The following is a 135720-nucleotide window of genomic DNA, read 5'->3' as shown; positions in this document are numbered from 1 at the left end:
CAGAGAGAAGCAAATCGTATTGCAAGATTGGAGAAAAAAGAGAAGGAAGAACTAGCTGCTAGAGAGGCTTTCTCCGCCCCGGTAAGAGGTTTGGATACGAGGGCGAGGTTCGATGCACAGATGAGGAAATCGCAGAGTCCAGAATGGGTTAGGAAAATAGCGGAACCTCCCTTACGAAGGAACGATAGAAGAAGAACAGAGCAGGGTAGAGTAACAGAACATGGTGACCTCCGTGCTAGAATCTCGAGTAGAAGGGACAATATTGAAAATAATGTCTGGAATAGACTTGACCATAACTCTTCTGGAAAAATTCCCCGAGATCGGGAGAGGTATCATCCGTACAACAGAGATATACGAGAAGATGCGAGATCGTCCAAAAGAAGCTCGGAGAATAACGTCCACAGAAGCCGATATGGAGACTCTGCATCATCCTCCAGCTGGAGAGTAAAAGGCTCTAGTCCTAAAAACCAGAACCGCCATCAGTCGCAGTCTAATGTGGGGAGGAGATTTGAACTGTCATCGAGATCAAACCGAAATTCTCCAGACTCTCAACGTACGGTCTCTGAGTATCATCGCTACAATATGAGTGATCACGTTGAGAGAAGATACGAACACCAACCAAGGAATGCGCCTAGGTTGGAATGGCAACCAGTCCGTGCAGCAGAAAGAAGGACAGATATACAGGCCAGGCCAGTGGTTGGACAGGAAAATGAGCGTGATGCAGTGCCGGAAACAGAGGAGGAACGAAGGCGAAGAATCAAAGGAAAATCCATTGTAGGGACAACTTGTGAGAAAGAAGACAACCAGGGTCCCATGCGTGTAGCTAGTGGAGTTCTTAAAATTTCTGAACCAATTCCCATGCAGATCCCTGAGAATCAGGTGTACGTGGAAAAGGGTGGGGCAAAATCTAACATAGAGAAAGCCAATGAAGTGCTACAGAAGTCATCTATAAATGTGGATCTTTCCTCACCTGGAATAAGAGACAAGCGGGAACAAGAAATAGCGAAAGGAAAAACAGGACATGGAGATAAAGAAACAACTGAGGATGATCAACAGCTAATGAGTGAGGAGGAGATAAATCAAATGATGGACCAATATGCAAGTGTTAATTTGTATATGGACGAAGAAATGCTAGAAGATGATGATCTCCTTGATGAAAGCATGGAGGAGGATGTAGTGATACCAGAAACTCAGGAGGTTGCAAAACAAACTCAGCAGGAGAAAAGGGGAGAGGATCAAGCTCTGGGAGGGGTAGGAAAAGAGAAAGAAAAGATAGAAAGAGCAGGAACAAAAGCAAGCGAGGAGCTGGATAGATCCAAAAGAGGCCCGCCAGAGAAACAACAACACACTATCACTAATAAGCGTCGGGGAATGAGAAGCCCAGATCCAAAAGGAATAGCAGCGTCAAGGAAGCTCGCAAGCAGAGGGCGTGTTTCTCCTAAAGGCAAACAGGCTAAACAAGGGCGTCTACATCCCGGGAGAGTTTCAGGCGCAACAGTGGTCCCTCGTATTGAGGTGTATCCTTCGGCTGTTAAAGGCCGAAAATCTTCTACTGTATCAGGTTCGGTGGGGTCCCAGAAACCACCCAGTACGCATATATGAGTGCCATCGCCTGGAACTGTCAGGGGGCAGGAGCCTACCTGACTAAGCAACACCTAAGGGAGTTGCACCGCTGTTTTCACCCTAGTTTTCTTTTTCTTTCAGAAACAAAAAATAATTTTTCTTTTATGCAAGACTTTCAAATTGAGTTTGGTTATGACAATTTATGCACCGTGGATCCTGTTGGTAGGAGCGGTGGTTTGGCTTTGTTCTACATGAATGATTCTGCGGTTGATATTATTTTTTCAAATAATCGTATGATTGATGTAGAAGCGCAGATTGAAGGACATAAAGTGTATATCACTTTCATGTATGGAGATCCGGTGGTGGAATGCCGTGAAAATGTATGGGAACGCCTATCGAGAATGGGCTTAAGAAGGACCGGCGCCTGGTTACTGATAGGCGATTTCAATGAGATTACAAGCAATGCGGAGAAGAAAGGAGGGAGAAAAAGATCTGAAGCATCATTTCTTCCATTTAAGAATATGCTTGCTTGCTGTGGTATGATTGAGTTTCCATTTGCAGGAGACCCCTTATCTTGGGCAGGTCGGACAAGAGCAGGGAGAGTACGATGTCGTCTAGATCGTGCAGTCGGCAATGAAGATTGGCATCAACTGTTTTCCCACACGTATGTGGAGTATTTATTGAGATGGGGCTCGGACCATAGACCTATACTAGCAAGGTTCCAATCCAGGAAAAAAGAAAACAAGCGAAATTTCAAATTCGATAGGCGGTGGATTGGAAAAGAAGGATTCCAAGATACAATTAAGGAAGCATGGGCATCGTCTTCTCTAGACCGCGATGCCAGTCTTTTTGAGAAGATCCGGGAGAGTCGGAGAGCTATCTCACGATGGAAGAAGAGGCACCCTTCCAATAATTTACAACTGATCGAGAAGCTTAAAAAAGAACTAGAGCGAGCGCAAGAAGATGACAGGATATCAAGTGAAGAAGAGCTGGATATAAAATGGAAGCTATGTGCGGCCTACAGAGATGAGGAGCTGTACTGGAAACAGAAAAGTAGGAACCTCTGGCTACGAGCAGGAGATAGAAATACTAAGTATTTCCATGCGAAGACGAAGCAGCGGAGAGCCAGAAACCGTATCACGCGACTGAAAGACTCGATGGGGCAGTGGGTCGAGACGGAGGAAGGAATAGAAGCGGTAGCAACTGAATATTTTCACCACCTGTTCTCTTCTTCGAACCCGGAGAACATTGATGATACACTCCGGTTTATTACCGCGGCAGTCAACTCTGATATGAACCAACAGCTTCTGAAAATTCCTAACGATGAAGAAATCCGGCAAGCAACTTTTGCGATAAACCCAGAAAAGGCTCCAGGGCCAGATGGAATGACGAGCTTGTTCTATCAAAGGTTTTGGAGTACGATAGGGCCTGATATCTGTACTATGGTACGCAACTTTTATGAGACGGGAGAGCTCGACGAAAGGCTAAATCAGACTAACATATGCTTGATCCCGAAGACAGATAGACCAGCTACCATGACAGAGTTCCGACCGATCAGCTTGTGTAATGTTGGATACAAGATTATCTCTAAAATTCTCTCGTCCAGATTAAAGAGAATTCTTCCGGAATTGATTTCCGAGACTCAATCAGCCTTTGTGGCTAAGAGACTGATAACCGATAACATACTGGTGGCGCAAGAAATGTTTCATGCTCTTCGAACCAATCCGAGCTGTAAAGAAAAATTCATAGCAGTCAAGACAGATATGAGTAAAGCTTATGATCGAGTGGAATGGAGATTCATGGAGGCCCTGCTGCTGAAGTTTGGATTCGACCATCACTGGGTAGGACTGATAATGAAGTGTATATCCTCAGTCTCCTATCAGGTTCTTATCAACGGGGAGGCAAAAGGTCATATCATGCCATCGCGGGGTTTGCGCCAAGGCGACCCGCTATCCCCTTTCCTTTTTATTCTCTGCACGGAAGTTCTTATATCACATATAAAACATGCAGAATCCTCTAAGGCGATTACGGGTATTAAAATCGCAAGAGAGAGTCCCCCAATCTCCCATCTCTTATTCGCGGATGATAGTCTGTTCTTCTGTCGAGCAGATCAACCTCAATGTGAGGAACTGATGCGAATCATTGACGTCTACGGTAAAGCCTCAGGACAACAACTGAACAAATCAAAATCTTCAGTTCTGTTCGGTTCTAAGGTCGTAGCGTCCTCTAAACAAGGTCTGAAAAGATCACTTGGAATAACAAGAGAAGGAGGAATGGGGATGTATCTTGGGATGCCCGAAAAGATATGTGGCTCAAAGAATCAAGTCTTTTCATTTGTTCAAGAGAGGATGAATGGAAACATCAACAACTGGTCGGGTAAACTACTTTCACGAGGAGGGAAAGAGGTGCAAATAAAGTCCGTAGCACAAGCTACACCGACCTACGTGATGTCATGCTACCTTGTACCTCAAGGGATTTGTAAAAAACTATCCGCTGCTGTGGCGAGATTCTGGTGGAGCACAAAAGAAAATAATAGAGGCCTCCATTGGGTGGCTTGGGATAAAATATGTGTTCCAATAGATGAAGGGGGTCTTGGCTTCAGAGATTTTCGAGATTTCAACCTTGCACTGTTAGCAAAGCAGGTATGGCGACTCCTTGTGTATCCTAACTCTCTCCTAGCGCGCGTCCTCAAAGGACGGTATTACCGGCACTCGAACCCTTTGAGAACAGGGAAAGCTCATAACCCATCCTACGGCTGGCGCAGTTTGATGGCGGCTAAGCATGTGCTTGAAGGAAACCTATGCAGAACAATTGGAACGGGAGCGAGGACAAAGGTATGGGAGGACGTCTGGATCCCAGGATCTCCGGCTAGACCGGCACGCCCAGCTCAGCTGGACTATGATCCGGACCTAAGAGTGCATCACCTTATAGATTTTGAAACGAAGCAGTGGGATGAGGCCTTCATCTCTGAGGTGATAGATGCAGTAGATATTCCATTGATCCTTGACTTAAAAATAAGCAAGACAGGACGTCATGACGGCTATGTCTGGAAGCATACGTTATCGGGGAACTATACTGTGAAAACTGGATACGAAGTTGCAGTGGCACAGAGGAGAAACCAGAGTGATATCCAGGTTTCCGAACCAAGTATACGGGCTCTAAAGACGAAGGTATGGAAACTGAAGACTGCGAGGAAGATAAAGCACTTTCTCTGGCTAGCTTTATCGGGCTTTGTAGCTTCTGCAAGTAAGCTCGTAGAAAGACACTGCGGTACAGACACAACATGTCAGCGATGCGGATCAGCAGTGGAAAACATCAACCACATTCTCTTTGAATGTCCACCAGCTCTACAATGCTGGGCACTGTCTGATATCCCTTCACCTCCGGGGCTTTTCCCGTGCTCATCTTTGTTTGTGAATTTCGACTATCTTCTTCAACAAGCGTCCATAAACTCTAGCCTGTCCGAGTCCTTCTCGATGTTCCCTTGGCTAGTATGGTATATATGGAAGGCGAGAAATGATAAGTGTTTTAACGGCAAAGACATATCACCGGTCGATACACTCCAGCTAGCTACTCAGGAAGCCATAGCATGGAAAATAGCTCAGCTGGGAGAACCTCTGGAGGACTCAGATGTGACAACGATGACGCAAACAAACCAACCTACGGGAACGTCTTCGGCAGACATCTGGACCTGTCAAGTGGATGGATCCTGGTCGGCTAAAGAAGAATGGATGGGGCTAGGCTTTGTGTTATTTGCAAATGAGGAGATTATCTTAGAAGGACAGAGGTGCTGCACTCGCGCACAAGCACCACTTCACGCCGAAGCGGAGAGCCTAAGCTGGGCTATGAAAGAGGTCACGAACCGCGGATTCCATCGAGTAAGATTTGAATCTGACTGTCAGCAGCTGGTCAACATCATCCTAAAAGAGGAGGAATGGCCTTCAATGGCGAATGAAATAGAAGACATAAAAGCTACTGCTACATGCCTTCAAAAATTTGAGTTATCTTATATATCTCGTTCTTTAAACTTCCGTGCGGACTCCTTAGCTAAGGGAGGACGATCACGTGCTTTGAGATTTGAGAATGTAAACACTTTGGTTCATCAAGGGCTCGCTCATGCAGCAGGCCTAAACGAACCAGTTTGAGTTTTTAATAATATTTACTTTGATGTCAAAAAAAAAAAATTGACTACGGATTGATATAAAGCATATTTTAATAAGGAGAAACTAGATTTTGACCTACACAACCATGCGAATAATTACTTTGTTTTGTTACACATAATTATTTATTTTACATAATTAATTGTAACATTTACCATATTAATAATTGTTTAATATAACATTTTAAACACACAATAATTTTATAGTTCATATGAAATAATTTAATTTATTTGTTTTAAATTTTGAGTGATAGCATAATTTAAATCATGTGATACAAAAATGTAAATTGAAAAATCTTATTGGTAAAGGATCAAAAATTTATTAAAAAGTAATTTATTAAATTAATATCACAGATTTATACAAAATTTTACATGATTTTAGTTATAATTACAAACTAATTTAGATATTTTAAAATTTTATTTTAGTTAAAATCAAATATAAATTTAATTTTAAAATAAACATGACATTAACTATATATTTAAAAGTTTTTTTAAGTGAAAAAAAAAATATACATTTATTTTAAATAAACACGAAATTACTTAACTATTTTACAGGTTTATTTTAATGAAAAAATGAAATATATATTTATATTATAAATAAAAGATATGAAAAGATTTATTCAGATATAATTTCAGAATAAATATAGAAATATCTATTTGATTTTTTTGTTTTGGAATAATTCAAATAATTTAAACATTTATACAAAAATTAATGAAACAACTTTCTAAATGGTGGTCCAAATTAAAAAAAAAAATCACATATAAATTATGTCATGATTTCTGTTTTAATAGAATAGATACATCCGAAAATCTAATATGAAATTGGTTAGGATCTCATGAAACTCTAATATTTATATATTTATATATATATATCACAAAAAAAATTAAAAACAAATATCATGAAAACACGGCTATCATTCAACATTAGATATCAAATATTAAAATAATTTTATTTAATTAAAAATATTGAAATAATTAAACGAGTTTTTATTTTCAAAACAATTGATTTTAACTGAAGTTATATGTGCATACTAAAAGGAAAAAGCTTACATGTTACACACATATAATTTTCAAACCTAAGATGTGACATCAAACCAATGTATTAAGTAAATCAAGTGATGTCAAACTAATAAAAATTTCAACCCCGGTCGCGTAAAATACAATCATTAGATCAAATAACTATGTATATGTCATGTCACTTTTCTAGAGAGCATATGTTTCTTTATTATATGTCTTTTATTGCGCACACAAAAATTAAATGACACTAATATAAATCTATATTATAATTGTTTCAAATACACAATCAACGTTTATGATTTTTTTTCTAACCGTTTAAGTTAAAAAAAATACTGTCTAATAATAAATTAAAATTTTCTTTAAAATAACACAATTTATATTTAAACTATTATGTCCGTGCATAGCGCATGAATAGCTAGTTGATTATATACATGCCCAATTCTGTTATGCACTTACATTACATGAGTCATAAACAAATAATAAAATAAAACTCAATACAAAAATAGTCAAAGCGATGGGTATGGCATCAGCAAATTTTTTAGTTGGTTATAACTATATCCACATATTAATATGCCATAAAACCATGTGATGAAAGTAGATATTAGAAGAAATAAGACAGATAAAGAATCCCATAAATAAATATGGATCATACTCATTCAATTATTTAAACTATATGTACAAATATTCATGAAAAATCAATACTATTATTAGTCAAAAAAATCAATACTATTAAAATGAACCACAATTTTGGACCCAATTATTTTTAAGTGGAATATTTTTTAAAACTATATATTATAATATATTTTATAACAAATTAATATTACTAACTACATATGGTGAAATTTAGTCTAACTATGGCAAAACTTAAATTAACAAATAACCGATAAGATTTAGGAAAAATTACCAAAACAGAACAAAATTCAACATAGTTGTCTCTATGGTATAAAACTATTTTTGATCATTTTGTCTCCCTTTTAACCTTTCTATTTATGAAACTTAATGAAATAAATAGTTTTATGAATCAAAAAATTATTAAAAATATAAACAATTAATAAAACATTCATATACACAAACACATATTCTTTTTTTGGTTGAAAAACTTATAAATAAGATTTTTAAATTACGTTCTAATAAAGTATAATTCGTAGAAGTCTTCTACGGAAAATGGGTTAGTAGAAAACGAATTCTAGAATAAACAAGTCCATCTAACTTTTTTAGATAGTACAATCTACTTTTAATTAAATTTCTAAATATAGAGAATGCGAATTCTACTAATTGTAAAGATCGTTACTTTTCTCTCGGAAGCAGTTTCTACTTTTATGAAGTATTCTAAAATTTCAAGAATGTGAAATTAAAATTTAACACGAACGTCTACACGAGGTTGAAATTACATTCTGAAGTTTTGTTATGGTTCTACATAGTGTAGAATTTGCCTTTTACGGATAAAAAACTTTTTTTCAAAAATTAAGGAAGTTTCAGTTAAGAAAATTTTATAATTTCCTAAAATGTGTTTTGATTGATTTGCTTTGCCAAAATATTTTTTAAAAAAACACAGAGTTTGTTGTTTCTTCTTCATTAGTCTATGATTTCTCCATAGTTTGTCTTGTGATTTTCACAAACTCTTGTTCTATGACTCATATCTATATAACGTGTGGGTGTTTGTGAATTTGATGCAACCACGAGATGGGTTTTTTGACTGATGACAAAGGGGGTAGGCTGATGACGAAGGGGGTAGACTATATTATTTTTCGCCGTTGATTTCACTGGAAAAGATACTATGGAGAAGAGACAATCACCTTCTTGTTTCCCGTGAAAGAGAGAGCGAGAGGCGGAGAAACTGATGGTTTTAGGGTTACGGAAAGTCAGGGGAAGTTAAATGTTTTTGCCTTTTTTCTTTTAATTCATTTCCCGTTTTAATATGTTTTTTTCATAAAAAATTTTAAATACAATAAGAGATATTAATTATATTTAATTTGATTAATCAAAAATTACTTTTGGTATTATAAAAAATATTATAAGAACAATTTAATGTTGGTTTTATACTATAGGAACAATTATGTTGAATTTTTGTTTCGTTTTGACAATTTTTTCTAAGATTTACTTAGATAATTTTTTGGTCATCAACTTAAACAAATTCAATTAAAACTGTTCTAATTAAAAAAGGCTGTGTCCATATGGAAAAATAAAACAATTGACTCAGCACCGCATGCAACATTTATTTAATCTCTAATGTATTATATTCTCTAAATCTCTTACAAAACAATTCCAAAACACGGTCAATATATTCACAATAAACATGTACATGTTGTGTTTGCAATTATTCAGTTAAGATAGATTATAGAATGTGTAAACAAATTTCGAAAAAATGGTTGGACAAATATATTAAAATCAAAAGAGTTATATATGTGAATGTCTAAATCTAAGAGAGTTTTACTATTTTAATTTATTTTAATTAAATTACTTTTTTGGAAAATTAATTAGAATGGGCTAAAACATGGGATCATAACGAAAGAAACCATTTGGCAAAGAAAAAACAACGAAATAACACATTTGCAAACGATTGTTTTCGTGATTAACGTTATTCATTTGGTTAAAATCAGTTAGAGGTACTTATAATGCACAAGTGATTGTTAATTTTCCTGGGATCGATTTAATAAAAATCTTTATAATAGTTGATATTTAATGACTCATCATGGTTAAACCAAAATATATATTACTTATTTTATAAAAAAAATTGATTATAACTGAAAAATAAAATATGACACTTAAACAAAAAAATTATGTCAAAAATAAAAGTCCATTTTACTAGAATAAATGGTTTGATGCATGGCGGGAGAAAAGTATGTCCAAAATAAAAATCCATTTTAATAAAAAAATTGCCTCCCACGCATCGATGATCTTTTGATAGTCTGGTGTAGCTGATTGATGCATGGCGGGAGTTTTGGTTGACGTCTCCTCGGGTCTTTCTTTAGTTCTAGTTCGTTTGTTGTTCGTTTGTGCTCAGAAGGTTTTTGGTTTGGTTGTATCATCGTTGCATTTATCGTCATTTTGGGCTCCTATTATAACCTCTTTTCCGAGTTCGATGGTCTTGTGCTTCGTTATGGGATATTCTGAAGTGTTTTAGAGGTTGTTTGGGAATTGTGGTTTTAATCATCCTTCTCGGCAACGATGAATCGTTTAGTGGATCTCGAGCAGGGATCGGTCTCGAGCATAAGCGAAGGGACCGACCGTTTAGGGCATCATATTTTAAGCGAAAAATTTAATTGTATATAGAGCATAAATTTTGTTTTATATGAATAACAAAAGCATAAAATTTTAAATGAATTTAGGATATCAAGAAAAAATTAAGAATGTTGGACCGGCACTATGTTTATGACTTCTCTTCGGCGAAAAGGTGGCCGTCAGTTAAATTTTCGAGTGTTGTATTTCGTTTCTTGCTGGTAGCATGTTTTCTTTTCGGTTAGCTATATTGTTTTAGCATCTAGCTGATTTTGATTTTTCTAAAATTTTGATTTTTCTAAACTCCATCTCATCCATTTGACCTCTAGATTTTACAGTTATTCTCGATTTCATTTTCAAGTTTTATTATGTTTGTCTATGATAGTCTTATGGATTTTAGCTTCATTCTTTTGGGATTGCGTTTCTTACCAGCTTTTATATTCCAAAAATATATTTCAAATATGAATGAATAGTAACATGAGGAAAAAATGTTGAAAAAATAATATAGAAGTAGGACCATCGAAATACACTTTGTTACATAAACGTAGATAAAATGGCAACAATAAAACGAAAGAATCAAATTTATATGATGCTTTCTTTGGGGAGAAGTTGATGGCCAATAGTAGATTATGTAATCCATTATGCTTGACAAACCAATCTCTTCGGTCGATCTCCCTACGTCCCAAACAGACAACTCTAGTAAACTTTCACCATGCACGTTTGATTGTTATCTTCATATTATATTTATCTTGATAAAATGAAAAAAAGTTACAATTATTATATTTCATCAGCATTTATTCAAACTTGAACATACACACCAAGTAGCACATATAATTATACAGATGATTATTGTAATTATTATCACACATATATTGAATTGAAACATATAGTCTCTCACGAGTTATATGACACTTCACTCAGTGGCCCTTACGCTTCACATAGATATGATGGTATCACGGTCAATAGCCACCGTGTCCAGGTCCAGGTGCAGCATAACCTCCCCCACCTTGTCCAGGTCCAGCTGCAGCATAACCCCCTCCACCGTGTTCACGTCCAGCATCAGCATAACCTCCTCCACCTCCTCCACCACCATTTCCCCCAGCTCCATCTCCACCTCCGGCACCGTAACTATCACCGTATCCGACTCCACCTCCGGCACCGTAACCACCACCGTATCCGACTCCACCTCCGGCACCGTAACCAGATCCTCCTCCAGTACCATCAATGCCACTATAGGCAGCGACTTCAGCCTCGGATTCAGAGTGGGTGAGAAGTGATCTTCTTGCGGAGCATAACCCTAAACCGATTAAGAAACATAGAAACAAAATATTGTTGCTATTAGCCATATTTCACTCTTTCTTTTTGATATTTAGTCGGAGATAAGTTTGCTTAAGAATGTGTCCGTATTTATAGGGATGTCATGTAGTCAATTGGTTTCTCTGCCCATGGGCAACCCCAATCCAATTCATTTGAACAGGTTAAAGATGCGCCCACTTAAAAATCGGTCCAACTAGGCCGAAGACTAAGAGGTTGATTGTTTGTGGTTTTTGCTTTAGTTTTTGGTTTTTGTTTTTGCAAAAACCATTTTTCATCCAATCAAGTTTTAGTTTTTAGTTTTTGTTTTTGTAGAAACCATTTGATTTGCCAATCAAGATTTCTAATAAATAGATTCCCTAAAATTTAGGGAAACTAGTTTTTGAAAAGTTTAACCAATTTGTGAAGAAAAACCAAAAACCAACTTTTGTGAGCTTTTAAAAGGAAAAACGAATTTTGATTTTTTTGGATAGAAACTACAACATTTAATTAATTAATAATTAATAAATAACATTTTCATAAAGATAAATAATCATACAATTTTTGGTACATTAGCTATAATTTAAACAATAATGTGATATAACTTATTTGTGTTTAATATCTGTAAAATAAATTTATATAGTTTATAAATAATATTAATTAATTTTAAAACTTAGTTATTAATTTCTCTATATAAAATAATAGAATAATTTTAATAATTACTAGTCACATTAAAAATAACTAAAATTATAAAAACATAATATGTTTTAGTAATACAATATATTGTATTAGCCATGAAAAATAAAAATAGCCATTCAATTTTAAGAAAATATAAATAATTTATATGAGAAATTTTATAATTAGTTTCAAAATTTTAAGTATTTTTATTTTTATATAATTTATAATATTTAAAAAAATATTGCTATATAAGTTTATAAAATTAAAAATAATTTATATAAGAAAAATTTCTAACTAGTTTCAAACTTTTAAATATTTTTATTTTTTTGAAATTTATATAAATTTTATGATAAATATTTTATTATAATATAATTTTTAATAAAACTATAATAATTAAAATATGTTATTATATTTTAATTTAAAATAATTATCATAATATTTTGATAATTTTATTGTAAATATAAATATTTATTTCTATTTTGTTGTATTATTTCAAAGTAACTCATTAATTAATTTTTACAAAAATAAAAAAATACTGCAAAACCAAAAACCAAAATCTAAATCTAAAAACCAAAAACCAAAAACCAAAAGCTGAAAACCAAAAACCAAAATCTAAAAACCAAAAACTAAAATCTAAAAACCAAAAACTAAAACTAAAAACTACTGAAACAATCATCACCTAATTGGTTCATAATCTAAATGGGTACCTAATGGATAATAGACATGCCCAAACTCTTTAAAATCTTGGGTCATTAATTAAGGATTATTTTTTCTGATTTTGAGCGAAAATATAATTTTACGGTGTTGGCGTAATTTCACGGTTGCTTTGGGAAAACATAGTTTCAAGGGTTTAACATGAACACATAGCGGAAAAACATAATTTTAAGTACATGAAAGAAAAACATAATTTTACAGTTTTGGCAGGAAATAGACTTTGACGATTTTGGTTGGAAAACATAATTTATTTATTTTGCAGAAAAATAATTTTATGATTTTGGTAGAAAACAAATTTTTATAGTTTTGACGGAGAAACATACCTTCTTATTTTAACGAAAAAACATAATTTTACAGTTTTAAGACTAATGTACTTTCACGGTTTTGACGAAAATATACTTCTATAGTTTTGAGGAGAAAACATAAATTCATATTATTGACGGGAAAATATACTCACGGTTTCAACGAAAATATAATTTTGTGGTTTTGATGAAAAACTTAATTTTAAGGTTTTGACTGAAAAATGTACTTTCACGAGTATTTATCTTCAAAATATATTATTTAAATTAGAAAAGATATTGAATGATTAAATCTATTGGTTAAATTAGAAAAAAAAAACCAAATATAATAGGTTTAAATATTTCAGTGGTATCCTAGTATAAATAGATGGTAACATTAAGGGTTACTTTAATTTGTACTTCTTTTTTAATAATACAGATGGATTCAATACAGAAAGTTAGTGAAAGAGATGCGTATGGCATCAGCAAAATTTAGTTGATTATAACTATATCCACATATTAATATGCCATGAGAACAATGTGATGAAATAAAATATTACAAGATGCATATAAAACAGGTAAGGGATCCCATAAACAAACATGGAACGATATTCATTCAATTATAAAACTAGATTATAAGATGCATATAAGACAGGTAAAGGATCCCATAAATAAAAATGGAACGATACTCATTCAATTATAAAACTAGATGCACTGACATCCATGAACAAATATTTATTAAAACAAAATCTAGTGGAATTAGTCTTTAGACCTATAAAGCTTTTGAGATTTCCATGGTTATAAAAAAAATATTTACTAAACATAAGCGAAAAAATCTTTTTATGACAAGGGTAGATGAGAATATAAACTAAGATTGTAATTTAAGTGTTTGCTTTAATAATATAATTTATGTTCAATTTAAGTTATGATTTGGCACAAATGTAAGATTTAAAGTAGAACTTATCTGGATAGATGACATGGCGATAGGAAGGACAATCAGCAGAAACTAAATTATCGGTTCTTTTTATTTAATATTCCATGTTGGTAACATGTTGTAAACAAAGAAAAAGATAAATTTATATTGCACGATTTCATATATAATCACATATATGCGATAAAATACCTTAAAATAAATAAATATATAGATACCAATATATGTAGAATTCTATTAAATTAAAACCTTATGACTATTATATGTGAAATTTATAATAGATTAATCGGGACTGCTAAAAATGATATGCATTTAGCCGAAAGAGAGATTCAAGGAACTGGAGACAAAAGAAGACCAACTATAAAAAGAAAAAGAGAAAGAGGAAAATGGACATTCCAAACCTAGCAACTTTCACCTCCAACTTCGACTTCGACTTCACTTCTTGTTCATCAACTTTAGTTAGTCCTTTTTTTTTACTTAACTTCTTGTTCTTGTTCATCGACTTTAGTTAATCCTTTTTTTGTATTCATTCAATCTTTGTAATGATTTAGTGTTTCAAGTTTGATATATATAAAAGTTTATTTTATCGATCAACTTTAATTTGATTAATTATATCGTTGTGTTATGAAACGAAAGATAATTAACTTCCCGTTTATAAACAAATATTATACTATAATAATCTGACCTAATTTCAACATACCTCACTGTCATTGTAAGTCTTGTTTACCTTTTTTGGGGGGCTTGCCTTGACCCGTTCACTCAAATTCTAGTGCATCTCTTGCATCATTATCTTTAATGAAATTCACATACTTATAAAAAAAAAACGAAAGAATTAAATTTACATGATGCTTTGTTACTCGCTAATTGATTATCTAATCCATTGTTTTCTTTTTGTTTACGATCTTGACTCTATGATTGACAAACAGTTTCTTCCGTCGATCGCCTTATTTACCTTCCTCACATGATAACACTTAACTCATAGGAAAATATCGCCATGCGCGTCTATGTGACATCTTCAAATATGTATTGATAAAATGAAAATAGGAACAAATATGATATCTTGAAGATATTATCTTCATCTCCATATATAAAAATTTGATACACACGAAGTCGTAATGTAGTATACAACATTGGTACAATTAGAAACATCAACAATAACCCTTTTCCGGCTTATTTTACATATGATTAGTGTATTTGTTACCATATATATATATAATCTCTTTTACGAGTATTATATGACACTTCACTCAGTGGCCCTTACGCTCCACATAGATATGATATCATGCACGGTCAATATCCACCACCGCCTTCTCCGCTACCAGCACCGCCACCATGTCCAGATCCAGCTGCAGCATAACCTCCCCCACCTCCTGAACCACCACCTCCTCCTCCTCCACCACCATGTCCCCCAGCTCCACTGCCACCACCGTATCCCTCTCCAGCTCCACCTCCGGCACCGTAACCACCACCGTGAGCTCCACCGGCGCCAGAACCTCCTCCTCCACCGCCTCCTTTTCCACCACCTCCACCACCTCCTTGTCCACCTGCCCCTCCACCTCCATATCCTCCTCCAGCACCACCGCCTTCTCCACCACCGTATCCACCTCCATGTGCACCGCCAGCTCCTCCACCACCGCCTCCTCCGCTTCCTCCACCTCCACCGTGCCCACCAGCTTCTCCACCTCCGTATCCAGCTCCACCACCTTCACCGCTTCCACCTCCATAACCAGATCCTCCTCCAGGACCGCCACCGCCACCTCCTCCAGCACCACCACCATGTCCACCACCAGATCCTCCTCCGCCTCCACTACCACCAAGACCAATACCAACATCAACATCAGCACCAACGCCAACACCAACACTCAAACTACTTTTCTCGCCATAGGAAGCGACTTCAGCCTCGGATTCAGAGTAGGTGAGAAGTGATTTTCTTGCAGAGCATAACCCTAAACCTATTAAGAAACATAAAACTAAAATATTGTTGCGATTAGCCATATTTCACTCTTGCTTCTTAATATTTTGTTGTGAGATGAGTTTGCTTAAGAATGTGTCCGTATTTATAGGCATGTCACAAGACTCAAGCGCGTTTGTTGCACATAGGAAGAATGTTTTAAAGTTCACTTATTGGGCCTCAAACCTAACCTATCAATTCCATCATATGTAGATACTGTATATTTATTCTATGTTATATGATTATTCTATGTTGCTTTGTGTTACAACTATTTCTTTTTAATCTTTGGTGGATAATTCACAATACGGCGGAACCACAATAAAGGTATAAAATGACCCAACAAAATTTACTATACAAGTTATATCCATATCTCATTAATTATGGTAGTTGAAATAATTTCCCATAAAATGGTATTTTATTTGTTACAGTTTCATAATTTCTTTAAATGATAGCTACTTAGCTAGTTCATTAAAAAATCAAGTCTTACAGTTTCATAATTTCTTTAATTTCCCATAAAATGGTATTTTATTTGTTACAGTTTTATAAAATACTCTCCATCTAGAATTTTGAGGGCATGGTGCTGGAGATGCTAACTGTTAAGCTACACCAACATATTCTGTGGATTATCTGTGAGTTAAAGTCTTAAGAAGTTTGTAAAGCTATATCGACCACCAAATAATAACACTTTCCGATTATAAATGGCAGACTGATATGACCGATATACTTTATCAACGTTTTTTACATTAATTGTGAGTTTTATCAAAGTATCACACTAACACGTACCAATATATATGCGTGAATATCGAGCATACGAATTGCAGATTCACTTATCACTAAGTAGTGGTTTTTGGGTGTGTATGTTTGGTTGTCTCCCGTATTGCAAATATTAATTTCATTAAATATTTAATGAATGAGACCTAATATCTACATATTATCATATTGTTCTCTGTGGATATCTGACTCGCTCGTATGTCTACACTAACTTTAACATTTTAAAATCAATTCCTGACAACTTGTGTTTATTAGTGGCTCCTCTACTGTTTTACAGTGCGATTTATATGAGTGTTGCATAATCATAATTACACATTGATATGCTTTGAATATGACCAACTTGTTTGCAATAGCACGATACCTCCTTTTATATAATTGGGCATAGGTTTGGAGTTAAGTAGTTTATGGATGAATTGCGGTTATGCTTCTTTAACATAAACATTGGACAAACCTAATTAGATTTACTGATATGCCGAGTGTTTATATTAGCTTCCGGATTTCTTCTATTTATGTTTTAAGTTGTTGATTTAATTTGAACTGCGCTTATTCGATCATGGAGTCAACATTTTAACGTGACTTTGTGTTGCTATTCTAATTTCTCTGTCTTTTTAAACAATTTTAATTTCTCTGTTGATCTTTTGTAAAGGCCATGTCTTGATTTTTTTTTTTAACATCAAAGATCATGTCTTGATATACCAACAAAAGGCAGATAAATTATTCTCTACACCCTTGTCCTCGACAGGCTAATCAGCTCTTCATAGTTAAATGGAATAAATAACCGTGTAATACTGCGCTCGTCAACATCATAAAAAAATCATATTTATTCGAATATTTACCCACTAATAACAGTTTAGTAAACTTTTTTGACAATAAACTAAAGAGGAGTAAAATAAATTGTCATGTAATTAAGTAATAGTTGTTTTGATGAGAATATTTTTAGTAATTATAACATCAATAAAATTTGAATTGTCATTTGTAGAATATCAACACATTTCCATGTAATGCTCGCTATTAGAGCTCTGGCAATGCCAATGAAATGTGACATCAAGCAAATTAGCAACACTAGGGAAAATACTTTCCAGTCACGTACGTGTTATTCCTATCGTCTTCTTTTTTTGTGTTATTCCTGTCTGTTAAGACAGTGTATAAATAAATATATATATAAAGGTCAAATATACAGGTTTCATCACAATAATCATATTCACATCTTATAACCTCATAATCTTTTTTTTATATCAAAAACCTCATAATCTATATTTACTAATTACTAGACATGCAATCAACAGAAATAACATCACCGAACTACTGAATAACTGAATCAAATTGACTTAATCAAAATTATGACTAGAGTTAAATACTTAAATTAACAGTTTTACTAAAATCAACGAACCGAATTGAACCAAAAAACCGAAAAAAAACTGAAATACCCATTCGAATGTGAAAGCGGTGGCCGCAATGAAAAAAGTGCTTAGTGTTATACTTATAAAAGTGGACCCAACCATTTCACTTTGTTTCGCGAGTGCATGTCTTATTATCTTATACTTTTGACAAATAGGCTTAGGCTTATGATTGTCATAAAAGATATATAAATACACACATATCATTTTAAACTTATAGTCCACCAAAAAACTTATGAGAAAGTTGGAGGTGGGTTACTGATGATTATAAAATGAATGTTTTGTTTTTATAATATTAAAATTACATAATAAATTGAAATATTAAAATATCTAAGTGGTATTTATAAATTTTGAGTATTACCAAATAGTAATTTTAAATTATTTAATAACAAAAACGAATTTCTACTATTCTTTCCAATTTGATGAAGAAAAAATTGTTTCACATTTTCTTTAAATGAATGAAATAGGAGAAAAGATAAAGAACAAACATATATGAAAAGATATTTTTTGGAGAAACTTAACATTTTTTATGTTTCACTTTTTTTCTCTAAAATAAATCACCAGTTGAAATTTTTGTAGGTCTGAAATTCTTTTTGGTACTGAGCTGGATTGGTTTTGGGCTTTAACCCTAACTGACATGCCATATCTCCTAGTGTTGGTAATGCTGATTCCAAGTATGGTCCACATACAGAGCCAGAATAATCGATCTTCAAGAAATTGACAATATTGATCTTCAACGAAATTCAGGAATGATCAAGATCATGCACGAATAATCACATGAGAGATCAGTGCTTTGCTTGAAACCAACCAACTAATTTGAAAGTAGATAGTCATTCAATCAACAAAATTCGGTCGTATAATTTGCAAATAAACATAAATCACAGGTTATTAAGTTCATTTTGCGTACCTACCAATGATTTTTTTTTTTTTTTGAACACCACCAATGATTCATTAGTATATGATATTTTCAGCTTTCTTTTGTGTTGAATTATCAGCCGAGACTCAGTTAAGTGGGGAAAGTAAGAAGCAACAACTCCTCTTCCCAGACCTTAACAAATCAACTAAACTTAGATGTTAAACAATTAAAAAGGCTCATCACGAGTTAGCTGATTATTCCTAAGTCGTAACCAACCACTACTCCGAATAAGGACTATATAAATACTCGTCCAGCTTTCATTAGTTTCCCACCACAAGTAGAAAACATTTCAATACACAATCAACACACTTCTTCTTTCTCTAAATCCCAGCTGCAAGAGATAATGGCGAAAGAGTCCACCACCATTGACATCGGCGAACCGAGCACCGTTACCAAAAGTACAAGCCATGCCGTGGTGGACGAGAAGAAGAAGAGTTTTGTGACAGCCGCCGCAGGAGGCGGCTACAAGAGAGGTTTGACCATATTTGATTTTCTCCTCCGTTTGGCGGCCATAGGAATCACCATCGGGGCTTCTTCTGTCATGTTCACCGCCGAGGAGACACTTCCCTTCTTTACTCAGTTCTTACAGTTCCAAGCCGGTTACGATGACTTTCCCACGTTTCAGTAAGTCCATTTTCATTTTCTTAACATATTATTATTAATTACACAACAAATGCCTATACAGTACATCTCTACGGTTATAGTTTTTAAACTAAGTTACTGTTATATTTTTCTTAGACCATCGTGTTATATGTAAGTCAAGTCATATTTCCTCTTTTAACTTATAAAGTTAAGTCAAGTCATGCTAGGGTTATATATTTCCTATTTATGCTATTCCAAAATAGCATCTATTAAAAAATTTAAAAGGCAATTTAAATATATGTTTGGATTTAAAGTTTAAGGTTTAGTAATACAGTTTTGAGCTTAATATTTAGGGCTAGAGACGATATTTGGACTTAAGAGTTAAAATAATTTATTTATTTTTCTTATCAAATGAATGTTACATTAAACATTATTTTGGGATAATCCTTTTAAAATCAATATATTGGATATTTGTTCCCTGTTATAAATGTGTGGTTATCTATTTTAAACTTGTATTAGTGACTTAATGAAATATTTAACTATGAATATTTTTGAAGGTTCTTTGTGATAGCCATAGCCATAGTGGCCAGCTATCTCGTCCTTTCACTTCCCTTTTCCATCGTCACTATTGTCCGACCACTGGCAGTTGCGCCCCGGCTCATCCTCCTCATCTCCGACACCGTAATTTCCCCTTTTGTATATATATACAGTTATATTCTCCGAGTTTACTTAATTATTTCATTTGATTCATTCGGTTAATGTATACTTCAAGGTGGTCTTGACGCTTACCACAGCAGCAGCAGCAGCGGCAGCATCAATTGTCTACCTTGCACATAACGGCAACGCAAACACCAATTGGCTCCCCATATGTCAGCAGTTTGGAGACTTCTGCCAAACCGCAAGTACTGCAGTTGTAGCTGCATCTATCTCGGTTGTCTTCTTTATCCTTCTCATTGTCATCTCAGCCATTTCCCTAAAAAGGCATTGATCTGAAAGTTTCTGCATGTATATGTTTGTGTTGTGTCGTGTGCTTTGTGTAAGATGAGATGATAGATATATGGTATCATTAAGGTGTGGTCCGTGTGGAAAATTAAACCGGAATTCATGTATTTTGTAAAGAAATTTGTCTTGGTTCATCTTGAACTCTTATCTTAAAGTTAAAGGCCGTAAATCATCTTTCCATCGTTTCTCTTTTGGTTTGCATCATTTTGACTAGATTATAAATCAAAATCCTTTTTCAGTGTCATTTCTGAAAATTTTGAAGTCAGTCTTCTGTTATAAAATTGGTGGATTCGATGAATAAAACCAAACAAAGAAGTGATGAACATTTTAGTCATTTACAAAAAGGTCAGATAACACAAATAAACCTAAACACAAAGTATGATTGCAATTTCAAAGTATACTACGTGTTTCGTTTATCAAAAAAGGTAAAGTGTAATGTTGTGTTGGCAACCATTTCTACGATCAATATACATTATTTTTAGTGATGAACGTGGATAAAATAATTTAGATGAAGATTTCAGAAAATTACAGTATATTTTAATATTTAATTTACAGTATGTTATAAAATTTGAACTCCTTTTTCTGAGGGCAGGAAGAAAGTATTATTTGTAAAATTTATATGGAAGTGTCGGTAAACATAAATTAAGGGAATAACCTTAAAATGAATATCGTAGATAACGGTCAAACGGTAAACCCGGTCCTCGTACGAGTCGTACCCCATGATTGAAGTACCGTATGTGCCAAGAAATTTAAAACCGTTTACTTTTTTTCATTGAATTTTTTATCTAAACGAGTTTAGAACAAATCAAACCCCAAGTTACTCCAATTATAGAACTCACGCGTCTTCATAAACATTGTCCTCTTCCATCTTGTTTTTGTTTTTTTTGTTTCACAATTTTTGTTTTCTTTGCTACCCTCTCCGTTTATTTAGGTTTGTTATTAACTTATAAATACATTTTCTTCAATTTTCTGAAGTAAATCCAGAACCAATAAGCATACTTTGATCGCAATTGCAGTTTTGATCCTTCTGGGTTCCTAGGAGAAAGAAAAGCAATTCCATTCTTCTTCATACGTTCAAAATCCATTCGAGGACGACATCTTTCTAACATCTTTGATCTCTTCAATAGGTTTGTTGACATTTTTTTCTGCTAAAATAACTTATTGGTTCGGGTGATATAAGAGTGTTGAATCGGTTCTGTTATGTTTGTGATGAATAGAAACAGGAAATAATTCTTGAATAGGTCAAAGATGTTGGGAGATTTCATCATCAGACTCCTTGTGTATGTCCTGCCCTACAATATATTGTTCTCTGTTATCCATTTGTTCATTATATTTTGTTGTTTTAGATTAATTAATGTATGAAAAATATATAATCAAATGGTGATAATGGCAGATTAATATTAGGGTACACATACCCAGCTTTTGAATGCTTTAAAACGGTGGAGAAGAACAAAGTTGATATCGAGGAACTCAGATTTTGGTGCCAATACTGGTATTTATAAAACTCATCCTTTTAATTTATTTATCCTTATAATCCTTTGTAGTTTGTACATGTGTGTAGATTTGTTGAAATGGGCAAATTGAATTTACTTTGGTGAAAGTTAATTATATTTGTTTTAACTTTTGGATTGTTTGATTTTAAAGAGTTAGAAGACAACAAGATTCACTTAATGTTGGTGTTGTATGTTAGAAAATGTCTTTAATTAAATAGAAATAATCTTCCATTCAAGTCTTTGGTCTCCTAAAGAACTTAATAAAATAAATGTCTTTGGGTCCGAATTATTTGATGCATGTTTCATGCCTGATGTAATATCATTATCAAGTGGAAAGTGTTATTTTATCACGCATTTGTATTTGAATAATTAGGATATTGTTGGCGCTAATTTCATCGTTCGAGAGGGTTGGCGATATATTTATCTCATGGTAAGGAACATCTTATTCATGACCTAATTCATCTGTTTCTTTTTTTTTCTTCTTTAAAAAAAAATACTTTATTCATCTATTTCTTTAATATCTAAAATTCATTAAATAAATGACACATTAAATTATTATTTACAGGTTACCATTGTACGGAGAAATGAAAGTGGTATTTTTCGTATATCTCTGGTACCCTAAAACGAAGGTAATAGATAATTAAAAAAGTCATTAGTTTGAATGATACTTAACAATAGTATTGGTTACTAAAAATAACTGGATGAAGGGAACGAGACATGTGTATGAGACGTTGTTGAAGCCATACATAGCTCAACACGAGACAGAGATTGACAGAAAGATTATGGAGTTGCGAGCTAGAGCTTGGGACTTTTTCATCTTCTACTTCCACAACTTTGCCCAGGTCCTTCTTCTTCATATTGAATTTGTATTATTTTAAAATGAGACATTGTTATAACATTAGTTTACTATTCATGCACAGGCTGGTCAGTCCACATTGATCCAGGCTTTTCAGTACGTACTCGCCCAATCGGTCCTGTTCTCGACCGCAGCCGCAGCTAAACAGCCGGTACTAAACCCATCACTTTTATGTCAGCCTATAGTATAACACATGTCTACCAACAAGACATGTGTCTCTCAGTGACAGTTCACATATGTTTGTACTATTTAATAATCTTTGACCCTTTTGTGTGAAGCCGATGGAGCCGAACGTAAACGTGAAAACACGATCACCAGTTGAGACGGAGAGTGATCCGCACTCACCTCCCGCTCCAAGAGCGTTGAACAAAACGCTATCTGCGTTGCGATCGCTAGAGAAGCAAACGAGCAGGGGGCAGAAGTGGCCACCACCAACACCAGGCAGAGACTCAGCCGGGACATACAATGGAGATGAAGGAGTCAATATTCCGGATACACTTCCGGGATCACCTATCACCGATGCTCGTGCTAAGCTTCGCCGTTCTAACTCCAGGTCTCAGGCCGCATCATAGATTCATAGTAACGTACATAAACGTGACTCGTGACAACCTTTCTACTTTGTTATAAAGATAATATATAGGGGGGGAAAAGTAATTGTTTGAAAAATACAAAACAGATTGGTTTTGTTTTTTCTTCTTGTATATTTTTTTGTAAATTGAAGCAGAAGTATTAAGCCAGAGAGATGTGTTCAATCTTATGCACCCGATGAAGTATATCTCTCTTAAACTTACATTAGTTCATCTACATTGTCACTCGTTACACCATCACTCTCTAGCGATAAATGAAGCATATTTTAATCGTACACTGTATGGAACGCACCTGCCACTGGTTCATACACGTTCTGTATCTGCTCCCTCCTTGGATTTGAATTGAGGAGCCAAGAGTATTGTGAAGGAACACATCTGGAATCAGAAGCTGGGATAGGTGTTTGGTCTTCTTGCAATCATCTTGGTTCGGAGTCAATAGCAGCTGGGGCTATTTCTTCACACATTACTGGTGGTGGAGTACTCACGTCAGCTATTCCATAGTCCCAATCAATACCAGCTTTTGCATTAGTTAAGGATTGCATATTAGTATGCAGATATATTGAACAGTTTTTTAAGATATCAAAGGATACAGTCAGTGTTCCAAATATCCGTCATGCTAATCTCAGCATTGGAGAGAAGCCAGTAGTCCGTATCATCATTCTGCCAAAGACAAGACCAATACTACCTGTTAAGTTCATGTGTGCCTAACAAAAGTATCTTCAAGATATCTATTTGAGATTTGTTTTTAGCATCTTCATAGTCCTTTTGTAGTTTTTGCGTGTATCTTAAATAAGTAGGAAGATGGCTTACTTCGATGTCAGAGGGAGTAATCTTAAGCATTCCTCCAACTTGCTCCTGCAAATAATTAAGATCAGAGGTATCGCCCGGTTGAGCATGTGCATGATCTTGAGACATCTGATGCTCAATGGAAGTTTCTGTGTTATCAAGAGTTAAGGCTTCGATGTCATGGTTTTCTGTAGATCCCGAGCAAGAAGCAATGGGCGGCAAGCATGCTGGTGGTGCAACACTCCCATTCGTGTCCTCAAATTCGCTGACATCAAGTCAAATTAAAAGACATGTAAGTACATCCATGAGTAGAGTACATTGTATGAAAAGATATGTCTAACAAAGTTTCTATTAGTCATACTATGCTATGACATATTGTCTTCATTCAACTTAACTTTGAGACAAATCATATTTATATAAGAAAAAGATTGAAGGAATAGATACCTGACAAGGTATACGTCAATAGGTCCCATTGTACTTCTTAGGATGATCCTGTATCTCCTCTGAGGGACATCACCCGCCTATCATGTACATCAGTAACATATTATCATAAATATTTTGCATCTAATGATGAATAGCGGATGGCTTGCAAAGTTGCTGAAAGAGACTAACTTCATCTGGATCAGGGACTTCCAAAGTTGTGCCATGAGGAGCTTTTACAGCTATCAGAGTTTGGTTCTGCGAGTGCAGAGCTAAGGTGTAAGTTAACAAGATAGTCTTGGGATTGACATATGACACACGTTCAATCAATGAATAAATCTCCTAAGGACTAAATGAAAAAGGAAAGACAGACCTGGAAACCCGGTAAACTCTTGATGTCCTCTTCAGTTACAAAAAGCCACCTGCACATTGAGATTAGATTGGTTAATAGTACGTACATCCATCATAAGAATAGCCTACAAACCATAGATAGAGGGAGAGTTTTTACTTCTGATTCTTTTCATTTTCGCTAAGATCTCTTAGTCTTTCCTCCGTTTCTCTGAAAAGAACTTATTAAACGTCAGCATTGGTGAAGTAGATGAATCACAATAACGCAAAACTCTCTAAATGAATTCAATGAAACCTAATTTGGTTATCTAGCGCTTGCTCCTCGAGGTTAAGGTTTTCAATCTCTGCCTGCAAGGAGAAAACAAGATGAACAATCAAATGTGAAGCCAGAATCTAAGTTTACTAAGTGCATGCCGCTTCACCGCACCTGTAAGACAGATACGTCAGCATCCACATCGCCAGGCCTCGAAGCATCAACTCCCCTGGTCACATGTGATTAAATGATTCAAGGAGTATCCCAGCAAAGCAGATATAAAGAAAGATATGGTTCAAACTGCAAAATCATATATTACTTCCAAAGTATACGGTTCTTGAAAGGCTTTTCAATGAGATCAATCCCCTCCAAAACGTTTGTAATATCATATATACGTCGTTTCTGCACCTCCAATACTTCTGCAGCTTTGTTTAGGTCCAGCATCCCATCTTCGGCTTGCTTGATTAGATTGACAAACTTTTTGGTAAGGAGACCTGAACAGGGTTTATGTCAGCATCTTCAAATCCACCACAACAGGTATTAAATGTTAAAGATATACATAATATAAAACAGTGGTTACTAACCTAAAGAACTGTCATAACGGCAACTTCCAGAAGGAGTTAGTGTGGCAGGAGAACCTACAACTTTATCAGGAAAAAAATAATCAGCTCTTTGAACTGAATGTAGCAAGACAAAAGAGGCAGCCAAAGAAAATATCTTCTTACTAGCATTTGAGATGGGGGTTTGAGGAAGTGACTGAGTCCCTTTGGCCCTTGACTTGGTGTTGACTCTGCCTCCTTTAGCTGAAACAGGAGTGTGACAGGGACTGTTGTGTATGCTAGTGGAACCAAAGCTCGTGAATCCATTACTATTTGAAGTAGTAGTGGTAGTAGTAACCACATCCATCATCGACTTTCTCTTCCGTGACTGCAGATATTCTACTTGTTATTCACTTGAAAGAAGTTGTTTTGAAGCAAATCTACACACATTTCTCCAACATGATTCATCAGAAAGTTTCACAACAATGGGATCTACTTGAACAATGTCAAGCTTCATAAACCATTTGCATAAGTGAATAAACAATCAGGGCCGGTCATGGATATATAGGCAAATTAAACATTCGCCTAACTCCTCTTAGTATACATAGACCGGTCATTTAAATTGTATATCGCCTCCAAAATCTCACGACCGGCCCTGTAACAAATGAGACATGTAAATTGTATATAGCTTCCAAAATCTCAGGACCGGCCTTATTTAGGATAATATAATACATAGATGAAGGGAACATATAAACCAAGACCAATTGCTAAACCGGTTTACGAAACGGAAACCAGTCTAAACCGAGGCGAACTCACAGGAGATCTTAAAACGACGGCGTCCTCCTCCCGATCTACGATTGCACAGAGGCTGCTACTATCGTAGGAAGGGGTGAATCGACGGTAATCCGAGGGATGGAAGGGAGGTTTCGTTGAGGCGAACGCCAAGTGTCGACGTATGGGTGGGACCACAGGGTTAGTTGACGATGGTGGCGGCTGAGAATGTCCCGGGGAAGAACGTACGCCGCCGGACATTGGAGGGAAACGGAGCTGGATGGGAAGATCCCGGCGGCGAGATTATGGACGGAGATTGGAGGGAAACGAGGGTTTTAGTGAGAGAGAAGAGAGAGAGAGAGAGCAGAAAACGAGGGAAGGAGGGACTTTTTATGTTGGGCATAGATGTGGAGGGAAGGCTACAGTTAGCGACAATAATAATTAAAAAAAATTATTTTTTGTATTGTTTCTATTTGTTGCCCCCATATTTTTTAATTGTTCAGATTCACCCCTACTTACTTCACATAAATGAATTCATTTCAAGAAACATGCCCCCTCCCCCCAGAAATATCGTGTCAGTGTATTAAAAGATTTTGATTTTAAATATTTGGAGATTTGTTGTGAACATACATACACAAGAAGTAACTTTTTTTTTGTGAGATTTTTTTTTTCTTTATTCTAGAGATTCGTTAGGCTAGGACTTTCTCAAAAGACGAATATGGCGCATGTTATGCCAAAGTTTTATCTCTCGTTTTATTCGTGACCTCTCTTTTTTAGGGATCTAATGTTTCATTTTTATAACTACTAGGGATTGGTCCGCCCTACGGGCGGAATAGTTTACACAAAATTATTCTATATTAAAGTATATTTTAATTTTACAAAACATTTGTAAAATTATTTTAAATTGAAGAAAATAAAATAACTTGATCTCTAATTAGATCAAAATCAACGTTTCTTATAATCAAATATTTAAAGAAACCAATTTTTAACTTCTTTATTTTATAATTTTAATTATTATTTTTTACTTTTTAGTTAATTACACACAAACACGAATAATTACGTTTATATATATATATATATATTGTAATTGATTATAAAAATAAGTTAGTATACAAATTTAAAACTATTTTGTTAATTGTTTTCTGCCTAATAAATTTAAAATGTTAGAATTCATAGTTTGATGTGTATTTTATTAAATAATTTCGAGTTGATAGTATGAGTCTGAAGTACTCAATATTTTGATCTATATATATTTTTATTCTTGATTATGTAGGTTATGTAACTAATTTTTTTTCATAATCAAATTTACCAGTCTAACTTAATTTATATAGTATGCAATCTTGGTTTGATACAAATATATTTTTCATTAGTTTGACCAAAAAAAAATCTCTTGCTAGACTATTACGTAGAAAAATGGTTAAGCTGATTTAGATAAGCAGATAACTAAAAGGTTTTCATTCCAAACTGAATGATTTTATTATAGAGAAAAAGTTTAGATGAAATTGGCCAAACCAACGGAATGTTATTGTCCTCCAAACAAATTTATGAGAACCTGTTACAAATGAAAAATTAGATGAAAACCAAACTACCACACCAAAAGGCCAAAACTTTATATTTATATCACGAGTGAAAATAAAAAAAAACACGACCTGTTGTTGGAGAGGTCATTATTTTCTTTTATCTGTTGGTCATTATCACGAATGACAATAAATTCAGTCACTATTGGTCTGGCGAAAAAACTGAGGCACATAGGGTATATATACAACACACTCGTGATGAATCTCTCCTCTCCTTTTGGCTTCCTTTCATCATACTCCAGCTTCTCTTGTTACTCCTGGACCTGTTTTATAAGTAGACAATCGATTTTTTACATATATCATATAAGATACAAAAGGTATGGATCAATAACACTTGGCCTCAAGAAATAAAAACAATAAATACATCGTAAGAGGAAAAGATCATACCCAATGGCCATCTCGAGGATAAGATTCTCTTTATCAATCATGTGAGATGTCTTGGTGAAGACAGTGTTATGGTAGTAAGGGTTCTAATCAAAGAAAAGATCAAGCGTGAATCTTTTTGGTTCTTAAACCTATTCAATTTGATATCTTTGAGATACTTGCGAGTTCATTCATCTTGCTTATATTTAGTATAATCATTGGAAATCCATCTAGAAAGAGAGTAACATTTTCTTTAAGAACATATCCTAATAACGAACCTCCAGACCGGCAATCTCATTGTTCTTCAGTGCAATAAGCCTCAAAGAACAGCTCAAGTGTGAACTCTTTTGGTTCTTCAACCTTTTTCCACTGGAAATCTATAAGATACTTGAGAGCTCATTAATGTCGCTTATTTATCTATAATCATGGGGAACATACATTAAGTGAGAATCAAATTTTCATAAACGAATCTCCTCACCGGCTATTTCATTGTTCCTAAGATGTTGCAAACTTAGTCACCAACATGTGTGTACATTATATAGATGATCCTAACAAAAAATCTCGTTATCACAAAATAAACTAACACTAAATGCCTAGATGACAAAGCCAAGACATACCTTTTACAGTCTTTCATTTGGCGTTTCTCAAAGAGGATGCTCGAGTAAAAGACGAATGTGGATCCCATAACTTCATTATCATCACTGTTGTCATAACGAATGTGTTTTTATATCAGCTATAGTTCTGTTTCTGATTTCTCTTTTTACCCTGCCATTTGAAATATCCTTATGTATTTGGTATAACAAAGTTCACATCCATGTGCACTGAATCAAGCTAAAGATTCCCCACTGTTCAAAAATAATTTGGCTCTCTTTTATCTTTTTGATCAGATCAACAATCATTTACCTGATTCATCTTGTTGATGTAAACATGACTATTTTCCAGTGGAGATTACCTGCTAAGTAACAAAGAATTAGGCAAAATATCCAAGAGCTAAACGTAAACTAAACAAAAAAGAAATGATAATCTCCTCTAGTATAAGTTTGCCATTGTGAAAACTATTCAAGCTTCCACTGTAACCACATTAACGTTGCAACATCCTTTAGAAGTAGTGACTCATTTATCCAGGTGGAATCAATTCAAAACTCCCTATGTTAGCCCTCACTTTCACTGTTGTCACTTCTAAAATACCCAAATACAGATTTTTAAAGTTACTAAACCTGTGGCTACACTGGCATTTAGTATCCGCATTCTTCTACTCCAGTGAGCTGTTTTTTGTTCGAGAAATTGTTGTATAGTAACTCCAACCTCTGGAAACCATTCCTGCAACCAAACAATGGTGTGAATATTTTGTTTCACTGAGTAAAATATTTTTCCGGATGATATCGTTATCTGTCTCTCTTTTCAAAGAGCACTAAAATTTGAACAACCAAACACATGAGAATCATTGATACACAAAAGACTCGTGATACTGAAAAGCATAACACAAAGAGAATGAAAAATTTTAACACATTAAAAAAATGGAGAAAGCATACGTGAGGGCTTGCAAATGGTCATGTACATCGCCATGAACATGTTCCAATCGAGGGCCGGGAGATTGGAGGCCATAATTCTTTAAGTGACAAAATATAAATTGGAAAACAGTGCAAACTTTTCACTAAAAAGGCTTCACCACAACCAAAAATTGAGGAAGGCTTTCCCAATGATTTTTTTTTTCAAACAACGATTACAATTCGTTCTTGAAAATAGATCGGTATATAAAGAAGGAGGAACAAAGGGAGCTGGAACGAAATCATCAAGACGAAATTAATTGCTCGAACTAAAGGATGGGATTGATTGTGTAGAGGGGGATCAGTTTCTATGGAATCTAATCGGAGAAGACGAAGCGGTACGGAGATGACGATGTTTCTTTTGTCGTCGTTTACTTGTGTGATAATGAGAAAAGAGCTTACATCAAACAGATCCCAACTTTTAAGCCCACTCGCTGCCTGTTTGTTTAATATGGGCAATAATCAAATGAAGCCCAACCAAAAGCAAACCTGTACAAATGAAATGTTCTAATTGGCTAATTTTTTTAGTCGACGTGGACAATCTAGAATTTCACCATATCTAACTTTTAGTATAGTATTTTTTTAGTCGACGTGGACAATCTAGAATTTCACCATATCTAACTTTTAGTATAGTATATAGATATCTATAGAATATATATTAAAGTTTCTTAAATACTAAATAGCATTGTAGCTCATATTTGTTTGACAGTCCGACAGAGGCGCAAATGTTTGTCTTTTATGTTACCAGGAGGTGTCTGTCTGGATTGAAGGCCCAAATAATCCCCCAAACTTGAAAAATGAATAATTTCTTATACCAAGACGTAGTATAAGTCTTTTTTACTGGGTTTCAGACCATGAGCGCAACAACACTAATGCATGGGCTTAAACCAACTGGCCTACCGCGTATAGTGGTACCAGATGTTTTTTGGTAAAAATGTTAAGTTTATTACCATTTTCATTTTAGACAGATTTTACAAAGATCACAAGAAGCAGATTTGCAGAAAAATTAAATCTAAACACGACAACAAAGAACAGAGATTGAAAAAACGAAGGAGACCCCAACCACGCACAACATAGAATACATAGCATTGCCTTGACTGAAGGGAGAGGAAGCAAAGTTGCCTAATGCAGCCGTTGAATAAAGCAGGCCGCTTTAAGCCCAGGAGCACGAACCCGGTAGATTGGCCCCATACCCGGTGTCCGCCTCAGAAGATGAGCGGCCAAGTCACCCAAACCTCCAAACCGGGAAGGCCACCACGCACAGACACCGCCGCCGAGTCGAGAGAGAACCTACGCATTTATTGGGGGAGAAAGAGACAACACGATGCCACCGCTCTACACCAAACCGCCGGGAAACGGAAACCACAAAGAAACGCGGATGCAGTCTCGTGGTTCGCCACGCGCCGCCACAGAAACCCATCCCGCTCAGACGACAACTCCGAGGGATGAGAGCTCCTCACACGCACCCACCGGTGAGAACCAACAGCGGGATCCCCTAGCCGAGGAAGACAGAGCGCCACGTGCTGCCATGTTCAGGCCGGAACCCTAGATCTGCGAAAAACTGAGGGAGGCTGACGGGAGCTGAGCAAGCGAGAAAGAAGGAGCGACACCGATCCCAAGCACACACCTCTCCACCGCCTTGGTACCGCCAGCTCCACAGAAGCTACCACAGCAACAGATCTGAAAGCACCGACCTCCCACGAAGCCGACTCTACCGGCAAACCCTTGTCTAAATCGTCGCCACCACACCAAAGCCCATAGCACCAAAGCTTCTTCTCACAGATCTATCGCGAGTAGAAGAGTAGAAAGAAGCGGCGAGATGAGATCCAGAGTAGAGAGCAAAGACCGATTAGAAAGGAGAGAACGGCAGAGCAAACAGGAAAGAGAACACCGTAGGTTCCCCGACACCAGCCAAAGGGACCGCCGGCGTCGGAGAAGAGAAGCGAAATCTAGATCTGAGTTTTGAACTTAGAGAGAAGGTGGAGAGAAAGTTTAAGAGAGAGAAGTCGCTCTCTAGAGAGAGAAGAGAAGCGAAAGTTTCTGGATAGTCCTGGTACCAGATGTTTATCCTCGGTTTTAGCTTTTTTTTTATTCTTATAATTTTTAAGTTTGTGTGAATTATTTTACGTCTAAGTTAAGAGCACAAGTTTTATGTTTCTCCTTTTTGAGTTTTGCGGTTTATGTTGGATCTTCTCTGAAAGGGCGTCTTTTCTCATTTTCTTAAAGAAAAGGGCTTGTGTTTATCAAAAAAATGAAAGTGTTTGATACCTTTTTGGCTTTGTGTTTCTTGTCACGAACCATATTCATCCTCCTGCCTCCAAATGTAGAACCACATTCTCTGCAAATTACATCACGAAACTTGGAATCACAATAAGTAGACCAAAAACATGGAATCCATCCTCACTGTAAATCAACATTCTTTCTCATATCTCTATTTCTCTATCTTTCACAAATTATGCAGAGACGACCGTTTCTTCACTACTTGAGTTATTATTACCAAACAAGTACAAGAGACTCTCACCACTTTGCTTTCCATGTTCACTGTCCTAACCAAAACTCTAAAAATAAAGAATCTTTCTGTACACAAATAAGCCCAGAGGTCTTCAAAGGCGGAGAAGAGTCACTACATACCTCCAACGCATCCCTAAACCCATCTTTTTGTCTTCATCATCACTGCCAAGGGAAACCTCACCTCTTTCGCCACACAAGCCTCATGTCTCGGTTTAATCCAGTTCTCTAAACTAAATGAGAAATACTGAGTAGACTCAAGAATCTCCCTCATGTCTCTCCCGATCTCCCCCACCAAGTAACTCACTTTCAGCTCATAATTCTCAGCAACGCTGTAGTTAAACAGCTCTTGTAAACATCGGGGTGGCCCTTTGGCAAGAAAGCCCAAGTTTCTGAAAGTACTCGATATGATAGACTTAAGGCAAAGCAAAGCAAGCATCCGCTTGCGGCCACCAATTTCACTGGAAAATATAGCCTTTAAAAATAGCCAATATTTTTTGAAATATACAAAACCAGACACTTTTTCTCTTTTCGATTGCGGCCTTAAGTGAATACGTGAATCTCAGGACCGGCTCTGTGTGGGAGGAGCTTGTCTTTGATGCTGCAAGAGAGGAGGCAAATGTGTTTCTACATATCGAGGATACCAATTCCCAGGAGGAACTAGAGCACAGGTCTTAGCTGTGTATTGGCGCTGCACGCGAGGAGACGAGGACGAAGGCGTGACTGAGGTGGAAGATGGAGTTGAAGCCGACTTCACGGAGGAGTAAAGTGATGACCGGGATGGTGTGGGAGGTTAGATAGGAAGTGAGGAGGTTGGGACACATGGAGACGAGGTGGCATATGTCTTGTAAGGAGAAGTTGATAGGTGGAGTGGTCATGTAGTCGACGACGGGTTTGATGGAGGAAAGAGTGGATGAGTGGAGGGGAGGGTGGCAGTTGAAGAGAGTGAGGAAGCTGATGCCGAGGGAATTGAGGTAAAGGAGCTTCTCATGGATGTGGGTTTCAGGAGAGAAGAAGATTGATGAAGATGATGGGCAGGTGTTTGGTGCGAAGGAAAGTGTGGGGAAGTTGTGGATAGGGAGACAAGTATTAGAGACAATGTTTCTCACATCGAAAATTGGAATGTATATTAACTAGTATATAAGATAAATAGGTCAATTTTTTTATCATCACTTTTTTATAGGTTGGAAGTTCATCTAACTTAACATGAATTTAACTTAACATGAGAAGGCGGAGAAAAGTGGTGGTGGTGTGTAGGAGAAGAAAGAGAGATATTGTGGTTGCATTGTTTAAGAGACATCACTTTTTACATGGGTTGGAGATTTTGGAGAAGACAAAGGGATGTTATCGTATTTGAATTGATCCGGTTCAGTTTAGAAATTGACTAATCCTAATGTCACAACCAAAATAGTTACTTCAAATTCGGTTTTTCGACATCAACACTGGCTAATTTGGTTTGATAATTGTATTGAGCTATAAAAAAAAATTTGTTTTGGTAAACTGATTAGTTTCTGGTTAACGATGGTTTTCAGTTAAAAAGCATGTAACGACCAATAATGGAGGAACTGAACCAGGGTCGGGCTTGGATACAAGTCCATTAAGCATTTGTTCGAGGGCCGATCAGTATAAAAAGATTTTTGGAGCCAATTATCTTAAAGATTAGATAGTAGAAATGGTGTAAGTAGCTCTGATTTGAGTTGTCTGCTCTAAGTCAAATGTTGACTAATGATGATAATATAATTAACCAGTGTTAAAAAAAAATATTGCAACATGACAATAATATAAATACATTAATACACGATTCTATCTTCTTCTTTTTTACGAATCAATATTTTAAATAGCGGCCAGTAAAAAAACGAGATTCAAGAAACGATAATAAACTAAAATACGTAAGCACAAATATAACACGAGTCGCCTTCAGATGTGGCAGCGTCCGAAATATCGTCCCACACCATTTTGGAAACAAAGTCGTCGTGTTTGGGAACATACTCCTACAATCACAAACTTAAATTCAACTAATTTAATAATCCTCTTTTTGGATATTTTGATAATTTTTATTATATTTTCTGAGTTTTTACATTTTTAATTTATACATATATAATCTTGATGTTAAAAACACATCAAACTCATATATTTACAAAAAAAAAATTAAAAATGCTAATTTTGAAAATTTAAGTTACTAATTTTTAGATAATATTATAAAATATTGATTTTTTTTTGAATTTTTTATTTTTAATGGTAAAACCCCTCATCTATGTTTACTTAATATAGAAACCCAAAAACTAAATATTTACCAGTAGTAATGTTAATTATGACATGATAGAGTAATTCATTAAATAAAGTTATATTACAAGTTTTTTTTAAATACTTAGTTTTGGGTTTTTTACTCAAAACAAACTTATTTGAAGGATTTTAACGTTAAAATATTTTTAATAATATAGATTGCATAGAATAACTTTAGTAACAAAATTCAATTATTTTGTAAGAGTTTCATAAAATTGAGTAAAACTAAATAACTAATTTATGTTGAAGCCATATTAAATTTGGTGTTGTATGCACTGTGTCAAACTGTCAATCATCTTCTTAATTTATTGCTTGATTTATGTGCCACTTAATTATTCTTTATGGTTGTTCAAAAAATATTCTCTCCAGTTTTACAATGAGTGTCACTTCGACACTTTTTACATATATCAATTGAAATGAATTTATATTTTCATTAATTATTAATTTGACTAATAGTATTTGAGATAGAAATAAATTTATTTATTAAATTAATTCAGTTTAGAGTTAATATTTAGCAAAAAATAAGTATAAAATATATTTGATTTATAAAACAATACTTTTAATGTAACAAGAAAAAAATAGTAAGTAACACTTTTTAAAAAACAAACCCGATAGACGAGGAGCTGCAAACCGAAGAACAGCCTCAGCCACACATAAGTTTTCCTTCACTGTGGAGTTGTCAAACCGACACATCTTGGATAAACAAAGACGAGAGAGCAGGCCTGGGTTTTGTGTTTATGCATGCAGGTAAACCGATGCTGTATGGAGCAAGAGAACTACCCAGAGTAACATCCTCCCTTCATGCAGAAGCCGAAGGTCTTATATGGGCAATGCAGGAAGTTTTAAAAACAAGGAAGAGAAGCATTCAATTTGAAATGGATTGTGAGCAACTTGTCAAGCTGATACAAAGTGAAGAAGATTGGCCCTCCATGGCAGCTGAAATTGATGAGATCAAAACTCTATCACTGGCCTTCCTGGAAATTTCCATCATTCATATTCCAAGATCCTCGAACGTCCGTGGAAGATCACGAGGTATCAACCCACAGTAAGTCGACAGCTCTGCTCCCTACTGGCTTGCTTTCTACGCTGGCCAAAACAGAGCAACCTAGTTGTTAAGTTTTTCCTTTCTCGATGTAAAAACAAAAAAAAAAACAAACTGAGTACTAATTATGGTTATTCACTCAAAGATCTTCTTTGTTCAACTACTGTGGAAATAAGGCCCAATACATCTTTCTTGAAGTAACGTTTTAGACCAAATATAAAACCTCTGGCATTGTTTTGTCTTAAAAAATATGCCAAGCAAAAGGGGCGACGGATCAAAAGCACAATTCTAGAATAGCCCCATAAAGACCAATACATCAGCATAATCGATCTTTGAATCGTCCACCAAACCTTTAGGAGGATAGGGTAGGTCTTAAGTGTTTAATCCATATATCTATTATGATTTCTTTTTTCATCAACTGTGAGTTAGATCATATCCAAATCGTTTATATATATATCATGAGGTTGGACAATAAAACATGTGTACCCATTTGTAAAAGATTTTTTATATATACTGATTATTTTACCTAAAATATAAGACTAGAGATCTTAAGAAGTTTAAGGTAAAGACTAAAGAGCAATAATCTTTTCTGTCATAGTTAGAATTTGTGATTCGTACGACACTATAAACTTTTCTCTCAAGAGCTGACCCCAAGAAGTTTGCCCTTTACAGTGTATAAACATTGAAGCGCAAGTTACATCAATGGGGAATACAACTTTAGTTGTCATCATACATATATATTTCGGTTTTAGTTTACTTAGTACATGCTACTCACTTTCTTGACATGTGTTGTTTTATGTGAGCCTTAATCTCGATCAACTGAAAATATAGGGGAAAGAGGAGGGAGGATATGTTTATTGCAAACATTGCATTCGACGTTATTCAAATTTTTTTGTTAATCTCATACTACTGATAAAAAAAAAAGACATGTAGGATACCACACTGTGTTGTAGTAATGTGAAAGTTGGAATCTTATAATTGAACAAGAAAATAAATATAAAAAAAAACATTACAACTTGCTCTTCAAAAAAGTAATTGCAAACTTGCAAAGGCCCCATATCCCTACTATTCCCCATTCATGTTTTCATTTTCGAGTTTTCTTACTTTAAGTCTATTTTAATTATTCTCTTTACGAAAGAACATTTTTACCAATTTCTTTTCATACACAACTTTGGAACTACTCATATATTAGCATTTGTCGTCTTATGACATGATGGCAATATCACGCCTAGCAAGAGCACTTTACTCTTCGAAAATTCGGTAAAATCCCATATTCCTCCTCATGGGAGTGAACCCTTTTAACTTCCTAAATGGATTCTTCTTTATCGTAGTTATATTTATTTTATTTGAAAATGTAGTAGAGCCGATCCAAAGTCTAAGGAGAATAATAATCTTGCACCCACGATCACATATAGTAGGTTATTTTGAAAAGTTGATTTTTTTTTTTTTGTAACATTAGAAAAGTTGGTTTATGTTATATATTTTGTTAAAAGAAGATTTCTTTTATTTATTTTTTTAAAAATATTTTTTTTAGGAGATACAAGTTGTGAACCTTGGCATTTTCTATTTCTACATATATAGGATGGGCACCACATTAAGTAATATCACTGCTTTAATATATAGTCCCACTATAAAATGTCCAAAATATACATATATATAATCCACTATCAATGTATACACGTGAAATACAGCATGACTATACATTATCTATTTTACGAAATATGTTTTATGTATTTTGTATAGAAATATCAGATAAGTTTTCTTTTGCTCATTAGATACTCTTTATCGAGTTCTATATATCCTTCTAATGATATGAAAAAGTTCATTTTCATGTTTCATATCTTTATGAATTTAAGTATTATTTTAAGTGATGTGCTTGATAAAATGAAACACAACAAAAGATTGACATGAGAGGTATGTATAACAATGATTCTGATAGTGAAGTAATGAATATTTCTTATTTTATATATGCACGCACATGCAGTTATAATACATACACATACCCAGAAAAACAGAAGATAACATATATTTTGTTTGTATCATCTATCTTCAGAATCTTTTGATCATATCATCATAAACAAAAATAATATCAATATAGTTGAAAATTGCATCTTTTCTCTTCTAATATATATATCATACAATTTTTTTTATGCACCTCAAGTTCTCAACTAAAGACAAATGATTCCATCAATAATACATTTATTTGAAAAATCATTCCACAGTGCATAAGATTATTTAAAAGACATCTTAACAGTGCATATCATAAAAAAATCATAACAGCTGCATACATATCATTCTAGCAAACAACATTTATTTGAAAAATCACTCCACGTCAAAAAAATTATAGAATAAGTGGAATGCTAATTCCGTTAAATAAATTCTATAGATTATTATTTATATCATTTCATTTATTCATTTTATAAGTCACTAGTTACAGCCTATAAATGTTGTCTAATAATGCAGGCATATAGATAAAGACTAAGTTGTATAGTAATAAGGAAATATATAAGATTTTGTTGGCATGTGGAGAGAAAAATATTCAAATATTTTTCTTAATGTTTTGGTTGAAGTATATATGCTGCTTATGGTAGACCTCATTTTTCCTAAGAATTTTTTTGTGGCCATGACTCTGATGAGACCAGAAGCGTTCTTGCTAAAGACTTGAATCCATGATAAAGTGATACGCTATACAACCCTTTTCCGGTTTTCCCTAATTTCTCAAGAGTTAAACATGCCTTTCATTTAATGAGGACGGACAACTCAATTCGCATTATACATAAGTTTATAATCATTCAGATTTTACAACATGTATGCAAACTTTAAGAAAACAAAACCTTTTGTAACCGAAAAAAAAACCATTTAACTAATTGACTTTTGTATAGCATTGCTATTATTTTTTCCATAACGGATTTTCACAATATGGTTAGATACATATCCGAGCACCCAATTTCGTTTTGTTTCTCCTAACACTGTTACAAAGAATCATTATTCACAGTCACTTTCAAATAATGAGTAACCTAGTGCAAGTTCTTTTTCTTTAGGTATTTTACATTACCCCGATCGATGCGGGTAGGCCTCGTAAAAGGGATTGGATTGCGTTTGAATGGAAGCCAATAATCAAAAGTCAGGCTTTGCCTACCCTTTGACCGCTCAATTATACAAAATGTGATCATATCTATTTTTCTTTTAATCCAAAGTTTCATTGCCATATACAGCCGCCGAAACAATGACTGATTCTTCATTTCTTTTGGCACTTTGTGACAACATATATGTTATTTTTTTTTGCTAAAAAGAGTTCACAGATTGATATACAGGTGGTATTACTTTTTAATGTTATAATTATCACAGAGAATAACAATTATTTTGCGTTTTATAAGCATGCAAATTTAGAATCCAACCAGTCTTGTTGGGTTTTTGCAATTAATCGTAACAAGATTGATATATGTGGGTTTTTTTTGTTGCAGTTAATCGTTTACGATCAATTACTATCTTAAAGTTTAAACTCTAGCAATAACAAATGGGAAGATTTTACGAGCTAATTATCCAACCACTCTTGTTGGGTTTATACTTAATTAATAACAATATTAGATAATAATAATATTATATATTATAATCTATGGTTCGGGATAGACCTACGACCAATGTATTTAGTCTTCAATTCTAAATGTAATATATCTACAGAGGTTGCCACTTGCCCGTACATCCTCATGGCTCCACCATCTCTATGATTGGGGTTTTCACAACATTATCTCGTCATGGTTCTTGTGACCATTATGTGTCGTACTCTCATTGGGAGCTAGGCACCTACTTTGGATTGTTCCTGTAATGTTTTTAATAGTCCACCGGCTCTTTGGTCGGGTTATGGGCTGTTCTAGTTTTGCATGTTTATGGTATACACACGTATTATAGTGGTAGGCACACTTTCGTGTAAAACTTATCTTCACCATAATTAACGCAGGTAACTTATCGTCGTGATGTAGACGCGCGGGTGGAGAGAGCGTGCGAAATCCAACATATTGAGTTTTTAGTCCTGTGATGTCACAGTGATCACTCTTTATGTTTTCTGTCCTCTTTGAAACTGCGTAGGCCTTACGTCACGCGCCACTGCCCTCTCCTAACACGCAATGCATAAATAGTACCCCACGCGCGCTTGTCGGGACGAATCTCTGCCTTCCGATCTAAATCAATCAACGGCCTACGTAAGAGGGTAGATGCGTCATTTAATAGGATGGGTCCAGGTGAGATTGGACCATTGGTTTAGAAAATGCGGGACAACGTCGAGTGGTACTAAGATTGACACGTGTCCAATAAAAGCAAACCGACAAAGACAAAAGTCGGAGATACACGCAGGTCTCTGTCATCGTTCATTAAACGACCAAACCCGTTACTAAAATATAAAATGTTAGTTTTTATAATTATATTTTGATCAAAACTATGTATTTTATAAATTAATTTGTAACTGGTTGAGTAGTTTTTAATTTATAGATTTAATAAAATAAATAATGCAAAAAAATATTTTTAATATGTTTATTTTACCTAAAACTTATATTTAGGAATGAATGATGTGTAAATCATTGTGACTAATCAAATTGACTCTTTTATGAAATTTGAAATAAATATTGTACTATATTTTATCTGTTTCACCTATAAGTAGTATATTTTTATCTTTTACGTTAAAGAAACACTTTTAAAAATAAAATAACTAGTTAAGGACATTTAAACAAACCAGTACACCAATTTTTAAAAGTCAAATAAGACAAAATAAATCAACAGGAACTTATAAAGTAAAACTATGTGAAGTAATAATGTTTTTGAATAGATTTTATTAGAGAAAAAGGTTTATGAAATATAAAAAATATTTTATTAATCTCTGCATCGAATAATACAAATGTTAACTATATATGATTAAGCTAAAAAAACTTGACCATTCTACCAAATTGGATCCAATGATATGTACAAGTAAACTAGTATTAAACGATATATACATCTGATATTTTTTCTCAAGTAAGGAAGAACACAAATTGTGAATATCCTCTTGCATAGTGTATTCTGAAAATAGTTGGATGGAGTGTTTTCGATAATATATTCTCGATTTGATGATATGTCTGAACTTACATTTATAAGAAACCCTGATTCAACCATCTCTAATTTCGTGGTAGTCAAATTAATTCATCTAGCTAGTGAAATATATTACTCACAATATGGAGAGCATCCATATTATCACACTAGCATGAGCACTATATGATACACAAAGATCATGTAGAATATGAGAAAGCCACATCAACTCCTTTGTTGCCATTGCTAGTAGAAACTGTGTGCTATAACTTTAGTTTCTTTGGTGAACTCTTTTTGTAGAACAAAGTTAGAGCATGCGCATCAATGAACTTGGGAATTCACAACTATAATTGTTTATTAATTTTTTTTTGTTTGATTTTTAAAAAAAATATGCGGACCAATAATGGGCCACCACGTGGCGTGGAGCCCGTGAAACCGGAGGCACCCCTGCAAGACGAATTCATTAGACTCTATTATTATAATATTTTTTTTGTTGGGATGTGTGAGAGCTTCCCCCATAAACTTTTGATGCTCATGTTCTTATAGATCAAATCTTAATTAGTCTGGAAAAATTATATAAACAAATAGAAACTGGGAGATAGAGCAGCAGGTCTTGGAATATTGATGTGTTTTTCTTGTACTTATAAAAGACGAATCCAAAATCTACAATATTAATGTGGTTTTTTTACCTTTGTAAAATTATTCCATATACTCCAAAGATTAGTGCGGGTTTTATTCAAAATACATTCCGATCATATAGCTGTATAAAATTAAAATTCTGAAATATCATAAGAAAATGAACGGGAAAATATCATATTTTTCCTTTTTTCAAAAAAAAAAGATTATTAACATCAAAAACATTTATGTAGATGGAGAAAAACGATGATCACCGAAATTTATATAAATAAATGGAGTTGCTAGAGTAAATGGAGAAAAAGAAATGTATAAAGGACTAAAGGTGGGGAATGAGAGAGAGAGACGTGGAACATTGTAACAAGAGTATGATTGGCTGCTTTCTAGACTTAATGGACACGCGGGACCCTACTATTTGTGCAACCACACGGTCCAGTTTTATGATTGGACAGTGGGACGCACTATGGAGGATGAATCTTCTTCGCTTAAAATATTTTTAAATTGAAAACGTTAAGAAGTTAATTAGAAATATTAGGGAGGAAAAGAGCCAACACGTATGGGCTCCATACAATACTGCACAAGCGTCAACTCTACAGCTTCCATTTTTATTCTTGCATTGAGAACATGCTGGTTGAAACACATCAGTTGCGGATCTAGTTGCGGGAGTTTAAATATTTGAATGATTGTGGTTTCAAAAGTTATTAAACGGTTTGTATGATTGATATATCGATTAGAATTGTGCGAGATATTTATGAACAACTGATTATGAGATGGACAATGGTTTACTAATAAATTACCAAACATTAATATGATATAATATTATAAAAATATCAAAACATACTTTTATGATAAACTATAATAACTATTAATATAATATATTTAATAGAAATATTATGTATATTTATTTATTTATCTATTTTAGATGAAAGTTATAATTTTCATTAATTTTGTTTTGAATTTTTATATTTGAATTTTTTTTTTTAAATTATTTATATATTTATGTAACTGTATAATATAAGTTATAATATTGATAGTGAATTTAAATTGAAATATAAAATGTATATATATATATATATATGCGAATTACAAAATATTTTTATGTTTATGCACTTGTAATCGTTTGTAACTGTAAACGCTAGTGGAAAACAAAATTTGATTTTTTAGAAGCTTAGAGCGGTTTGAAATAGCTTATAGTGTTTTGTGATTGTTTTAAACATCAATAATCGCTATTACCCGTAAAACTACGTTTATGAGTAGTAGCGAAAAAACTAGCCAAATCCTGAAAGAGAAAGGTTTTCAAGTGTTTGGCACGTGGGAACAAACACGTATGAGTTCAGAGTAGTAAAGAAACATTCGTTTTAATCTCTTTTTAGTATGACAAAAAAAACTCTTTTTATTTGAAATCGTTTAGATATGAGAATGTGTGATCGAGATTTCAAGGTTGTAAACTTGCTTTTTTATAATAATGGAAATTTCAAATCTTAGACTTGAACCCGAAAATCAGGTTTTAAATATTGCTATTTAAGAATAATCTTCCGCACCAAAAGTGATTTAAATTCAGAATACGAAAAAACTATTTTTATACTATTAGTCACTAGACTACAACATTTTGGTAAGTTTGTAAACTTGTTACTTGTTAGGTTTGTATTAGATGCATCTGGTTGGCTGCATTGTGTAGTCAAAATTTGAATAATCGTCGAAGAAAATTTAGTGAACTGAGAGAGTCTTGTTTAATTATACTTCTTCGAAATAGCATTTCGCTCTAAACAAATATTATTAGGGGTGCCTCAATGGCTTTAACTGAATCAAGAATGTATATCCAAACCTATTTTAATAGGGATAACTAAATGCACTATTCAAAACGGGATGCCCAAATGAATATTTTAGTTTAGTGGTATGTTTTTCTTTATTTTAATAAAAGAATGTTTTTGAACCTTAAGTTATAAATCAAAAATTAAAGTTCAAACTCAATGTAACAATTTGATGAACCATTCTTGGCTACTACAATGGTCGTGTGACACCATCTTACATATTAAATTGCTCAGATGTATTATTAATTAAATGTATCAATACTATTAAATTAGAAACATGACCAATTGATATAGATTAAGTCTAATTATTTTTATAACTCCATCTAAATAATTATTTAAATATATTATGTAACCATTTTATACTAATATTAACATTTATTTTAGTTCCATAATTTCAGGGGTCCACTTCTCTCAATTGATTTTAGTCGATAGTTCCATTTCAATTCCATAATTTTAGGAAAACATTTTTCTCAGTTAATTATTAGTGGATGGTTATATGTAGGATTAATAACATAGGCAAATAAAATGATCTTATCATGATATTAGCACTTGATAATAATACAGGTAAATAGAATGCTTAAGTTACAAAAAAAAACAGAAGGTAAATAGAATACATACGTTAGTGGACGGTTTATGTCAAATTATTTTATTCTACTAAGGTTCTAATGTGTTTTACTAAAACCTATGATTTATTTTTTTCACCTGGTATTTTTCAGAAAAATGCCTAATAATATTTAACATAGCATTACAATCTACACTTTTTAAATAATACATAATTGACTTAATGCTTGAGGTTAATCGGTTTAATAATTAATTTATTGTATTATTTTGTAAGAATACAATATGTAAACAGTTATTTAGATAAAAATCACCAATATGTATTACTTATCAAAAATTCTTCAATATGTAAATAATAGAATATATATATATACTTTCAGGTATTTATTCAGTTTTTGGTTTAATTCTATTAAGGTTTCAAGTTTTTGGAGGTAGTAATTTAAATCTCATTTGGATATTAATAAATTTTGGTTCGGTTCATATTTTTATGGGTTTAATTTAGTTTTGAATACCCGTTTTAAATCATATAAAATTTTAAAAGTAAAATATATCTTTAATTTCTTCAAATTCAATAATAAAAATAACAAATAACATAATTTTGTAATACATGATCGAATACCTAAATTTAACATAAATTACGCCAGTTTAAATATTTGAGTGAAAAACCATTAAATATTTTGAATATCTCCAATATTTTAAGCATTTTAAATTATCATTGCAGCTTTTATGGGTTATTCTATAAAACCTACAAAGTATTTGTCGCTGCAAATATATTTTGAATTACAATTATATTTTTTTTACTGCTTATATCAAAAAATAATTTGAATAGATAATTTAAATAAATATAAACATAAACTATGTATAAATATAATGCATAAAATCTAATAATTATTAAGTACATACGTAAAATAAATATATATCCAGGGCGGGTTAGAACCTATTTTTTCTTAAAGTAACATCACTTTTACATTAAGAAATAAATAGAAAACCAAGGTTGCAGCTATTGTTTATTAAGTGGCCACTAAAAGTTTATTTACTTGATTTATACTACTACATATTATAACCAAGATTTAAAATGTCAATTAGGTTAAACTAACTTGTCTCATCAGGCTCGGGTCTATGTGCTTTGTTTGTTGTTACTTCACGTGATGAAGAAACTGTGTTTAAGAGGAGTGCTTTCTCTTGGTATTGGTGCAACGGTTCGGTCAACTTGGTCATAGTGCTGATCGTCGCTAATCTCCGGTTCTCGGATGAATTTTTCCGGCTCCATCAGACATTTGGAGTTCTCGTTCATATTTACGATGTTACAATTTATCTCTCACCTCAACGAAGACACCATGCAGGAAAGATTGAGATTTATTACTTTTTCCTATTTGAGTGGTACCTAATGGTATCTATTTAGATAATCTCCAGTAGTTTAATCTATTTTTTTTTTCAAAAATAGAGTAACTCTATAATAAGGTTGAATGTTTTTCCAATGGTACTCTATTTTAAAGTAAAAAATAGGGTGATGAACAAAAAAAATTAAAAATATATATAGAGTAAAAAATAGGTTTACACTATTATAGAGTAGAAAATAGAGTATCATTGGAGTATTTTTACTCTAAACTCTATTTAGAAGGGAAAGTAGAGTGAAGTTTGAGATGTCTTTAGTCTCTGGTAATCAATGTTTTTTATCTTTTGTACTATTTTTTTTTTTGTGCTAAAACTCTTTTGTACAATTGTTTCTGCAGTATTTGTTTATCAGTTTCTACGACTATGTTTAGTCATAAACTTATATAAAAATGAATGATTCAGTGTTTAAAAAATTAAAACTCAAAATCAAATCAACTTTATTGGTTATTTATTAAGAAAAATTGGAATTATCAAATTAAATCGGGGTTAGAGCATAAAGCGTTACACAATATAGTACGATCTTCTATTTATTTACTCCATGGATCTTCAAATGATTTAATTAGATATTTTGATCGTTTTTCATATTTTGAAAAAGTTTTTTTATTGAACATATATTTTTTAAAGTTACTTTTAATATTTTTAACATCGTATGTACACATCTGGATGTGACTACAGTTTTGCAGTCCTTTCAGAGACACGCAATAAAATATGGTAACAAGTACATTAACTGAGAATTTATTGGAGAAGATCAATGATTAAACCAATGACTATTTTCGATCTCAAATTAGATTAAAATAGTAAATCATCATCAAACACAGCAAAACAAGACTGACATGCAGCGTCATTGAAATCTCGAAGTCGATAATATATATTGGTGGTATGTTTTAGAAATATTTTTTTTTGTTAACTTGGGTATCTTCAGACTAGGCATGGACGTTCGGAACTAACCGGGTTCGGTTCAGTACACGTGAAGAAATCAAAATCTGCATAAACCCAAAGATAAAATGGATTCAATTCAGATCCGGGTTTTGTATCCAAAAAACTCGAATGTAACTAAACTAAACCGAAAGTAACTTAACAATCCTATCAAATCCGAACACAAACATTGATAAGAATTTTTTTGGTAAACATCTATTCATAACAAATCAATTTTTTCGTATTCCATCTGTAAACATATAACAATGTAAGTGAAGAATAGAACAATAATTTACAGAGAACAATAAAAAAACGAAACAGAGAAATACAAATATAATACGAATTAATGAAAAAAGGAATCTTAAGACATGCAAATATAAGAAGTTCAATGTTGATTTCAAATCTATAGTCAATTTTTTTAGAAAATCTGAAAAAGAAGAAGTGCAGAAGAAAAAAAACAAACATGTGACTGATTCTTCAAATTCTCAGATGGAGCAAGACGAAGAAACAAAGAGATTTATGGTTTTCAGTTGGTGATTAAAAGAGTGAATCAAAAACGCTTTTTTGGAATTAGGGTTTGGTCGCACAAGGAAATTATCAGAACAGGTGACGGAGGAAAGTATATGTACATTCATTATATAGAGCCAGTTTAATCGGGTGCTTGGTTCGGATCTCGGTTTACAACCGAACCGAACGGTATCCGAAAGCCATAATATAAGGATCCATTCGGTGTTTCTTCATGGTCCCGTTACCGATCCAAACCCGTTATTTCGGTTCGGGTTAAAGTCTCGATTTCAGTTACAGTTATTTACGCCCATCTCTATTTCAGACTATGAGTGAGCTCAGACTAATCCATAGATAAACTCTTTCTTTGGGTTTGTAAATAGGTCGGGACCCAAATCTGTTTATGTATCTAAAAACAATGTGACTTAGTTTTCAACAGCAGATAAATCGATCTGAAATGTGTTGGCGTCCTCCCCTAACCACTCGACTACATCCTATATGACTCAGGTGGATACTTTATGTTTGACATCTCTCGGAAAAAAATATTTGAAGAATGATATAATATATATTAAATAAAGATTGAATCCAAAAATAAACTTGTTATATATATATATACACATATCTATGATTTTATTGTTAACTTGCTAAGGTGTATAGGACTGAATATGATAGTGCGTTGGTAGAGTCAAGTGCATATACGAAGCGTGAGAGTTTAGTAATTATAATAAAACATCCTTTTCATTCTAAAGGTTGTACAGTTTTAGTTTGGGAAATAAGCATTTCCTTTCACAGATGATAAGCTTTCACTTGCAGTAAATTGTTGATATATCAAGAATGAAAGTTACGTGTGCACAACAATAATGTAGTGGGTTTTATTGTGAACGTGGACAATGGATTTGATTATCTTGTCTTGTAACCAATTAAACATCTTGCAGAAAAAGTTACATATATAATGAATAAACATCTGACATCTCTACGAATTAGTTAGTTCAAATTGTAATAAAATAATGTTAACAAATTGTAGTAAGATGATAGAACTTAGGCTCCGAATCCGGATGGTGATTGCGGATTGAGCGGTGTGGGACAAGCGGTTTAATTGCGGTGCGGTTCTAACAGTTATAAAAATATATAGATATAGAGTATATATAGAGATTTTTATTACTGTTAATTGCGGGGTGGGGTGGGAAACTAGTTACCATTCGAAGCCTTAATCAAAATAAAAAGATATTCAAATTTCTCATAAACTCAAAAAGTAATTAAATTTATCGGCTAAATCATCAAATTACACCTGTACATATAATGTGAGTATGGGACCCGTTCTTTCATTATCATTATCATTATCGTTATCATCTTCTTTCTTCCTTTCTTCCTCAATTATTTATATTTTGTGTAATTAAATATTGTAGGTTTTCTGCAGAAGGAGACGTTTCCTCGTTTTTGTGCTGTTTGGATCTTCTGACACACTGCACTTTTTCGTATAAGTTTTCCAATTTCTCTAATGTTTTAAAATATCAGTATACTACTGATTTATCTATATTATTATTAGCGTTTGGCGGAGACTCTCAATTTAGTTAAAATAGTTAGAAAATAAAGAGATGGAGCCGAATATAAGTAAAAGTTAAAGCAAGGTTAATTTTTACTTACCCAAAACAGTTAAGGACATAAAAATAAAACATTATCCTTGCAGTGTCTAAAGTAAGAAAATAAAATTTTGCTCGTTGATTTTTTCTCCCTATTAGGTCATACCTTTAAATCTTAATCTATTTATTTTTTCAAAACATATAAATTGGAATTTTTGGTGTTATATAGAATGCGCAGAAAAGTGTTCTTAGAAAAGTATCAAAGTGTTTACGCGTTTTTAAAAGTATGATCAATGACACACATAGTTTTTTTTTCCTTAAAGAAACACATTTTTTCTGTGCAGTTGATCATATGTTTTTTTTATAAGAACTTGGCAACATAACTTTTAAAAATTTTGGGTCTTATTCTTGGTAAAATCCCAATCGGTCAAATTTATTTGCCATCTAGAGTGAGTCTGAAGTTAATAGATGATAAAAGACTGAAGTATATTAATCTCAAGAATACTTTATGTTCATGATTGTAGTTAGTTATATCAATAAAGAAATATTTGGATTGAGATGCGTGTGGGATAGGCATAAATATAATGTTAAAATAAGAAAATTGTATGATTCTAAATTGGACACGACATATATATCACTATAAAATTGTATGGAGTATAAATAGCTAAATCAGAGTGTTTGGTTGTAAGGATATGTGGGGTTCATTACCTAGTCAATCCATAAAATGGCTAAAGTCATATCATACAAGTTCCTCTGTGTTTTATCCATTCGCAAGTGCACGAATTTCTTAAATCCTTATAAGATATATATGAAGCTGAAATATTTGAATTTAAAAATTATTATCCGTTGGTCTGGATGTCAATTTGAATATCAGCATTTAGAATATCTCCAAAAAAAAAACTCTATTTTGAAGTTTCTAAAACTCTATATTTGAAGTTTAAAGGTGTTTTTCTCCAAAAGCAAAACTTCAAACTCAACTTTAAAACTATTTGTATTTTATGATATGGACCTTATATTTGTCATAACTGATTTGAATTCATAAAACTTTTGTAAATAACTAGCACATATATTAACATATTACAATAATATTAATAAATAAAATATTCTATAAAAATTTAAATAAAAATAACTTAATTAATATTAAACTTCAAACAAAATACCATATTATTCCATAAAATGATTTTCGTAATGCATGTATAATCTATTAGTGCATTTTGAAGTAAAAATGATTCTCCTCATTTTTACTTTGTAGATTGCGAGCTAAAAGTTGTTAAAATCGGATGATATTGATACTTGTAAATACATAAGATTGGAACAAAAAAGTAAAAGAGAAACATAAAATATTGCTAAAAGACTAATTTTTTTTTATGATATTAATACCCGTGAATATATTCAAAGGACATCAAAAACAACAATAACCATCTTCAGTATAACAAAAAAATGTGGACAATATTTGAAAATTTTGAAGGTTCCAGATCAAACTTACATAACTATTAGTGTTGTTGTAATATTTAAATTTGTGTAAAAGTTATGTCTTCATGTAATTTTTTTTAAAAAAAAATTGTTAAGTTTCTTTTGTATATTATTGTTGTCTAAATCAAATTTAAAATCTTATTTTAAAGTTATATTTAATTTTATGTGTAAAATTTAAAATCTGTAAAGAAAAATTAAAATATATATCAGATATAAATTTTTTAAGGATTAAAACAATAAACAATAAAATCTTTATGAATCATAAAGATGATTTGTGATTGTAGGGACCAAAATGCAAATAAAAATATGAAACTTCAAATTTGAAATTTTGGGTAGTGAAACTTCAAATATAGAGTTTTACTTTTCAAAACTTTAAATTTAAAGTTTTGAAATTCCTTTTTAGAGAGCAAAAAACTTTGTATTTGAAGTTATAGAATATCTTTTGGAGATGCTCTAATAGAAGTATTTAAAAATAAATGTATTGATACAGTTTTATCACTTTTGTTTTAGTATGGTATATATGCATAGTAATTATAATGGATTTTTTTTATCAACGTGCTAGACAGTGTAATCATTCTGAATCACGTGACTGTTATTACAACATACTCTCTCCGTTTTTTAATATAAATCATTTTAAAGCTATGCACATAGATTTAGAAAATCATTAATTGTTTATATTTTCGAAACAAAAACATCATTAATTATTTACATAACCATAATTCAACCAATAGAAAAATAGAAGGTATATTATCATTGATCAGATAACATTAATTATTAATAAATGTTACATAGAAAACTGAAAACGACATATAATTTGGAGCAAAAAAGTTTTTCTAAAACGACTTATATTGAAAAACGGAGGGAGTATAGTATTGTAGAGTTTTTTTGGAAAACATTAAGTAAAGGCGTAAAAAATAGATACATGTAAGCAGGCAATTTATTAAATAAATTATTTTATATCCTGTTATATATTTTAACTTGTAAACTAGGAAAATTTTATACTCGCCGATCTATTCGTCAAGTGTGAGGAAACTTACATATTACTTATTAATTAAATTTTGATATCTAAAAATAAATTCCAATATGGTTGGAATGTCCATTTTTAATCTTTCAAATCATATAATATTAGCTGGTGGTGAACGTAAGAATCGTAAACACAGCAAAAGTTTAATTGTGGTTGCAAGTATCAGTATCAATATTGGTTTGCTTCAGATTTAATCTCGATTTCTTATGGGTTTTTTAATATTTTTGGAGCCCTTAAAAACAGACTGGCTTTCTTAAGCAGATCTTGGTTCAACCATGTAGTCACCAAACCTTCATTCAAGTAATAATATTTACAATTTAGCAAAAAGAAGTATCAGGTATCAATATGACTTGAAATTCAAGTTCCGACTATACTACAGTATAAATTACACAGTGGGTTCATGTATTAAATATAAAAATAATATCGTCATTAAATGAAAGAAACAAAATATGCTTTGGTAATAATGTTACAAAAAAATACGCTTTGGTAATAGGATATATTTATACCGACCATAAAACAAAAGAAGAAGAAAATAGAAAGTGAAAGGAAAATGGTGGCGTACTGTGGGAAGATTAATGAGTGAAGGAAAAGATGGGTATCTTTTATCCTCTCTCTCTAAATATAATAAATATTCATCTTTTTGTTATATACTACGTATAAGAGACTATATATATATAAATATATTTCTCAGCTTTTTAAATGTATTTTATATTTCCCCTTTGAGCTAGAAAAGAGTTGCAGAGATCTTTGAGTCTGACACAGAGACCAAACTCACATAGCAATCATACACACAACTCCACAAACATAGGTATGTAAATTCGTGTGTGTGAGTGAGTCTGTCTCTCTCCCTCTTTCTCTTTGATAGGAATTGTCTAATGTATCTTTCCTTTTGCAGCTTGAGATGATCATGAAACACGTGCATCATCAGATCTCTATCAATCCAGGTTCTTCATCTTTCTTTTCTCTTATAATAATAATTCATTTTCTATCAATTTTGCCTTTTACTCTATTATTTTATTATTTTATTTTCAATCATGATTATGTCTTCATTTACATATCCTTCGATCTTTCTCTCGTACTCCACAATTCGTTTTTTTTTCTTCTTGTTATTGATGTCATCAACAATTTTTTCTTTCTTTAACTTTATGATATAGGGATCTATATGAACTTATAGTGTTTTTTTGTTTTGTCTTTCTTTGTTTGTTTCTATGATCAATCAGCTTGGTGAACAAAAATCAAGAAAACTATACAGTTTCATTTGTGAATAACGTAAGAGTATATAATTCGATGGCTGCTTACTTCCACGGCAATCCACCGGAGATCTCAGCCGGAACTGACGGTGGTTTACAGACGTTGATCCTCATGAATCCAACGACTTACGTACCATACACTCAACAAGAAGACGACTCAAACAATAGCAACAACAACAACAACAACACAAACAACAACAATTTCGTCTTCCTAGACTCACGCGCGCCTCCGCAAAACGCGAACCAGCAGTTCGTCGGCATACCACTCTCTGGCCATGAAGCTGCTTCCATTACAGCCGCCGACAACATCTCTGTACTTCACGGATACCCTCCGCGCGTGCAGTACAGTTTATACGGCAGCCACCAAGTGGATCCCACTCATCATCAAGCCGCGTGTGAGACTCCACGCGCGCAACGAGGCCTTTCTTTGACTCTCTCGTCTCAACAGCAGCAGCAGCAACATCGCCAGACTCTCCATCATGTAGGGTTCGGGTCAGGACCCGGAGAAGATATCCGGGTCGGATCAGGCTCTACAGCATCGGGAGTAACAAACGGTGTAGCGAATCTTGTAAGCTCCAAGTACCTGAAGGCAGCGCAAGAGCTTCTAGACGAAGTAGTCAAGGCTGATTCTAATGACATCAACACTAAGTCCCAACTATTCTCATCGAAGAAAGGGACAAGTGTGACTGATACTAAAGCTGTCGGAGAATCCTCCACCGGCGCCAGAGAAGGTTCTGATGGCGGAGGAGAAGCTTCGGGTAAACGTACGGTGGAGCTAGGAACGGCGGAGAGGCAAGAAATACAAATGAAGAAAGCAAAGTTGAGTAGTATGCTTCACGAGGTAACAACAACAGCACCACTACATATACCGGTATACGTATTATATACCATCTAGTGCTCTCTTATCACACATGAAGTGGACTTCGAAAAAGTTATAGTTAAGATTTTCAGCCATTTTAGCTTCATATTATATTTATACTATATTTTTGAGTTTTCTCAAATAACCAATCATATAGAGCTCATCTCTCTCCTCATTAATTTGTCACATAGATTGATGAATACTCCATCTGCTTCAAATTACAAGATGTTTTAGCCAAAAACACATTAAAATTACTTTTATGTAAAAAACATCATTGAAAATATAAAGTTAAAACAAGTCAACCAATTACAAAACAATATGCAAATTGTAACTATATAGTTTTCAATAAAGCTAACACATTCACCTCAAAATGTGAAAACATGTTATATTTTGAAACATTTTTATTTCGTAGAGAGTATTAATTATAGTTCGCTTTCTCTCTTTGTTATTTTTGGAAAGATTATTGATGATATATATAGACACAGCTATCAATTATTGTAATTCATAAGCCTCATTTGACGTTATTGCTTGGGAAATGAAAAGGTGGAGCAGAGATACAGACAGTATCACCAACAGATGCAGATGGTAATCTCATCGTTCGAACAAGCGGCAGGGATAGGTTCTGCCAAGTCATACACCTCCCTCGCACTGAAGACAATATCAAGACAGTTCCGGTGCTTGAAAGAGGCGATCGCTGGTCAGATAAAAGCGGCCAACAAGAGTCTTGGGGAGGAAGATTCTGTGTCCGGTGTCGGGAGGTTTGAAGGGTCGAGGCTCAAGTTCGTAGACCATCACTTGAGACAGCAGAGAGCTCTTCAGCAACTTGGAATGATTCAGCATCCTTCTAATAATGCATGGAGACCTCAACGTGGTCTCCCCGAACGAGCCGTCTCAGTCCTCCGTGCATGGCTTTTCGAACACTTTCTTCACCCGTAAGTAACCTCCCATTACATCTATATACACATCCATTACTTTCACTTGAACACACATTAAGTCTTGCCTTTGTTTACATTAGATACCCTAAGGATTCGGACAAGCACATGCTAGCCAAGCAAACAGGACTCACTCGGAGCCAGGTACGTCCGCTTCAAATGATTCTTGTGTATTGTGTGAATTAAGGATACGTATTTCTAGCCGGTTCCAAAATTTTGGGAACTCAATACCAATAATTTACATGGTTTTTTTCAAAAAAAAAAGAAAAATATGTGCCCTTAACCGGCTTGATTTATTTTCTTTCTTATTAGGTGTCGAACTGGTTCATAAACGCGAGGGTTCGGCTATGGAAACCGATGGTGGAAGAGATGTACGCGGAGGAAATGAAGGAGCAAGGAAAGAACATGGGATCCATGGAGAAGACGCCAAATTTGGAAGAGAACATCGATGATTCTGCTTCTAAGTCAACTAGTAACCAAGAGAAGATCCCCATGGGAGGAGGAGGCCTCGACAATTACCATCTGAATCCCAGTCACAACGGTGACTTAGAAGGCGTCACTGGAATGCAAGAAAGTCCCAAGAGGCTAAGAACAAGCGACGGCACAATGATGCAGCCTATAAATGAGGGTTTCAGCTTGAACGAGAAGATGAAAATTCTAGAAGAACGGCAAGGGATTAGATCAGACGGTGGATACCCTTTCATGGGGAGCTTTGGACAATACCAAATGGATGAGATGTCAAGATTTAATGTGGCTGTCTCGGACCAGGAGCTTTTAACACAGAGGTTCTCAGGAAACAACAATGGCGTGTCTCTCACGTTAGGGTTACCTCATTGTGATAGCTTGTCATCCACGCACCATCAGGGTTTCATGCAGACCCATCATGGAATTCAGATAGGGAGAAGTGTGAAAATAGGAGAAACAGAGGAATATGGAAACTCAGCCATAAATGGTGGCAGCGGCTCAGCCGCAACCGCACATTCATCAGCCGCAGCAGCTGCGGCTTATAATGGGATGAACATACAGAACCAGAAGAGATATGTGGCTCAGTTATTGCCTGACTTCGTTGCTTAAAAGCCAAGAGCAACTAAACAAGGTTATTATACGTTTTTAGTAATTGAATTAGTATATAGTTTTCTTATACCATTGAACCATAACAAAGAACAAATTTTAATTTTAGTCTTTGATTACATATGGTCGACGGTTGTATATCGATTTCGAATTTTTGTTTTTGTTTTTGTTTTGGTTTCTATTGGGGGATGAATAGGATTGTATGTATATGGGATTAGTTACGTGTAATAGCTTGCTTTTGGGTGTATACCAAAGATACATTTTTATCCTTTTCTTTCACTGTAATAATAAGATAGTGATCTGAGTTATCCAATATGCATAACTATATAGTAATAGTATACAACACCTCTCTTTCTTCCATCTCCTCAATTTTGGAGAGAGAAAGGGTTTTCTTGCTTGTTTAGCCGGCATCTCTATGCCTGTGTTTTCTGTTTTGGCATCCGATGTTCGGATTTTGCCTCTAGCAACCGAGCCACCGAGGTATATCTTCTACTTTTTAAGTTCAGAAATGTCTTCCACTTTTTATTGTTTTTTTTCTGTCAGAGATCACGGAAAAAATCTAAGCTGTATGTTTGACAAGAAAAAAAATCTAAGATATATAAACTAAGAATATTGTATGCAGAAACAAAGCGGTTGGAAACTTGATCTTTTTAGAAGTGGATATGTGTTGGACTTCAAATGAAGTTATACACATTCACACATCAAATTAGGTATAGTTTTCTAAACAATCAGATTCAAAATTTCAACCTGTAAATTGAGGATGTGTAGATCATTCACATCAATCACCAATCACTCCCTAGAAAAATATAACCATCTCCAAAACCTCTGAAAATAAGTATCTGTGAACTTTTGTTAAAATCCAAAGAGTTCATAATTTATGTTTCTGTCTTGTTATAGATTTTGTTGTTTTATAAATTGTTATAATATTTTTTTTTATATTTTAACAATTTATAAAACAACAAAATCTAGACCAACAATATCCTAGAGTTTATAATTTTTAGAATTTTTTCGTAGGTGTTTAAATATAGTTAATGTTGAATTTAAAATCCCAATTTCATCTGAAAACGAAAATTTAGACCAACAATATCCTAGAGCGATGGTATAATATAGGGGACTTGTAGCAAGATGTTCTTTTAAAATGTCAAAGAATGAACTCTCTACTTATAGAGGACTTGTACCAAGATATCCTAAACAGATAGGATAATGGAGAATACTAAAGCCATACCAAAGTGTAATAGAAGGTGAGAGAAAGAACTTGCAATGAGAGATCGAAAGCCGAATTTTTTTATTTTTAATGGTAAAACCCCCCATCTATGTTTACTTAATATAGAAACCCAAAAACTAAATATTTACCAGTAGTAATGTTAATTATGACATGATGTAGTTTAATTCATTAAATAAAGTTATATTATGAGTTTTTAGCAAAAAAAAAAAAAAAAAAAAAAAAAGAGATCGAAAGCCTATAGGGGCGGTGAAAAATCTACAAAATAATTCCTGGTCAACCTTCCCACAGTTAAAATAATGAGACTGATTGGGCACACGAAATGGGTTTACAACTATTGAACATTTGAGCCCAATTCATCAGATATATACAAACTAAAAATAATAACACCCAATAAGAAAAAAAAGACAACATTGTTTAGCTGTTCAGTCAGCACAAGTCTAACCATTTACTCCTTTCGGTTTCCCTCCAATATCACCAGAATCACCAGTTCACCACTTTGTTTAGGCCTAGTTTTATAATTTCTACAAACATTATACATCGACTTTCCTTTTTAAGATCACTTTTAAAACGTTTAATAATCCCTTACCATCGGCTTACAAACCATCTGTTACCGGATTGTATTGATTTTTTGACACCTTAACCAGATTAGTCATGTACCTGATGGCTTACAAACTTGTAAGCCCACGATATTGCATTCTACAATCATTTTTATTTTTACCATATAATTTTAATATCAACATATAACGACTTATGCAGATTTTGAGAGATGTCAATCTTAATCCCAAATCGAAAGTTTAGACAAATAATAAAAAGTTCAACTATATATGATTAACTTTTGGGAATGAACTCAAGAAAAAAATCCATGCATGATTGTCTTTTATATCTAAAAGTAGACAATATTATAATAATCGGACAATAGAGAATTATATATAGACTCAACAAATTCAAACAATTAGTATCTGAACGAGATGACCAAAATCTACAAAAAGACCAAAATACTCTTCTAATAGGAATGAGAAATACATAGCAGAAACCAGTCAGAAGATCTTTGAAGTTCAAAAGATGGAAAGGACATCTTTATAGAACCTCGAAGTAACCTTGTGATCAGGGGCGAAGCCAGCATCATTTTCTAGTGGGTACACAAACTAGAAAATTATAGGAAGTTCAAATAGGGAATCGAACTTGAGATATAAAGGGGGTGCACTTATGCATTAAGCCATCACAACTAACATAATTATGTGACTATTTACATACTAAATAAGTCTTATTAAAAATATTATGGGTGCATGTGCCACCATAGTGGCTGTACTAGCTTCACCCTGCTTGTGATTAATGATACCGGATGTCGAAGATGCGATAAGATAGATGCCAAGAAAAACTTGTTGAAGGAAAGGAATGTGGTTCTTAGTTTGGAAAAGAGGATGAAAGAAGTTAATCTAAGTCTCATATAGAAAATTTTGACAAATAATATGAATATATAATAATGGACTCAATAAATTTCATATATATATATACAGCATGAAATCAAATACTTGGTGACGTTTCCTGGAAATCTCGAATAACTTTGTTAATGAAAACGAAATAAAAGAAGCACAAAAGGAATCTTAAAAATATATAAAATTGTTTTTTTTAAGAAACAAAAATTATATAAAATTGTTAGAAGATCTTCAGATGCATTGTACCTAGCAGTTGCAATTGTTAGCGTAAAGTAAGATTATATTACTGAAATTGCTAAAAGAGTGTGGTCAAATAAACTAGTAAACTAGTTTGCATGAAGATATAATATAATATTATATTGTGTTATAATTCTAAGAAAATTTCATACACGCATGCACATTCATGCATCTATTATGTATAGTGGTAATATCTTTTAAACCGTATTATTTTTTGCGTGGGTGTGGCATAAGTTGTTGATGGTCCACACTACTGATCTGAATCTGATCCAGCCGTAATATGATACGTTTGGGCCACGTACCTGTGATATTCTACTTAGCTGAATTTATGTCGGTGAGAGTCGATTAGTTGTTTATATGATTTTAGCGTTTAAAAATATACTTTTTTTACTAAATTAAGCATGTGTAAATTCCTATCAAAAACTCAATATACGACACGATTTAACATGATCGACTTGATGCTCATGTTATATTTCTAAGTCGTATCTAATATAGTGGTTTTATCTCATAAAAGTCAAATATTGTCCATTTTCTTGGACTTGGACATCTAAACAGAGCCATTTACAATTATATCATGATCCACGTCCATAATTGTCAAATTATGAAATATCACAAAAACGGTTAAATGAGATGTCAATATTCAATATTTTTTTTGTAGAAGAGCCTAGAAATTGTGTATACGGATTTGATATCTACCAAACTCAGATTTATCCGTTTGTTTTACCCGTTTGTATGGTTTGATGACACAACTATCTTATTCTCATTGCAAACAATCAGGTTTATTCGGTACAGATAGACAAGCTTCCAACAGATTAGTCGGTTGGGTTTCAGCCGGATAGTTAATCAAATATTACTTTGTATCGACAATATAAGTTATAATTTTGTATGGGGTCCAGCGGAATGCACTTAGGGTTTGTCGGTAACAAAAGAAGAAACAATCAATGGCATATCAATAAAACAAACTAGACACGAAGTAAACACTTTTTCTTTCACCACCGCCACAACCAAATGACTCTCGTTATCACCTATTTATCAGCATTAATTTTCTTATCTGTTTGGTTACAAATTTCACTTTGAAAAGTCAAACCTCTTAATACTTCTCACGTGTTTTAAAAACTTTTTTTTCGTACACCACCCAACTCAAAAGAAAAAACAAAGTCAATTCTTTGTTCCTCGTTCGTTCCATAAGATAACAATACTAATAAACTATCTTTTTATATATTTTTGGCATATATAGGGACAGCTTTACAAAAAATTTTGCAATATAGAATTTGTATTTTCCGTGTTTTGACTTTTTAATAATTGTGGATTTCAGCCATCTCCTTTATATTTAAACCACCCAAACTCCACTCTCTCTTCTTCATAACTTATTCAAACCAATACATCTTCCCAAAACCCAACTACTACATCTCGTGGCAAGAAAATTATATAATTCTTGTTTTGTTTCCTCAGCTTCTTTGATCATATATTCATCTGGGTTCTCATCAAACTTCACAACCTCTTCATTACTTTTTCCGGAGGATTAATGGATGAAGAGATCGAGATCCCACCGTTCTTTCTTTGCCCCATCTCTCTAGAGATCATGAAAGATCCAGTAATAGTCTCCACTGGAATAACCTACGACAGAGACAGCATCGAGAAATGGCTCTTTTCAGGAAAGAAGAACTCGTGTCCGGTCACAAAACAAGACATAACCGACGCAGATCTCACGCCGAACCACACTCTTCGCCGTCTCATCCAATCTTGGTGCACTTTAAACGCTTCCTACGGTGTAGAGAGAATCCCTACCCCGAGATCTCCTATATGTAAATCTGAGATCGAAAAACTCATAAGAGATTCAGCCTCTTCGCATAAAAACAAGGTCAAATGTCTCAAACGACTTCGTCAGATCGTGTCGGAGAACGCCACCAACAAACGGTGTTTGGAGGTGGCAGGAGTTCCGGAGTTCTTGGCCACCATAATAAGCAACAACGGGGTTGACTCTTCGATGGTGAGCTTGAGCGACGAAGCCCTCAGCTTATTCTACCATCTTGAATGTTCGGAGAGAGTCCTCAGGAATCTTTTGAACAACAAGAAAGGTGGCAATATCGTAAAGTCTCTGATCAAGATCATGCAGAGAGGGATCTACGAGTCAAGAGCCTATGCGACTTTGCTTCTAAAGAACATTCTTGAAGTAGCGGATCCAATGCAGATTATGACTTTGAAGCGATCGGTTTTCACCGAGGTTGTCCAGATCTTGGACGACAGAATCTCACACAAGGCGACAAAAGCCGCGATGCATGTGTTGGTGACCATATGTCCATGGGGAAGAAACAGACACAAGGCCGTGGAAGCTGGAGCGATCTCCGTGATAATCGAGCTTCTCATGGACGAGAGCTTCTCATCAGATAGGAGAGGGCCAGAGATGGCGATGGTTGTTCTTGATATGTTGTGTCAGTGTGCGGAGGGACGAGCCGAGTTCTTGAACCACAGAGCAGCCATAGCTGTGGTGTGCAAGAAGGTACTTAGGGTTTCGCAGACGGCTAGCGATAGAGCTGTTAGGGTTTTGTTATCGGTGGGAAGGTTCTGCGCCACACCGGCTTTGCTGCACGAGATGTTACAGTTGGGGGTTGTAGAAAAGCTGTTTCTTGTGCTTCAGGTTAGCTGTGGAAGCAAGACTAAAGAGAAGGCAAAGGAGTTGCTTAAGTTGCACGCTAGAGTTTGGAAGGACTCGCCTTGTCTCCCAAGAAATATGATTCTTGTATATCCCTCGTGATGAAAACCAAGAGAACAACATACAGTCATGCAAGCGAGTCTGATACTCAATGAGTGCAGACGCTTATATGAGAATTATTCTTTGTATTTTGTTGAAAAGACTAGTGGTTTATTCCTGTAACTAGGTGCATAGCCCCCGTGCAAGCGTGGGGCTGGATACGTTTGATGCATTGTGTTGTTTTGCCTATGGGATTTTGTCGTTTGTTTTATTTTTTTGTCTTTCTATGTTGTAATATGAAGCTAATATGAATCATCTAAATTGGCTTGTTGCGAATTTAATTAAAATGTGTTTTATTAAAAAAAAAAGAAAAAAGATGATTCGCATCCAAGTCCCTAGTGGATTCACTTTATATATATTTGTAAGCAAATTTATTTTCAAAATTTTTATATTTAGGTTAAAAAAAATATGTGATGAAATTGTACTATTCATATGTATTTACAAATTCAATGGAATATTACAGAGTTAATAATATAACCTTAATTTTGCATGAACTAATAAAAACATTTACACGGATTTTTTTCCTTCAAAATTTACCATTCTAGAAATGTTTATATGTGACTAATTTATATAAGTCAATATTATAACTTTAAATTAATATGCCAATCTTTCTTTATGGAGATTTAATTGCTAAAATATATGGCGGTATATATATATATATATATATTATTTTTTTCATCAAATAATCTTCCTGGAATATGTTTTCATTTTTTTTATATAAGAAAATAGGGTTGGGAAAAAAACCTGAATCCAAAGAGTCTAATCAAATTCGACCGAACATAAATAAATATTCAAATGGGTTAAAAAATTTGGTATCTAATGAATCAAAGACGAAACCCAATCTGATCCAAAATATTTCGGATATCTATGACTTATATTTTTGGAAAATTTGTCAAAAATGACTTAAACTTGATTTTAAACACAAAAGTATACACAAACTTCAGTCATATGCAAAAGTAATCCAACAACTTTGTAAAACTACAACCAGTCCTTTATGATCAAACAAAAAAAATCAAAATTCATTTTTAGTTTGGATTCGGTCTGGATTTCGATCAAGGATTTTATTCTAAGGCCTAACTGTGTGAGTGGGCTTGTGGCTTAGCTTCCTCAGAGCATCCACAACCGTGGACTTCCATGAAAATCCTTAAAAAAAATGTTTTTCTATTTTTTTTAACTATTTTCTTTTTTTTTCTAGATTTTTTTTAAAAAAATATATATAACCAATCGTGGGCCGCCACATGTCAGTGGGGCACACGAATAGTTAAGAGATTCCACAAAATTGATCCTTAGCTAAGGAATTTAGGAGCACTAACTTGCACAAAAACCTAAAAATCGTGGGCTCCATATAATTTTATAATAATTTGTTTTTTAAGGACTCCAACTAAGGATCATGGTTGTGGATGCTCTCAGGTACAAAGGTCTGACTATCCGTAAACCAGGTGTTGGAGTGGGATCATATAGATTCTGTAATTGAACCATTCTCTCTATTTAATATGTTTTGTAGTTTTAGAATTGTGGGGTTAGTTTGCTTCTTAGTTTAAATAAAAAACAATTAAATTTGTAAATTATCTAACCCAGTGTAAATAAAAACTCAAGTAAATTAGAACTTGTCGTATAGAATCCACATAGGAAAAGGAATTAGTAGCTTTTTAGCAGATGTGTTTACTTTTTTATATACATCATAATAACAAGATTGGCTCAAGGGCCATATATGCAGAGAAAATCAAAACCCTAGTTTCTTGTTTTGCTACTAGTTCTTTTCTTGCTTGGGAGAGAAATAATGATGATATCTGATCTTACACCGGATTTGTTAGAAGAAATACTCTGTAGGGTTCCGTCAACAACTCTATGTCGGTTGCGATCTACTTGCAGACGATGGAACTCTTTAGTTAAGGACCAAAGATTCACCGAGAAGCAGTTTCGTAAAGCTCCAAAGCAGTTTCAGGTTCTCATGTTGAAGGAAAATAAGTTTTGTCCAATGAGCGTCAATCTCAAAGTTGCTCCTCCATCTATAGAGGTTAAGGGTGCAGTTGGCCTCCATTATAATTTAGAACAAGTGGATATAACCCAAGTGTTACATTGCGGCGGTTTGTTGTTGTGCTTCACCAATAACAATAGACTCGTTGTGTGGAATCCATGTTTGGGAGAAACCAGGTGGATCCAACCCAAAACTACTGGTTATTCCTCTAACTTTGCTCTAGGATACCAGAAGAACAAATCTTACCATAGCTACAAAATCTTGAGGTGCCGGCACGATTTCCAACTAAACAATACGTCTGAAATCTATGAGTTTGGCTCTGATTCATGGAGGGTTCGTGATGACATTGCTCTCGACTGCAAGCTCACACTGCCAAATCAGGTGTCTTCACAGGGAAATACTTTCTGGCTTGCTGAGGATAGAATTTTCAAGAACAAAAGATTTGTACTCAGTTTTGATTTTACGACAGAGAGATTTAAACGTTTCTCCCTGCCAAAAAATCCTCCTTCTATCATGTCTCTATCAGTTGTTAGAGAAGAACAACTCTCAGTGTTAAGTATGCATTGCTTTGTTTCAAACAAGATGCAAGTATGGGTGAGCGATAAAATTGATAATGAAGCAGTAGCGTTATCATGGAGCAAATCCTTTAAAGTGGATTTCCAGGCAATTGACCGTCGTTTTCAAAGTTTTATGGTGGACGAAGAGAAGAAGGTGGTCTTGTGTTGTGATTCATGTCCTTGGATTAGTAGCATGGTGTACACTTTTGGAGAAGACTTTGACTCTTACACAGAAACGCCTTATGTTCAATCCATGCAGCTAGATTTCCCGCCATTCATCTTTAGTTATGTTCCAAGCTTGGTTCACATCCAGCAAGATTAGACAAAAGAAGAGAATCAATCATAACTCTTCTTTTCCTTCGTTTTTTCGGTTGTTGTCGAAAACAATTAATTTCATAATTTATGTTTTACATTACATGTTACTTTATGATTCATATTTTCTTAGCATTACATTCAAGATTTAGATAAAATAACAAGCAATGCAAAAGACTTGCACCAAACAAACAAACAAAACATAATTATTGTCCGGAGATATGATTGATAGAATAATTATCGTCCGCCTAACAAAGCATTCCTAAACCTGAGCTTAAAGTCCCACTTATGAAGCTAGTATTCGATTTAAATAACGCTGTCCCTAATATCTGATGCTACGGCTACGCAACAGCTCCACTACAGCCGAAACCACACCTTTCCCCTCCACCGTTATGTCCAAACTCGGATCCTCTATCTTCCTATTCAGCAGCTTATCCACCTCTCCCCTCAACCTCTGCACAATCACATTCCCCTCTTCATATCACAAAACACACACAAGAAAAATATCTGACAAAGACAATCCAATCTTTTTACCTGTATCAGTTCCAAGACGTTCTTCGAGGCAGAGAAATGGAGATACCCTCCCAACATCTCAATACCTTCCCCGGTCTGGCTTGGCATAAGACTCCCACCAAACATAAGCAGTGCGTAATCCGATATGTTCGTCGAGTCCCGGATATAAACACTTGTCGTCTTCACCTTCTCGCTGTAAACCAAGTATGGCAACGAGAAGAGATTCACCCTAGCATTGACTGATCCAGGGTGGATATCAACTTTACCCAACTCTTTAGTGTAGAAGGCAGTGCGCTTCCCTCTTCTTTTGCATTGCACAACGTTTGGGTACAGCCCCGCACACAGAACCGCGCTTACCATCTCCATGTCTTGGCTGTACTGATTGTATACCTGAGAAATAAAAAAGGTCAGCAGCTTTTAGATTATTAAGGAATGGTTTCTTGGGGCTTACGTTTGGTCCTCTTGATTTGTCAACAAACCCTATATCTGAAAGAAGATCAAGAAACTGGTTCCTCATATCCTCCATCATCTTTAGGGTTAGAGGGGAAAGAAAGTTCTCCCAGCAAAAATCTCTTTCGTGTCCACCACGCTTTGCGTCTCTATACCCTTCAAAGGCCTTAACTAAAGCAATGTGATCACTGCACAACACATAAACGCCAAAACCTGTTCTGTAAGAAACAGAAAAAAAAAACAAAGTAAGATTCGTTTCTAGGTCATATACCTGCAGGAGTCACCAGCAAAGTATCTTTTGGCTTCATCAGCTTCCTCTTTCCTATTTAGCGGTAAGACAAAGGGACTACGGTACGCCAGAGCAGAGGCTATTGTCAGCGCAGGGTTGACACACTGGAAGATAGCTCCAATGAGAAGCATCTTTCCTATGTTAGGGTCAACAGGTAGAGTGCAAAGATGACGACCAAGGGGTGTCAGCTCTTCTATATCATCTAAAGCCCCAATTGTTTTGAGAAGCTCAATAGCATTCTCAACAGCGAGAGCATCAGGCGGCTGAAGCGCCTTCGCCAAGAAAGATCCTATGGATCCAACCTGCAAGCTTTTGATGTGCAGGCACAGCTCTTGCAATGGAGTCCGTATGATCTCTGGTAACTGATACTGAGGGAAAGCATCGTAAATAACTTTTGGGTAAAGCCTATAACACACTCCAGCTTGGACACGTCCTGCACGTCCTCGTCTCTACATTTTTGTACCAGAGTTAATAAGATCTTACAACTTATAAATGTTGATTGAAACATGATATTACCTGATGAGCTGAAGCCTTTGAGATCCATGATGGTAAGAGACAAGCCACTTTGTTCAAAGCATCGTAGCTTGTTTCCTTTGCTTTACCGCAGTCCACAACGTATACAACATCATCGATTGTGATACTGCTCTCAGCAATGTTTGTAGCCAAAACTATCTTCCTACAAAGGAAAAAAAACAGATCATTGGCTTAGAAAAGAGTTGATGAGAGGAGAACAATAGGTTATAAAGGCTAACCGTTTGTTAAGAGGTGGACGGTCAAAGATTTCGCGTTGGTTAACAGTAGGCATTGAACCATGAAGAGGAAGAACTAAGAATTTGCTAGACTCTCCAAGTAACCTGTTCCCTTTGATATTTTCAAGCAGCTTCGAAATCTCATCCCAGCCAGTGAGGAAAACAAGAATGGCTCCATCACCTTCACGACGGCAAATATGTTCTATTGTTGCCTCCACCTACAACCAAGTTTCAAGATATATTCTTAATGAGATTCTCCTTTAGCAGTTATACGAACTAGTTATTAGCTGGAAGCTGCAAAGAGGATAGAACAAAACTCATACCAGCTCCAAATCAATCTGTGCACCAGACCATGCTTCGAGAGAAAGTCTTGTGGCTGAGCTATAACTTTTGTAGTGAACATTGATGTCAATATCCTAAACAATTGAAATAACAATTGGTAAAGCAAATCTCAAGCTTTTAAGGTAAAACATATGTTTGCATACCTCAAAGAGTGTAGACAGGTCATCTTTCTTGGATTCTGAGTCTCTTCTTCTACCTCTAGAGCCACCTTGATAATTCCCTGAGTCTGACGGCTTAATAGTATAGCGACTTTTCTCAAGCACATCTTCTAGGAATAACTCTGTCACAGGGAATGTGAACCCCTAGCAAACAAATTTAAAAGATGAGTCACAACACAAATATTCATATCATAAACAAGACCTTAGATAAAATGACCAAGGCATTACAGGGATATGCATAGTTGGAGCGTTCCCAAAATACGTTGAGAACATGTCAGCGTTAATAGTAGCACTCATCAGAACAAGACGCAAATCAGGACGTCGAGGAAGAAGATCCCTTAGTATGATTAGTAAGAAGTCCTCGTTCATGCCTCTCTCGTGAATTTCATCCACTAGCAAATGGCTTACGCCGCTTAGATTAGGATCCTCAATCTGCATTTCAAAAGTTACTTAAGTCTAAAACATCATAGTTCAAAGAGAGTGTTGATGAGTAGTTTATTAACAGTTAAAACTTACTAGCCGTCTTAGTAAAACACCAGTTGTGCAAAACAGCAACCGTGTTTGGTCAGAACGCTTTGATTCAAGACGGATCTGGTAACCCACAGATTCACCGATGGGTTCACCTCTTTCAGCAGATATACGAGATGCCACGGATATGGCAGATATACGTCTAGGTTGTGTGCATATTATGTTGCAGTCAGCACCTCTCAGGGATGATATCTCCTCCTCCAAAATAAACTGAGGAAGTTGTGTTGTTTTACCACATCCTGTCTCTCCTGAAACTACCAGTACCTGGAAAAAAAATAAACACATGACACAACTATTAGTCCAAGATCAAAACTACTTATATCTCGAGAGAAACATAATAAGATATTACCTGATTTTCCGAAACAGAGGTAAGGAAGTCTTGTTTCATTTTGAAAGCAGGTAGCTTTTCTCTGAAAGCATGAAGTGCTTTTACACTTTCAGTTGCCTGTGTTGAAAAAAAAATTAAAAAAAAATTGATGTTATCTACATTTACTTTTTGATGCATGAAGTTTTCTTTAGCCATATGTTACCTTTAGTTTATCCTGCCTGTCCTTGAGTGCAACACTGAATTTTTCTTTCTCATGAGAATCAGAAAATTTGGAAGCAGAATCAGATTTCTTCACGCCAATAGCTGATGTACGATCCTGTTGGTCGTTAGATCCTGAAGTAGAGCCTACTTGTTGTGTTGTTTTCAAAAGACTTCCAAGTTTTCTCTCTGTCTCTGAAGACATTTGAATCTACAAGTAAAGAGAATTTAAGCTATTCAGCAACCAACTCCGAATATAAATTTTGCTTACTAGTGTTACTTCTATTACCTCCTTCTGAGTGGAACCATGTCGGTCATCAAGATCTGCTCTATAATCTGGCAAAGGAACTTTGCTAAGTACAAGAGCCTTCCCCTTATTGTAAGCATGGCTTTCAACAACAAAAAAAAGAAAAGAAAAAAGTTTCATGACATACTCTCACACCACGAAAGCTAAAGAAGTCGTTGAGAAGATAAAAGACTTACAAGTAAAGACCCATCTGATAAGCCATATCACCGAGTGTTTGCTGATCACCACGGCTGAAATTACGCTTTATCACCATCTCTTGTTCGCCTCCAGTTTTCATCTGCTCAATCTTGTTCCACCATTCATTCTCATCAAAAACCTCCATCTGAAATTGAACTGATTCACATTAGCCTTCTTATGATTATCCACACACACAGACAATGCAGGGGATACCCTAAACCTAAGCTTATGTCGGGGGACAAAAAAATTTGACCAACACGACCAAAACCTATGTAGTAAATCTAAGTACCGTTCCGACAAGAAGCTCTCATTAACTGAACTCAGATTGTTCAGTTCCCAGATTCCTAAATTTGAAAGGACTTCATATTCATTACCTCAGCCTGTTGCTGGCGTAAACGCTCGGCTCTCCACACCGGATCCCACCATCTCTGTTCTCCACGGCCACCTCCTCCGCCGCGTCCACCACCGCCGCCGCCTCCGCGTCCACCACGGCGACCTCCACCGCGATTTGAGGAGAAACCTCCGCCTCGGCGACCACCCTGAGAGTTAGGACCCATGGCAGAGATTCGGAAGAGAGAAGGAAGAGGAAAGAGTTTGGGAGATAATGGAAGGAGGAAGCGAAGTGTGGAAAGAGGCGAGAGAGATGCCAGGTGCATTCGTGTAATGTTTTATTTTATAAAGTTTCTGGAAGTGGTTTTTTTTTTTAAGTTGCAATCGCACTGAACGTTTTTTTTTTGTAATGTGTGCGTCTGTCGGAGACTGAACAAAGATGCACCCAATGGTGCTAAACCTAATTGCTTTTTCAGTAACCATTTCTTATTTCTTTGTTACCTCTTCAAACTTTTTATGCTTAGTATTTGTTTTATACCCTCTAGCTGCTAATCCAAAGGAAATTAGTTTTCAAGATCAAGAATTCAATATCATTGACCGCAAAAAAAAAAAGGAAAAAAAAGTGAAATGTCATATGGTATAGTTTCGGGCCCGAATAAAAAAGTGTTTTAAAGCCCATGATTTTTTGGATAACCAAGACCAAAGAAATTAGTAAATGTGTTTTTGGAAACAGAAAAACATATGCCACTCTCATCTTTTTTTTTTTTGAAGAAAGGCCACTCTCATCTTGATGGTCTCATTCCATGTTAACTAAAGGTCGTTGGAATCAAATATTGTTATGATGTTTCAATCATTTTGCTGGCGTTATGCATACATGAATATATATATTCGTGATGGCCTCTCGCTTGTCAAGTGGCTTCCAAGCACCTTATAAAGTATAGTATCCTCGTTTATAATATATGTTAGGTCTTATTCTTGTTATGCGTTCGAGTTTATCTGTTTATATAAGTGTATATTGAAATAAACGTCATGCAGGCATGCAATGACGCATTAACTTTGTTTATTATTCAGTTCAAAAAAAAAACTTTGTTTATTATAACAATTGTTCAACGTATCGGCTTTTGGCCCTAAATTTTTAGAGTTTTCTTACATTAGTACAAGCCCCAAATTATGAAGATTTTTTTTATAAAAGCTCTTAAGAAATGTTTATAATTCCTAAATTCTCAAAGCCGACCCTGATGATTGGTGTAGTAACTAACTTGGCCGTGAAGTGCAAGAAAAAAAGAAGATGAAGTTATTTATGATTTCAGCTAGTTTTTGATTATATATCTAAGTAAAAAAAAAATTTGTCACCATATATATTATTCTACACTACGAAAATGTTTAATTTTTATCATAGAAATAATTATATATTGTTAAACCAACAAATGCAAAGTTATATTTGGATATTTAGAGAGGAAACAGATTTAGAGATGACAAATATTGTGTTCCAATCTAATATGTTGTTATATTGTCGTTTACTTAAACACTTTTAAATCATATCTATTTATGTTGTCAAAAAAAATCATCTATTTATAATACGAATGAAATCCCATTTGGAATATTTTCATGACATAAAATAACGAACAAATGAGAATATGCTTATACAATATACACTTAGAATATTAGCAATTTTATACATGCATGGATTACGAAAACCAAAGGTCACACCATGCTTGCTTTGACAAGCTTTCCATGCATCTCATCCCTTCTCTTAGCGTTGACTTTTGACAATCCCAACATGCTTCTCTATCCATACCTTATAATCAATCATATAGCTGACGAAACCTCTATTATTTATCATCTTCCTCTTCTAAACCTCATTAACCAAAAACCATTAAACCGCAGCCACCATGAATACCTTCCAACCGCCGCCGCAGATGCCGGTTTTCTCCGGAGGATTCAGTTACGGAGTTGGAGTTTCCATCGGAGTGCTTCTCCTCATCACAACCATCACACTCACCTCTTACTTCTGCACACGTAACCAGCACTCTTCATCACCTTCACAAACCAATCAAGATTTGACTCGTGTACATCACCACCACCATGTCATCATCGACGTTGTCCCAGGTCTGGACGAGGATACCATTCAGAGCTACCCAAAGATCCTGTACTCGGAAGTGAAGGGAAACTCCACGTCGTCGTGTTGTCACATATGCTTAGGAGACTTCAAAGGGAATCATATGCTGCGGCAACTACCAGATTGTAACCACCTCTTCCACCTCAAATGTGTCGACACGTGGCTTAGACAAAATCCTACGTGTCCTGTCTGCCGGACTTCGCCGCTTCCTACTCCCCTCGCCGAGGTTGTTTCCTTAGCCTCTTCTGTCGCCACCATCAGGATGTCCTGATTAATTGTTTGTATAACCTCAAGAATCCTGAACCAAAGTCAATAATAGTGTTCATGATATTTATCTTCTTCAGTTACTTCTTAATTTAGTTCCTTTTAAAGCTTTCAATTTCGGTCACTAACTGATGATTGTATATATAATTTGGAATCTGTAAAGGAAGAAAGTTAAGGGTAAATTTCACAATAAGTTCTATGACGTTTTCTTTTGTAAAAAGTTATACTCCAGGTATTATACTATTACGTACCTGCAGGTACCACGAAAAAGAATATTAAGTCGTTTTGAAATGTCGAGAGGGAATTGAAATATATTTTCTTGATTCTTGGCTTGTATTGAACTTTTGGGCTCTGACACATTATTTAAATAAAAAACTTGAGGCGTCAATCCAATAGAAAAAAACGAGAACAAGTTATAGAAACTTAATCTAGTGGGATCAAATCCGTTACACAGTTAGGCGTTTCAGACGGATTGGCGGATTGGCGGATTGCCTACATAAGATCAAACAAAAGTGGGTTTTTCTGCAGTGCCTTTGTTTTGTCTTATTTGGTGATTATCAACCAGTATAAATTATATGATACGAGAAAACTTTTAAGAGGGTGTAAGAATACAGATATAAACCATTGACCAAGAGAAATAAGCAAAACACTCGAAAACGACTTATGTATCAAATTCCAGCTGGCTCAGAATTAAGTAGGTTATAGATGATATAATGTATTAACTACCAAACCCTTTATTTTTGTTTTCAAATACTCAGAAAAACATAAATTATCACACCACATTCATTTTACACATATATCTTTCATTTATTAATCTGAATAGTGAAACTACAAGAACCGAAATCTAAAAACATTTTGTAAGATAGCATATTTACATTTCACACCGTAGCATTCGAAACATGCACATGCAGGCTTGGATTTACTTTTTTTTATTATAATAATTATATTAGTTGCTCCTAAATCAGGCTTTGGATACCTTAGGTAGTAATCGGATAAAAGAATATTTCAATGGAGCCCTATTTTGTGTTGGGTTTGTGAGAACCTATTGATAAAGGTATAAGAAAGAAAATAGTTTGCAGGATCGAGAATTCAATATCAATGACGGAAAATAAGTTGAATATAAAATGGTATAGTTTCCGGCCCGATAAAGATTGTCTAAGCCCATGATTTTTTGGATAAACAAGAAATAGAAAAGCTTCTGCTCTTTTATAATGCATCGCATCTTCATAGTGTCCCTTACAGCATCACCACTGGTTAGTTTCTCAAAACTAATTTCTAGGTAATATTATATTAGTATATTAAGATGATTTGCTTTTTGTAGTAAAATTAAATATCTAAAATTGTGTTGTATCACTAAAACAAGAAAACTTTCTCTCCTTTTTTTAGTTTTTTAATAATATTTTGGTTTAGAATTATGGGAAGAGTTTCTCATTAAAGATGTCCGAAGCTTCCCACTAAAGATGTCTTTAGAGCTTGATTGGTTTTCCCGCTACCACCCGCAAACGCAGCTTTTGCGGTTGATAGCGGTTGACAGCATTTCGAAACAATCATACAAACCGCTACAAATCGCTTCAAACCGCTCTGAACCTCTTAAAATCAAAAGCTGGTTCCAGCTAGCGTTTGCGGTTGCGGGCGGTTGCGGGAAGATAATTTTTTTTCTTTTTCTTTAAAAACCATATAAATACAAAAATAAAAATATTCAATAAATTTTTTAAAATGGAATTATAAAAATACTAAAATATATATATATCTATTATATTTTAATTAATATTATAAAATTTTAAAATAAAAATATTTTCTATAATTTTAAAAATTTAAAACTATAACTTTGAAAATATAATTTACATATTTATTATAATATTATGATTTTTGATATTTTTATAATTATATAAAATGTAAATATTGTTAATTTATTATTTAACTGCTGCTGTATTTGGTAGTTAACCAGTCATAAGTATCCCGCAAACGCACCAATTTCTAACCGCAGAACCAGTCGTACAAATCTCTTAAATCCGCTAGAAACCGCAACCACCCGCATCCGCAAACGCCCGCAGCCGCAACCGCAACCGCTGCGTTTGAACCAGTCAGACCCTTAGTAGAGAGCTCTTCCCATAATTCTTAATCAAAATATTATTAAAAAAACTAAAAATATGAGAGAAAAAATAAAATTATAGAGAATCCTCCTTTTATAAAGAGACTTCCAAAAGCATTTGAGAAAATAATTCTACGGATATCTTTGTTTTAGTAATACAATAGAATTTTAGATATTTTTACTACAAAAAACAAATCATCTTAATATACTAAAATAATATTACCTAAAATAATATTAAGAACATCATTAGTAACAAGTATCTCTTTCTAATTCTCATCTATTTTATAACAATAAATAACTAAATATCAAATAAAATAAATTTGAGTCATTGATATATTAACACCTGGCACTAAGTATTTTCCCATGTCTTCTTCGTCTCTGGAAGAAGAAACATTTCTGCTTTTCTTTCCTCTTCTTCTTTTTCTCTTTCAGCATTTTGTGACTTTTTCTAACAAGAGACTGGGCGAGACATTCACGCTATAGATGCTCTTACATGTTTACTAACTTTTTGAGAGTATTTCCATTTTCAAAAAATATTAAAATAATACTAATAAAGAATAAATTAAAAAAACAAAGTAATCTATAAGTATCCCAAAATTTGAGATATGCAAAAGTATTTCATTTGAAATACTATGAGCATCTCAAGTTTTTTGAAATATCCTCATATTACTTTACTATTTTTCTTTTTATTATATTTTCAAAAATCTATTAAGATACTATGAGTAGAGATGTAGCCTTTGAACATAATGTTATGATTTCCAATAATTTTTGTTGGTGTTATGCGTAAAGTATCTACATTCGTGATGGACTGTTGCTGAGCAACTAACTTATAACAAGCTCTTTATTATATTGTACAGTCGTTTAAATTATACGTTTTGTCTGTATTACACTTCAAACCAGGACCGTCTTTTAGCACGTGCAAGTGGAGCGGTCGAACATGGTCCAAAATTTTAGAGGGCCCATAATTTTTTTGTTTTAGTAATAGTTATAAATTTAAAAATCAGATAACTATATTTCAGTTTAATTTTTTATTTACTAACCAATAAATATATATTACAAATTTGATTTTGTTTACATAACTAACAAAATGCAATAATTCAGGAAGTAATTAACATTTATATCAATTATATATTTTGGAAAGTACAAAATAGATGCCGGTGTTTGTTTTAATATTCAATGTAAATTTAGAAAGTTAAAATTCTAAATTGATTATGTTTAGGAAACTATGATTAATTAGTGATTATAAATAAGGAGAGAAATATTTTTTTTTCAATATCTTTTACAAAAAATAATAAACACAAACAAAAAAGACTAGTCTAAGCTTCTGTCGAGAAGAAAAATGAAGAGTCTCCAACTACTTGTTTAATCAAATCAAGAGTCTATGGCTTTTTGTCTAACGACTATCCAGGTTCTTTGCTTTATTAGTTTTTATATAGATTATAACTCCTAATTATGGATACAAAAAGAAATCAAAAGAAAAAAAATTTGAAAAAATCAAAGTCTCAAAGAGGTGTTTTTTTGTAAGTTTTTAATCATAAAACCAAAAGATTTTTCTTCTACTTATATATTAGATTGTGTGTATTTATTATATCTTATAATAATATTTTGTTAAGAAAAAAACATAAATTATTTAGGTTATTATAGAGGACCTTGTTTTTTTTTTCTGAACAGGGTCTTTATTGAGTTTAAGACGGCCCTGCTTCAAACATATCTGTTTATAAGTGCATATAGTCCTGAGTGTATATTAAATAAACATCATGCAGGCAATGACGCATTAACTATATTTAATATTACAACTCTCCAGAGTATTGGACTATTGGGTGCGACTGGTGTAGTAACTAACCTGGCCGTGAAGTGCAAGATAGAAGATGGTTATCATAGTTTTTTTGTCAACGATGATTATCATAGCCGGGAGTTAAATCTCTTTTGTCAGCATCTCAGTTTATACAAAACAAATGTTTTCGAAATTTCAGATTGGGAGAAATGTCTCACGAAAAAATATATATATATATATATATATATATATATATATATATATATATATATGTGTGTGTGTTAATTGGTTTTTCGACCACTTAAAGTGTATATATTTCTCTAAATATAATGATCAACTTTAGTTGTTTGTTTTAATATGTTGTTATTTTGATCGTCTACTTAAGCATCAAAAAAAAAATCCATCTAACTTTTCTTCGTAAAGGGTATTTATAATACGAGTAATTAAGAAACCAAGAAACTTCATCTCATTTAGGTCAAAATCTTATAATAACTAAAACAACGATCGAATCAATGAGTCTATGCTTATACAATTACAATATTAGCAATTTTCATATATAGATTAATTACTATAAAACCAAAAGTCACACCATGCTTTTTGCTTTGACAAGCTTTCTTATCTTCATTCACATGCATCTCTTACCTCTTTCTCTTAGTGTTGACTTTTAATAACCCCAATATGCTTCGGTTTCCATGTCTTATAATTAAATAGCTGACCAAAACCTCTCTATAAATTCTCTTCTTCCTCCTCTAAAACCCATCAAACCGCAGCCGCCATGAACGCCTTCCAACCGCCGCCGCCGACGCCGGATTACAACGGCCTGCTCGGTACTGACGATACAGGAGGATTCAGATACGGGATTGGAATCTCCATCGGAGTGCTTCTCCTCATCACAACCATCACCCTCGCCTCTTACTTCTGCGCACGTAACCAGCACTCTTCAGAAACAGATCAAGATTCAACACATGTCCATCACCACCACCACCATGTCATCATTGACGTTGTCCCAGGTCTGGACGAGGACACCATTCAAAGCTATCCGAAGATCCTCTACTCGGAAGCAAAGAGAAGCTCCACGTCGTCGTGTTGTCCCATTTGCTTAGGAAACTACAAGGGGAATCATCTGCTGCGGCAACTACCAGATTGCAAACACCTCTTCCACCTCAAATGTATCGACACGTGGCTTAGACTCAATCCTACGTGTCCTGTCTGCAGGACTTCGCCGCTTCCTACTCCTCTCCCCACTCCCCTCGTCGAGGTTGTTCCCTTAGCCTCCTCCGTCGCCACCACCAGGATGTCATGATTATTTTATTATACTCCGAAGCCAAAAGTAGTGTTCATGATATATATATATATATATCTTCTTGAATTTTTCTTTAGTTCCTTGTAAAGTTTTCATTTTTGGTCACTAATTTGATCATCGTATATATTCTTTGAAACCAAAGATTTGTAAAAGGAAGAAAACTAAGGGTAATTTTACAATCTTGTTGGATAGGCTGCTTTGGTTTTTGTTTTATTTTGTAAACAAGTTGAATTCTATGCCATGAAAGAATAATGAAAGTCGTTTAGAAATATGTTTCTTCATTCTTGGCTTGTATTGAACTTTTGGGCTCTGAAAGATCGATCATTTGAATAGAAATATTTGAGGCGTCAATACAATAGAAAATAACGAGAACATAGAATCAAATAAAAGTAGATATTTTAGCAGGGTCTTTGTCTTGTTTGGTGAACATCAGCCAGAATAATATATGATCCGAGAAAACTTTTAAGAGTGTAAGAAAACAGATATAAAACATTGACCAAGAGAAATAAACAAAACACTCGAAAACGAATTTTCTATCGAATCCCAACTGGCTTAAACTAAGTAGGTTAAAGATGATAAAATGAGTTGACTACCAAAGTGCCCTTTATTATATTTTACTATTCGAAAGATAAAAAAAAAATATCACACCATATTCATTTTACACATACTAGATCCTTTTTCCGCGCTACGCGCAGATAATATATTTAAATTTGTTACATTTATCATTTTTATTTATATGTGAATTTTTATATATTAAATTATATATAACTAATTTTTTAATTTGATTTTTTTTTATATTTTTAGTTTGAATTAAATATTTCTATTATATGTAACACAATTAACTAATAAAATATGAAGAATCAAGTCCGAGATTTTAGAGTTATGTAAAAAAAATATAATTATGTATAGAACACAAATTATCTTAGTTTAAAAGATCCGAATCTCATCTCGAATAAATTTACGAAAAGAAAAAATACTCCAATAACCTACTTAAAATATAAAACCTCATTTTCAAAAAAAAAAAGCGTACTTAATAATATTTTTTTAAGTGTAATAGTTGAAAACTGACAATTCAATATCGATCTAGAATATTATTTTAATATATCTAATAAAAATATTAATTGTAATAAACAAATTTTGAATTTTGTAATATTACATGAATTAGAAGTCTTTAAAATTTAAAATCTGTTTTATTAGCATACTATATTTTTTATTCATTTATTATTTTGACGTTACAAAATATTGCTTTAGTTTTATTTGTATATTATTTTTTAATAATTTAGTTTTTTTAAAGTAATTTTAAAATTATGTAGAATATAATATATTTAAAATTATTTATTTAAATATATTCAAATATGATGTCTCACTTTTATGTGTGTTTGCGTTGAGCATATTTAATTTGTAATTCGTATATTTAATAACACCTTATTGCGTGTCGTTCTATGGTTTTAATAAATGTGTTGTCATTTCATTTTTGTTACTACTAACATGATTTTATAGTGATTATTGATAATATATTTTTAACGTTATGTATTATATTTTATAGTATATTTTTTAACTCTTCGTGCTGGCACTTTTTTTAGAATCATTTTAATTAGATAATAGGTTTCAAGATGTAAATAAAACTGTGTATATTGTAAATTTAGACTTTTTAATGTAGCTGAGCACTATCAATTATGAAAATTATATAATGATTTTATTTTACTAAATCTTTCTTTCTGTGTATTTTTTTTTTGTATTTTTACAATTTTATTGCATTACTATTTAATTGCAGAGAATTGATATTTTCAATTTTTGTTTCATATACCTTAAAAGTCTTCGGTTGATTTTTGTTTGTTTTCCTTCTCCAATTATAATGTACAGTTCAGTCGTTTTTTTTTTTTGGATCAAACTACTAATATCATCAGATAGAAAAGCTTAAACTCTAAGAATAGAGTGAGTATTTGTGCTAGAGAAAACTGGTTTAACCAATAATATAATGAGATATTATAATATTAGAAGGTATGAAAACTCTTCTATGTTGTCCTACGCTGGACATAATTAAATTGTTGTCAATTGATTCTATATTTGTGATAACTGGAAATACATCTTTATGCCTTTCTTATATCATTTTTAATTGGTTCACGGTTCGACTATTTCTAATATACTAAGAGTAACATAAAATTAGATGTTGATTATCTCCTCCCAATTAGGAATGCACAAAATGAGAGAAATTCAAGATGAGACCACTTTACAATTTTGTCCTCATATCTATATAGAGTTAGTTTATAGATTACTCTATCTGTTTCAAAATGTAATCAATTTTAATTAAAATATGTAATATTTAAAAGTTATTACTTTAGAAAACTGTCATTTAATATATAAATTTAATCAATTACACAGTAATTTACATAATTTAATTGGTCACATAATATCCAATAAATATAAAGTTACATTGAAATATAAAAACAATTTATATAGTGAAACAAAAATACTTTTAAACCATTATATTATAAAACAAAGAGAATATTCAAATTATATTGAAACATTAGAATAGTAAAAATCAGAAAAAGTTGAAATCTCAACGTCGATCATTTACGTTGGCCATGTTATTAACTTTGAAGATAACGTGAATGATCAAGAACAAAAAGATTAATTTTAGCTTCATTCTTTTTTTATCATTTTACCAAAAAGAAAAAAAGAACAGGAAGATGACTGATAAAAAAAAGATACAAACAGAGTACTGTAAAAAGGTATTTATCACAATAGCAAACATTATAGTCTCAAAAATAATCAACTTTATATTAAATTTTAGTCATAAATAATAAAATATATAATACTAATAAATTTCATTTTAAATATAATTTAACTTTAAAAAAATTATCATTGCACATGGTACAGAAAAACACCTAGTATTATTTGAATTTTAAAAACTATCTGATGCACTGACTTTTTGTGACAAATCAAATTTAAGGAACTGGGCAAGAGATTGAGAGGAGGGATGTGGAGAGGTACAAAGAGTCTTCACTTGATGAGTTATAATGGAGCATTGAAGTGCCATTGTTGTAGTCGTAGGAGTTACACCGGTGAAGTTGGGTAGACGAACAGATTTGGAGTCACTGGAGACGTCTGAGGCGAGTAGACTAAAGAAAAGGAAGCTATAAGTTATACAATGGACTGACTATTTTGATAGGTTTGGATAGTTCGAGAACCATCATCTAAACATTTGCGATGACGTGGCAGTTTGATTGGTGGGGAATATTTTGTCCTATGTGGCACTCCTAAGAAGCCTCAAAATTAGTAGCTTTTATATAGTAGGATATATCCATAGTTTTCAAAATTTGAATTGTGTAGCTATTAATTAAGAAAGGAAATAGAATTCAAAAGCATTTTGTAAGCTAATATAATAAGATTTTTCACACCAAATCATATACACCTTAGCATTTGAAAAGTGTAACATCCCGAGTTGTGATATATAGAAAGGCTTAAGAGAATTAATTTGCCTACTTATATCACCAAAGTTGACTTACCTTTTCCGGAACACATCCTGAAAGAACTCCAGAGTTAAGCGTGCTTGAGCTGGAGTAGTGGAAGGATGGGTGACCTATCGGGAAGTGATTCGCGATAGCGTGCGAGTGAGGCCAAAGCACGGGAAAAGGTCGGGTGGTGATTGCAGGGTCAGTAAACAATGATTTCGAGCCTTTGGAAAATTAACGGACCGACCGTCAGACGGGATGGGGCCCACGGGCCGAGAGAGCGGGCGTGAGTGGCCTATTAGCTGTGGGCGGGTCGGGGCGTTACAAAAAGATGCACACTCAGCTGCCATTTACTTGTATATCTTTTTTCTTGATATATCCTATCCAGTTAGTCTCGGGAGAATACATATACTGTTATAGAATGGACCCTTTGATTTTAACTTCCCAAATTTACCAATAGGTAAACTAAACAAAAACTAACTACACGAGGCAGATGTAAAAGTTTTTTTTTAGCATTAAGCTCATGATATACACGATATTCGTCTTAGTGTGTCGAGAAAACATGACACTCTGAATGTGTGGATACCATTTGCACCAAATCAAAATAATCTGTAGCAAACAGTAAATGTTGCAACCTTCCTGCATTCTATTATAGATATTTTAAAACAAAAGAGAACTTTTAAAAGGATGTAACTTCGATCAAGACTCAATTGACAATAATTTCGGGTACACATTGAATTGTTCCACTTTCGGATTTCATAATCTATTGAATTACTCCACCTTATGGATTTTATAACTGTTAAATTACTCCACTTTCGGTTTTCATAATCTATTGAATATATATATAGGTATTTTTCAAAGTCCTTTGTATTTTTTTCTCAATTTATTATCTTTATTATTTGGTTGAATTATTTTAAAATTTAAATTATTTAATATTTTTTTACCGTAAACTAATCTAATTTAAACTTGAAACAAATTTATTGATGTATTATATTTATTAATTTATTGAATATTCCTATATTAAGTTTATTACATGTTAGACAAACAACTCATACGTGTCTGGTCTAGTACTAGTCGGTTTCAAGAAAAAAAAAATGCGCGAGTATAAAGACAAACAAACCAGAAACTTATTAGATTTTTTTTTTTTTTGCTTGAGGAAGAATCCAGAAACAAAGAAACCATCGATAGTTAGGTATGGGTTGGGTCTGGAGAGACGATTCATCCGTTTCCAACGACGCCGGTAATGATTCCACCGATCAACCGCCACGAAATTCCGCCGCCGACGGCAATTGCTCCACCACGACGGTGGTGAGATCAAAGTGCAAGACGGAGGAGGTGGAGCCTGGAAAGTTCGTCAGGAAGTGCGACAAAACCGAGGAGATCCTCCGCCACTGTTTTGGCAAGTGAGTTGTTTCTCATCTTCCTTCTCTGCTTTCAACCTTTGTGATCACTAAACTGATTTTGATTCTCACTCTCTATGTTCTGTATCTGGTTTTAAGGCCCTCTGAAGTTGTTCAATCCACGACAGAGCACACGGAAGAGGATGTCACAGACCAGATAGTGCGTGGTGGATCTTCTCCCGCAAATCAGTTTGAGGAAAACCCCTTAAACTTCCCGGGGCTCCGAAGCGACTTAGACGACATCGAACGCCATTTCTTTAGCGGGATGAAGAGTTTCTTTGACGCAGCAGAAGAGATGAAGAGCAGCTTGTTTGACATCATGGGGGATTATGACTCCAACAACACCGTGAGAGGGATACCACCCATTCAAGACCATCCGAAGATAGACGACGAAAATGCCGCAACTAGACAGCCTTTCTCCTCTGGAGAAATTGATCTCTCGGGCTTGGCCAAGGACGTTTGAGAATATGTCTTCTTCTTCTTCTTGTTCTTTCTTTGACATAATAAATAAGAGAAAAAGACCAAAATAGCACTAAATCAAGTTTTTGTTCCCAAACTAACACTCAAGGCTAAAAAAGTCACAAAAATATCACTCAAGGGTGGGGTTTAGGGTTTATAATTTAGGGTTTAGGGTTTAGAGTTTAGGTTTTAGGGTTTAGAGTTGAGAATTGAGGTTTTGGGATAAGATTTCAAATTTTGAAAAATAAAAAAATTTAAATTTTTCAAAAGATAAAATGTTATTTTCGTCATTTTAATTTTTGAGTGTTATTTTTGTGATATAAACTTAGAAATGTGCTATTTTGGAGATTTGCCCTAATAATAACTTTCAAATATGTAATGTGATTCCATTATAAGCGTGGGGGATCGTCGTCTAATGTTAGTGGTGGCTATTCTCTAATTCTCTTATCATTACTCTTTGTTTTTAATCATACCAGCCAAAAACATATTTATTACCTTCACCCTTGTCTGAAAAGTTTATCTACATTCTAGTTTTCATTAAGTGGTATTTTTGTATTTTTTAATGGTCAACGTATGATTGTATGAGTTATGGAGTAGAATAAAAGACCCGAAATCTAACCTTATTTTTTATGAAAGACTGGTTACGATTTACAAAGGACCGAGCTGTTTTTGGATGTATGCATACAGACACTGGACAATTGATCTTTTTACACAGCCTCACAGAGTTGTACTGTTAGGTTTTGGGTTGTATGGAGAGAATCATTAAAGTAAACGAAAAGGCTGTCAAACGCTTAAGCCTTACATAAATGAAACTTAGCAAAATCTCTAATTGCAACAAAGAAGAAACACACACAAACAAAAAACACTTGATAAAATTAAACTTCTGATTCTGCTACATCTCTTAGGCCTCGAGGAACTGGGACCAAGCTGGGAAAATAAGTGCAATGCAAAGGCCAAGGATCAGCCACAAAATCTAAGTGGACTTTGCTGATCAACTTGTTTTCCCCCATAACATAGATCCAAGCCTTGCCAGTTTCATCGCAAGAACACACTACAAGCCTTTCATTGCTGTCGATGAAGTAACTCGGCTTCTGCCAGTAGGAGGTCTGTACCAAACCGGGAAAGTTAGGTATTGAAAAAGTCATGAAATTCATCCAAACCACATCTTTACCATCCTCAACGTTAACCTTGTTCTTGGTCACCCAAATCTCAATCTTCTTTGTTATGTGACACTGCTTTAGCACCGAAAACCGATCTCCTTTAAAGACGTTAATAACAAGAACATCGCTAGGATGGATTCCACACGGTAGCTTACAATATCCATAGAATTCTTCGCTCGAAAATTGAAAGGTACATAGGATGTACACGGGATCAGCAAAAATAATCCAAAACAAAGTTCCATTCAATAAGACGCCATTTGGAGAATGTAGCTCTGTAGGCTGGTTTTCTCCCTCGCTAGTATCACTGGATGTCGACTCGATGTCTTTCCACGTACCTGAGGCAAGGTCATGGATTTTCCACCCGGTATCTGAACCCCAAATAGTTTTGTAAACACTTTCCTCACTTCCACCATTGCTATCAAGGCGACCTATGCCATAGAAGGTAAAGCTAGGTTCGCTAATCCATGTACTTTGTTTTAACCACGGGTTACAAACTGCTGCTCCTTTATCCATGCTACATATCAAGAACTCGTCGTAGTTAACCACCTTTTTAGGGTTTTGAGATTCTAAACCGGGAATATCCAATGTTAATTCACGCACGACTATCTTGGGATCCACGCTTACAGAATAAATCTTTGATTTTGTTGTTAGGATGAATCGAAACGTCTCCTTGTGCTTGTATATGAAAGTCTTGTCGTCCAAAGTAGCTTTCCATCGTTTGCAAACAACTCTGAAGCCCACAAGAGAGTTTGGAGAGACACGAGAGAGTATCTCTTCAGTCAGCTCCCATGGAAGATTCTCATATGCGGCTATCTCCTTTAAATTTTTAATTGAATCCATTCTGTTTTCCTCACTATGGTTTTCACAAAATGATAGTACTATATATATACACATACATCTTTATATTCCTGAGATTTTACAAAACAATCAGTTGTTGATGAATAAATGAGAAACATATGTTGACAAAAAAAGAGAAACATATAGAAATATATTATTAGTTAATAAAAAGACTTTAATCAATTAAATAGAAGTTGATTTGATATATATTTTTATCATTAATGAATATCTAAAATTATAAATATTTAATGGCACAAATTGTAAATAAAATCTCAAATAAAAATTAATTTCATATGCTGTTTATGTTTTAATAAGATAGACTAGAAGGATGTCAAAAAAAAAAAAAACTAGAAGGATGTTTTAGAAAAAGATAGACTAGGTTCAGATCCACACTTCTAAATCATGGTATATATTTATTGTGTTTGTTTGTATATGATTTTATTCTTTATGAATTAATTTTATTACATGTATAAAATATAGAGTAAAAAGACTTTTATTAGATTTTGCACAGTAAACAAAGAAAATATGTTTATACTTAAATTAAAAAGATATGCTTAAGATATTATCATTTAGTTAAATGTTTCGAATTAATTAATTAAACCTGATTTTACAATACTACTCTTAGTGAATGTCTAGAAATTTTTAATCTATATTATTATTTGAAAAGTGGATTTGCTTACTTGTCAGCTTATCCATGATTTTTTTATTATTAATCAGTAGTCCTAATAATTTTTAAAAATAATTTTATAATATTTATATAATTTTATAATAAAAAGATATGAAAAGATTATGATAATTACATGTATAATCCATAAAAATATTTGATATTTATCTTATTCATTATTGTTTAAAAATGAAATTTTCTTTCTTGCATGTCATGAAAGTTTGGGATTGACGTTTATGTGTATAGAGAGAGGAACACGGATCGAGTATGCGTGTAAGTCAATCCCGAAGAGGAAGCTAGAGACTGAAGAAGACCGGAAGATGTGAGAAGATAGATTGAGATAATGAAACATCTCTTGGGTCAACCAAACGTGATCTCCATCAAAGGAGCTTATGAGGACTCGGTAGCTGATCACATGGTAATGGATCTGTGCAGAGGAGGTGAGCTTTTCGCTAGGATAGTGGAGAGAGAATATTACTCTGAGAGAAAAGCTGCTTATTTGGCTAAGGCCATACTTGGTTGTCCAGACTTGCCACTCTCTAGGTGTGATTCATAGAGATCTTAAACCTGAAAACTTTTTATTCGTAAATGATCTATGTTCGTCAAGCCTAGTATGTTTCTTACACAAACATATTTGTTTTGCTCTGTTTTTCTCTGTTCTGCTCTGTTTTCTTTAATGTAGATTGTTGTCTTAAAGGTGAGAACTTTACTGATGTGGTTGGAAGTCCATACTACATTGCACCTGAAGTTCTGAACAAGGATTACAGTCTAGAAGCAGATATTTGGAGCGCAAGTGTGATGATTTACATGCTACAATCTGGTTTAGCTCCGTTTTGGGGGAGGTAAGATTGTAACTTTGATCACAAGTAATATATGTTTTTGGAAGGTGTTCTCAATGTGTGTTTCTAGTTTAAGCAGAAACGGAAGAAGAAATCTTCAATTAGGCTCTGGAGGGTGAGCTTGATTTGCCATCAGATTATTGGCCAGATGATAACAAGGTTTTGATATTTATTTAGGTGGTTTTGATGATAATAATCAAGAGTTCGAATAGTAAAAACGTTGTAGTAGAAGGGATAAAGAGACACCTATAAATCTCAGGTGATGTTGATGCTTTCAATAAGTTTAGCCTATTCATGCCTTTGTACCTTGAGAGTCAAGCTAGGAATAAGAATAACGAATCTGCTCCAAAATGAAAAGCAAATTTTGAAAACTACTTTACTTTAAAGATGTTATTTCATAAACCCCTATATGTTGATAATGTTACTGCTGCTATAAAACAATTTGATGAAGCATAATCCGACTTATTTGTTAATTTGGTTATAAAATATTACATTTTATGAAATGGGATAATAACCAAGAGTTCCAAAAATTATTAATTTTGAAATATATTTCACCCCCCACCCCAAGTTTTATTAACGAAAATAAGTTATTTATAAATTCAACTTAGTCATACAAATAATGAAACCTAATTAAGAAGAAAAAGAAAGAAAGATATCAGGATGGGTGTGTGCAGCGACAAGACATCTGGTGAACCGCTCAACATTGAGGCTTACGCAGCGAGGTATAAAGGTCGGACGAAGATAATTCGACTTCTCTTCATCGCTAAGCACTTGGACGAAGAGAGCTGTCATAATCAAGCCCTTAAGATGCCTTATTATGAGATAAAAAAGGGTAATAATGTACAGTTGTTCAGAGATGTGGTCGAACGATATAAAGATAAGCTTGGCAGCGACTACATGTTAGATTTAGCCTGGACTGAAGCCGTTGATAGTGATTAATTTTAAAAAGAAGAAACTATCCCTACAGAGCGATCTCAGTTGGCTTAAGGCAATTGAGTTTTGACCTAATTTCATTTGTTGTTTATTGAGTTCGGATTTTGATATTTCTTGATTAGGTGCTTAGATTTTATAAGTTGCATTTTCTTTGTGTGTGCCTAGTTTGTCTAATTGTTGGTTAGCTTGAATATTTATTGATTCCACTTGCAGCTCGTTGGTAGGAACTTGTACATCACTCTTATGAGTTTGGTTCCATGAGCGATGCTCTGAATTGCTATAACATGATAATTAAATTCAAGACCTCTCAGAGTGAAATCTTTGTGCATGTATGAGCGATGTTTTTGTTAGCATGGAGATGAGGCAGTATGATCTTGTTATTAGCTTTGTGGAAAAGACTGTTAAGATTTTAGATACCTTTGATGTTATTCGTGTTGCCAACAGTTCCAATATGTGCATTGGGATTGGCTCATTTGAAGCTCAAACATTACAAATTCGCTGCTCTAAAAGTACATATATGTGTTTTCAGATCTATTTCTTATCCTATTGTATCTAGAATCTGACAATTTGAGCTTGCATATTTGTCTTGTGCAGTTTAATTAAGTTGATCCAGAACTTGGAAGTTCTTATAATGAGGTGATTGCTCCTAAAGATGTTGCCAATTATGTAGAACTATGTGCCCTTTCAAGTTTAATCAATTGGAATTAAAAACATTTATCATTTTTATTTCTTTGTTTTTGTGTTTAATCTTTCTTAGCCTCTTTAGTTGGTTTGTTTTTTAGCCTATGACGATGTATTCTAATGTGATGACAGGAAAAAGTCATCGATAATGCCAATCTCCATAAGTTTTTGGATCTAGTTGATGAAATTAGGAAACTTATCTACATTTTTTCTTCAAGATGCTAGCGTTTGGTAAAATAATTTTATGAAGTTCTTTCACTTAGTCTAGGTCCTATGTTAATCAACTAAACTTTGTTCCACTGTTTATTCTGGTCATCTAAAATGCGTGCTAGTTACATTAAACTCTATCATGTATCGTGTAATGAAGGTTTACAATGTTTTCTTCCAAATCCTTATTTATTTACAACAATGAATCTAATTGGACATTTATCTTCGCCATCACGTTGACACATTGGATGTTTAGATAAGAAAAAATGCACTGATCTAGTACGCACTAGTGTACAAACAGTCATTTGTATCTGTCAGTTTGGAAACTATATCTAAAGCATCCAAGACCATTTTTCCTGGTCTAGAGAAGGAACTCCAAGAGCTGATCACTGACAACCCAACAAGGTGATTGACTCACGCAAAATCTTCCTGGCCACAGCAACAAATAATGATGACAACAAAAGTTAGTTGTTTAGCTATAACCGTAGTACACCAATCGTGGTTAACAAACATGTTGCATTCAAATCGAGGAGAGTTTCCAAAAAAAAACTTGCAATTTTTTCAATTGATTGCATTATGTAAATAAATGTTACATGAAAAATCATTGGGAAAGTGATCAAGTATTGCGAGAAACATGTTGAAGCTAAATATTCATTGGACGAGACTATCAAAGAGAATGTGAGGAGTTTGGACGCTAAGTTAATGAAAGTCAATCAGTTGACACCCTTCGATCTCATTAATGATGCGGATTAATTTGGCATCCCAAGCTTGATTGATCTTGCTTTTCAAAAAGTCGCTGGCCTTATTGAAGGTAAAATTATAGATAAAATTCGTGAAACCTTCAACGTCAAGAATGATCTAACACCCGAGGAAGAAGAAAGGGTTCGCAAGGAGAACAGATGGGCTTTTGAATGAACCAACCAGCCTTTTGTCTTTACTCCTTTGCTTATCAATGTTATTTGATTTTTTAATTTGAAATATTTATTTTCTTTCGTTTATGTGTTTTATTCCTTTGCTTCAATGTTATATGTGATTTTGAATTTGAAATATTTAATCTCTTTTCGTTTCTGAACCAATCTTCTACTATCATGTGGACTTCCCATTTATATTAGTTTCGTTTATATTTGAAGTATATCTGATGTATCAAGATTCTGAGTCGATTATTTGAAATTGTCGTATGTATATACATAACATTTTGTTTTACATTAGCATGGATAATCAACTAATCAGATTGTGCCAATTAAATATCAATTTTATTTTCAATAATTAAAAATTACCTTTTTTACGGGCTTAGAGAACCTTCAAGATTATAGACGGTAAGAAGAGCGGACGAGTAACTTACAAATAACTCAAAAGCATTCTTGAAAGATTCAACACAAATCTTGACAACTCTATGCAAACACCAGTAAGCAGACAATAATGTCTCAACATGTAGATTAAGTGATTATAGCTTCATAGTTTTTCTTACACACGGATCGATCATCATGTGGTCACTTTAGACTGATCACTTGGAAGGCACATTAGACTATGATGAATTCGTATAGGAGATTGTAAGACTAGAACATCTATAGATGATGAAGCAAGTGATCGTTTAGATTCATCAGCAAACGTGTAAGTAAATGTGATGCATTCACTTATTCTTACATTGTTGCTGCTGAAGAAGTATGAAGGGTATTCAAAACTGATGGTGATGAATGTAAGTAAATGTGATGCATTCACTTATTTTTACATATTCTTAACTTGTACCCTCTTTGTAAATGTATCCACTAATGATAAGATCTCTAGTGTTTTCCATATTTCAAAGTTATAATATATAACATTTGTTTTGCTGTAAGACTGTAGGAAGCTACCAAAGAGCTGCTACAAGTTGAATGGGAGAACAGAACAAGGAGACGAGGAATACAAGTTGTGATGGGTGGAAAGACAAATAATTGTGTAGGTTCTTTTTTGTATTTATTATATGTTAAAAAGGTTATAGAGCCAAAAATGAAAGCTGCGTTTGTATATATATAAAAGTTGTAGTAGAAGGGATAGGGAGACACTCAGACACCAATAAAACTCTGGTGATGTTGATGCTTTCAATACATTTAGCCATTTAGGCTATCTTGCCTTTGTGCCTTGAGACTCAAGCTAGGAATAAGAATAATGAAGCTGCTCCAAAACAAAAGTTAATTTTTGAAATACTAGGTTTTATAACTATAAAGATGTTATTTCAAAAACCCTGTATGTTGATAAAGTCACTGCTGCTAGCATAATCCGACTTCTTTGTTAATTTGGTCATAAAGAATTGCATTTTATGAAGAGGGAAATAATCAAGAGTACCAGAAATTAATTAATTTTGAAATATATGACTAGACCACAAGTTAATTTGAGCCTGTCGAACGCTTAAGTCTTTAACTAACTTGCTCTGAAAAAAACTAAATAAGTTATTCTCCAAAATAAAAGCAAAACCAAAGGATACTGAGCAAATCTCTAAGTGAAACAAAGGACAACACAAAGAAGAAAATACACGTAATAATATTAAACTTCTGATTTTGCTTCATCTCTTAGTCCTTGAGGAACCGAGACCAAGTTGGAAAAATAAGTGCAATGCAAAGGCCAAGGATCAACCACAGACTCTATTTTGACTTTCTCGATCAACTTGTTTTCTGCCATAACATAAATCCAAGCCTTGCCTGATTCATCGCAAAAACACACGACAAGCCTTTCATTCTTGTGGATGAAGTAACTTGGCTGCTGAGGGTAGGCGAACGGCACTAAACCGGGAAAGTTAGGAATTGAAAAAGTCATGAAATTCATCCAAACCACATCATTACCATCCTCAACGTTAACCTTGTTCTTGGTCACCCAAATCTCAATCTTTTTTGTTACATAGCACTGCTTTAACACCGAAAATCGATCTCCATTAAATAACCTAAGGACTAGAGCATCAAGAGCATGGCTCATACCAAATGGTAGCTCACAATATAGGTAGAATCCTTCAGTCGGAAAATTGAGGAGTATACAATACAAGAAAGCTGTCTCGTCAGAAGTAACAATCCAAAACAAAGTTCCATTCAAAAATACACCACTTGTAGAATGCATTTTAGTTTTAGGTCCTTTCTTACCCTGATTACTATCACTGGATTCTGACCCTATGTCTATCCACGTACCTGAGGCAAGGTCATGGATTTTCCAGCCGGTAGTTGAATTCCAAATAGTTTTGTAAACACTTTCCTCACTTCTATTATTACTATCACGATGACCTATGCCATAGAAGCGAAAGCTAGGTTCACTAATCCATGTAGTTTGTTTCAACCACGAGTTACAAACTGCTGCTCCTTTATCCATGATACATATCAAGAACTCGTCGCAACTAACCAACTTTTTAGGTTTTTGAGCTTCTAAACCAGGAATATCCAACAATAACTCACGCACCAGTATCTTGGTATCCATGCTTACTGAATAAATCTTTGATTTCGTTGCTAGGATGAATCGAAACGTCTCCTTGTGGTTGTTGATGAACGTCTTGTCGTCCAAGATAGCCTTCCATCGTTTGCAAACAACTCTGAAGGGGACAAGATATTTTGGAGAGACACGGGATAGTATCTCCTCAATTAACTCCCATGGCAGCTTCTCATGTGCCATTATCTCCTTTAATTTTTTGGTTGGATCCATTCTGTTTTCCTAAATAGGGTTTCAACCGAATGTTCGTAAAATATAAATATCTCTATTGTATTGAGACTTTACAAAACAATCAATTGTTACACGTGATCAGTTTTCCTCTTTTATGTTAATAAGAAAAAGTAAAGTTGTTAATTTAAAATACATGACTACCATGTAAATTTAAGACAATCTTCTTTGCTATCTCTATTTTACTACCAAATAAAATATTCTAAAAATATATAAAGATTTTGCTCCAATAATTACCTTAATTTTTACTATACTAAAAAATATTCTAAGTTTATTTTCTATTAGTAAATTAATTTATGTACATCAATAATTTTCAAAATATTAAAATTTTACCACTTTTTATTTTATAAAACATATATTTTTAAAAAAGTATAAATACACAATTATATTTTATATTTAAAATATTATTGTTCATTTCTCTATATTTAGTGTGAGATATATCATACCAATGTAAATGATTTTACTCTGCAAATAGTGTTTAGATTTTTGTTTTTAAAAGTAATGTTTATACAGATATACTATAATTTATTGATTGAGTGAATCATAAACTATAGAAACAATTGAACAGTAATATTAAAGCTAGACTTGGGTATTTTACTTTTGAAAAGCTAAAATTTGATTATAAACGATGTTTATGGATATTAAAATAATTTTTATTTTTATATGTAAAATTATCAAATAAAAAAAACTGAATAAATTTGTAAATAAAGAGAAAATAATTATTAAAACCTTGAATTTTCAAATTAAAACAAGAAAAACCTATAACTCGTGTTTTAGCCAAAATATTCCTCAATTTTCAAGTTGTTTTAACTCTCATTTGATGTTTACACAGTCATTTTAGAAACTTGAATAATCAACTGTTAACTTCGAATAATGGCCATTATACACAATATAGCGTTGTTTCAAAAATCATTTTGTTTAAGAAAAATTCTAAATCAATTTCATTTTCCTCATTCAAAAATCTAATCCGCAATTCGATTTCATATTTCTCAAATCGATTTCAGCAAAAAATCTTCGATGAAGTCAAGCAATTGTGGTTTCTCCGGCGATATGTAATGATTCTCATCATTTTGATAAACCACCATTGCTTGTGTTCATCAGAGACTGTCTCTGAAATCGATTTGGGGAAATGGGATTAAATTTTCGAGTGAAGAAAATGAAATCGATTTGGATTTTTCTTAAACAAAATAATTTTTAAACGGTGTTGTATTGAATATAATGGATGTTACTCGATTTTAACATTTGATTATTCAAATTTCTTAATTGGTCGAGTCAACAAAAATGAAAATTAAAACGACTAATATTTAAAAGTTGATGAACATTTTGGCTCAAACATGAATTAGAAGTTTTTTTCGCTATAATTTGAAAGTCCAAAGTTTTAATAGTTGTTTTCTCAAGAATAAAATATGCTTTATATTAAATATGATAAAAACAGACTTTTTGAGAACAAAATCTTCGAAGATGGGTCTCACAAGATCTGACGGTGGAAACCACAGCTCACCACCTATGTGGTATAGTAGTTTTGGTAAACGAGAACTCGTCAAGACAGCTCAGGCGGGGCTGGATGGGGCCCCGATGGTGAAAACCAATCATGTGAGACGGTATTGACACGTCAGCAATAACGGACAGAAGAGTGGGGACCGCACGCGACAGGTATGTCTCGAGGCCTTGAGGGGTTACTTGTTTGTAGTGTGGTTCGCTGTAACGAAGACCATTTTTTCCAACGTTCTTCGACAGTGTAGACATCTTTTCTTCTCTATTGACAATTCTACCCTTTCCTCACTAGTTGACTATTTTTGACCTTGTTATGATTGCAACATATACTGAGCACACAACTATTATGATTTTTTTTTTAAACTGATTTATTGTTTGAATAAATTATAAGAAAATTATTATACCGATTATTTTACAAGATAAAAATTTACTATTCTTTTGAAAATTTACGTTTGATTATTTTATACACATCAAATTCAACCATTTCATAAAAGTAACTATTTACAGACATTGTATTAAAAAGTAACTATTTTCATTGATAATGGATAAATTATTTTTCGGATTCCAATTCCAAATCTTATACAGTACCCCCTTTGAATCTAATCATTCCACGAACTCCTGTCTCATACATCATACTATAAAACTACAAATTAGCTGTCTTATGACAATTTTTTAAAAGAATAATTAATATTCTGGGAAGAGTCTAATAAAGGTCAAAGACCTATCAAAAGACGAGGGCGTTTCGGTCATTTGGTCATCGTTTTGGCTAAAATCTTCTCTCTTTTTGACGTTCATTCCACACAAGATACAAAGACTGGCTTCTTCGTCTTTCAACCATACGAAGCTTTTGGTAGAAAAGCATATACACCTTTCTTAATCATCCGAAGAGGTTAATAATATCTGGACCTTTTGCTTTTTATTCATTCAGTGTGTGTTTTCACTTTTGTCTTAAAGGAACTTGTATGATTGACAGGATGCTTCATGGTTTTGTTTTGAAGTACTTATGTTCTCGTTCCTGATTTCAATTTTCGATTTTCGACTTGTGGGTTTGTTTTTTAGTTTGTCCTAATCTAGGAACATGCTTTCTTTTTAAACAAAGGTTTTGTCTTTTTCTGAAGACAAGGATAGTTTGTGATCATAGTTAAGCGAGTTTGGTTTAAATACTGGAAGTGATGTTTTGATTTTACTGCTTAGACAAGTTTTAAACTTGGGTTTGCTACTTTTTGATTTAAACCAGTTATCAAGTGCAAACAAACAAACAAACCAAAGGAAATGATTGTTGATATTAAGCATTGCTATGTTTCAATGTTCAGTTCCTTAGGACCTGATGGAACAATGTGTGGCTCCTTAAGATAAAAAGATCCGTTTTTAGTTTGGATTTGGATCTGAGCTGAGTTCTCATTCATCATCTTTGTTGGTGGAATGGCGTCAGAGGATGTGAGTGTTGTTGCGGATTCAAAGAAAGAGGAAGAGAGTGTTGATGTTGACAGTTCCAAGGACAAGAACAGACCTGAGAGTACTCTTGACTTATCTACCGAGGAAACTAATAACGTCAATGATAAAGTTCCTGTAAAGGTATAATCTTTCTTACAAGACTCCGTGTTTGAACCTTGTTTTGTTGTTAGTGTACTGACATCAATCTTCTGTTTGTTATTTTCTGCAGGAAGTAGACCTCCCTGAGGCTGGTGGTGCTTCAGTGAAGAGTAAAACAGCTAATAATAAAGCTGTCAAGAAAAAGACAGGGACCTTCTCTCGTAGCCCGAGGTTCCTTTCTCAGAGCTCTTCATTCGGGGCTCATGCTAAGAGCATTGATGCAACACCAACAAAGGCTAGTCCTAAACCTGTCGTTGCAAACGGATCCAAACCAAAGGCCACTCTCTCTTCAAACAACGGTGTTTCTGCCAAGCGCAACAGTCTTGTATCTGCGCCCATCAAAAAGCAAACTATGGTAACTACTGAATCATGTCATAAGCATAACGCAATACATCTTTGAAGCTTTCTTGTTCTCAACTTATCGGTATATTCTTTGCTTTGTTAGCCTGTTAAACCTACTTCTAAGGATGCTGCTTCAGTCCCTGCTTCCAAGTGAGTCAAAACATGTTTTCATATTTCAAAATACGTTCATATAAGTGAAGATCTGAATAGCCAGCCAGCTAAAGTGTTCTCCGGCTGCAAATGCAGATTGGTGGTAGAAGAAGGTTCTAAATCCACTAAAGATGAAACTGCAGACAAGAACAATGAGGAGGCCCCATTAACCACTGCTGTGTAAGCCTTCTTTATTCATAGTGCTTTGGCTCATATATACATTCCATAGCTTCGAATGTGAAAGTGTATGTATCTTTTCCTTTACAGGGTGGCAGATAAAGTATCTAAGCCGATAACAAGCAAGGAAGATGACGACACCCGTTCAACTACCACTTCGTATGCCAGTTTCTTTCATCTTCTTCACTTATGTTCATTAAAGACTTATGTATCTCTCTCTCTATATATTATAATGTTTTGATGTTGAACAGAACTTCTACACCTCGTGGCCGGAGAAGCAGCGTTGGGTCTGCCTCTGGATTTTCATTCAGGTTGGAGGAACGAGCTGAGAAACGGAAGGAGGTTACTGCTGCTAAGTGCTAATGCACTTTCTCTATCATTGCTTGCAACCTTTTCAACAACATGTCTTTTTTAGTTTCCTCTTAACTTGCGTCTCCTTCTTTCAGTTCTATATGAAACTAGAAGAGAAGATCCATGCTAAGGAAGTGGAGAAGACTACTTTGCAGGCCAAATCAAAGGTTTTACTTTAAAGATTCTATAATAGAGTAAAACTCTTATTGATCTGACATCTTCTATAATGGATAGAAACTCTTATTGGTATGTTGTGTAGGAGAGTCAGGAAGAAGAGATCAAAAGATTGAGGAAGAGCTTGACGTTTAAGGCTGGTCCTATGCCTAGTTTCTACAAAGAGCCTCCACCTAAGGTTGAATTGAAGAAGGTTTGCTTCTTTGCTCGTCCTATGTGATGGTTACTTGTCCTAAATTGTTGTTTATATCGATGTGTGGTTCATAAATAAATGTTGCAGATACCAACTACTCGTCCTAAATCACCAAAGCTAGGACGCAGAAAGAGTAGCAGTGATGCCACAGGAGGTGAAACCGGTCCTCGTGTGACAAAACCCAAAGACTTATCATCATCATCATCTACCTTGAAGAAACCCATAACAAAGTCTCAGGAAAAGACAGGGAAGGCTAAAGAAAGGAAAAAGGAAGGGAAGAAAGAAGAAGTGGAGAAAAGAAGAGAGGAAGAGAAGGCTTCTCCCGTGGCTGCTAAGCCCGAAGATATGGAACCAAACTCCAACAGCTTACATGTGAAGGCTGAGATTATGGCAAGTGAAGTTGCAGTGGGAGGCTGATGAAAGAAAAGAGAGCGTTTGGGACTTGGCATTGATCTCTTAATCTCTGCTTCTGCTTCTTTTTCAAAAGCATTAATGTGAATAGAGTTGTTGTTGCATTGCGTCTACATTATGAGTTACTCCATTTCTTTAGTTCTGTTTTGAAAAACTAAGCCTCAGATTGTTTCCTTACAGTCTTCGATATTTGCTGATTCAAATTGTAATGTATTTTGAGGATGGGATATGCGTGAATTTTTGAAGAGTGGAAACAGTAGTGAGCTGTGCAAATGTGTGAATTTTTGAAGAGTGACAACAGTAGTGAGTTGTGCAAATGTTACATATCAAAGTGAGGCTTGAAAAGCTAGTTTGGGCTTGGATTGTGTTATCGTTCTTTTTTTAGTATATCATATCAGCTGATCCGATTAATTTGGAAAAATAGTTTTTAGTGATAAAGAGTGAACTGATTATCACATTGTTTATCCGAGTTCAGAAGAATGCTTTTTGAGTACTGTAAAATCTATGTATCGAAACTCAAAATTTTCATATAGCTTTGTTTTGTTCCGAGGAAAACTTGAACCCCATAAAAAGTATTGTAACACATTTTCATGTCTCATCTATCAGATGGCCACAACGATGCGGACAACTGTCTTATCATGTTGATTAGGCATGGACATTTCGGGTATCGATTTGGTTCGGGTATTTTGGGTATCGGTTCGGTCTGAGTATTTCGGGTATTAGGTAGTTCAGATAGGGGACTAGAGAATCTATTTACTACATGACATGTTTTCGATTTGGGTTTGGTTTAGATAGTTTCGGATTCGATTCGGATAGTAAAACTAGGAACCGGAAAATACCCAAAAAATTGGTTCTTATTTGGGTTCCGATTCGAGTAATTCAGATTAAATATCAGGTATTTTGGGTAAAACATCAAATAACTAGGATGATTCAGATAATTTTTTTTGCATATTTCATATTATTTTAGTTATTTGAATAAAAATATACGGATACCTTCAGATATCTTCGCATAGTTCGGATACTTTATAATAATTTAATTTTCTTCAAATATTTTTGGAAACTTTTGATAAAATTTTAAATTTTAAATATATATAGTTATGTTATTTGTATATATAATTAATATTTTATATATTTGGATACTTTTGGTTTCGGTTCGATTCGGTTTCGGTTCAGTTTGGTATTTCGTATATAGAAATATAGAAACCACTCAAGTATTTGAGAGTTTCCTGTCCGATTCCGGTTTTGGATATCTCGGTTCGGTTATGGTTTGGTCTTTTGGTTTTTTTTTGGCTAGGCCTAGTTTTGATGATCACTTTGGGTATAAGTTGCTACTTGCTATAGTGGCTTCTACATGATATATAATGGGGAAAGGTTGTGAAGTAACTGAAGTTGATACATAATACTATCTAACGTTTGGAGTTGTTAATAGTGTTGGTTTGACTAATAGGAGTTTGTTAAGTCCGAACATGGCACGTTCAAAACGGATAAGACCTACTCACTACTCACTCCTAAGATTCTCAGTCTTCAAATACTACAAGTAACCACCATGCAAGATTATGTGTTTAAACAATGGTAATCTTAGTCTGTTAATCCTTGCAATGTTTAATAGGCAGACTTATTCATTGTTCCTTGTTGACAAAAAAAAAGAAACTTATTGCATTGTTATGCAGTCACATTAAAACACTTGATGATAAAAATGAAAACGTTTGACTTTGACTCTAGAAACTTATTACGAAGTAATATTAATTTGCTAATGACAAGAGAATAAGACTTTTATTACCTGACGCCCACAGCTCACCTGCCCTCGTGGCCAGTCCCCACTTCTTCAGTTCTTCCTAATATCTTCACCGTCTTAATACCAACATTCAAGATTCGTGTCCTAAGCTGTGAAAGATAAAAATCTTGCTATACACAAGGACACGTTCCTTTTTCTTTTTGTTATAGCTTTGTAAAAGCAAGTAGTATTAATCTAATGGTACTTATAAATAGTCGATGCCAAAGAGTATGAGTGATATATAACCCTTATTAGTAAAGTGGTACATTTATAATCTAATGATTCTTCTTTTCTATAAATATTTTTGGCGACGACAAATTATTTTTGTTTGGTATTTGCATAAACAATAAACAAAGTGGCTGACTTTAAGACCAGGTGAATAAAAAAAACAGTACTACATTATATTACAGGTATGTTGATTGATGTATTACATTATGTACATTAATTGTAACTACCATGTCCAATCACACAATAAAGTATTCAACATGCATTTTATATCTTATAGTATTATACAAAATGATATCAATAATTGATGGTTCAGAATGGAATAAATAGGCACACAAATGTATCCTTCCTTTATTATTCCATATACTTGTATAACGTGTATTACATTGATGTCTCTAACTCCTACTACTTTTTCACGCACCCCATATAACAAACTTTATCAAAATCTACTGTTCATGTATTTATATATTTTTAATATAAAAATTACAAAAGGACATGAAAACTGCAACGAACCAAAAATCACATCATTTACATATTCAATTCTGTTCTTCAGATGTTTACGGATTCAAGAATTTGAAAGCTCTGGCTTATTTTGTTTTGTTCATAACGTGTAAAATCATTGGCACGAGGTAAACCGTGATCCCATCATTTTACAAGCTACCTCCATCAGTTTACCTGCAATAGAATATCAGATCATAATTAACTTTTTGTAAATGATTGAGTGCAATGAATACCTGATTAGAAACAAACTAAAAATTGTTTAGTATTAAATAAAAACAAATCTAAAATACGGAAAGACAGAAGAGTTTGGTTTGAGGTTTAGTAGTAAAAATAAACACAAGCTGTCGCTAACGACCAATTGTGTCTCACAGCTTGTCTTTTAGAAAGAATAAAAAAAACATTTTTTCCTTAATTTAATGATTATAATGCGATTATGCGTCGGTGGGTTATAGTTATAAATAAAAAGAAGCCAATATTTTGAATAAAAAAAACAAAATTTGTTAAGATAGTTCTGTCTCCATACTCTTACACGTCTCTGCTTTATTCCAAATCCCACATGTGTTTACTTACTTCTACTCTCTCATTGAACGACCAAACTCATGGCTGCTGATCTATTTAACTAATGTTTCATACTACACAAAGTGCTAGAACAAGATTTTTGACAATCTATGACACAAACAATGATGAAATGCTAGCCTAGCTGTCAAAATTAAATATTTATGAACCAAAAAAAAAATCATAATCTAAAACTTGCTATAAAAGAAAAGTAACAAAGTCAAAGACTGAAAATTTTATTTACCTCTTCTTGATTTAGCAACTTTTTTAACGACCGGAGCAGCCGGTTTTATCTCTGTCGCCGGAGTCTCTTCCACCGGAAACAAAACTCCATCAATACCCTGAACTGAGATCCGACCGTCGGTGTATATATCAGGGTCAAACAAATAAGCCGAGCCTTCACCGTGTCCGAACTTAACAGAGCCATCAGCTTCTTGAGCCAACACTTTGTGTGGGAACCTCAACGAATCATACTTCACTTTCCCGAATCTCCTAACAGCGTTGTACATACTCTCCTCCGTTTGGTACTCTGGTATGATATGGTAATACACAATCTGCTCAGGAGCACCTGGCTCGCTCAACTGATCCGTCGTGAGCTTAGCCATGGCTTCGTCGTTAGGAGCCAAGACGGTTAAAACGTATCCTTCGGAGACGAGACGACCCATCTCGGTGGCTAAGGAGGTTAGGTTGACGAGAATGTCAGCCATCTCGTTGTAGCCACCGTAATGCAAGAGAGTGTGGATGAAGTCTTTGACTTGAGCCTCGCCGTTGAAGTCGTGACGTGGACCTCCGGGTCCGGGTGCTGGAGCCGGGGCGAGAGATGGGCCTGGTGACATGGCGGAGTATATCGGGAGAACCGGAGGGGCTCCGGCGGGGACGGGAGGCGGTGGCTTCTTGAGACGGTTGGTTCTTGGGTCGACCTCCGGAGCTCCTTCTGGTAAAACGGCGGAGATTGATCGGAGGCTACGGCGGCGGTTGAAGTCTTCTTGAACTGAGCGAGGGATGAGGAGACGTTCGATCCCATGGATGATCCCGTCGGGTCTAATGACGTCATCGGGACGGATGATCTCTGCGGAGTCTACTTTTAACCGGAGGGTGGGAGCGTCCACGGTGAGGTGAACATGGTCGTTGGAGAGAGTACGGTGGTGGTGAGAGAGGGAAGGCCATTGAGGCGAAGAGACACGGCGAGGGAGAATGTGGAACAACAAGAGTGTTTGTAATGATTTGAGGTTTCTTGGTTCGAGCAAGAAAGATTTGAAGAGAGGGTCGAGGTTACGTTCCAAGGCATCGTTGCGCGGTGCAAAGATTGTGATGTTGTGTCGACCAACTGCTTCTTCGAGGGTTTGGAGAAGGAGAGCTTTCTCTACTAGCTCGGCTAGCTCTGTGTAGTGAGAGTCGAGGAGAGCTACGAGGACGGAGTTGGAGTTTATTTGACCCGACACGGGTTTGGTGGCGGGTAATGCGGTGGCAAAGGAGGTGGTTAAGAGAATGAGAAGGAGCTTTGAGACGCCGAAGCAAGAAGCCATCGGCGATGGAAAGAGAGGAAGGAAGTGTCGGCAATGTGAAGAAAGAAGGAAGCTTGTGAAGAAGGGGAGAGGGAGATTCTGATGCTGATGTGAAATTTCTTCTTTCTTTTTAAAATGTTTTTGTTTTTTGTTTTTTGCTTTTATTTTATTTTATTGGTGAATGTAAATAGTGGGGTCTATTTGTTCAGATTTATGACAAACTTGAAGCCTCTTCTTTGGTCAGAGCCTTCTACTTGGTTCTGTTCAACAACTCAGCACTGTGTGACTGTGTCTCTCTGTCTTCGAGCTTTCGTGTCTGTTTCTGAATCGGTACAGTATCTGAACTTCACTGTTTTTAGTCAACTATTTGAACTACACTTTAAAGTAAAAACTTTCCCTCTTTGTATTTTTCTTTTTAAAAAAAATCGGTTATTTTGTTTGCAATTCAACGTACGACTCAAACAATTGTAAATCAATAATTAGTTGTCAGTCACTAATGATTTGCAAAATCAAACTGATAACCCGATGTGTTTACCTCGAATTTTATAGTATGATCCTAATTAAGCTTCATTGGTACAAATATTCCATGTTTCGTGGCAAGCACTTTTTCGAAGGTTCTTGAGAATGTATTGAGACACACAAAACACGTTAGATGTAAAAATATGTACCACCTCTTTTATGTTCAAATATTTTTCTCATAGAACGTAAAAACGATGTCTTGAGCTAACACATTAGTTTTCATTGGCGATTTTCATAAATATTAGCTGAGAGCATTGTCATGATAAGATTTGAGTTAGTTAGAAACATTATTATCATAAAATTTGAAATAATTATTTTAAAAAATTTTTTTTTTGCCGGAAGACCCTTAGTCGTAATGTATATCTGGTCATGTTACCTTCAATGTTGTATGTAATTCAATACTCCCTCCGTTTTATAATACTTGTTGTTTTGCTTTAGTGCACAAATATTTAGAAAGTTAGATTAAGTAAAAAAGTATTTTTAAAAATATAGTTTTTAAATCATTTAACCATTTTTTAAAAAGACGATAAAATCTAATTGGTTGAAGAGTTTTCAATAAAGTTAAAGTTAATTTTAAAATATCAAAACTTCATGTAAATTAAAACAAAATACATCATCTATATTGAAACGAAGGGAATATTATTTTTTGTAAAAAAATCAATACTAATCGTCTGCATTACTTGTATAAGATTTTTATACCATTGGCGATTTCATATCCGGGTTCTCTGTGCATTTTTGGTTTGTGGGTTTCATATTTAACATACTGTCGATTTGCTATTGACAACTGCTGCATAACTGTTAAAACTGGTTTCCTGTTGTTAGATATTACAAATCATTTCTTTGTAGATTGTTTTAAAATTTTATAGATCAGATTTTCTCAATTTATTATGAAAAAGCTCATTTGCTGCTGTAATGATATATGCGTAATCAGGTAAATTATTTAATTGTTTTCCGCGCACCGACATCTCAAAAATATATGCTGATATACTTTTTCTTTTTCTTTAGCATTACTCTCTGAATGGGTTTTATGAAGTTGGATCGTAAATGTCATAATTCACTTTGAGCTACCGGCTAAATGTTTGAAGATGGACTTTTATTTTAAAAAACTATCTAAACGACTTTCTAGTATCATTAGCCACAAATAGCGTGAAAATGTTTTTATTACTTAAACCAGTGAAGGAAGATAAGATGTCTTTCGTGGAAATGGATCGATTTAAGCTTTCGATCTAACATTGTGTCATTTTATAATAAGAACCTTTGTTTGCAAGACTTCAAACCAATGCAAGGGCATACAACATCAATATTATTATAATTACATGCTTAAGATTTACTGCAAAAATATGTCGTGACTATGAAATAACATCTTCAGACAGATCTACTTGAAAAGAAAATGAATATGGAGAAATTTTGTGAGATAGATATAAAATAAGGGGATGGGATACCGGATACGTAGGACTATGGTTTAAAGTCGAAGAGTAAGAGCATCAGCATCAACGTCCTTATTGGACGTCCTTAGTGTTTTTGGGTTTAAAAATAAATCAAAAAGCCCAAAATCAAAACAAACGGATGTTAACTTAGATCTATTCGATGGGCGTCCTTAGTGGCACGTGTCGCGGTGAGAAGGGTCCGAGACGGTTAGGGCAAAACACGACATTCTTCAACACACATGAATTCTTCCTCTCCCGATCCTCTCTCGACGACGATTCATTTGGCGATAGGGTTCGTCGCACATCTTTCTCCAATCACGGCGACTTCTCTCGAAATCTCTCCATATATCTCCCTAATCTCTCCCCAATCTCTGTTCAGCTTCGATATCATCGGATTTTCCGTAGATTCATTTGAAGAAGGTATGTATCTTCTTCGTTAGGATCCCGATTTCGAATCTGTGTTGTGTGTAATCCTTAAATCGAATCTGTTTATAGTTTATATCTGAATCGAAACATGGGTTTAGTTTAGACCAACAATCGAATCTGCATGTTAGATTAAATCAGTCCTGAATTCGTTTAGTACCTCCTCTGAACCTAACCGTCTGAATCGAAATCTGGGTTTAGTTTAGACCAACAATCTGGGTTTAGTTTAGACCAACAATCGATTTTGTTTGGATGATTGGGTTTTGTTTTCGTGTTGTATCTCCTCTGAATCTGTGTTGTGAACAAAGAATCGTCAATATAGTATCGAATGTGTGTTTAGTTGCTATAGTTTCTTGAGAAACAAAGAATCGTCAATATGAAGTATCGAATGTGGGTTAAGTTGAATGTTTCTTTGCATTGTTTTACTTGCTATAGTTTCGTTGATAGATTGTGATGCTATGGTTTCTTGTGTGCCATTAGAGAACGATGCTATCATTTATTGCTTCTCATCAAACTTGATAGGTTGTACTTGTCTCAAAACAATATTCTAGGTCAGTTAGGAAGTAAGTATTATATTTCTGATAAAAACATTAACGAAACTTGATAGTTTTGTAGTTCTGTTAGGAAGTAACTTTTAAAATATCGTGGTCTGCTACTAGTGTAGTTAACGAAACTTGATTTCGACATTGTCAACTAGAGTTAATAGCTATGTACTTGTAGTTTAGTAATAAGTGTTGATTAGACTTAGGTAGATAATGGTTAGGTGTTATGGAGTTATTACCTGGTTATGTTTGTCCTATTTAATCAGATAGAATATGGTTGAGCTTTAGTATCTCCAAATCTTCTTTCTTTTTCTGTGGGAGTATCAGTCTCTTCTCTGTCCTTGTTGCCATGAAGCCAGGTAGCCAGTACCCTGGTTATGTAGATTTCCTTCATAGAGATGATGAGATCGATCTTGATACTCCTTATGAAGAATTTTATAACAATTGTGCTCTCGTACAAGAACCAGAAGATAGACAACGCCGTAATGTTCATGAAAGACACCGGGAAGAAGGCCACACCTTACTTTGGAATGATTATTTTGCCGACAATCCAACTTACTCTCCCGCTCTTTTCCGCCGACGGTTTCGAATGAACAAAAGTTTGTTCCTGCGTATTGTGAATCGTTTCTCAACAGAGATTCCGTATTTTCGACTATCAGAAGATTGTACCGGACGGACAAGTCTCACACCTCTACAAAAATGTACTGCAGCAATTCGACAATTGGCATACGGTGCTGCGGCGGACTCGGTGGACGAATATATCCGTCTAGGCGAATCAACAGCTCGAAAATGTTTGCACAAATTTACCGCCGGAATAATAACCTTGTTTGGCGAAGAATATCTACGACGTCCAACACAGGAGGATCTGCAAAGACTACTACATATCGGAGAACAACGTGGATTTCCGGGGATGCTTGGAAGCATCGACTGTATGCATTGGGAGTGGAAGAATTGCCCCACGGCTTGGAAAGGAATGTACTCACGAGGAACCGGAAAACCGACAATTGTGTTGGAGGCGGTAGCTTCGTATGACCTATGGATATGGCACGCGTTTTTTGGAGCACCAGGTACTATGAACGATCTAAATATTCTTGATCGATCACCTGTTTTTGACGATATTATTAATGGCATCGCGCCAGAAGTGAACTTCTATGTTAATGATAATCAGTACCATTTCGGATATTATCTCACTGATGGTATTTATCCGAAATGGGCGGCTTTTATTCAATCTATTCGACTACCACAAAATCAGAAGCATTCATTATTTGCTCAAACCCAAGAATCAGTTCGAAAAGATGTCGAGCGTGCCTTCGGAGTCCTTCAGGCTAGATTTGCCGTTGTCAAAAATCCGTCAAAGTTATGGGATAAAGAGAAAATAGGAAATGTTATGAGAGCATGTATCATACTCCATAATATGATTGTCGAAGATGAACGGTCATCATTCACTCAGTATAACAAATTTGAGTTTCAACCAAGAGAAGTTCCGGATACATTTACCGTCAACATGCCTTCGAATATCAGTGAAAATGTCGGCACTACAATGGATCGTCGAACAAGGCTTCGGAATAGACAAATCCATGAAAACTTAAAACACGATTTGATTGAAAATATATGGGCTAAATTTGGACATCTTCCGAATAATATGTAATTTTAAGTTTTTATGAATAAATTGTCAGTGTTTTAATTTCTGAACTTTGTATTTTTTTTCCACTAATAAAATGTTTGTAATTTTAAAACCAAGTTTAAAAAAAAATTTATAAACCTAAGGACCTATCAAAAGTCCCACCCATAATCAACATTTTAACAAAAGTCCTTAACCAAAGTCCTAAACTACATAAACTAATTAAATACTCTAAGGACCATTCTAAAAGTCCTATTGATGCACTTGCTCTAACGATTTGGAAACGCGCGTGAAAAGTCGTTAATTGTGATTTGAAACGGCGACGTTTCGTCTGCCGTTAGATTTTCCGTCGCCTTCGAACCGACACTGTCGTGGTAGTTGGCCTTCTCTCCTTTGAGTCGAAGCTCCGTTCCTAGTCCTACACCAACATTATAAAAGAGGAAACAACATAAAAGAGGAAACAACATAAAAGAGGAAACAACATTGGAATTTTTTTTATATAATTTGCATTCTCCTAGTAACTGAATTTGGTTAAGGAGCTCATGACTCGTAACATAAAAGACTTCTTCACTTTTAAAATTTATTATATTCATGATTCATCTTACTTTTTAGACTATATTGGGAAAAAAAATTATCAGTTAGAAAAATATTTTTATGACATATTTTTGTTATACAAAAAATTGGAGTGAGATGCATATCCATATTTAAAACGCAAAGTCAAAATTTTAAGAATTTTTATATTCATGAAAAGAACTATTTGTAGGATAATAATTGAAAATGCATTGTACATCCACTTTCCGGGTAGATGCGAGATGTATGTCCATTGAAAATATTCTGAAGATCTTATAGAATGACATTATTAATGTATAATTTAGATATCCTGAAATTATATTATCGTTGATTTGATTCTTCCAAATCAAAGATTGACATGACATTTAATCTTCTGAGTTCTGACTCATTTTCTGTAAACATAAACCACTTTTTTGTTAATTACGTTGTCTCTCTTATAATATAAAACTAGATTTTGACCCGCACGCCCGTGCGGGTCTATTTTTTTAAAAAAAAGTATGATGATATTTGCTTCTTATGTCACTATTTAGGGTTGAGTAAAAAACTTGAATTCGAAGATTCAAACCGATCTTAATCCGAATAAGTAGTACTAAATCCGAACCAGAATTGATTAAATATCTAAATTATTCAAAATTTTGGTATTTGAATAATTGAAACCTAATCCGATCCGAACCGAATTATTTTGGGTATCCAAAATAGATTTATATACTTATATATATGATACTTTTAAGTTCGCATAAATGCTTGAAAATATATACAAATAATTAAACGTAAATATCTTAAATAGTTAAAAAAATACTCAAAACTCTAAAAATACTTAAATAATTATTAATTCTCTATCCAAATATTTAAACCAAACCTATTTAAATTGGTTATCCAAATCAGAACCAAATCTTCAAAGATCTGAACTGAACACGAAATCCCAAAAAGACCCGAAAACGAATCCGAACGTCCACCCCTAATCACTATTATATATATCCTATATGTGTTATCATAGGTTACAAAATATGTGTTATCATATAACTAATCGTATTTTATACGTACCATCAAATAAGTTTTCTTATAATTAATAATATTTTATACGTACAATCATATAAATAATCACATATTATATTTTAAAACTTAATGTGAAATATAAAACCATAATTTAAGTTGGTGTTTGAAATTGGATTTTGTATTGTATTTTTATTATATATATTTAAAAAAATTATAATAGTTATTGGAAAATATGTTAGTAAAAATCAAATTTTGAATATATGTATATTTTTGAATGAATTTTTGATATAAATTAATTTTAAATTATTATTTTGATTTGAATATATATATCAAGTAACATAGATCCATTACTTTTTAATATAATGTAATTGACTTTCAATTTTTTTTAGTAGCATAAGCCCATTATTGTTTTTTCTAATTTATTGCTATCCATGTTTCCAAACAGTACTATTTTTTAACTACTATTCATATTGCCAAACAATCCCAATGTGTACTTCAACTTTAATAATATAGATAAGCTAAACAGCGGATTACTACTATATATATACATGAACTTCACCATGTTCTTATTTTTGTGTCTTTTGTTCTTTTGTGTCTTTCTTATTGTCGATCAAATTTCATGGTTCAAGATACTTATTTTTGGCGATGAAATGTTGTCAGAAAATACCATCGATCGATGTTCTTGGACTACTCACATGTCTCCTTTTCATTCGTGAAAGATTTGCCCACAACTTCGGGTTTGATTGGAAACATCATAAATCAGAGTAAAAAAAAAGAAAAATAAAATGAGAAGAATTAATTATCTAATGCGTTGCTCTGGTTTACTCTTCACTATTCTAGAATAGAATAAAAATGTGGTGGAAAATCAGTAATAACTGACCAAATATTTTGTTTTCTAGCGTAACTGAATGGAAACTTTTTTCTACCTTTTCCAACCTGATTGGATGTATTTAAGTGGGATTGAGAGTAAAAATATTTACTCCAACTTTTATTACTCTAACAATACCATCCAATCATACTCTTCATTTCTGAAGTTTTTGTCATGAAAATATAATAATCAAATAATTTTTTTTTTTAATAATAGTTCTTTTGTTTCATAAAAAGTGTTACTTAGATATTTTTCACACATATTAAATAAATGATTGAAATGTATTTATATTTTCATTAATTACAACTAGTTAATCAGTAGCATTTGAGATAAACAAATTTATTTATAAGATCAATGTATTTTACAATTAATATTTAACTGAAATTGATTATAAATTGATATTTATTTAGAAACAGAGAGAGTGTTTAATAAACAGTTTAAACACTAAATTACCTTACATCATAAACTTTGAATCCTATTTACATTTTCTAAATATTAAACCTTAAAGTTTCACTAAATCTAAACTCAAAGATATAAATATTACATTTTATATATAAAGAGTATTTCTATATATATATATATATTAACTTTTTAATAAAGGATATTTTAGAAAGAGTATTTCTATGATTTTAACAAAAGCTATTTCCATGTGTGTTTTTTTTTGAACAATTTCTTTTCTCATATTACGTTTGATATAGCATTTTTATATACTACATATGATCTAATGGTAAGACTACCTTTTACAAATGCTTTTAAAATAATACTCTTTATAGCAGATTATGGTTTCTGGCTGGTCGTAACTAATACGTTAATCTTATTTATCAGTGGTCTCAGACTCCCAGTTGATACAAATCCGAATATTCGAAACATACTTGGCGTCCATCGACATAAATAACAACATGGTGTATTGGTGTGACATATGTAGTCCACTTTACCTCCTAATTTTGGGATTATAGCTATTACAAAATAAATGCATTCTACACGAAATAAGAAAACTTAATTTATAAGAATGCTAGATAATATTTTAAAAGTCTGTGCTGAATGAAAGTTGACTATGTTACAAAACTTGACTTGTTTGTTGGATTCTTCTTCTTCCATCCTCCAATTTTGATTTCCGATTTTTCCGCCGATACTCTACGTTGTTCCCTGACGGCTCCATCACGTCCTCTGCAAAACTCACCTTTTTCTTTTTCTTCTTCTTCTCCTTATTCTTCATATCTACACATTTAAAAAAAAAGTCAAAAATTTGAATAAATAACTTAGAACACATCAATGGTTTTTTTTATAAAAATATGGGATTATGATATTAAAATCAATTTGGCAAAAAAAGAAGAAGATATTAGTACCAAGTTGAAGTTCAAGCTTCTCCATGTGATAGGAGAGGAGACGTTTGTGTAACTGAGCCACAAGGAGCACCACGCTTCCGGAGACGGCAAAGACTGTCATGAACCCAGTGGAGCTGTCCATATATCTTCTTGTTTGAAATATTGGTTTGTGTTAATATGGATGAGAGGGTAAAGCAATTTGGGGGTATGGTGACATAGTCAGAGTTTCGAGGAAGGGAAGCATCGTGATGAAGAAAAGTAGAGAGACTTTGGTAGTATTCTTGTTCATTATTAATGAAACTGTTCTTTTCCAACTAATAAAACTGTTTTTATTATTTTTATTGAGTGTTGAAACTTGAAAAACAACAAAATAATTAAGGCATGGAAGTGGAAGATGTTTTGGAAAATAAGTGGTAGGTGAAACTTTGCATTACTAACATGTAAAGAGATACACACAACGATTTAAAAAAAATGTATTTACTAGTTAAATATTTGGATTAAAAGCTGAGCTAAATTTAAATGTTTGGAGTTGTAACATTATCTTATTTTTGCAGTGAGACGGATAAAAATAAACGATCAAGAGCATCTCTAATAGTTTACTTTATTTTTTACTCTAAAATAAAATAATTCTATAATAGAGTTTAAATTTGCTTCAGTAAAAAATAAAGTAATGAATAAAAAAACAAGTTATTCTATATTTGTAATAAATTTATTTTTCACTTTATTATAAAGTAAAAAATATAGTATCTTTAAAACATTTTTATTCTATAGGTTGTGAACTACTGCTAACTATTTCGAGTGTCATGCTTGGGCAGATGTCTATGCGCACGTAAATTGGAATCACTGAGAAAAAAATTACCGAAAATTCTTCCCTGATCCTTTGCGCAAGTTTCTTTCTTCTAGAAACAGTGATTTCTTATCACACAAGCATCTTTGATCTTTTGTTCGTATAAACAACTCTCAACCTGAGTTTTTTTCCGCTATATAATTCTTCGTGAATAACTTTTGTTTTTAGGGTTTATTTGCTAAATAGCCAAAAAAAAAAGGGAAATTAAATTTTGAGAGAGAGAGTAGAAAGAGATAGGAAGAGAAAGTAGGAGAGAGGGGGTGTTTTTAGTTAGTTAGTGAATTTTGTTTTTTTTTTGTGGTTAATGGGTGCAATTTCCCTTGTTTTTAATAAGGGTGATTATATGATTCCAAGTCCAATTACGAACCTTAAGTCCTACTGGATTTAGGACACACTGATTTTTTTTAAAAAAATCCTATTTACAAAACAAATCTCTAAGTTCCGATAAACTTAAAAATCATAATTTATATAAGACCCATTTATGCTTTGTTCTAAACTATTCATAAAAAAAACTATGCTCGAAACTTTGTGTTGTTAGTGGAAAGAAAATACTACATTTGCTTAATTAATAAACATTTTCAAGCTTTTTACTCATTAACCATAAATTAAAATTTGATTATAAATGTATTTACGTCGACCAAAAAGAGTATTATTTACCGTAATTAATTATTTTCAATTAATTTAAATTTGATAGCTTGATAAATCAATTCCTTTAAAAATATATAACTATTATTAGCTAAACAACTCTAAAAAACGTAAAATTTTATATTATAAAATTTAAAACAAATTTTACATATTTATCTTCAAAGGCAGCTTTTAAAATATTTATCTTTTAGAAATAAAAAGAGTATTCCTAGAAATAAAAAAGTATAAACAAATACAACTTGAAATTGATTCAAAGATAAATCAACTTCTGTCTATTCAAAGAAATTTGCTGGGTCTTTGCAAAGTGGATAATATCATATTGAATATTTGTTGGTTCAAAAGGGTTAAAGAAAACGGATTTAACTTGGAGATGTAGATGAGTTTTGAGATCCAAATTTTATCAAGTCAATGCTTTATTGGACCTTGTGTGGTCAAGCCGAAGCTATAATGATTTTATGGCAGAGATTCATAAGAGAAGAAAGAGAAATAAGTCTTCATCTGTAGAGAAAGATTGGGTGATTCAGATGATCCAGCTGCTATCATCCTTCTTCAACTTGGATTCCTCAGACCAAGTTTGCTCTACACGTTCCCACACCAACCCTTCACCTTCCTGCACATTCCACAAACATACAATCATCAACTAAACTCCAAAAGCTGCTCTTATAACATCATCATACCTTTGCGGTGAACTTGACAGTGGTTGTGCAGCCTCTGCGTTCTTCCCCTGCAATAGAAACTGGTCTTAGATTCTCATGAGTTTTTGAGTTATATAGATGACGCAAGAGAGTTACCACTCTGTTCCCATTTATCAAGCTTTACTATCCATGTCCCATGAGCGCTCTCTGTTGCCAAGACTTGATCTACCCAAACCCGAAACTTCTTCCCTTGCTTGTCTCCATGGTACTTACGCAGCTCATCAATGGTATCAACCAGAGACTTTTCAGCACCAGATGGATGGACAAACACACCTCCAGGATGCTGATACAAAAAGGCAAATATGTTATCCCACTGCAAATACATTTATCTAAATTTCTATTTACATACTCACACATGAAGCCTTGAGGCTAGCTATGTACGCCTCACTGTTCTCAACCTCACCACGTCTCCACCTCTCATAAAACAAGAAAAACTTCACAACCTCATGACCAGGGTTCACATTCTCATCAGCCTTGCACTCCAAGAAGTCAGAGACATCTCTCGGAGAAAGGCTTGGACCAAGCTTGAACTCACCAATGGCCTGTATAATCCCACCAGCACACCTCTCCTTCGCATGGATCACCTTCGGGTTGTCCTTCGCATTCTCAGCGTGCCACTTCAACAGCTCCTCCTGAGCATTGCTCACCATGACGCCGTAAACATCAGGAACGCTAAAGAGCTCAGCATCGTTCCCAGAGTCTCCACAAGCGAGAGTGTTCACAGGGAGTTTCCCTTCGCTCTTGAGCTTCTTGAGGAGGTAAGCAAGCGCTTGTCCCTTCCCAGCACCTTGTGGTAATATATCCAAATCCATACCTCCGCTGTAGATTATCTTCACATCCAACTGAAAAACAAACCACCACAAAACAGAACGGTAAACTCTAGTTGTTGCTATTACAACATAATCAAAAGCAAAACCTCACCCCACGTTTCTCCAACCGCTGTGAAAGCTCTTTAGTCACTTCATGTGCCTTACTCTTGTCAACGTAAAAGCTAACCTTGTGTGGCCTCTGCTCAGTTTCCGCCTACATACAGTAATCACACACTCTGAGCCATTGTACTAATGAAGAGTTACATTGCAAAAAGATATATACTTTTACCTGAAGAGTTAACTCAGAGAAGTTACCGGTCTCTTCTTTAACAACACCCAAGTCCCATTTGTTATTCAAGGTATCAACCCAACCATTATCAGGAACCATGGAGTTACCATAAGTAATCTCAGTGCCAACAGACATGATGGTGACGTCAGGGGTTAACAAAGGCTTCTCCTTTCTTAGTTCTTTGTAAAGAGTCGGTGATCTTCCGGTGGAGAAGACAAGAAGAGAGTCATGGCGATAAGCGTGTTCCCACAGTGAATTGAATCTTAACAGAGAGAGGTTCTCAGGGTCATGATGATCAACCTGCAAACACACATGACACAGATCAATAAAGACAAAACCTTTACTTGTTGATTGTAAAAAAAGGTGAAGGAAAGGTTAAAGCTTTCACCATGGTGTGATCAAGATCGGAGACAATCATGAGACGAGCAGGAGATGTTAGCCGCTCCATGATTACTCTGTAAGAACACCACTAAACTAGAACAGATTATGATCTATGGTGATTCAACGCATGAGAATCACACGCTCATTGGTGAGGTTGTAAGTTCGATTCACAGGAAAATCAGAAAATAAAAACGAAAATGAAGAGGAGGAAGAGAGAGAGTGAACAACGTACCACAAGAGAATAAAGATTCACCACAAAATTGAGATGGAGTTCGTGCTGTCCTTTCGATTGCTTTTAAAATAGAAATATTATTTTCGATTAAAGATTTGTAATATAAAAAAAATAGAGCCAAATTTTACTAAACCTACACGTCTACATATCTGACGGCTGTCAGCAGTCTACGCAATATTCTTTTTAATATTAATTAATTAAGTAAATACACTTTACTAATCTCCCCCACTGGCAACAGATCATCATCCCCTATACTATATTTGCAAAATGATTTTGACACATGTTTTTCTATAATCATTTTTACAAAAACAATGATGACATGACTAACAAGATTAATGACATGACTTATAGTTAATATGACATGGATAATCACATTTATTATTAACATATATTTTTGGTAAATTTTATAGAATATGGCAATAACTAATACATTACATTTAATGTTGATTTATATTTTTGGTAAACTTCTTAAAATATGGTAATAATTCATAAATCATCACTAAAATAAATATATTGAAATATGCATTATAATTTCAAAATACATTATTTAATTGTATTTTTATAATTATACAATTTTTATTACTAATATTTTCAAAAAATTTTACATCTTTTTAAAAATATTAATAAATTGTTAATCGTAATTTCATTAGTTTCTTTTAGATATCTACAAATTTTATAAATATTATTTAGTTATAATTTTTAATAACTATACAATTTTTATATGATTTTTAGTAATTTTATACAAGTTGATTTAATACATTTAACCAAAATAAATAGATAAATTTTTTATCTAAGATTTGAATTTTAAACATATTACATATATATTATTAAATGTAATTTAAAATAAACAAAATTATTTTTTTGCTTATTTTATGCTTAAATAATCAAATTTATATTAAATATTAGTCAAAAATAACAAAATATATAATATTAATAAATTTCATTTTAAATATAGTTTAATTTTTAAAAAATTTATCACTGCACATGGTGTAGAAAAACACCTAGTTAGCCTATAAACACCTATTTTCTCGTTTTTAATTAACCAATAGAACAATCAAGATTTTCTTATTTTAAAAATAAAAATTTCAAATAAAAGCATTGTAGATTGTCAAGTGCAAGTTCAAGAATCTTAGAGATGCCTTTCGGACATAGATGCAGGAAATTTTTAGCAATTGGATACAACAAAAAGTTTCTAAACCGATTACTTACAAGACATGAAATTTGAACAACACTAATCATAAAAGGAGTTGACCTTATGATGATGTCACTTGTCCTCTTTGGGGTCAAACCAGAAGATGACCCCCATTATTCTTCACGGATTTTTTTTGTCGCTTGACACCAAACTCTTGTGCCAAAAGAAGTTATTAATAAATCCTACTATTCACATATTTTATGGAGTATTAATATGGATATATGATCAGGATCAAACGACCGTTTTTTACTGGTTAATTAGCAATATAAACAGTTTTCTTACATCTTTGTCATCTCAAAATGACATTAAGGTTCACGCGCGATCACTGATGGCGCATGAAAGTCTATAGGGTTTGTTGTTCTTGTGAGTTACTGTTTATGTGCTCATTCTCGTTAGACCTCAATCTCAAAGAGAAAGAACTAACTTTGTTAAGGATTAACCTACTAATTAATCATTGAGCACTTGGGTTTTTTTTGTGAATGTTTCCGGTCACAGTTAGATTTTGACATGTTGTGAAGACAATTTGAGTCGAGGAAAGCAATAATGCTGACAGTGTTCTCGTGATCTTGAGACTAGTTCTACAGCATTTCCACTGGTCCTTACTATTCCACCTAGTTCTTGTTTTTTTTTTGTTGGCTTTGTGTAATGATGCGATTTATATATATGTTCTTTTACAAAAATTTTGTTAGGAACCTGAACCCATTGACTAGGAGTCTGGGACTTGTATTGCAAAAATATTGGGTCTGGACTGGCATAGTGGACATTTACAAGCAAGCTTATGACAGTAATTTAAGTTTATTGCTCTGCAGGCACTGAATTGAGATCCCCAAGTATGTCGACACTGTAAAAATATAAGCCTAAGCTTGATGCTTTGGTGAGGATTACCATCGAAACTCTAGATTGTAAACACGTGAATATTATTACAGTGTAGTTAGCTTGAGAAAGAAATAGTTCATGTCCAAGAGATTAGCATAAGTAATGTCCAATTAATTGTTTAATAAAGTTTGATTATATCAACAAGGAGGTAACCTCATATATTACATGGTTGTGTTTTTTGAGTCTCACCAGAAAACTGAAATGAAGTTGGATGATGAAATCCGCAACGACTACTGGAGATACTGACCGTTACTTATTACTTCCAAACCACATTATTGCTCTTAAACTGTAGCTATGAAGTACAGAAGTGGCATGAAACCTACAGTTTGGTTCCGCGGGTTCTACCGTCCGGACACATCGGTGATAGTGACATTGTTGTTAGAGGCTTCAGAGGACTCAGCTTCTGAAACACCGTTCCTCGACACAAAAGCAGGGTGTCTCGGTTCTGGAATGTCTGCAACCTCGCTGCTGAGCATCGAGCATACTGTAGCAACACTTGGCCTACGGTTAGCAGCTTCTTGCACACACAAAAGTCCAATGTGAACGCATTTTCTTATCTCTTTCTCAAATAATGTGTCAAAGATCTCAGGATCTACAAGACCACTAATCTCCCCTTCCTTCCACATTGACCATGCCTACACGTCAGACAAAACTTTCAAGAGAACTGTCACTTAAGTAGAGTTAGGAGAGAGAGAGAGAGAGAGGCAGAGACTCACACAAGCTAGAAGACTCGAGCTTGAGTTTCTTCTTCCACTGACAAACTCTAAGAGTATCACACCTAAGCTGAACACATCAGACTTCTCTGAGAACTGTCCTCTCATTGCATACTCCGGTGACATATAGCCGCTGGATTATAAAAACAATTATCACTTTTTAGGACATGTTTATGTAAGAAGGTGTAACGTATGGAGTTAACTAGAGTATTTCCAATATAAAACTTCATTTTAAAAATGGAGTAACTCCATAATAGAGTTGAGTTTACTCCAACTCTATTTCTAAAAATGAAGTGAAAAATAGAGAAATAAATAAAAAATAAAATAATTATTCCATTTATGAAGTGGGGTTGGAGATACTCTTACTATGTTCCAACGACCCTATGGGTCTTTGCTTCATCTTCATTCCCTGAGAAAATCTTAGCCAACCCGAAGTCAGATATTTTGGGAATCAGATTCTCATCTAACAAGATGTTGCTAGCTTTTAGATCTCTGTGAATGATTCTCAGCCTAGAATCTCTGTGAAGGTACAGAAGACCTCTACATATTCCATTTATAATGTCAAACCTCGTCTTCCAGTCAAGAAGCTTTGCCTTAGTTGGGTCTGAACAACAACAACAACAACACATTAATTAGCTTTCTGTTAACTCAGCTTGTGTTAGTTAACATTAGAACATAGTTTTGAAAACAAAAACAATATTACCAAATAGATAATAGTCTAAGCTTTTGTTTGGCATGAACTCATAGACTAACATCCTTTCTTCTCCTGCAATGCAGCAACCAAGTAGTTTCACCAGGTTCCTGTGTTGCAACTTAGAAATCACAACCACTTCGTTAACAAGCTCCTCAAGGCCTTGTCCAGATGCTTGTGACAGTCTCTTCACTGCAATCTCTTGTCCTTCTTGTAACTTCCCCTGCAAGCAACACAGAAACATGTCAAAGAGTTCTTGGAGTCTGACATAAACTGTAAGAGTCATACTTACTTTGTAAACAGGACCAAACCCTCCTTGTCCGAGCTTATTACTCAGAGAGAAATTATCAGTCGCTGCAGCTAACACTTGAAACTCAAACAATGGTAGCTCTTTCATCTTTCCTTTACCCCCACCAGCTAAAGCTTCTACTCTCTCAAATATCTCCTCTGCTTCTGTTCCTCCGTTCTTTCTCCCTGAGAACAAAACCGAATCCAAAACATAAAATGTCTAATGCTTATAAGAAGAAAACATATATAGTTCAGTTAAACTCTGACCTCTTCTCTTTTTGACAATCCTTTGTACTAAAAGACCACAAGCTGCCACAACAAAAACACCACTTGCCAATGATGTACAGATGATAACCGGCCTTCTGTCCGGCTTTTCAGAATGTGCAAGACGGATATAAAGATCCATTCCACCACCAGATAGATCCTGTGAATCAACTAAGCTTACGTTCCAAGTCATGCAACCATAACCTAAACCATGAGCAAAAGCTATACAAGAACATGTCTGCAAACAAGTCCTTAAGCATTCTGGTTCACTAGCTTCCGATCTTCTTGCAAAGTCAGGCAGTTTCACTCGTCTAAGCCTCATAAACCCATCAGCAGAACTCCCATTACTGTTCTGTCTTTCACACTGCAAAGGCGCCTTTCTTATGCATCCACCACTAGAGTTTCCAGTGTTCCATGCTATGAAGTTACTTGGCTTAAACCCTTTAAAGCAAGAACAAGGAGGCGTTTTCAGGGGACTGCAAGTAGCGAACTGACCACATCTTCTGTAAACATCACATTCAGTTGCCGGAACTTGGTCTCCGACCGTCCAGTTTCTCTTAGCTTCACTCCAATCTCTCCTGATCACTGATCCTTTATAGTCCAAGTAGAAGTGTCTTAACGTCGAGTCATTAGCAAATGACATGGTGACTGTTCCATTAGTATCATCGTTAACTATGAATCTATAGAGAAAGACTCCTGTATACTTATCCGGTAGACCGTTAAACATCTGACCATTCCACGGTCCACTGCGCCACACGGTAGCATTGTTGTGCTTCACAATGTGGATCTCTGGATATGCAGCAAGAACGAATGCAGCAGTGTAGCTTCCAGGGGAAGGATCTGAAGGTGTTTTCCAAGAAGTTATTGTGATGTTCCCTCCTCCTGTTCTTGCGTTTGTACCAACCAACATATTTGGCAACCAAGAATCAGTTGGATACTCGAAACTCTCCCAAAGATATGCATCGGTATTAGCATCTTTCATCACGAGGTTCCCTGAATCCAGAAGCTCAGCGAGGACTGTAGAATTGGCAGGAGCTTGAGTAGAGAGGTTAGTTGACCATAGAAGACGCCTGTGACCATCCGTGACTACGAGGTTTCCATCTTCAGATACAGAGATAACTCCAGAGGAGTCATTGATCGGCTTATCTTTGTTAGCAACCCATATCACAGTTTGTACAGGAATGCTGTTATACCATATACCAGCATACCTACTTGTGGAGTTAACAGGGCTGAAGAAACCGAACCTGAACGTGCCTAAGCTGGAGAGTATGGTCTCAGTATCACTGAGGTTGCCAGAAAAGAATGTTCTCTCATGAGCCATACTGACATTTAAGAAGAAGCAAGACAGTAAAAGAACAAGAACAAAGGGACTCATTGCTTTGTTTTCTTAATATTTTCTTTCCTAGAAAGAAACTAAACACAATAGATCTAAATGTAGCATGATGTTATAATTAAATGTAGCATTCAAGACTCATAGGTGTACCGGTGTGGTGATTGGTGAGGATTAAATTCTCATGAGAAGAGTCCAAGTATTGTTACTGTCCAGTGTCCTGTGACACTGTTCTATGAAGTCGTCGTTACAGTCAAACAATCAACCTTGGAACCAAAGTTTTATAATGAGTGGATGAAACCGTCTTTGATACACAACAAAACAATTAACCTTTTTTTGTTTTTGTCAAAATTTGCAAAAGTAGCATTTAACAAAAGAGGTGTATCTGTGGCTTAACCTGTCCCCCCAAAAAAGCAAAGTAAAAGCCCATTAGCAAAGCTTCTTCTGACCAAGCTGATCAGCCATTACAACTTCCTCGTTCTTCTGCATAGCTTTCTTGGCCAGCTCATAGCCAGCAAAGTTCATGGCACCAAGAGGAGCCACCCAGAAGAACCTCGGGACTGCTCCTTTGAACAAACCAAGCGGTCCCTCCTGGCGCAGAATCGAGATAGCAACCATAGACATTGAGATGGGTCTCCCTGGTGTTGCAGTCATCATTCTCGTCTTCATCACATCAAATGGCGTTGTCACAACTGCTGCTATACCTCCTGACACCGCCCCAACCGCTATTGTCTCCCATGCCTCCAGTTCTCTTCCCAGTGCTTGCGCCACCATCTACAAAAAACCCACACAAACTTATCATCTCGGCTTTTAATGACCCTTTTGATTATCTCATCATCTGGATTATGTTACCTTTTTGGACTCTGCATACAGTCCCATGCCAACAACGTATAGTGGAACTTCACGGCAAAGAGTTGCGCCTGTCCCACGGAAGAAACCCCCTGGACCGTCTTGCTTCCACGTCCCTACAATGGCTTCCCCTACATTGTTAAACATGCCAGCTTGCAACCTCTGCTTCAACACCTCACATGGAATCCGCACAGCCGTGCCTAATAGCGTGCTGCAGAATGAAGCAATCGATTGAACCTGCATCAAAATGCCCAACATTTCTTATTCAGTACAGAACACTTACTAAACCAAGCAATTAAGAGATCTCGTAGCTCTAGCAGCAGCAGGTATTCATTACTGTCGCCAGATATTTTGCATAACTACTAGTACTTTATGAGAAATGAGATGCCACTAATAGTGAGCATACCATGAGACAAAAACAATTAAGGAAAAACTATATAAACTTGAAGTACAAAATTGGAATCTTGACAAAACCAGCCAAAAAAGTGAGTACAGTGATGATCATCACCTGAATTTCTGGGAGATTGGGAGCAAAATTGATCAACACAAGTTTACTTGCTTCGAATATTCCTGTCCGCAGGCCATGGCTACAGCAATGAAAGAGAGAATAAGACACACTGGAAACAAAATTTAACTAGTAGAAAGTCAAATTATCCTTTGAGTTGAAACAATTAAAAAAGACCTTGAAAATTGTCCAAGAATTGCTGGAATAGAACCCTTGTATACTCCTCGGACACCAATCTCTGGAAGCTTTGCTATTACTTCAGGAAATGACAAGGTTGATGCTTGCACACGTGTCTGGCAACAAAAGTGAATAATGAAACCACCAAACCAAGAAACCATCAAACATATTCAGCTGCAAAGGTAACAAGAGGACTCACCTTGATTGTGTCAATCGGATGCATAAGGGAAGTGGAGAGAGCAGAGGCAAGTCCTCCCGCTAATGCAGATTTTAGAACATCTCCAGCAGGCAAGGCCACAGGGGGTGCAACAGCAACAACCGTCGCCGCTTCAAACCAGATGTTACTATACAAGAAAACAATACCACCAATCATCATTTGTAGTACAACAAAACAAAAACATCAAATCTTGTTCTACAAACAAAGAATTATGCTTACCGAGGATCATCCTGTAACCGCTCATACGGCAGCAAAACCATGAAATTACGGAAATGTCCATAAGAGATAGACTCTTCAGTATCAGCCATCAAGAACCTCATCATGGCAATAGCATTCTCTTCATTAGCAGGAAGCCCTGCGTTATTCAGCGACGCCAATATCTCACTCTTCTGAAGAGTACCGGACTTGGTCAAACAGAGAGAAGTATAGGCACGGAGGATGGTCGGCTCCTTCTGTTCCATCAAGGACAAAAACTGCTTCCAACCAAACGATTTCGAGAAGAGATGACTCCTCGCTCGTCTCATAAAATCCTTGGCGTATCTTCTTGGCAACTTTCTTCTCCTCATTGCAATCTCCAGATCTTCCAAAGTCACTTTGCCATCACCATCTCTATCTAACTCTTCAAAGAATCTCCTGCCTTCAGACTCGGTGTATCTGAAAAAGTCCTGAACAGAGATAAGTTTCTTCTTGTCCGGATGATCTCCTGAAGGTCGTCCTAACTGAGGCAAAAGCTCGATAAGTTCTGTCAACGAAATAGTAGACAGTGTGGACTTCAAGCGCTCTACGTTAGACAAAGGTATACTCAATAGTCCACTAGCCAGACTCTGCCGAGAATCAACAGCACTTTCCTCCTTACTACCAGCAGTACTTTCATCACCGTCTTCGCTCACGGGAGATGTCAAGCCAACTATACCTGACGCCACGTCTCCAACTCTAGCAAACATCAAGTTCCCGAGGAACCCATTCACATCGAGCTTTCTAGCGTCCCATATGTTAAAGACAAGAGGACTAGCTTCCTTGGAACTGTCCTGCACAAACTGGTCTAGCTTCTGGAGATTCTGAGCTAGCATTTCGATGACGAAACCCATTGCGCATTCAATCGAAAAGGGGTTTCCTTCCTTTTCTACAGACTTAGCCTTTGATCTAAGGTTGTGTCTACGTGAATGCAAGAGACTGCTCTCATCTCTGTGAACCCTCTTCTTGAAGGGAATGGGAAAAGCATGGGCAAAGCCACTAACCAACAAAGACCAAGTCATTGCGAACTTAAAGCAGTTCGTACAAGAACCATCATCATCTTCTTTCTCCAAGAACTTGTCTTTCTTCTTCTTCTTGACCAATCCATTTCCACGGCTCAGCTTCACGTTCGCTAGATTAGGTGAAAACATGCCAAAGAGTGACTTCACAGGGATCTTTACAGACAAACCTTTCTTCTGAACACTGTTTACATTGTCCTCAGACTCTGGACAAATACAAACCCGCTTCTTCCTGTTTCTTCCCAAACGAAAGTCCTTCTCTTTGCTTACCCAACAGCTCTCGATGTCTCTCGCAGCCTTTTTAACCCCAAGCTCGATGGGAAGAAGAGCATCTTTCACCACTTGGATTGAATTGAATATGGTCTCGATAGGATCGTTCCCTGACACCATTGCGTCACCGCAACATCCAATGGGTCAGCAGAAAATCGAATCAAGAACACGAACTCGTCAACCCTAAGAACAAAAACGGACGAATCAGATGTCAAAGAGTATCTGAAGGAGGCGGAAATGGATAAAGATGGGAGCTTTAAGGCTTTTAAACGTAGATGCTGAGAGTGAGAGAGAGAGAGAGAGAGCAGATATGGTGGGAGTGGGAAGAGGCGAGCATGAAAGGATGATGAACAGAGTTTTTAAAGGTTGAAGCTTTTGTGTTTACCATTTACTTTCCTTCTTTCTCTTACAAAAAGAAAAATTAAAAAGAATTTCGAAGAAGATAATTAATATTTAATGTTATACGATTTCGCACGTAATGGATAAGTCATGTCCAGATCTCGTATTATAATAACTTTTTAGCGAATAAACAAAAATAAATTGAAATTAAAATCACTCGAAACTAATAAGCAACTAAAATTTAAATGATTCGAAATGCTTTACACCATCATTATTAAATATTTTTAACTTATTTCTCATTTAAAAAAAAAATCAAACATAACTTTAACCTCGATTTCTTAAATTCTAAAAATACTCTAATAAAATATCAATACATTTATTTTTTGCATTATAAAGATTTAATTAAAAAATCTTAATAATAATGTCCTTATATTATTATGTTTTTCAGAAGAATTAAAAAAAAAGTTTTGTGGAGGGAGTTGCTAATAGGGGGAATGAATGGATAGAGGTTGACGTAAGATGTTGCTGGAGCCTCGCGACACGTGGACTTATGTTTTCCATTAATGGATTTATTTATGAAAAAAGACAAAAACCCTTCTGCTTAGAAGTTTGTTGTTGTTATGTTACGTCACAAAGAGACCACAAAGCAAACAAAGATTTTGAGTCTTTTATGTCGCTAAGAGACCACAAAGCCAATGGTCTGCGTACAATCTCCACTTTAACAATGCATTGCTATAAGCCTATAACAAAGACAGAGATGATTCTAGTGGAGCATCAAAAGGGGGATCCGCTGCCTTTGGTTTTGCCGAGCATGACGTCTTTAGCTTCATTGATCTTAGAGGCCAAGAAATGGCTACCACCTGCATCTGGATGGTTTGCAACCATCACTTTCCTGTGTGCTTCCTTCACCTTCTCGGCCGGAACATTCTCCCTGTGTGTTGTTTTCAATCACAAACACACACATTTTAAAAACAATGTACACTTTCCTCAATGAAACCATTGCTAAATGCAAAGCAAATTGATCACACAAAAGCTTTCACCTGATGCCAAGAATAAGAGCAGCTTCTCTTTTGGTCATGGTAGGCTGGAAACCTCCTTCATAGAATTTCTTGATTTTGGGCCGTGGTGGCCTAGCCTTGAAGGCTTGCCAAGCTTGGATACCATATCTACCAGCAAGTGCAGTCGCAGCTACCGCAACTCCCGCCAAAAATGGTGTAGCCTGATGTACCAACACACATAACCAAATCATCCATTCGTATATGATAACACACAACAATTGGAATTAATCAAATAAGGGATCAAGGACATACACACATAGGCATTAATGAAAGAAGGTTAAACTAAGAAGTATATAGCAAATTATGGCTTCTATGGTAGCTTAACTCAAACCAAACAGACTCACTTCCTTACAAATGGAAAAAGAAGAGACAAGACAATGCCAAACTCATGACTTTTTCAAAGATTTTATGGATCGTTTCCTATTAAAGAAAGAGAATAACTAATCGAATCAGTTTAACAATATCCTGAAAAATCATTACCTAATTAAAATGAAAGGCCAATTGATTTTCACAAAACTGGTGTGAACATTAAAATCAGATTTTCACAAACTTGTTTACCTTTATAGATCTGAGCTAGTTGATATACGAACACAACAAAGTGGACAAAATTAGTTATCTCGTTAAGTGTTATCTCTTACTAGAATAAAGGTTTTATAGACAAACTCAAAAAGTACATTCAATATAATATTTTTGCTTTTCAGGCAGAAGTAGAAGGATAAATAGAAAAATCAAAAGCGTGATAATTGGTGGTGGAGTTAACCATCTACACTGTGTCTTTTGCCTGGTGGTGCTGGAAAAAAAATGCAGAAACCATCTATAGCAACTGATAACAGTTTGGTAAAAAGAATTGAATGTCTTCTATCTGAAGTACCTAAGTTATTTCAGTCAACATTCAATTTTTATTATCAAAATGTTACTAGTTGCTATTGATGGTTTCTGTCTTTTTTCCAGCACCACCAGAACATGGTGAAAGACAGTACCGATCCACCACCGATTACCAAACCTATGATTTTTCCAGTTATCATTGTAAGCTGTCTGAAAAAACAAAATATCATATCAAAAGTATTTTTTTTTTTTTTGAGTTTGTCTATGGAAACCTAATTCTACTACGAGATGACACTTACAAAGATAACTACTTTCCACTTTGACCTATATCAAGTAGCTCATATCTAGCATTAAGAAGACACAAGACTTGAACAGACCATGAGCACCAGCCAGATCGGCTCAACTGTAAACTAAGTTGATGAAATGAAACCGCAGATGGCAAAACTGGTAATTAACGGAAACGGATGAACGGGAGAGAGTAGTGATCGGAATTACCATTCAGGAGGCTGGGATCCTTCGTTTCATCCACAGATTTACTTGGATCCGATTTTTTTCCAGAGTTAGATTTGCCAAAGGCGTCAGTGACGAAGACTCACACCGGTGCCGTCAGAGCTCTTCGATCATTCTATCTAAAATTAAATCAATAGCAGAAAACCGGTTTTTAACCCAACCGGGTTTGTAGATAGGATGTTGGGCTACTGGGCCGCCCCGTTGTGACTCAGTTCAAATGCTAAAGCCATGTTTTGTATTTATTAAATATCGAATTAAATTATGTAAACTCTTAATTAAATTATGTAAACTCTTGTGACTGATTGAGTTATATTTAGTTTATTTATTAAATAATTTTTTAAGAAAAATAACAATTTTCTTAATATTTGTGTTTTTAGCTAAAAATAACTTGCACTTTATTCATAGTCCACAGAACTAAAAGTGTTGCAAACCCAACAAAAAGAGAGTATAATATCAAGAAAAGGAAAATGTAATCTCTGGGATCATCACAAGTTCTTGAAAGCAGAGTCATGTGCATCCTTTGGAGGAGTGAGCCTAGCCAACAACGCCTTGTTAGGACAGTGCTCCGCATCCACAAAGTAGTAATTCCCTTCCGCCTTGAAGCTCACAAACGGCCTCTGCGTGTCTGGATAACGTACGTCCGAAAACTTCAGCGTCTTCGGCGCAAACGTGGCAAGCCAAGTCATCATCTCGACCTCAAACGTGTCTGAACCAGGCTGCCACCTCAGCTTGTGAACGTAAGGGCTAACGAACCAGTGTAGCGCAGCGGTTGTGGAAGCGCTGAGGAAGATCACGGTGGAGGCAACCGCGCCTTTCATGATGACGTTGAGCCCCGGCGAGGTCATGAACGTGATGACTGGGCCGAGGGAAACGGAGAGGCAGCAGGTGGAGAGCGAGAGGAGTTTCACTTTCTTTATGGTTGATGAGATTGGGCCGTAGTAAACCACGCCGCCTCCGCCGTTGTCTTCTTCTTCTTTCTTCTCTTGTGGTCCGATGCTGATCTTGTGCTCATCATCATCATCGTTAGTCTTTGCTCCAGATGATGCCCAGCTTCTCTGGTTAAAGGAAGAAACCTCAGGGAATCTGACCTTAGGTATCACTGATGATGACGATGATGGTGACCATGTCCCTGCTATGGACCGACCATATCCTGAAAAAAAACAGATCATCAAGTAAGAATGCTGAGCTTGATGAATCAGTACCATTCGTCTACTTAAGATCTAAAGCTCGACCTGATCCAGTGATCTTTTGAAAGATAGAGACACAACAAGCTCACCAAGACAATATATTGTCTCAACAAGTACTTGTCTGCTAAGACTCAAAATGCTTCAACAGAGCTGAAAAAAATCCTAACTTTTTTTTTTAATTTTTCAACTCAATAGCAATTTTTATTGAATTGGGTCAGTTAAAAGGAAAGAACTTTCGATATAAAATCGAAAAAGGGGAAGCAGACAAGGAGGGCTGTTTTAGAATTCGGACACAAAACCCATAAAGACAAGTAGCAGCCGTGTCTACTACAGAACAGTATAGAGGAGAGATAAAGAACCTGTATTATTGAAGGTGGAGGAAGAGAGACGCCGAGATTGGGAACGAATCAGGTGAATCAGAGCCGATCTTCCCATCGCCGTTTCTGTTGCTCGATTTGCTGGAATCAGGTTCCCAAAATGAATGAATCTTGTAGGGTTTTAGAGTCGCTTTTGTTATGTTTGGTGCAAGTTAAATCTAAAGAGTATATTTTTCGGTGGTCCAGCGGCGAGAGTTTCTCGCTGTGATGCACAGGTCCCGTGTTCGAAGAACAGTGAGATACGTTTTGTTTCTTTTTTTCTTTTCCGCCTTCAATACCTTCTGGCTTGAGTATTATATTTTCTTCGTTCGTTTTTTTTGTTACTAATTCTTCTGTATTTATAAATAATAATAACTGTTGTCAAAAAAAAAAATAATAATAATAACTTTAAATTCGTGGTTATCTAAGTGACAAAAAAGTCAGTAGCATGAATTTCCAAAATATATATATAATTATTAGAATTCAAACAAATAGTGGCATATTGGTTCTTTTTTTGTTTTACCTATTTCTTGCCTTGTAGTCTAAAGTTATTTTTAACATCTTCGTTTATTTCATTTAATAGAGTAGATTGATTGATTCTTTTTTTTAAAACTAGATTGATTGATTCTTTTGATGTCAAAAGGATGAAAAAAGAGTAAATTTAACATGGTGGGCAGATGTTTTTTTGTCAAAATGCTAAAATACTTTTTAAATATATTTTTAGTTCACCCACATTGACCTATTTTCATGTATATAATAGAAGGCATATGCAAATGCCATTTCATCACTAAATTTTCAAAATAGCGAATGATTCTGTTGTTGTGCAGCTGTTAGAACATAGAATATTGTCTCTCTTATCTTTGATCAAATTGTATATCTTTCTTATAATTTAATCTTACATAAAATAGTACACGGATATCAAACTCTAATACATGAAAATGCTTCCAATCCCAAGTCCGCAAATCCTTCGCTCATAAAACATATAGTTTAGAGGCCCCATTCCCTACAAAAATAAACAAAATTGTTCATACATAAAGTAGTAGTTGTGGAAATGTTCTATACTTCTATGTATTGCATAATCCTGAATCATGTAGATTAACTAGAAGTATAGAAGGTATGATAGTCAGGGTAGCAAAAAAGGTTTATAAAACATACTTGGCTTTATCACCAAACCAGTTGTAGACCGACTTGGCTGTAGAGGAGACCGTATCGGCGGCAGGACCGGCATGTTCATTGAAGAAGTTGGTAACGTCGTTCGTGGCTGTGTCTACCCTCTGTCCAACCGTTGGTGCTGCTTCCTCAGCCGAAACCAACACCGAGTTCATAGACATAAGCAACATCAACGACAACACCAAAGCTACCTTCTTCTCCATCTTGTCCCCAAAACGTAAAAGTTCAGAAATATTTTGGTTTTGGACAATCTAAGTCTATATATATACTTAAGGGAACAATTCTTCTAAAAATAAGTTACAATGCCCTTGCGTCTATATATAACTTGCCCTTTTCTGTCCACGTCTATATATAACTATTGGTTTTGGCGAGGTTATGATTTTGATAAATGAAGTTAAGATTTCAAAGTTGGATGGTCATCCATCCCTAATTATATCCATGGGTGAGTTGAAGTTCCGTTTTGGTCATTAATTAAACAACTACAACTCCAAAATAGATTTGGTTGTTAAAAACTAACTAAGGTAAACCCTATAAGTCATAGGCTGGGTCGATTTTGGCAACAATCGGATGAAACATTTGTTTTGGTCCCCAAATTTAGCCCTCATAAGATTGATATTTATGCTAAGATTATATATTGTGGTGTCTAGTTTAGATGTGCCCAGTCCAAAACGTTCTCATAATCTAGAAAAATATGTTTATGTTACTTTAAAAAAACACATTTGGCAGAATTGTAAATTATAGAGTTCAGAAATATTATGGTTTTGATTGAACAGTATATATCCGGCTGTTCTATTTTCACATTTGCTCGGCTAGAGAATAGTCCATATAGACTCGTGATCAAACAACAATCTGGATTATTATTATTGTGCAAATGAGATCGTGAAAGTATAACAGACGGTATACACATTGAAAGACAGAGAGAGTGAGTAAAAAGCACACCACAATTATTCAACACAAGCAGGATTAGTCCAAGACCAGTATGAACCATGGCCTTCACCACAGTGAGCTTTGCCTGGCTTTGTTTCCCCCATACAAACGAAAGAGACCAAAAGCTGAGATGCAAGAGATCATAACCATACCAATGCTAGCAAGCAAAGCGGTCGCAATCCCTTCACCCACTTGGTTACAGAACTTCCCATACATTGTGCATATCTTCATCCATTGAAGCTCTGGCTCACCCAGCTTCGCAAAGGCTGCAGACTGCGCCGCTGCTCCAACGCTAGCCACAGTCAAGTAAGCTACGGCCTGCTTACACATAGTGACATAGATAACAAAGGTCATTAACAAATCTACTTACACATAGATAACAGAGGTCAAAATGGTCAATACAAAGACCAAGTCAGTTTCATTGTTTTCATTTATGAGGACCCATCTGACATCATTACCATTCTAATTTAGCTCTATGTACTTTGTTAGCTCTCTGTACTTATTTAAGACAAAAACTTTTTTTTTAAAGACAAAAGTTGAAGATTGTAGCCCACAATACCGTTAAACTATTGTATGTACCCTACCAAACAAATAAATCTCAACCACACAATAGATTTCTCAACAGCTCAGGCACCGAAATTTTTTGGCTCGTCCTTAGCATTCACTGACCGGACCCACAAACTTACATCAAGCACACGACTTTCAGAAACACTCAATAGTCAACGGGACCAAGCAAGAACAGAGACTGACCTGGTCACCGGAGAAAATGGCCCAAGCCAGGGGCTTACTGAACAAAACGCGTCCTTTCATCATACCCACCACGCAACGAACCCCATGCACCAAGGAATAAGCGGCTGCTATGCCATTGACGACCACCAATAACCTGAAACTCAGAGAAAACACTAATGCGAACTCTATACAATATGGAACCGATCAAACTGTTGGGTCTGACATGAGCTTACACAAGAGCCTTCATGTCGGTGTACTTGGCCTTCTTCTGGATGGTGAAAACCTCTTTGACTTGTGTGTCTGTAGCAACGAGAATGGCGGAGATGAGAGCGAGGGCACCCACCAAACACCTCAGAATCAGCTCCGTGAGTCTCACTTTGCGATCGTTCAACTTCATTGGGGCTCCAGCGACGTTCCCGGGACTGACTCCAACTCCTAAGTAACTCATCTTTATCGCTAATTATTTATGTAAACTGACAGAAAGTTAGTGAGAACTCAGAAGACATTTCAGATACAGTACATTGGTTTGTCGCTGGCTCCTTCTTGTTGCTTTTAAAGCACTCTTTACAGAACACCGTGTAAAAGCAACTAGTTGCTTAAAAAAAAAGAAAAAAATTACATTAATTGTAACATTAAAGGTGTAGAGTTGAAATCATTTTTATCTATATAGATTAGTGGTACCCGTGAGTCCACCAACCCTATCCCTAAACGTAGTTTTTTTTTTTTTTTTGTAACAACCCTAAAAGTAGTTTATTAATCATTTGCACGTAGTGTTTGATTGTTTTGTGTTCACCAGTTTTATTTTGTGGTATTAAGCAATGTTTTATAGGAGTAATAAACTGGTTTGTTTGGTTTTCAAAACACTGGTTTTTAACTTTTAAGTACACGAATTCATATGAAATTAAAAAATTAAGGGTTTTGGAACTTGAGTAGTGATGAAAAATACTAAAAAGTGAAGGAAGGTGCTAGGTCAGTCTAGGTGACGTAGGAGACAAGTTCTTGAAACTCCCCCACGGAGCCAAAACCATTTGCTGCCCATCCCTAGTGCCCTACACGTATCTTTAAGATATTAAATTAAGATTTTGGATTGTATATGATATGGAAATGAAGTGATAAACGAAATGGGCGTTAGAGGTTAGAGCATTTAAGTGCACGCGATTATTAAATTGTAAGATGGAGAGGGAGAGATGAAAGTGATATATGAGAGTCGGCTTCTTTATTTTTTCTAGGAAACGTTGAAGGAGGAGAACGAAGATTCATCGTGTCCAATCAAATTATTAATTATATGAAGATTCCGCAATAGACTCTTCTTTGATGTAACACCATTTGCATGTTCATTAGAGATCTCAAACTGAGTATTAAAATAATTAAAGTGGACTAAGAGATAATTAATGCCTCTAGCAAAAAAATGAAGCTACCATCACTTGATTTTGTTTAAACAGTTCTCATGTGTAATATTTAGGAGCTTAGTTATCAAGAAAACTGAACGAAACCATGTATTTAAGAAAAGAAATGGAGTTACCAAAAGTGGGTGTGAAATGAACAATACTGGAAATGAGTAACGAGGCATGCAACGTATTTGATTGTGGGGTTGGTGAACGATGGAAGTGGTGTGGTGTTGTATGCGGTTGGTTAAAAGTTAGTTCTTGTGTAATCATGGTTCTCTATTTCAGCACCGCCCTACCGACTAATGGTGCCTAACTCATTGTCACTTTTTTAATTGTAAGCTCACCAAAGATGTGTAGTTAAACACTGATCTATTTTTCTTTTTCTTTGACATAGGTGTGTAACACTGTAAGTGTAATGTGTAACTAACTATCTGTGTTTTTGAATAGTCACAACTATGATGTTCCATCAACTTTTTCCTACACAGGCTACGAGCTTATATGGATTGTATGAGCAAGCCCTAGTACGCAGATGGTATCAATGGTTTCTCTCTCTCAAGTTTCAAAGAAGGAGAATGAGTCAAGTGTATGCAAAACAGACTTCTTATACCAACCTACATCTTTATATATTATTTCCATGACCATCATTTATCATCTTTAATCCAAGCCAAGGCACACTAGAGGAAAGATTCAACTATCATACGAGAGTGTGATGAAACAACATAGACCTATATGTGATTTTCAAAAATAAATTACTGTTTTGCTTTGGTGTATATCAAACTGATTACGAATTCAAAAATACCTCAAAAGCTTATAACAAAGTCAAAGCCATCTTCCCTCCTCTCCAAAGGCAGACACAAGACAATCTCAATCTTTATAGGGCATGTCCGGTCTGATGGTTCAACGTGCAACCCACTCAATTAAATCAACGAAAACACTATTGGGCTGTAGTTGTGCTATTCTGTATCCATTATGGCCCTTTAACCGACTTAAGGCCCGTATTACTAGGACGTTAAGAATCGAATCTCTAGGGCTTCCAACATCTATTGTATATATAGAACACATTACGAACCTTCTTCATCCTCATCGATTCTTCTCCATCAATCTTCTCTTACTCATCAGTAGTTAAAGTTTATTCTCCCTGTTAGTTATAAGTGGTTTTGTTATTCTGTTTTTTTTACTTGGTTATGATTATTGATAGTGACGTGATTTCTCTCCAAGAAATCTAATACTTATGAAGGAGCATTCTTGAGTACTGTGATTGCATAATCCACAAGTATACGTCACAAAGCAAATGTGTAAACCGAGGACGTTGTAGGAGCCTCACGGCTTACTCCGTCTGAGGTGTAGGGCTCTCATATACCCATTGCTTTGCGGAGCGGCGTCGCTGCTTTTACCGTTTGGGCCGGCCATGAGATCTATATTTATTTTTTATTCTTGAAATTTGAATTAGGGTTTAGAGCCAATGAGGAGATCAGATTATAAAAAGAACACCATCTTTCGGGACTGATTGTTTATTTGATGATACTTCTGCAATTCTGAGGCTTTATTGTTTCTTATTACATTAGTGTTTAAGTTAGTTAGACAATTAGTGTTTTGTTTTGTTAGAGACTATAGAGGCAGTGATGATTGAGAATGTCATGCACCACTCTGATTTTGTGCTGATAACTATCTCTACCCATATTTTATCTGAGCCTTTTTTTTTTAGAAATTTTATTTGAATTTTGTATAGAGAAAGGTTTAATAATAATTTTTGTAAAAAAAAAAAGGTTTAATAATAACCAAATGACGGTCATTATTAATGATTTGACCTTGATGCGGACTGTATATTTTTTTTGATGATAACTTTTGGTTCCTGATGGTTATTAGTTATTACCCTTTTTTTAATTCTGTTTTAGTTATTTTTGTTTATGTTTTGTTATTGTTTCAATCTACGTTTTTGATAAGAGTTGAATTGTATCTTTCGGATTGATTGTATAGTGTTGCAATCTTTTGTCTTTGTGCTTTATTAGGCAATGCTGGTTGTTGAATCGAGTCCAAATTTCTCTGTGGTTTGTTGGTTTGTCATCATCATTCGTCATTGCAAGACCGATCGGTTTAATGCTTATTTATCTTATTTGTAACATTGTGAGTTTTTAATAATAACATATCCTTCAATTTGAATGCCTGATTTGTCGGCACTTTGTAGATTGCTTGATTATGTAATAAAAAATACTCTAATTTTAGGCAACCTTATAATAAGGATTGACGATTTTGCTCCAACAGAGCCTATGATCAGATAAAGTATTTTTTAATCAAAAACAAACGAAATGTAAAGGTTCGAGATAGAGCCGTTGGAAGACATGTTATGTATCCTTTGTGGTTTTATATCTAGACAACAAACAGTGGTTCAAGTTCAATAAGGGCTAATTTCCCGCAGCAAGTTCAAGTTGGAGTAAAATCTGATTATATACCATCTCGTGATAGTATCTCGTATGTTCACATGTTTGAAGTTCTTTTCATCTCTCGCCGGAAAGTTTTAGGGGTTATTATTCCCCTTTTCCCGGCTTAGCTCGCTTTAACGTTTTGACCCTTGTTTGAATCCCAAGTCCATTCTACTTTTTGTTTTCATCCCCAATGTTTCTGTAAAATTGTATTTTGACATATTATTTTATAAAATTGTTCACCTGAGCCCCATTTTTTTGTAGGCAAATTGGCTTTTAAAACTATGATGGGCCTTATTTACTTATTTTGATGTCGCTAATGGGGCCTTGCATTAACATTGAATTTTCATTTTGTTGAGAGACGAACATTATTGTTAGCCTGTTTACGTATCCATCATGTATTAGATCATATGGAGACTCAATTTGAATATCATTTAATTTTAATTTAATGATTTCAAATTAAAATATCATTAAACTAAAAAAAATTTAAATCAATAAGAAAAATATAGGTAAGCAATTGGGGTTTAGACAGGTTATGAAAAGTTCTGTTTTGTGATACCTTCGCTTGATATCTTATTTTGACGTCATAGTATGTGTATATATAACCAAATTTGTAACTTAAATTTGTTATTTTTTTTTATAATACACTCTCTCCGTTCTTAAAAGATAACATATTAAGAAAATATAATAAGTGTTGCTAATAAATGTATATTTTTTTTGTATTTACCTATTTCACATAATTCTAAATCAATAGTATTTTAAAATATACAGTTATTTTTTTTAAAGGTTTACTTTATAAAAATTGTTATAAAATTTCAAACATACATATTTTTGAAACAATTTTTTTAAAGAATGGAGGAGTATAAATGTATCAAACAAACATTCTTGTCATGGGGTACTTTTATTAGTTGCTCTTTGCGCAGAGATATGTTTGTACATTAACTTTTTAATAAAAAAAATAAACTTTACAATAATTCGATAATTTGTTTGTGTTTATTGCTTGGTTCTACAATAGATAAATCATAAATATTTCAGCGGTATTTTTGTCTGTATTTCCAGCACCAACTTTTTGATTAAAAATTGATTGATTTCGACAGCAATCTATTATAGTCTGTCATATATGTATATATACAATTATATATATATATATATATGACATTCACATCTCAGTTGGGGCCTTAGAGTAAAATATTTAGGAAGATTATACATGTAAATTCAAACGTAAAACCTTAATTTGTATAACTTTTTATTTTATTTTTTCTTAAAAGAGGCATAAACAACCAATTCATTGTTCACAATGCATAATGATTATTAATTTTTTTTAATCATTTTTATTTGTTTTATCGGCTGATCAAATCGGTTTCAAAGAAATATATTTAATTTTTATATAGTAATTAATCCGAAATAGTACTACATGGCTCAGGTTTGAAATACCTTTGGACTAATGTCAGCGAATTTACTGATAGTTTGTTACGGTCCAAAATGTTAACCACTTTGATTTAAACTCAAATCTAGACTGTCCTGATAATTTAGTTTCAGGCATGAATCAAATTTAGGATCAACATAGATACAAGCCCAGATTCAAAATAATTAGACTAATTTACCATCACCTAGTTAATTCAGAAGATAGTTTTCATATTTTCAATATGATTATAGTCACTGTCGACCGTTATTCTAAATGACGAAAATAATACTCATAATTATCGAATATGTAAATACAGAGACCTGATAGAGACAAAATGTGTGGAAGCACTGTAGCCTAGTTGTTAAGGTTTAAAGACAAAATATGGAGATCCAAGTTTTAATTCCCGGAAAAAATAATTACGGAAGAAAATCTTACAATGGATTTCAACATGGTGCAAGTAAAACCGGTAAGTCGTGGATCGACGGTTCATGTGATGTAATTAGACGTAGATCTTCATAAAACAAATAGTATTATCGGTTGTCGAATCGCCTGTTTAATTTTTTATAATTATAATACCATAATAAATTAGCATTAAAAATAGAGACAAAATGTAGTTTTCCAATGAAAATTAGTTCCAACAAAAAGGACATTAGAGACATCACACGTATTAAAACAAATGGTCCAATGGGTCATTTTTTTCCCAACTTTATAGACTTAATGTTCAAAAAGAAAACTTTATAAGGGCCAAAATCTCACAGCAAAGAGGAGATAGCGAATCAATTTGGAAACTGGAAAATGACAGAATTTTGCCAAAAATGAAAAACTGGAGAATGACAGAAAGATTAAATAAAGAAATTCAATAGAAAAAATAACAAAATTTGTCCCTAGTGCTATTTTACCTCATTTTTCTCATTTTATTGTACTATTTGGGTGCTACTTTCTATCAAATAGTCAATTAAAGCATTTTAATGTAGTATTCTATTTTTTCTTTAAATATACATTTTAAAATAGAATTAAGTGATACTCTATTCTATTTTGGTTTGGAAAATAAAATAGGGTTGAAAATTTTTTATTTCAAAATAAATTGGAAATATAAAATATAATTAAAATGCCCTTATTACTGTTCGAGTTTATTCGCTATGAATTGAAATGCAAACTTATTTCTCTTTGATTAGATAGACACATCAATGTCACAGACAAAAATATCTTGATTTCTATTCATATGCCAGCTTTTATATTGGAGGAAAAAAGCAGTGTCAGACTTAAAAGTAAATTTAGTGGTCAGAAATGTACATCTGAAAAACTTTAGGGGAAATAAACAGTTGTAAGAAACAACAGGCCTACACACAAGAATGGGACTTTGTTACAAAACAAATAACATTTATAGCTTACATATCTTTAAGCAAAAAAAAAACTTACATATCACACATGCATTTACCCACGTAAAAGTTTTACAAAAAAAGAAATAAAAAGAGAAAAAAAAACAAATAATTATACTATTTGAATCAACAGGTGATTTTTCACCTCAAAAAGTTTCACATGACAAAAAAAAAACGAAACAAAGACCACACCGTCTTTGTTTTCTAGTAACTTCCCGAGAAGAAGGGTTCCTCGTAAGGGAAGGACTCCCAAAAGCCATCGTTTTTGTGGTTCACGTCGAGGAAGAGGTCCGGAAGGTCGGAGAACGCGTCATCGGCTGTTGAGGCCACAGCAGGAGGCGACAGTTCCGTGGCTCCGGTAGAAGGTGACGACGTCTCTATGTCCATATCAATGACTACTGAAGCTGCAGCCTCCGCTGCGGCTGCTTGGATGTCTTTAGGGTGGGCACTAGCCGGTCTAGGGAGGTGGTAGGCTAGCTCCGGGAAGTTGAGATGAGCAGAGTCACCTTTTATGGCTAAAGCCGCCACGTCGTGAGCACGAGCAGCCATCTCCGCCGTGGGGAAGGTACCAAGCCAGATTCTAGATTTCTTCTTTGGCTCTCTGATCTCCGAGACCCATTTTCCCCATTGCCTCATTCTCACCCCTCTAAAACTTTGATGCTTTGAAACATTAATCTTTTCATCATCATCAAGATCTTCTTTGACTCTTTTCTTCTTGATATTTTTATTATTATTCACTGCTCTCGCTGTGGCCTTGGCCTGAGGCCTTCTCCTGTAGTCATCAAGATGTGATTCCGAAGAAGATGAGTGATCCATCAAATGTTACGAAAGGGCTACTTTGGTGGGAAGATGTTTAGAGAGGGAAATATATTTTGTGTTTTTGATTTAGTGTGAGTAGAAAAGAGTCTGAGAAGAATAGGTGGATGTGGTTACAAAAAAGAATAGGTGGATGTAGTTGGTTATTATATACATCCAAATTAGAAATCAGAGTTTCTTTTTGTAGGCTATACCTAAAATGCATGTATACGTATTCAATACACATTTGGATTTCAATCTATACAAATGAAAAAACACTCTTTCTCTCTATATATATGTAGATACAATGGAACTCATATAACATTAATATGTTTGGAACCATTATATATATATGAGGCTATGAGCAAAAGAAAAAATAGAAAATGCTCGAATAGTTACTATTTATTTATAATCCGTTCCTAGAAGTTTGATTGATAAACATTTTTAGCCACAAAACTAAAAGAGATAACAATACAAATAACAGTGCATTTCAAAAAGGCAATTAATTAAGAGATGATGGTAATAGACAACAAATATGATAAGAGATGGTATGGTGGTATGTTAAATCACACTATAGTAGTATATGATACAAACTAAGGATAACTCCTAGTATCAGAATTCAGAAGTTAGAATGAGAATTTATTTAGGATGGATTTGGCCTTCATTTTTTGGTGATTCTATTTTCTTTTTTTTTCTTGGGATTAAATGTGATTCTAAGAACTTACTCCTCACAGCTAGCGTTTGCTATTTATTGGGCACCTAAACAATGCTATTTTAAACAATGCATTTAGAGCATTTCCAACCATTAGAAACTAGGTGGGATTCTAAAAAAATAAAAAAATAAATAACTAAATTTTCTATTTTTTTTAATTCTAAAATGCTAAATACAAGACATATAGAAAGTTAAAGTTTAGAAGTGGTTTTAAAAACATTTGTTTTAAAACCTTTCTTTACTCTTTTTTTTTTTTTTTCAAAGGTGAGATTCTAATTAAAGAACTCCAAAGGAGGTAGTCTTAGGACACCTGCATCGGCATAATTGAACTGAACTCTCTCCAAAAATAATTTAATATGATAACCAATAAGCAAGTGACAGCTGAGTGATGAGTTTTTCATCAGTTGGGTAAAGTCTCGATTTTTTTGTCTCTCACCTCATTTTCTTATTCTTTTTATTCAATCAGGCAAAAACCCATCTAGATGCTATACATTACTGTTGGCCTTGAAATCGCAAATTTCCTTTTCAATGGTGATTTTTTCATTTTCAATCTGTAAATTCATGAAATTAAAAATTGTAGCCGAATTAAATAGTTTTGCGTCGTCCCGTGCTATGCATGTATACGTACATGA

At 34.4% G+C, this 135720-nt stretch overlaps 25 protein-coding genes, 2 long non-coding RNA genes, 2 other non-coding genes and 1 pseudogene across 30 annotated transcripts; 11 read left to right on the top strand and 19 right to left on the bottom strand.

Annotated features, from left to right (window-relative positions):
- Nucleotides 1-10917: 10917 nt before the first annotated feature.
- LOC125607136 (glycine-rich protein DOT1-like) lies at nucleotides 10918-11304 on the bottom strand. Its single transcript, XM_048776959.1, has one exon. The coding sequence runs from the start codon at nucleotides 11302-11304 to the stop codon at nucleotides 10918-10920; it is 387 nt and encodes a 128-aa protein (XP_048632916.1).
- Nucleotides 11305-14910: 3606 nt separating this feature from the next.
- Nucleotides 14911-15910, bottom strand: LOC125606577 (glycine-rich protein DOT1-like). Its single transcript, XM_048775526.1, has one exon. It carries the CDS (start codon nucleotides 15845-15847, stop codon nucleotides 15143-15145), a length of 705 nt encoding a protein of 234 aa, XP_048631483.1. The 5' UTR covers nucleotides 15848-15910; the 3' UTR covers nucleotides 14911-15142.
- Nucleotides 15911-18808: 2898 nt separating this feature from the next.
- Nucleotides 18809-20605, top strand: LOC106443507 (casparian strip membrane protein 1). Its single transcript, XM_013885067.3, has 3 exons — nucleotides 18809-19511; nucleotides 20027-20150; nucleotides 20242-20605. The coding sequence occupies exons 1-3, from the start codon at nucleotides 19231-19233 to the stop codon at nucleotides 20455-20457; spliced, it is 621 nt and encodes a 206-aa protein (XP_013740521.2). The 5' UTR covers nucleotides 18809-19230; the 3' UTR covers nucleotides 20458-20605.
- A 675-nt stretch (nucleotides 20606-21280) lies between these two features.
- On the top strand, nucleotides 21281-23577 carry LOC106437876 (HVA22-like protein j). The gene is made up of 9 exons (XM_048775522.1): nucleotides 21281-21402; nucleotides 21488-21598; nucleotides 21689-21751; nucleotides 21865-21963; nucleotides 22338-22394; nucleotides 22530-22593; nucleotides 22672-22806; nucleotides 22885-22971; nucleotides 23099-23577. The coding sequence occupies exons 3-9, from the start codon at nucleotides 21720-21722 to the stop codon at nucleotides 23390-23392; spliced, it is 768 nt and encodes a 255-aa protein (XP_048631479.1). The 5' UTR covers nucleotides 21281-21402; nucleotides 21488-21598; nucleotides 21689-21719; the 3' UTR covers nucleotides 23393-23577.
- A 4-nt stretch (nucleotides 23578-23581) lies between these two features.
- On the bottom strand, nucleotides 23582-27230 carry LOC106437874 (transcription factor E2FA). The gene is made up of 13 exons (XM_013878877.3): nucleotides 26570-27230; nucleotides 25940-26141; nucleotides 25799-25858; nucleotides 25534-25708; nucleotides 25389-25443; nucleotides 25257-25309; nucleotides 25122-25172; nucleotides 24987-25035; nucleotides 24806-24871; nucleotides 24638-24714; nucleotides 24218-24458; nucleotides 23998-24067; nucleotides 23582-23924 (listed from the first exon to the last, which is right to left on the bottom strand). Exons 1-13 carry the CDS (start codon nucleotides 26783-26785, stop codon nucleotides 23824-23826), a joined length of 1416 nt encoding a protein of 471 aa, XP_013734331.2. The 5' UTR covers nucleotides 26786-27230; the 3' UTR covers nucleotides 23582-23823.
- Nucleotides 27231-28523: 1293 nt separating this feature from the next.
- Nucleotides 28524-30424, bottom strand: LOC125606568. The gene is made up of 4 exons (XR_007337875.1): nucleotides 29997-30424; nucleotides 29682-29784; nucleotides 29368-29416; nucleotides 28524-29165 (listed from the first exon to the last, which is right to left on the bottom strand). It is a non-coding gene; the product is annotated as an uncharacterized LOC125606568 (long non-coding RNA).
- A 508-nt stretch (nucleotides 30425-30932) lies between these two features.
- LOC111199944 lies at nucleotides 30933-33819 on the bottom strand (annotated as a pseudogene).
- Nucleotides 33820-45873: 12054 nt separating this feature from the next.
- LOC125606516 lies at nucleotides 45874-47254 on the bottom strand. Its single transcript, XR_007337824.1, has 2 exons — nucleotides 46675-47254; nucleotides 45874-46279 (listed from the first exon to the last, which is right to left on the bottom strand). It is a non-coding gene; the product is annotated as an uncharacterized LOC125606516 (long non-coding RNA).
- A 4074-nt stretch (nucleotides 47255-51328) lies between these two features.
- LOC111198090 (BEL1-like homeodomain protein 1) lies at nucleotides 51329-55212 on the top strand. Its single transcript, XM_048775521.1, has 7 exons — nucleotides 51329-51387; nucleotides 51521-51600; nucleotides 51688-51736; nucleotides 52013-52883; nucleotides 53445-53833; nucleotides 53917-53977; nucleotides 54146-55212. The coding sequence occupies exons 4-7, from the start codon at nucleotides 52080-52082 to the stop codon at nucleotides 54905-54907; spliced, it is 2016 nt and encodes a 671-aa protein (XP_048631478.1). The 5' UTR covers nucleotides 51329-51387; nucleotides 51521-51600; nucleotides 51688-51736; nucleotides 52013-52079; the 3' UTR covers nucleotides 54908-55212.
- A 3940-nt stretch (nucleotides 55213-59152) lies between these two features.
- Nucleotides 59153-60835, top strand: LOC106447354 (E3 ubiquitin-protein ligase PUB23-like). Its single transcript, XM_013889259.3, has one exon. It carries the CDS (start codon nucleotides 59328-59330, stop codon nucleotides 60555-60557), a length of 1230 nt encoding a protein of 409 aa, XP_013744713.2. The 5' UTR covers nucleotides 59153-59327; the 3' UTR covers nucleotides 60558-60835.
- A 1234-nt stretch (nucleotides 60836-62069) lies between these two features.
- On the top strand, nucleotides 62070-63446 carry LOC111204418 (putative F-box/kelch-repeat protein At3g22730). The gene has a single exon (XM_022699044.2). The coding sequence runs from the start codon at nucleotides 62335-62337 to the stop codon at nucleotides 63409-63411; it is 1077 nt and encodes a 358-aa protein (XP_022554765.2). The 5' UTR covers nucleotides 62070-62334; the 3' UTR covers nucleotides 63412-63446.
- A 93-nt stretch (nucleotides 63447-63539) lies between these two features.
- On the bottom strand, nucleotides 63540-68143 carry LOC125606449 (DExH-box ATP-dependent RNA helicase DExH1-like). Its single transcript, XM_048775517.1, has 15 exons — nucleotides 67815-68143; nucleotides 67440-67585; nucleotides 67246-67345; nucleotides 66961-67167; nucleotides 66780-66875; nucleotides 66419-66694; nucleotides 66131-66334; nucleotides 65888-66046; nucleotides 65726-65818; nucleotides 65406-65620; nucleotides 65170-65329; nucleotides 64636-65102; nucleotides 64366-64552; nucleotides 63936-64304; nucleotides 63540-63855 (listed from the first exon to the last, which is right to left on the bottom strand). Exons 1-15 carry the CDS (start codon nucleotides 68094-68096, stop codon nucleotides 63724-63726), a joined length of 3093 nt encoding a protein of 1030 aa, XP_048631474.1. The 5' UTR covers nucleotides 68097-68143; the 3' UTR covers nucleotides 63540-63723.
- Nucleotides 68144-68785: 642 nt separating this feature from the next.
- LOC106443506 (RING-H2 finger protein ATL70-like) lies at nucleotides 68786-70435 on the top strand. Its single transcript, XM_048775520.1, has one exon. The coding sequence runs from the start codon at nucleotides 69663-69665 to the stop codon at nucleotides 70158-70160; it is 498 nt and encodes a 165-aa protein (XP_048631477.1). The 5' UTR covers nucleotides 68786-69662; the 3' UTR covers nucleotides 70161-70435.
- Nucleotides 70436-74481: 4046 nt separating this feature from the next.
- Nucleotides 74482-75603, top strand: LOC106399814 (RING-H2 finger protein ATL70-like). The gene has a single exon (XM_013840267.3). The coding sequence runs from the start codon at nucleotides 74795-74797 to the stop codon at nucleotides 75320-75322; it is 528 nt and encodes a 175-aa protein (XP_013695721.2). The 5' UTR covers nucleotides 74482-74794; the 3' UTR covers nucleotides 75323-75603.
- A 4255-nt stretch (nucleotides 75604-79858) lies between these two features.
- Nucleotides 79859-81136, top strand: LOC106443503 (fra a 1-associated protein-like). The gene is made up of 3 exons (XM_013885064.2): nucleotides 79859-80180; nucleotides 80277-80684; nucleotides 80998-81136. Exons 1-2 carry the CDS (start codon nucleotides 79972-79974, stop codon nucleotides 80638-80640), a joined length of 573 nt encoding a protein of 190 aa, XP_013740518.2. The 5' UTR covers nucleotides 79859-79971; the 3' UTR covers nucleotides 80641-80684; nucleotides 80998-81136.
- Nucleotides 81137-81479: 343 nt separating this feature from the next.
- On the bottom strand, nucleotides 81480-84820 carry LOC125606424 (F-box protein At2g14710-like). Its single transcript, XM_048775493.1, has one exon. The coding sequence runs from the start codon at nucleotides 82688-82690 to the stop codon at nucleotides 81512-81514; it is 1179 nt and encodes a 392-aa protein (XP_048631450.1). The 5' UTR covers nucleotides 82691-84820; the 3' UTR covers nucleotides 81480-81511.
- A 2442-nt stretch (nucleotides 84821-87262) lies between these two features.
- LOC106443500 (F-box protein At2g14710) lies at nucleotides 87263-90073 on the bottom strand. Its single transcript, XM_013885062.3, has one exon. It carries the CDS (start codon nucleotides 89612-89614, stop codon nucleotides 88478-88480), a length of 1137 nt encoding a protein of 378 aa, XP_013740516.2. The 5' UTR covers nucleotides 89615-90073; the 3' UTR covers nucleotides 87263-88477.
- A 1660-nt stretch (nucleotides 90074-91733) lies between these two features.
- LOC106437870 (protein WVD2-like 4) lies at nucleotides 91734-94773 on the top strand. Its single transcript, XM_013878871.3, has 10 exons — nucleotides 91734-92012; nucleotides 92437-92698; nucleotides 92787-93071; nucleotides 93162-93208; nucleotides 93305-93388; nucleotides 93476-93544; nucleotides 93637-93727; nucleotides 93832-93903; nucleotides 93996-94103; nucleotides 94191-94773. The coding sequence occupies exons 2-10, from the start codon at nucleotides 92546-92548 to the stop codon at nucleotides 94518-94520; spliced, it is 1239 nt and encodes a 412-aa protein (XP_013734325.2). The 5' UTR covers nucleotides 91734-92012; nucleotides 92437-92545; the 3' UTR covers nucleotides 94521-94773.
- A 2067-nt stretch (nucleotides 94774-96840) lies between these two features.
- On the bottom strand, nucleotides 96841-99201 carry LOC106437868 (fasciclin-like arabinogalactan protein 16). The gene is made up of 2 exons (XM_013878869.3): nucleotides 97814-99201; nucleotides 96841-97188 (listed from the first exon to the last, which is right to left on the bottom strand). Exons 1-2 carry the CDS (start codon nucleotides 99093-99095, stop codon nucleotides 97130-97132), a joined length of 1341 nt encoding a protein of 446 aa, XP_013734323.1. The 5' UTR covers nucleotides 99096-99201; the 3' UTR covers nucleotides 96841-97129.
- Nucleotides 99202-106846: 7645 nt separating this feature from the next.
- Nucleotides 106847-107851, bottom strand: BNAA03G16350D. Its single transcript, XM_013878868.3, has 2 exons — nucleotides 107387-107851; nucleotides 106847-107258 (listed from the first exon to the last, which is right to left on the bottom strand). Exons 1-2 carry the CDS (start codon nucleotides 107505-107507, stop codon nucleotides 107098-107100), a joined length of 282 nt encoding a protein of 93 aa, XP_013734322.1. The 5' UTR covers nucleotides 107508-107851; the 3' UTR covers nucleotides 106847-107097.
- A 1298-nt stretch (nucleotides 107852-109149) lies between these two features.
- On the bottom strand, nucleotides 109150-111338 carry LOC106437864 (probable sucrose-phosphatase 2). Of its 2 annotated transcripts, none has more exons than XM_013878864.3 (8): nucleotides 111264-111338; nucleotides 111039-111119; nucleotides 110651-110950; nucleotides 110474-110575; nucleotides 109906-110394; nucleotides 109649-109835; nucleotides 109535-109581; nucleotides 109150-109467 (listed from the first exon to the last, which is right to left on the bottom strand). In XM_013878864.3, the coding sequence occupies exons 2-8, from the start codon at nucleotides 111096-111098 to the stop codon at nucleotides 109378-109380; spliced, it is 1275 nt and encodes a 424-aa protein (XP_013734318.1). In that variant the 5' UTR covers nucleotides 111099-111119; nucleotides 111264-111338; the 3' UTR covers nucleotides 109150-109377. The 2 variants fall into 2 exon arrangements, with proteins under 2 accessions (XP_013734318.1, XP_013734319.1); XM_013878865.3 differs by having other exon boundaries at nucleotides 111039-111105; nucleotides 111264-111336.
- A 2013-nt stretch (nucleotides 111339-113351) lies between these two features.
- On the bottom strand, nucleotides 113352-116679 carry LOC106437861 (G-type lectin S-receptor-like serine/threonine-protein kinase At1g11300). The gene is made up of 6 exons (XM_013878859.3): nucleotides 115291-116679; nucleotides 115028-115209; nucleotides 114748-114958; nucleotides 114411-114648; nucleotides 114048-114177; nucleotides 113352-113966 (listed from the first exon to the last, which is right to left on the bottom strand). The coding sequence occupies exons 1-6, from the start codon at nucleotides 116660-116662 to the stop codon at nucleotides 113673-113675; spliced, it is 2427 nt and encodes an 808-aa protein (XP_013734313.2). The 5' UTR covers nucleotides 116663-116679; the 3' UTR covers nucleotides 113352-113672.
- Nucleotides 116680-116878: 199 nt separating this feature from the next.
- Nucleotides 116879-120303, bottom strand: LOC106437862 (mitochondrial substrate carrier family protein C-like). The gene is made up of 6 exons (XM_013878860.3): nucleotides 118585-120303; nucleotides 118348-118492; nucleotides 118149-118264; nucleotides 117975-118053; nucleotides 117470-117703; nucleotides 116879-117391 (listed from the first exon to the last, which is right to left on the bottom strand). The coding sequence occupies exons 1-6, from the start codon at nucleotides 120006-120008 to the stop codon at nucleotides 117047-117049; spliced, it is 2343 nt and encodes a 780-aa protein (XP_013734314.2). The 5' UTR covers nucleotides 120009-120303; the 3' UTR covers nucleotides 116879-117046.
- Nucleotides 120304-120874: 571 nt separating this feature from the next.
- Nucleotides 120875-122830, bottom strand: LOC106437866 (mitochondrial import inner membrane translocase subunit TIM14-1). Its single transcript, XM_013878867.3, has 3 exons — nucleotides 122606-122830; nucleotides 121268-121446; nucleotides 120875-121158 (listed from the first exon to the last, which is right to left on the bottom strand). Exons 1-3 carry the CDS (start codon nucleotides 122606-122608, stop codon nucleotides 121002-121004), a joined length of 339 nt encoding a protein of 112 aa, XP_013734321.1. The 5' UTR covers nucleotides 122609-122830; the 3' UTR covers nucleotides 120875-121001.
- A 168-nt stretch (nucleotides 122831-122998) lies between these two features.
- Nucleotides 122999-124377, bottom strand: LOC106437860. Its single transcript, XM_048775435.1, has 2 exons — nucleotides 124167-124377; nucleotides 122999-123770 (listed from the first exon to the last, which is right to left on the bottom strand). The coding sequence occupies exons 1-2, from the start codon at nucleotides 124240-124242 to the stop codon at nucleotides 123106-123108; spliced, it is 741 nt and encodes a 246-aa protein (XP_048631392.1). The 5' UTR covers nucleotides 124243-124377; the 3' UTR covers nucleotides 122999-123105.
- A 619-nt stretch (nucleotides 124378-124996) lies between these two features.
- Nucleotides 124997-125585, bottom strand: LOC106443499. The gene is made up of 2 exons (XM_013885061.3): nucleotides 125319-125585; nucleotides 124997-125166 (listed from the first exon to the last, which is right to left on the bottom strand). The coding sequence occupies exons 1-2, from the start codon at nucleotides 125534-125536 to the stop codon at nucleotides 125151-125153; spliced, it is 234 nt and encodes a 77-aa protein (XP_013740515.1). The 5' UTR covers nucleotides 125537-125585; the 3' UTR covers nucleotides 124997-125150.
- A 585-nt stretch (nucleotides 125586-126170) lies between these two features.
- LOC106443498 (CASP-like protein 2B1) lies at nucleotides 126171-127615 on the bottom strand. Its single transcript, XM_013885060.2, has 3 exons — nucleotides 127223-127615; nucleotides 127011-127143; nucleotides 126171-126578 (listed from the first exon to the last, which is right to left on the bottom strand). The coding sequence occupies exons 1-3, from the start codon at nucleotides 127435-127437 to the stop codon at nucleotides 126327-126329; spliced, it is 600 nt and encodes a 199-aa protein (XP_013740514.1). The 5' UTR covers nucleotides 127438-127615; the 3' UTR covers nucleotides 126171-126326.
- A 2218-nt stretch (nucleotides 127616-129833) lies between these two features.
- Nucleotides 129834-129921, top strand: LOC125607699. Its single transcript, XR_007338770.1, has one exon. It is a non-coding gene; the product is annotated as a small nucleolar RNA SNORD96 family (small nucleolar RNA).
- A 70-nt stretch (nucleotides 129922-129991) lies between these two features.
- Nucleotides 129992-130071, top strand: LOC125607804. The gene has a single exon (XR_007338870.1). It is a non-coding gene; the product is annotated as a small nucleolar RNA Z221/R21b (small nucleolar RNA).
- A 3435-nt stretch (nucleotides 130072-133506) lies between these two features.
- Nucleotides 133507-135063, bottom strand: LOC106443497 (ethylene-responsive transcription factor ERF038). The gene has a single exon (XM_013885059.3). The coding sequence runs from the start codon at nucleotides 134395-134397 to the stop codon at nucleotides 133786-133788; it is 612 nt and encodes a 203-aa protein (XP_013740513.1). The 5' UTR covers nucleotides 134398-135063; the 3' UTR covers nucleotides 133507-133785.
- Nucleotides 135064-135720: the final 657 nt, after the last annotated feature.

This window comes from Brassica napus, chromosome A3 (assembly GCF_020379485.1).
Source record: "Brassica napus cultivar Da-Ae chromosome A3, Da-Ae, whole genome shotgun sequence".
Lineage (NCBI taxonomy): Eukaryota > Viridiplantae > Streptophyta > Magnoliopsida > Brassicales > Brassicaceae > Brassica > Brassica napus.
Note: the sequence above shows the minus strand (reverse complement) of the source record. Positions and strands in the feature narration are given on the sequence as shown.

Coding starts and splice junctions, on each gene's coding strand:
- LOC125607136 (XM_048776959.1), bottom strand. CDS start 11,304: ATGGCTAATAGCAACAATATTTTGTTTCTATGTTTCTTAATCGGTTTA.
- LOC125606577 (XM_048775526.1), bottom strand. CDS start 15,847: ATGGCTAATCGCAACAATATTTTAGTTTTATGTTTCTTAATAGGTTTA.
- LOC106443507 (XM_013885067.3), top strand. CDS start 19,231: ATGGCGAAAGAGTCCACCACCATTGACATCGGCGAACCGAGCACCGTT. Junction 19,512..20,026: donor GATGACTTTCCCACGTTTCA/GTAAGTCCATTT, acceptor ATATTTTTGAAG/GTTCTTTGTGATAGCCATAG. Junction 20,151..20,241: donor TCCTCCTCATCTCCGACACC/GTAATTTCCCCT, acceptor GTATACTTCAAG/GTGGTCTTGACGCTTACCAC.
- LOC106437876 (XM_048775522.1), top strand. CDS start 21,720: ATGTTGGGAGATTTCATCATCAGACTCCTTGT. Junction 21,752..21,864: donor TTCATCATCAGACTCCTTGT/GTATGTCCTGCC, acceptor TGATAATGGCAG/ATTAATATTAGGGTACACAT. Junction 22,807..22,884: donor ACTTCCACAACTTTGCCCAG/GTCCTTCTTCTT, acceptor ATTCATGCACAG/GCTGGTCAGTCCACATTGAT.
- LOC106437874 (XM_013878877.3), bottom strand. CDS start 26,785: ATGTCCGGCGGCGTACGTTCTTCCCCGGGACATTCTCAGCCGCCACCA. Junction 25,444..25,533: donor AAGAACCGTATACTTTGGAA/GTAATATATGAT, acceptor ACATGTGACCAG/GGGAGTTGATGCTTCGAGGC. Junction 25,310..25,388: donor CTGACGTATCTGTCTTACAG/GTGCGGTGAAGC, acceptor TTCTCCTTGCAG/GCAGAGATTGAAAACCTTAA.
- LOC111198090 (XM_048775521.1), top strand. CDS start 52,080: ATGGCTGCTTACTTCCACGGCAATCCACCGGAGATCTCAGCCGGAACT. Junction 52,884..53,444: donor TGAGTAGTATGCTTCACGAG/GTAACAACAACA, acceptor GGAAATGAAAAG/GTGGAGCAGAGATACAGACA. Junction 53,978..54,145: donor CAGGACTCACTCGGAGCCAG/GTACGTCCGCTT, acceptor CTTTCTTATTAG/GTGTCGAACTGGTTCATAAA.
- LOC106447354 (XM_013889259.3), top strand. CDS start 59,328: ATGGATGAAGAGATCGAGATCCCACCGTTCTTTCTTTGCCCCATCTCT.
- LOC111204418 (XM_022699044.2), top strand. CDS start 62,335: ATGATGATATCTGATCTTACACCGGATTTGTTAGAAGAAATACTCTGT.
- LOC125606449 (XM_048775517.1), bottom strand. CDS start 68,096: ATGCACCTGGCATCTCTCTCGCCTCTTTCCACACTTCGCTTCCTCCTT. Junction 64,553..64,635: donor TTTGCTGGTGACTCCTGCAG/GTATATGACCTA, acceptor TGTGTTGTGCAG/TGATCACATTGCTTTAGTTA. Junction 63,856..63,935: donor ACGTCTTGGAACTGATACAG/GTAAAAAGATTG, acceptor GTGATTGTGCAG/AGGTTGAGGGGAGAGGTGGA.
- LOC106443506 (XM_048775520.1), top strand. CDS start 69,663: ATGAATACCTTCCAACCGCCGCCGCAGATGCCGGTTTTCTCCGGAGGA.
- LOC106399814 (XM_013840267.3), top strand. CDS start 74,795: ATGAACGCCTTCCAACCGCCGCCGCCGACGCCGGATTACAACGGCCTG.
- LOC106443503 (XM_013885064.2), top strand. CDS start 79,972: ATGGGTTGGGTCTGGAGAGACGATTCATCCGTTTCCAACGACGCCGGT. Junction 80,181..80,276: donor CTCCGCCACTGTTTTGGCAA/GTGAGTTGTTTC, acceptor TCTGGTTTTAAG/GCCCTCTGAAGTTGTTCAAT.
- LOC125606424 (XM_048775493.1), bottom strand. CDS start 82,690: ATGTGTATATATATAGTACTATCATTTTGTGAAAACCATAGTGAGGAA.
- LOC106443500 (XM_013885062.3), bottom strand. CDS start 89,614: ATGGATCCAACCAAAAAATTAAAGGAGATAATGGCACATGAGAAGCTG.
- LOC106437870 (XM_013878871.3), top strand. CDS start 92,546: ATGGCGTCAGAGGATGTGAGTGTTGTTGCGGATTCAAAGAAAGAGGAA. Junction 92,699..92,786: donor ATGATAAAGTTCCTGTAAAG/GTATAATCTTTC, acceptor TATTTTCTGCAG/GAAGTAGACCTCCCTGAGGC. Junction 93,209..93,304: donor GCTTCAGTCCCTGCTTCCAA/GTGAGTCAAAAC, acceptor CTGCAAATGCAG/ATTGGTGGTAGAAGAAGGTT.
- LOC106437868 (XM_013878869.3), bottom strand. CDS start 99,095: ATGGCTTCTTGCTTCGGCGTCTCAAAGCTCCTTCTCATTCTCTTAACC. Junction 97,189..97,813: donor AGTTGCTAAATCAAGAAGAG/GTAAATAAAATT, acceptor ATTCTATTGCAG/GTAAACTGATGGAGGTAGCT.
- BNAA03G16350D (XM_013878868.3), bottom strand. CDS start 107,507: ATGGACAGCTCCACTGGGTTCATGACAGTCTTTGCCGTCTCCGGAAGC. Junction 107,259..107,386: donor GAAGCTTGAACTTCAACTTG/GTACTAATATCT, acceptor TTAAATGTGTAG/ATATGAAGAATAAGGAGAAG.
- LOC106437864 (XM_013878864.3), bottom strand. CDS start 111,098: ATGGAGCGGCTAACATCTCCTGCTCGTCTCATGATTGTCTCCGATCTT. Junction 110,395..110,473: donor AGCGGTTGGAGAAACGTGGG/GTGAGGTTTTGC, acceptor TTTGTTTTTCAG/TTGGATGTGAAGATAATCTA. Junction 109,836..109,905: donor CTAGCCTCAAGGCTTCATGT/GTGAGTATGTAA, acceptor TTTTTGTATCAG/CATCCTGGAGGTGTGTTTGT.
- LOC106437861 (XM_013878859.3), bottom strand. CDS start 116,662: ATGAGTCCCTTTGTTCTTGTTCTTTTACTGTCTTGCTTCTTCTTAAAT. Junction 114,959..115,027: donor GGTTTGGTCCTGTTTACAAA/GTAAGTATGACT, acceptor TGTTGCTTGCAG/GGGAAGTTACAAGAAGGACA. Junction 114,649..114,747: donor CTTAGACTATTATCTATTTG/GTAATATTGTTT, acceptor GTTGTTGTTCAG/ACCCAACTAAGGCAAAGCTT.
- LOC106437862 (XM_013878860.3), bottom strand. CDS start 120,008: ATGGTGTCAGGGAACGATCCTATCGAGACCATATTCAATTCAATCCAA. Junction 118,493..118,584: donor CGGTTACAGGATGATCCTCG/GTAAGCATAATT, acceptor TTTCTTGTATAG/TAACATCTGGTTTGAAGCGG. Junction 118,054..118,148: donor ATTCTTGGACAATTTTCAAG/GTCTTTTTTAAT, acceptor TCATTGCTGTAG/CCATGGCCTGCGGACAGGAA.
- LOC106437866 (XM_013878867.3), bottom strand. Junction 121,159..121,267: donor GCTCTTATTCTTGGCATCAG/GTGAAAGCTTTT, acceptor AACAACACACAG/GGAGAATGTTCCGGCCGAGA.
- LOC106437860 (XM_048775435.1), bottom strand. CDS start 124,242: ATGGGAAGATCGGCTCTGATTCACCTGATTCGTTCCCAATCTCGGCGT. Junction 123,771..124,166: donor CTCCACCTTCAATAATACAG/GTTCTTTATCTC, acceptor GTTTTTTTTCAG/GATATGGTCGGTCCATAGCA.
- LOC106443499 (XM_013885061.3), bottom strand. CDS start 125,536: ATGGAGAAGAAGGTAGCTTTGGTGTTGTCGTTGATGTTGCTTATGTCT.
- LOC106443498 (XM_013885060.2), bottom strand. CDS start 127,437: ATGAGTTACTTAGGAGTTGGAGTCAGTCCCGGGAACGTCGCTGGAGCC. Junction 127,144..127,222: donor ACCGACATGAAGGCTCTTGT/GTAAGCTCATGT, acceptor TCTGAGTTTCAG/GTTATTGGTGGTCGTCAATG. Junction 126,579..127,010: donor CCATTTTCTCCGGTGACCAG/GTCAGTCTCTGT, acceptor ATGTGTAAGCAG/GCCGTAGCTTACTTGACTGT.
- LOC106443497 (XM_013885059.3), bottom strand. CDS start 134,397: ATGGATCACTCATCTTCTTCGGAATCACATCTTGATGACTACAGGAGA.